Here is a 144,179-nt window from a genome sequence, read left to right as displayed (position 1 = left end):
ACTAGTTGGAGCACTCTCTTCATTCCTAGGTTTTCCTCATATTTGAGGTTTTAGAAGTGTAGATACTTTCAGTGTGTACATTGCTTTGGGTTGTTGGTAGGGGTCCATTAAAAAACTTCTGGTTTTTTCTGACCACCACCAACCAGTGTTGTTCTCAGTGTTCTGCTGGCTGAGAGATGTGGTCCCAAAAGGGGTGGTGCACCGTGCTGTTGGGGTGGTCAGTCAGAGAGATGATGAAAGGTACTCCCAGAACACCAGAAGCACATCATGGGAGATTGTTTCTGTTCACTAAAGATGATCAAATCCAGAACATGAATTTGATTGACTCCAGGTATCATTAACCTCTTCTTTGTTCTTTTTGAGTTGTCTCATTTAATCTAACTTATTTTTCACAATTCCTATGCAATGTCTTGATGGCAGTCATTATTACTTCATACGGAGGAAAATAACCTGTATGTTGACAACGTCTGCCATCCACAATGAAGAAATAAGTTGTCATGATACACCATGGCTTTTCAACTACTTGACCTAGGACAGCATCCAGCCAATATAGAATCAACATTTAAGAGGTACATTGGTATAATTAGAGAGGAAAAGGAAGAGATCACCATGGTGTTGCCTGAAAGCAAAACCAACCCATCAGTCTCTTGCTAATGGATAATTTCACCCCTTGTCTCCAGCCAAATTTATGAGCCACGATTGTTGTCAATCTCACTTTTTTTTCCCACACAGAAACAGTGCAGTATATAACTCATTGTTTCCTGTAAACAGTACCTTATTGATATGTCATTTCATTTTCATTGCCCTCTCAATCACAGCTAACTTCCCTTCTTTCTTAAGTGCTATTTTCGACCAGATCCCTCTTCAAAATTACGCAAACAAAATTCAGAGTTCTTGTCCAAACCAGTCATTATTGCAGATTTCTTTGAGTGCTAAAGACTGAATTCAGTGATGGCATGAAATAATTCTTTTAGATTGCTGAGACATAGATCCAGACATCTCTTTTTTTTCCCCAGTACTTTGGTATAGAGGACTACAAAATATTTTCATCAAAACTTAATAAACACAATACCAATTACACACCTAGACTTAGAGTACGCGATTGGAGGAAATCAGCATGTTCCTAAGAAAAAGCAAGGAAGACTGCAATTTGAATACTTTTCCGGTTATGTCACAGGCCTTGCATGAAAAAACTACTGGAATTAGTTGCAATGAACTGAACAAACATATAAAGAAGGGCACAGGGCCTGGTCTTGCTCCTATTTAATCACAGCCACTTTTGAAAACTGATGGGTTGCACAAACGTGACAGTAAACTGAAAATAGATTACTGAGTCAGTCATGCTCCCTGCAACATGCTGCAACTAAGGACAACCGCCTATGCAAGGACATACGCAGTCCTTTGAAGAAAGCATTCTGGCAAGCTTCCAGCTACAGCTGCCTTTCCTTCTTTGAAAATCTCACCACTGCATGGCATTTCTTTTTTGTGCTTTTTTGGCAACCCTAGACCCAGTGTGTTGTAAAATTACTGGCATGTCACTGCTTTTAAATTGTTGTCTCAGCTCTATTTTTTGCATCATAGCAAATAATCTCTCAAAATAAGCACAAGTGAGATGCAAGATATGTTGTCCTAGCAGTTGAAGAATTATAAGCACATCGCCCATAAAAATAGAATTCCTCATATCAATATTTTTCACTGTAAAATTATTTACAATACATTGCAATTCTGCACAGACAATAGTGAGAGACAGTGGTTCCATTTCAGTTACTTCTAAAACTGAGATATAGAGGTGAGCCATTTGTACAAGCTATACACTTTAAATAATTGTACTGAAATAGGCTGTTTCACAGTATCACAGTACAAATACCTCAAAACCAGACTACATCTAACTTGTCCAAATTCCAAATCTAAATACATCAGCATTACCTTAGAAGCCTGTTCTGTTAAGCAACTAAATATAGGCTTGATTTTAGTGACAACAGTGGAGCTACTCCCATCCTTGAGTACATGCCTCATTAAGTGGCCTTGGCCAGTGCTGAAGAGAGAACCTCAGGTATTTCTCCAGGAAGTATTAAAGCTAGTAGTTTTATTCTGACCTTTGATACCTTTGGTTGAAATACAACTATTTGACAGAGTCACAGGAAAGGTAGAGGCTGTATACTGCAAAGAAGAGGACGTACTCCTCTAGATCTTCAATCTTTTATTACTTTTCAGTGTCGAAATCCATATAGTCCAGTGCCTGATGGATGAAATACTAGAAATAAAAGTATTATGGGATTTGTAAGTCATGTGTTTCTTTCCTATTTCATTCTCCAAAACACACATCCCTGTTTTATATTTGCTTGTAAATATTTCAGGCAAAGAATATGTCTAGTACTTTGAAAAAAATTAGCATCCTACACAAAGAAGTAAAGTGCATGCTATAATTCTTTAAAATAGCAATCTGAAATCGTACTATTTTGCTAAGTATTCTGTGATACAAAACTCACAGTTCTTAGTGTGAATTTTGCTAAAGTCAGGAATTTAAAAAATAAGCAAACTGAAAAGTACTTCAAGATTTAGTTAAAAAGAAATAATTATTGATGAAACAGTAAAGTCTAAATCCTATAAAAACAAGCAAAACTTCCATTAAATCCAGTAGTGGAGTAAAAATTAGATGAGCAGGCTTTAAAATTGATATTTTAAAATATATTTTCCTGGAGAAACACTATAGGGTAGTGCAGCAATCAGGAGCTTCTGATTTCTGAGAGTATTTTTGCTTTACCTCTCAATTGGCCTGGATATAGCATTGCAACAATGCTATACTGCTGCTATGTAATGTTTTATAGCCTTTTTCAAAGAATTCTTTTATAGCAACAGAATATTACCTTAGAGCTGACAATTAATAAAGCCCATTAGAGAGTATCTTACACCATGCCTGTCATATCCTGCTGTCCTTTTTTCCCCAAAAACAGTTACCATTCATATGCATAACGTATGTTTAAATGGGTTTTGGAGCATGACCAAGAAATTAATAAATCTGAACTCCATCTGGGCAAATTCCAGAACCAGAATCCTTCAAGTTGCTAACTGTTTCTCCTTCATGAAAGGCTAGATCCTGCTCTTTTTTCAGCTCTGAGACTTGTTTGATGAAAAACAAATGGACATTGAAATACTTCTATCTCACATGCTCGTGTTATTTGGAGAAAGTCAGCAAAGGATAAGAGGTGCTGGAATGGCAAATATGGCCTTCATAAATCGAAACCAATACATTACTTTCTTCTTTGAAACCCAGTGGTGTATTGCTTGCTTTTTTCTTAAATTAAATAGACATATGGGCATTAGTTTGGGTGAAATCATTCCCCAGTACAAAATAAATTTACATAATCCAGACACATGACATAATCTACACGATGACTGTAGAATGCCATTCCACTTTTCTCTTTTGTACTTAAAATCAGTGGTAGAGCTACAGGCAAAGAAAAAAGTGATCACTGGATTCAGTAGCTATGATTTAGACAAGACAGTATAATTTTGTTCTATGTCTGTCTTCTGAGATGGAAAAACAGGCATGAAATAAGAAACAAACTGAAGACTAATAGGATGACTATGTCTTCCTACCAGATGAAAAGATAGTCCAAAGGCTAGAAAAGGTATATAGCCACATAGGCAAAGACTGCAGATCCAAGAATATGAAGATGGAAATTTAAAAAAAGAGTACCTTTATTTTCCTAAGAAAGTTTGAAAAAATATTGTTTGGACAAATATTCATTCTCCAACTAAGTCTGGTTGTGAAAAATTAAATTATAATCCTGATTCAGCAAAATCGTCAACTTTGAACATGTGTGCAAGTTATTCAGCATCATTTACTAAATATGTGATTAACTTAATATAAGAAGATTAGAATTAAACCTCACGCAAGTTAAGGGGGGACTCTACAATTCTCGACAAAGGCTAACTGATTAAATTGGCAACATGTCAACAGGCAGAAATAAAAACAAAAAACTCACCACTGATTATGTCACGGATGGAAAATTTTGCCCAGCAATGACACCTTAATTAGTACCACTGTCAGCTGCAAAAGGTCATCTATTTTCAACTGCAATAGCACCATTGTACAAATTATGGTTGGCAGACTGGTATCTCCTCAATCATAATAAAACATAAAGTGATCCTTAGTGGACCAACTGCAGCTGTCCAATCATAATAAACAAAATTCCTTAGTTGATTTCTTTTTCTCGATCTATGTTTTCTTCACCTTTTCCAAAAATTAAATGGATAGAACAGAGATGAAGGAAAAGACATTTTAGGCTGATTTGTGTATGTGTTGGATTATCTGAGGTACACAGATAAATCTGGGTGTTAGCCTGAAAATTGAGCAGTGTCAATTTCAAAATAAATAATGTTAATGGTATTTTCAGGATCAGCTTTTTTTTTTTTCTTGTTCATTGCCAAAGCATTTAGAGTACCCTGTTGTACTCATAACATAATGTGGGTGGTGAAAAGAGTTACCTCTACACATCTGTTGTTCCTAGAGAACCTATTGCATGTTGCTTTAGAGCAGTAAATGCAAAAATTAACATAATTAACCTCGATGCTGCTATAATGCAAAAGAGCACATTAAGCAAGGCACTTAAAATAATGGAATTAGTAATTAAATACCAAGTTTGAAATGTTTATAGTAATTGGCCCAAGGAAATGCTGTAGAAAGAGCAAATAAAGTGTGTGTTTTTTCCAAACCAAATCTGTTTGGGCTAAAATCTGAAGGCCTTAGTAACACAGTAGCAATTTACTCCACAAGACCCATAAATTTACCTGAAGAAAATACAACCCAACCATGACATGTCATCAGTAGGCTTAAGTTTAAACACAGTAACAATATCATAGTTTCTCACTGGAAGGATCATTGCAATCTAAAGTTATGAACAGATGAAAAAGCTTTGAAGTTGGAGTATGCAAACCCACTTTGTTTTATCACGAAACAAATTATGGGTGTGCACAGTTAGTTCCTGTGTCACAGATCAACACCAGTAATTTTCAACTAATTTTGTGTGACTTTCACTTCTCAAACTGCTCTATCAATACATGTATTTGCCTAATTTTACTCATGGGTGACTTGTGTAAATGTAAGAAAAGGTATCAGACTCAGACAGTATTTATTAAATACCACGTATACATTCAGTACCGAGTGTACAACAAAATACAAAAAATCCTGCCTCTAAGGTCTCAGATCAGCAGAACATGATCTGGTCTACTGTAATCCAGTAAGTGATAAGAATAAACCTTTGATACCCGTTAAAAATGTGTTATTACATTATAAATGGCATTCATCTTACCTAACTCTAATAAGTGCATCTAAACTAAATTTACAAGCTAAACTCCATTTCTAGTAGATTCAGAGAGACGGGCACTTACACAGGATGATTCATCCTACCTCAATTTGAGATCTTAGATAAGACTATGATTAAACTTAAAACATAGGCAAAATTTGGCTTCAATCCACAAAGGTCTGACCCCAACTTAAGCAGAATGAAATCAGTGTAATTGAGAATAGAAAGAATGCCTATAGAATATTTGCTGGTTTTAAGAGTTTTTAAGTTATTCTGTACCTTATTTCAAGACACAGTCTCCAGTCAGTTTGTCATTGTGGATCCCCTTTAGAGTGATTTAATAAACTTTTACTTATCATTCACAGCTAAGAATTAATGATTAAATTAATTTCATAGCAGATCTCCCTTTAAACTTCTCAGGCAGAGAAAAGTTTTATTGCAGATCTCAGTTTAATCCCTCCTTCTCAGAAGCTAGGGGGTTTTATGCTCTTTGATCTTTTCCTCAGCATCGTATTTCCAGTAGTCCTGTGTCTAGCATCCTTAATGGATGAGCCTCAAGTGTTCTTAAAGTCCTTTCCTGCAGCCTCCAATACAGATCAGTAAAATTTCCCTGTGGGTAGCAACTCTATTCTGCCATTCCTCAATCAAATGCTGGCAGTCAGACAAATATTCATTGCATGGTGATTCCTAGCAACCAGTTGGGCCTTTATAGAAGCTTTTGATGATAAATACGAACCACAAGTTTCATTTTCCACAATTCTATATATAAAAATATGATTAACTCACCACTTTACCTAATAGTTTTCTCACCTTGCTTTCTAATGTACATTCGTTCAATTGCCAAATGCTCAGCAACGCATTGGCCAAGTAGCTGCACATTAGTAACAAGGTTTGATAAAGATTAGCCAGAACTCAGAAAAGAAGTATGACATAGTGAAAAGAACCTAAAATCATGATTCAGCAGACTTACATTCTAATCCTAGCTCTATACCTGATTTGCTAGATGGCTCTTGTTTCTTGGCTCCCTCTTCCACAATTTATCTAGAGCATAAGTTCTATACCATGCCTTAAACAGAGAACACTGATTTAACTGGCTTTTCAACTTTCCTACTGTTTCCAAGATTGCATGCAAAGTGGCATAGTGTAAACAGGTCACAAATGAGTGGTACAAGCTACAAAATGAGGCAGTAGTCATTGGAAGTGATTGGTACTGTCACAATTGATCTATTGCCCCAAAGCAAGGAAATTTTTCAAAGGGAAGCTGCTAAAGAAAGAATCATCAAGGTGAGGTAATTCCATAGGACTGATTAAGCCAGTGGAAAGAGTGCTGCACTACATGTATTTCTCCATATATTCATCAAATTCCACAAACACAGACTTCTCAGGGTTAGGTAATGTCTGTTTAAGCCAATGGTTCTCAGTCATTTTAGATGTGCAACATACTTCAAATAAGCTTAAAATGCTAACGCATCATTTTCCTGATTTAATACTCTTCCATCAGAAAGAATCTTATTTAAAAGCAAATGTCTTCTCTAATTTCCAGAAAGGCTGTAGGAAAAGCTACAAAAACACCTATGAAGGAAATGGATTTATGTTTCAGTCTGATATGTCTATTGATCTTCTCCATACAAAAGACTCTTTTCATAATAGTGACCCAGGAACTGCTCCCAAAAAATCCACAATTTCTTCTGCATGGAGATCTCCCAGAAGCTTCTGCTATTTGTTTCACAGCATTTTAATAACTTATTTTCTTGATTATCTTTTTTCAATTAAAATTTATATTTACACTGAAAGTATGAAAATGAACATTTTTATCTGTTTTCAGAGACAAGAATTTTTATTAAATATTATTTCATTTTTCTCTGAAATATATTCCTGAAAAAAGATCTAGTTAAACAAAATTTGAAGACAACTAATAATCTCTGTTGATGAAAGTGCACAAAGAAAGACAAAGAATCTTATATTTCAATTGCTATTTTCTCATGAGGGAGAAAATATTGGTGATACAATCCCTTAGGTGCTTTCAGAAAAGCTGAATCTTAGGAGGCTCTTTACCGTATTGTTTAATTCCATAATGATAAAATAAGCAATTTTTAAAATGTGAGAGAAGTTTTAGGGGAAAAAAGATAAATTCCACAATTACCTCTAGATTCTGCTCCTATAAATGTTTACAAGTTTAATACATCTATAAAAATTCTCTTTATACCAACCACAATAAGCGTATTTGTGAAACAACTTCATTGGCCTGACAGAAGCTGAAGTCACGGTGGAGGTGATGCTAGATGTTTGGGAGGGAAAAACAAGATTCCATTGCACTTGAGCATGACCTAGTGGCTGGTTCATTGAGTGGCATTTATGGTAGAAACAGAAAAGACTACTTGTCTGCTCTCCAAGCGTCAGGGTAATTACTGTGCATGCAGCTGCTCATTGAGGATTGGATAAAGGGAAAAAATAGTGGCCTGGAATGAGGTGTGTAGATGAAAGACCCACACTCCCACACAAATTAGCCAGTTGGGACTCATGTGCCTGGTACTTGGACCCACCAAATGCACTCTATTTTGTGACTAAACAAAATGTTCTAACAGATTTGCATGGAGGATGAAAATTTGTAAACTTTCTCATTCTTTCCAAACTATTTAGCATAAAGCCTATTTGAACTATATAAAGGCTTAATGGGCTAAAAAAATAGACTTAGTAGCACACAGTTAGTATCACTATTAAACCAGAGGTTGATATTTTTTATATTCTGTATTTAAATTGTAGATGATTCCAGTTAGACAACAAGTGAAAATTTTGCCAGTCAAATAAATGGTAAAAGAGTATATAATCTATATTGTTTACATGTTCAAATCATATCTACAGTTTCTCCAGAAAGACTGTATACTTATTCTTTAGACCTATGAAATAGTTACCTCAAAGTTAGCCATTTAACTTCAGTACCCTGGATAAACTATCGGGTATATGAAGCAACTGACATCTGTGCCTATTCAAGCTTTATTGATGCTACTTACATCATAAAAATTTAATGTGATTGCCTTCAATTTGGAAAACATTAGTTTGTCTTAACCATGAAATATCCCACCCATAGTATACTCTACACATTCAAGGCAATAAAATACAAAGCTCTTTGACCTGTACCAGTCAAACCAAAATGGTAAATGGAAATATGTATGATGTTTTCATTACTGATTTTTAGCTAAATCCCTTGAAATGTAAAACAAACTCACGTTACTGAAGCTGAAACAACTTTAATACTGCTGCATCAACAGAATCTGAATGCTTGTTGATGATGACTGACAGATAAATATTTCCAATATAAAAGGTTGTAAGCTGCCCATCCTCTTTATCCATGTCCTATGACATCAAACAGTCTTCTATATCTCTTCGTTTTAGTAGTCAAAACACTTAGACTTCCAATCATTAAAAAAATGACTTTCATGGGCATTACGTTGAGCTACTTAATCACCCTAGCTACTCATTGACAGTCATTCAACCACAAAACATTTACCTTGCTATCCAGATCTGATCCACAATGAAGATGAAAATCTTGGCTCTGATCTACACTTTCATTCATTCTGCTGTCTTCTCCCTTAATAAATCAAGAGGATTCAAAAAAGGAATAAATTTAATGGTTCAGTCACACTTGTCTATGTTTCAGCAAGATATAGCTTGCCCTCATGTTGACCCTTAGTTCAAAAACTCACAAGCAAAGGGAGTAGGTATATAATTCTGCTTGTAAATCATTAAAGCCTGAATCTATTACTTTGACTGTGAGCTCAGACTTTAGTCTCAGAATTCTCTTTCAGGCTGCCAGAAAACACTTCATATTAAAGCAGAAAATATACAATTATAGTGATCGGTATACTCCTTTCTGAGTTAACATGTGTCACTTTAAGAAGGACAGAACACATTGGGAGTGAGTAAATATATTCCAAAAAGAACTAAAACAACATTGTCTTTGGTCCTGATTCCTGAATGGGACATATTGAAAAGTCTGGAAAAAAAATCATGCACTATGTCATCTCCTGTTTAACTAATGAAAAATTATTCTTAGTTGAGATAATTCTCTGTAACACCACCCTACAGAGTTCATAAGTCAAATTTATATGCAGCCTTTTTGGATGAGCAAACTGCACAAGGCTACTTACTGTACACAGGCTGCAAATACGTCAACCAAGGGAAAGGCAAGCCTACTGCACAAAGCCACATATGAAAGAGGAGAAACCTCCACAACAGGAAGTTGTGGAGCTGCCTGTGGGGTGGAAAGCACATGGAACTAAGCTCCTTGCCACCCACACACTCAAATTTTACTGGAGCCAGGTACAATATCTTGTATGATTCCCTTCTGTGTCAGTGCTTCAGTAACTTTCCTGCACAGGCCTGCATGCATAAAGGACCTACTCTGTTAATTTGCTTAGGGGATGAAGAGAAAGCGAGAAACATTTTGTGGTAAGGAATAATGCCTTCCTTTCCCTTCCCTCCCTCCCTCCTTCCCCAACTATCATTTTGTTTTAGTTGGATTTGTTATAATGAAAAGGCCAATATTCTTCTGCACAGAACATCCACAGCTATGCAATCATCAGGAGTCTCCAGGTTTCATATGAACAAAATTAGATAGAACCAGCAAATCCATCTCAGAAAAGGAAGCCCTGGGTACCTGTAGTGACAGACCTATACTGACATTTAGTCATTACATAGCTGTTTGTAAGAGGGAGACACTTACACCTGTGTTACCCGTATAGTCCTCTGTATTTTTGCTCAGTTCCGGCAGACCTAAAAGCACTCATTTGCTCTTTGAACCCACACTTAATTTGCAGTTGGTGGCAGGAATTAAAGCCCACACTGTGCTTTTGCTTGTGCTGGACCCCCCACATCTGCAGTAAGGACAGCCTTTCAACACCTTTTTCACACTTCTTACCAGAAGACATACAAGTTCTTCTGCAGTAGAGCTAAATAACTGCAAAAGAATCCTAGTGTGTCTGCACAAAATCGAAGAGTTGAGTGGACTGCACAAATGAGAGGAGCACATCAGTGCTTTTGGGTAAATGGATTTGGCCCAGCTAACTTGTTCTATAGACCCCTCACAACTGATACTTGAGCAAGGCAAGAGCTAGGCAACTGTTGATGGCTTTTTGCTGTAAAAAGACAGTAGGAGAAGAAGAGGATGAGAAGAAAGCAACCACAAATGAGCAAAGAACTCTGATTCATGAATGAGAAAACACTGATCTTGGCAGTGTTACAAAAGTAATATTTTCACTAGAATGAACTGTTCTCAAACAATTTCTCCAATATGTTAGATACAAACAAGTTCTCCTTCAGTATTAGGCATGCATGTCTTCTCTTCCCACCTCTTTTTTTTAGTTCCAAACCCAAATTTATTGTGGCCAGAAGTTCTCAAAAAAATCCCAGTCTCTGTTTGTATTTTAGCTGTGTTTCTCTCTCATGGTATACCAGAGCAGTGACGCAGTATGGGATCTCGTTCCAGAACAATATTTCTTTTTCTCTGTCCTTCTCTTTTAATAGTCCCTTGCCATAGAGAAACTACTAGCATTTAGTGAGTTTCTCTGCCAGTAGTACTCAGTTTTGGAAATGAATGAGATTTTCTTTGTCTCTCAATGATATTAGTAACTCAAAGAAATACTAATGCTTTGACAAACTCATAGTAACCAATAACATGTTATGGATTACTCAAACCACAAGTGAAACATAACTGCCTGTGGGAGGAAATGTGGCAATTGTTAAACAGTGGTTAGCTTCAGAAACACTTTTAAAGTTTAGACAAGAAGCAAAGTAAAGAACCAAACTTAACTGAAACTAAAAAGTGGATGCAGAGAGGCAAATCAAACTTGGAGCTTGGCCACAATTAATCCCCTTGCTTTTGTAGATACAGTCTAATAACTGTTTATGATGAACATCACCAGTTTACAGTTCTGATGAAATCCAAATCAGCTGTTATCTAAAGGGATGTAATTCCAGCCATTTTCAGGGGGAAACTGAATATGGCCTTCTAATTGCAAAAGCACTGTATTAGGGGACTTACTTTGCTATTGATTCAGACCAGAGACCTGAAATTAGCACTGCTGCTCATGACGGCAGCCTGGGGGATCCCCACTTTAAACGTAGATTTTGTATGTGAAAATTACGTGCTACTTCATTGCCCTGGGAAGACAGTGGCAAACAGCTTCCTGTTGGATATCATGAGTGCGGATTCTGATTACATCTTGGGGTAGGGGCAGGACTAGTGGGGAAGTGCTCTTCCTCTACTGCTTTGGCTACATCTTCCCCACTGAGGCATTACTAGAAACTGAATTCAAGTTGCATTAAGGTCTAGCACTGCAAAGAGGGTTCAAATTATTTTGTTATAAGGGAAAGCAATAACTTTATCCTCTCTCCCCAGAATAACAGCACTTTAACAGTACTTACTGTTAGAATAGAAAATACGTAACTTAGAAAGCTAGCAATAAATAAACCCAGCAGTTTAATTTTACACACTCAAAAGAGCTGAACTGACATCCCTGGCCTAGTATTGTTTTATGTTATGCCACCTTACAAACAGCTTTGTTTTAATACTAAGATTTTTGTTAGTTGAAACTCTAAACAAACCAATGCATTACTTATTTTTAAATAATAGCCCTGTTAGAATTTTTTACTATGGATAAGCTTTCTACAATGTTTGAAAAATGGGTTAAATCTTGACACTGAAAAATTTCTAAATATCAGAATTATGACATTGAAAACTTGCACTCTTCTGAGATCACACAGAACCATGTGAATTAGTTTCCTGATTTCCAGATTTCTGAGATTCTCAGATGTTCCATGAAGCAAGAACTTTTACTGAGAATGAATCTGATAATGTCCTAAAAAGTATGACAAGAAATTGGCTATAACCCATTAAACTGACTGCCAAAGTCTCTTTTCAGTGGATGTAATTCCTATTTATTACTTGAAAAAGTTAGAAGCTAGAGAAAAGTCTTAAAACATCTCTTGAAAGAAGACAATATTTCTAAAAATATTTTAGTATTGTATAGTGTTGTGAACACTTGGTTTTCATTGCAACTTCAGTTCAGCTCTGTCCCTATCTTTCTCCATACAAATATTATCTTTAACATGGAAAAAAATGGTGTGTGATGTTCTTGCAAGAAAAGGACATGTTTCAGCCATGGCAAGTTCATAGATTTAAGCCTCAATCATGTAAATGATTTGGAGCAAGAAAACCCTTACTCCAAAATACTCTGTGAAGTAACAGTGAGACTTTGTGTTTGAACGATGGTCTGTCACATCATGGATCTAAAGTAAATTTTTTAAGCTTTACAAGATTTGAAGAGAGCAGGGCATGGTTATGGAAATATACGGCTATTAGAAAATCAGATTAAAATGGGACTAATGAGCTACCACACATATACAACTTGAGCATTTTTGTTTGTTTTTTACATAGGTATAAGTCTTTTAAATATATTTATCTGAACAGTGTCAGGAAGTAAAACCTGCAGGGGACAGTTTTGGTGGCAGTGACTTCAGCACTGGGATATTAACTGAAAGGAGTAAAAGGTCAGAGAAAAAATCTGAGTGGATTAAGAATGCAAAGGAATGCACAGTATGAAAATAGGATTTTAGACAGAGATGTCTGCTTGTCTGTCAGTGAATTTACATTGTCCTTATCACCATAAGATCCCCAATGCTGGAAATCTCAGAGGTAAAAAATGAAAAAGCAAATACTGCCTGCTGTGCCTCTGAGATAGCACTACATCACCCATATAACTACCAGTTGAGATTATGAGCTCTTTACATAGACTAATGAGGAAATGACTGAATGTTCTAATTGACAATTGTTATTGTCAGATTGTTGTGGTTTAACCCCAGTCAGCAACTAAGCACCACGCAGCCGCTCCCTGCTCCCCCCTCCCAGTGGGATGGGGAGGAGGATCAGGGAAAAAAAAGTAAAACTTGTGGGTTGAGATAAGAACAGCTTAATAACTAAAGTAAAATAAAATATACTACTACTACTACTACTAAAAAATATTATAATAATAAAGATTGCAATGAAAAGGAATATAACAAAAAAAAAAAAAGAGAGAAATAAAACCCCAGAAAATACAAGTGATGCACAATGCAATTGCTTATCACCCACTGACCGATGCCTGAGCAGTGATCCGCCCTTCCCGGCCAACTCACTCCTGTTTATATACTGGGCATGATGTTCTATGGTATGGAACATCCCTTTGGCTAGTTCGGGTCAGCTGTCCTGGCTGTGCTCCCTCCCAGCTTCTTGCACACCTGCTTGCTGGCAGAGCATGGGAAACTGAAAAAGCCTTGACTTAAGATAAGCGCTACTTAGCAACAACTAAAACATCAGCCTGTTATCAACGTTATTCTCACACTAAATCCACAACACAGCACTGTACCAGCTACTAAGAAGAAAATTAACTCTATCCCAGCTGAAACCAGGACACAGATCCATAAAGTATGGGTTCTCAGAATTTTGGCTAGAGTCTCACAATGTTGTATAACAGCAATCTACCACATATTTTCCTGGCTACGTAACAGCAAAACAAACGGTGATACTTTACATCACAGCAATTTAGCATTTTGCATTGCTGAACAATAAACATAGGATAGAAAGTATGTCATAAGTTCAAAAAGGAGTTTTGTTGTCTAGCTTCCATAGTATATTTAAGACAGGAATGTCAGTGGAAATTTCTGAACAGTAATAGATTTAGTATCACTATGCACAAGGAAGAGCATGTGAAGTGTGTGAGTTAATTTAATGAAGCAGAAAAATGCACACAAAAACCTACAGACTCAAAAAAACCCTTATTTGTCATGTAAAGCTAATTAATCACTTCCTGCCATTTCATATGTAAATCCCTCTAATATTGCAAGTCCACTCCAGCAGCATCTTGGATTAAAATTGTGTTTTCCTATGTATGAAGTAAAATACACTGCACAGCACAGCACCATGTGCCAAGTTCATATTATTATCCATTGTGGTGGGTTGACCCTGGCTGGACGCCAGGTGCCCACCAAAGCCACTCTATCACTCCCCTCCTCAGCTGGACAGGGGAGAGAAAAGATAACGAAAGGCTCGTGGGTCGAGATAAGGACAGGGAGAGATCACTCAGCAATTACCATCACGGGCAAAACAGACTCGACTTGGGGAAAAAAAATTAATTTGTTACCAGTCAAATCAGAGTAGGATAATGAGAAATAAAACCAAATCTTAAAAACACCTTCCCCCCACCCCTCCTTCTTCCTGGGGTTAACTTTACTCCCAATTTTCTCTACCTCCTCCCTCCCAGCAGCACAGGGGGATGGGGGTTGCGGTCAGTTCATCACACGTTGTTTCTGCCACTCCTTCCTCCTCAGGGGGAGGACTCCTCACACTCTTCCTCTGCTCCACTGTGGGGTCCCTCCCATGGGACACAGTCCTCCACAAAATTCTCCAACATGAGTCCTTCCCACAGGCTACAGTTCTTCACAAACTGCTCCAGCGTGGGTCCCTTCCACGGGGTGCAGTCCTTCAGGAACAGACTGCTCCAGCGTGGGTCCCCCACAGGGTCACAAGTCCTGCCAGCAAACCTGCTCCAGCGTGGGCTCCTTTCTCCACAGGTCCACAGGTCCTGCCAGAAGCCTGCTCCAGCATGGGCTTCCCCCGGGGTCACAGCCTCCTTTGGGCCTCCACCTGCTCCGGTGCTTTGGGGTCCTCCATGGGCTGCAGGTGGATATCTGCTCCACTGTGGACCTCCATGGGCTGCAGGGGGACAGGCTGCCTCACCATGGTCTTCACCACGGGCTGCAGGGGAATCTCTGCTCCAGCGCCTGGAGCACCTCCTCCCCCTCCTTCTTCCCTGACCTTGGTGTCTGCAGAGTTGTTCCTCTCACATATTCTCACCCTTCTCTCCCGCTGCAGGTTTTTTTTCCCACTTCTTAAATATGCTGTCACAGAGGCACTACCACCGTCACTGATGGGCTTGGCCTTGGCCAGCGGCGGGTCCATCTTGGAGCCGGCTGGCATTGGCTCTATCAGACATAGGGGAAGCTTCTGGCAGCTTCTCACAGAAGCCACCACTGTAGCCCCCCCACTACCAAAACCTTGCCACGCAAACCCAATACATCCATAGATCAGAATGCCCAACCTTTCACCTGCATGTCATACCCAGTGTTCAGTCAGACAAAGTTCATTCCTGGCATCCCTTTTTGGCAATGGACCAGGAAGGATCTGAAGTCCAATTGTTATTTTGGACATACTTCTAGTAATGCCATGGAACAGGGACCAAGGGACACTCAGGAAATGCAATGGCTAGCTTGTACTTGCTCCTTGGAAGTTACCAAAAAATCACTAAGAAAGAGATGAGGTGGAAGCTATTTACATGAATTATTCTGATACTGGGAGTCAAAGTCTGATCATTCAGGAGACCAGTGAGACTCTCCAGGGGCTTTTGAGAAATGTCTAAGGTACTGCTCATGCAACACCAGGTCAGCAATGTTCAACTCTTTCCAAGTAGTAACAGAAAAGACTGGGGACTGTAGCCCTAGACTATACATACAAATCTGGGAATAAATGTTCTCATTCAGAAGCTCTTTGGAACAAAAAAACACTTTGACAAATGTAATAAAGACAGTAAAAGTATTCCAGTTTCAGTCCTTTATCTCTCTCTCTCTCCCCCCATGCATCTACATCCCAGAAGATTTTTTAATTACCAGCCTTTAGGGTCTGAATGTTTGTCGGCTCTCTTGCACTGAAGCTGTTCCACCTTGCATTAACATTTAAATATTTATTAAAGTGAGAAAAAATGCTTCTACAATCCTAGAGACTATGGGCAACTCAACAAGGAAACGATTCCAGTCCTACCATGCCAACGACTGTGTCAGTTCTCTCCCCCTGCAGCCAGGACAGAGAGAGCAATGCCTGTTTTACAAATCCTGATGGGATGTTAGCAGGAGCAATGTAGCTATTTATTTAGGACAGTCAAGACTAAGGCAATTCTAGACGTGAACAGAGCATATACTCAGAAGATTGTAGAAGGGAAAATTCAAGCAGCTACGGGCATTACACACTGTCAGCAGTAGCAAAAGCTAAGGGTTTTGCTTATAGAAACTTCACATCTAGTTAACAAAAGTGAGCTGCTAACACCAGAAGACCATAAGAAAATAAATGCCTTACTGGGTCAGAGAATGGTCCATCTAGCCCACTGTTCTGTTTTCAATAGTGGCAGTAGCAGATGGTATTTCGGGAGAGTACTCAAGCCTGTCCCTTGTCTGCATGTACCTTTTTTTAAGGCCTTATTTTAATGAAATTGTCAATATTGCATGCTGTTGCTACACATTTATTTATTAACTATCAAGAAGTTTGAAAGAAACCATACACGATTATAAAACACAGATCAATTTGCAATATAAAGCAAAAGGACTTGTCTAGGTGTTTCTATTGAAACTTAGTGTGAGCAAAAATTAGCCTTCTAAATATAAATATAAAAAATACAACCAAAGATTGATCTGATAACACATATTTGAAAAGCAGCTATGTTAGAGCGTCAGGAATAGTTTAATAAATTCTGAGTCATAAAGTTATATTTAAGTTCTGAATAAATAAATCAAAACATCAATTTAGATCAGTATTTGAACACTGCTCATCAGCATTTTTATATGTTGCTTCCATTTTACAAATGCTGCTAAAATACAATGGAATTTCAGATGCTCTCCACATTGACTTAACTCATCTGTTATGGAAATCAATTGGGAATACTTTTGAATGTCCCACTTACAAGAGAACAATTTCACCAGCCCATCCTTGTCTCCAAAAGCCAGAGTTCCAGTGCAGTAGCTTGCTGTTACAATTTAAATATTTCCATAAAACCAAATGTCAGAGGATTTTCTGACAGTAGAATATGTAGTGAAAATTGAAAACATGTTATAAACAGACTGAATTACTGTATAATTAGGATTTCCAAGAAGGCAGCTTGCAGGCTAGTCAGCATTTTAAAGATGCAGAAATAATAAATAATGGGATTGTTCATGTAATCGCTTCCCAATAAATACAAGTCTGTTAACACAGATCCAACTGACATGGATCCAACATTTTACGACTTTTCTAAATCAATATTTCTTAGTCTGTGATTCCATTTGCTTTATCAAAAAACAGTAGAATATGAAAATAGTCTATCAAGGTGAAGTTTTAAAATAGTATGAAATGAACAGAACACTGTGGAACTTCCTGCTGCACAGAGTAACAAGTGCAGGTGGCTAAGCACGGAGGTATAGAACATTTTTCAACTAATTCTCATTATATATTAATATAAACCACTTGCATTTATGTTCTACCTCTGTAAAATACAGATGCACTCTTCCTGGTCTGATCATGCAAGTCCAAGCTCAGTGAGCTCATCTGAATCAGAAACCTGGAGTTAAAGAATAGTATATGCTACATGGTGTAATATATCGAAACACTTCAGGCTTCCTCGCTATTTTTTGAGTTGCATTCTCCCCCTGAGAATCTTTGTCTACCTCAGTGGCGGTTTTCACTCAGCTGAACTGTAGCAAGATGATATTTTAGGATTTGTTTGATCTGACTAATCTCACTATCTTGCTGTTGGCAATGAAACAGGATCATCGTTAAGAAGCTGGTAACAAATGGATTCATTAAATTGTTTTAAGTTTTATTTCTAAGTCTGCACTTTAATAAATTAAAGTTCTAGTGGAATTGTAGGAACGGAAAATAATGATCAAAGTTTACAAATATAAATTGACTTCCTGTTTTAACTTGGCTAAGGAGTAGAGCCCACCCTCACTACTTTGCTTGGTTTATCTGGACAACGGCTGTCAGTCAATACAGTGCAACTATATAGGAACTTAACTTACTACTCATATAAACTATCAAATAATGTTTTGTCACTAGAATAAAAAGTGATATATGCAGGGTATTCCAGGGATAAACTGACTGCAAATTCTAAAAACTAATTACTTCCTTGAAAATGCTCATGTAATTTCAGTGAATATAAACCTTGGAACAATTTTTAAATCACTGTAGTACAATTCTAACTTCTTTTTTTCCAAGCGTAAGTTTATACATAAAAATAAATAATTACCAGTTCTCATGCTCTTATGCACTAAAAATAGAGAAGAGTTATGGTTATTATTTCATTGCACAGAATTTTAACTGATGGGGCTGATGTTGTTCAGGTGAGTAATTTGAACATATTACTATGTGTAGCACTTTGCTTTTAAAATACGGAAAGAAATGAAAAGCATAGAAAAGCTTAATCCTGCCATTTTATTAAGGCCATGAAATATCACAAAAATTACGACTGCAAGCTGTTACAAGAATAGGCCGTAAAATGCCTGTCATCTCACCATACTATTTACCACGCGTCTCAGGAGATGCATTATACTCACAATAACCTGTCCCTAGCAGTACAACCTCCTTATATCACATCTTCCTCCAGAGTGATGTCTGATCAAGTGCAATTGCTATTTCTTTCTGTGAGGTGATTCGGAATTAGATAGTCCTGTACTTAAATGTGAAGCCACTAGAGTAAATAGGAGTGTTTGCATCAAAAGGTTCATGTACTGAATGTATTAATCACAGAATTCAAGGGAGTTTTATAAATCAAACTCCTAAACCGTGCCATGTATGTCTCTTAGGGACGTTGTAAAGCTGGCCACTTTTGTCTATCTATCTGTCTCTGACAAGTAGGCAGCAAATTGTTACTTCACAGGCCTAGAACCTTATCTGTTATCATTCTCCACAACCAGGACCATTACCATATTAACCATGACTGTATCTGTTGAAGCAGCATGTTCCTACGACTATTCTTATTGTGTCTGGCACTTCAGAAGGTATTTCATCAAATGATACTTATAATGCACTTACATCAGATATGTATGTAGCAACCATGTAAATACAACTAATTTTCTTTGTTTCTTCCAACTTTAGTTCGTCTTACTTCTTGAGCTACTAAATCCCTTTAATAGTTTATAGAAGTAATCATATACAGGATCTGTTTTTTACTTGGTAATCATGTGGTCGATAGATCAAGACTGTAAGCAAAACTTGCGCTTTGCAAGGAAGCAAATGTGCAGGTACCTATTACTATTAAAAATAGTTTTGTGCAAAACATGACAATATATAACAAAGCACATAGCAGAAAAACACAGCGCCCAGTGAGAGCCGAGAAACACTGAAAGTACACTGAAATACCTACCTTAAGTACTTTTACATGGACCACCCATTTAAATATTTCACACACATTTTTGAAAAGGGGTTGGTGGAGAATCACAGGAAAATTATTCTAACTGTTGCTGTCATGAACAGTGATACAGTTTTGAAAGATGAGCAAGGAAAGGAAGAATAAAATACAGTAAGTCCACATTGCAAGCTGACAGCAGCATGGATGTAGCATCTTCTCTTGCTACTGAGCAATGAAGAACAAGAATTTCTGCATCTTCTGGGCCTTTCTGAGGATCAGAACAACAAGATCAGAGCACCTGAGCTGTGTGCTTTTCCTCATGTGCATGTATTCTTTCAAGTTACCCATTACATTACTGCTTGGTCTGCAGTAAAGGGGGGGAAAACTTTGTTTCATCTCCTTGACATGACAAAAGCCAAATACAAAATGCATATATGATCAGTAAAAGGTATTCAGATCTACCAAATTGTGCTGACACAAGGAAACAAAATGTGAAGTTTCATTTTTAAAAATACTTTCCTACTAACATTCAAAGCCTTCACAACTTGCTTCTAAAAACAACCGTATGTATCAGCAACTGCAAGAACCCTTTTTCTACAGTGGTCATCCATTAGATAAACTAATACAAAAGTTGGAACCATTTATTACCAACATCATCTTGATATTTAGTCAGAGTGATATCATACTTTTAATAACATTTTCCTTCAGTTCCAAACTCCAATTATTCATTATAAAGGCATTCCAACAGAGATTAACATCACACTCCATATCAATTGCTAATCTAAAGACTGCCTGACAGTGATTGGCTCAGTATTTCAAAACTCTTCTTAATAGCGGATACTAAACATACTGAGGTCATGATTTTTTTTCCTACAAGATAATTGTTCATAGAGTTTTCCTACAAGATAATTATTCACAGAGTATCTCCTTTATCAACACAAGGAAACAGATGAAAAGAGTTATGCATGTTGGTAAATATTAATGGATTTAGGCTTCTAATTATATTTATGTCTCTCCAGAAATATGTCATTATGAAAAAATGACTAAAATTTGTTGTAGTAAAGCCCTGCATCTCCTACTACCATGTATCTTGGTTAAGACTGATAATTTTTCAGAAGTATTTTTAAGTAATTTTCTATCTCCCCAAAGAATCAGTTGTCAGTGATGAATTCAATACCCAAAATCAAGTGTTTGTCTTAATGTAAAAGTTATTTCATCTCTAATTTGCATATTTTGTTATGTCTTTTTAGTTGCCAAATTTATAACAAAGTGATAAATAGAGCCTCCTAAGGGATTTATTTCAATTAAGCTTGGCTTCAGGGTGGTCCTTATTTCAGTCAAAACTAGAAAATTGATGCTTGATTTCCAAAGCAAAAGCCACACCAAGCTGCACAAAAATAATTCATTCTAACATTTTCCAGAGTTTCACTGATGTGTGTTCATGGTATGTTCCACATTTTATTAATTGTTTATGTATTTTAGTACTGTATTTCCAACAGTCTATAAAAAGTCTTTAAATGTGACTATAAGAAATAGTACAGCTGACACATCCTTTAATTTTTCTTCTAACATAAATTCTTTCAATGATACTTCTTCTAAGCTAATATGACTGTTTTTCAAAAATAAGCTATTACAGAATACTATAAAACATTCAAACTATTAATGTAAATACAATGAGAATAAACCATCAAAACTTTTTGTCAATCAAATATCACCAGGAAAAGAACAAGAATAAGGAATCAAACTACAAAATTTAAGACATCAAAAGGCAGGAAATATGGTTTAGTGTTCAAACGCAAATGAAAATCACAAGATTTTTCCAGCTTACCTTAAAATGCAACATTACATTTCATGAAAATGTTTTTGAACAAACGTGATGGGTTTCACATGACTTGTGATGTTTCTGAACATCTTATTTACTTCATATTTGTCATAGTGGTAGATATCAAAAGTTACCCTCCCCACTTCCTTTCAGTGCAATATTTACGAATTTGTTGAATGTTTACCTCTCACCAGAAAACATCAATACAATAAAAATTACACAAAGAGCCATTCCTATGGCCATATATAGCTGGTTCATAGCTTTAGCAGATCATAGAAAATCGTAGAATCATAGAATCATAGAATGGTTTGGGTTGGAAGGGACCTTAAAGATCATCTAGTTCCAACCCCCCTGCCATGCTGTCGTGGTTTAACCCCAGTCAGCAGCCAAGCACCACGCAGCCGCTCCCTCACTCCACCCCTGCTCCCAGTGGGATGGGGAGGAGAATCGGGAAAGAAGGTAAAACTTGTGGGTTGAGATAAGAGCAGTTTAATAACTAAAGTAAAATATAATACTAACAATAATAATAATGAAATATAATAATAATAATAATAATAATAATAATAGTAATGAAAAGGAAGCAGGGGGTGTGAACCAAAAAAAACCCAGCGATGCACAATGTGATTGCTCACCACCCGCTGACCGATGCCCCAGCAGCGATCCGCCCTTCCCGGATGACTCCCTCCCATTTATATACTGGGCATGATGCTCTATGGTATGGAATACCCTTTTGGCTAGTTCTGGTCAGCTGCCCCGGCTCTGCTCCCTCCCAGCTTCTTGCACACCTGCTTGCTGGCAGAGCATGGGAAACTGAAAAATCCTTAACTTAGGATAAGCGCTACTTAGCAACAACTAAAACATCAGTGCGTTATCAACGTTATTCTCACACTAAATCCAAAACACAGCACTGTACCAGCTACTAAGAAGAAAATTAACTCTATCCCAGCTGAAACCAGGACACATGGGCATTCCACTAGATCAGGTTGCTCAAAGCCCCATCCAACCTGGCCTTGAACACTTCCAGGGAGGGGGCATCCACAACCTCTCTGGGCAACCTCATCACCCTCACAGTGAAGAACTTCTTCCTTACATCTAATCTAAATCTACCCTCTTTCCGTTTAAAGCCATTACCCCTTGTCCTATCACTACATGCCCTTGTAAAAAGTCCCTCTCTGGCTTTCTTTTTAGGCCCCCTTTAGGTACTGGAAGGCTGCTATACGGTCCCCCTGGAGCCTTCCCTTCTCCAGGCTGAACAACCCAACTCTCACAGCCTGTCTTCATAGGAGAGGTGCTCCAGCCCCCTGATCATCTTCGTGGCCCTCCTCTGGACTCGCTCCAACAGGTCCATGTCCTTCTTATGTTGGGGGCCCCAGAGCTGAACGCAGTACTCCAGGTGGGGTCTCACCAGAGCGGAGTAGAGGGGGAGAATCACCTCCCTCGACCTGCTGGCCACGCTTCTTTTGATGCAGCCCAGGATGTGATTGGCTTTCTGGGCTGCACACGCACATTGCCGGGTCATGTTGAGCTTCTTGCCAACCAACACCCCATGTCCTTCTCCTCACGGCTGCTCTCAATCCACTCATCGCCCAGCCTGTATCTGTGCTTGGGATTGCCCCGACCCATGTGCATGACCTTCCACTTGGCCTTGTTGAACTTCATGAGGTTCACATAGGCCCACCTCTCAAGCCTGTCAAGGTCCCTCTGGATGGCATCCCTTCCCTCCAGCGTGTCGACCACACCACGCAGGTTGGTGTCGTTGGCAAACTTGCTCAGGGTGCACTCCATCCCACTGTCCATGTCGCCGACAAAGATGTTAAACAGTGCGGGTCCCAATACTGACCCCTGAGGAATGCCACTCATCACTGGTCTCCACTTGGACATCGAGCTGTTGACCGCCACACTTGGAGTGCGACCATCCAGCCAATTCCTTATCCATCGAGTGGTCCATCTGTCAAATCCATGTCTCTCCAACTTAGAGACAATGATGTCAGGCGGGACAGTGTCAAATGCTTTGCACAAGTCCAGGAAGATGACACGAGTTGCTCTTCCCTTATCCACCAACACTGTAACCCTGTCGTCGAAGGGGGTTACTCAGCAGTTGCAGAAATATGTTTGGAGATATACATAGGCACATATTGTGTACGTTCATACTTACTTTGGACATAAAATATATTTGCTTTTTGGCAGTTTGTCTCTGGCTATCAATTCATAGCTTAATGCTACGCTTACTGGTACTGTACACCCTGGGGGAGGGGGAAAGCAATTTCGGTCTCCTGCATAACTGCATCTGTACACATCTAGAGGTGATGTTCAGAAGTAACAGTGATTCCCATGTAGGTCACAGAACATACAAAACAAAGTGGCCATTTCTGTTCCTGTGATGACATCCCTTCATTCTTTGTGATAGAGCGATTTAATTCTATAGCTTTAATATTCTGCTTCCTTTGAACAATTATATTGGCTTCAGTAGGAGGCTTGACAACATGATCAAAGTTAAGGTGATCAAAATCTTTCTTCTCTTTTTTTCTTAGGTCTTTTAGATTAAATTTGTTGAAGTTAGCACCATGCTGCATACTGGAAACACCTGGGTACAAATGCTCCTATTTGGTCTAAAGACTAAAACCGTTCGAGTACAAACAGATAATTATGCTGTTGAATGTCATCATTCACGGAAACAACTGATGTTACTTCCAATTTGCCATCCACAAAAGAACATGTTGTATTTCAAAGAAATCATGTCCTTTGTCTTTAAATGCCAATGTTCTAGAAAGTAATGGTAAGTTTTCAGGGACAGGACTAAAATAGAATTGCAACATTTACTGATGTCAAAGACATGGTATTATCAGTTTATGTCTTGCCACAGTTTGTAGAGCAATAAGCCCATTTGTTTATAATGTAGCCAAATAAACATTTATCTTAATTTTTGTCAATATCTTAAATAATTTGGCTTATCATATAATACTCTTTCTGAAAGCAAGTATTAAAGATTTTAATGTTCACACTAAAATAGCATTCCTAGTGAAATGAAAGAAACAGAAATTATAAGTCATTTTCTGTGACTCCAATTTACTTAAAAATCATAACAGGAAGATTTAGAGTAAAAGATTAAAAACTCTTGGATGTTGTAACGCTATTGCTTTAGCAAGTGCCTTACTCAAAATAATCAAATCTGCTAGTCATGAATAGAGAAACAGGCTTCAAGAAGTACTACTTACTGTTTGACATGACTACACGTCAAGCTCCTGAACACTGGAGAAATGTCTCATCATCTACACCAGTAATTAGTAATTGCATGACATTACAAGCAGTAATTTCCATCCGTTCAATTTCAGCCAAAAGAAACAAGAATTACTTTTCTAGATAAAAATTAAAACTGTACCAGTGTGTCCTATGATATAAACAGAGAAGCTCCAGGCATATGCCAAAGAATGGAAGACGTTACATTCATGTCTTGAAACTAATTCTGAACAAAATAAGTCCTTTACAGTCTTAGTTCCCATCTCAGAGCCAAGCCTAATAGGACTGAAGTCAATTTTGCTAGTCATCAGCTTAACTGGGAGAAGAATCATGCCTAAAATATGACTTAAAATATTTTTCATGCCCTAGTTCCAAATAAACCATATGGGATGTTCAATTTGAGGATAAATACATCAGAGGCAGAAAAAAACCCAAACATACTACAGATAACTGCAATGAAGGAGAGCAACATTCTTTTGGTACTTTCAGTGAGTGTGCCAGAAACATTGGTCAAGCACATTAGCTTTTACTCTACAAGTGTTTCTGTTCCAACATTTAACAGGGATGAGCCAGTCATGAATGGCTGTAGTGAGCTTTCTTCTTATTTCAGTTCCTACCAGCATTGCTGCACTGTGTGTTACGAGATATTAACGGTTGGCAGAGTTACAAGGTCACCCCATCCAGCCCTTGTCCATTCAGAATTGTTTTTTCCCTTTCACTTATACTCTGTCATGAGTAGACTGAAGCAATAGGATTTCTCCTAATTCCTACAGAAATTTATTCTGTAGGCTTCTAGGAAGCACTTTATTTTCTCCTTGATATTCTCACCTTTCATGCATTCTGTTCTATCAGACATTGTCACATTAACTTTCTGTTCATTCTTCTTAAGATTCTGCTCATCATTACGGCATTGTGTGTTACGATTAACTTCTATGTTTAATTGTTAATTTTGTTGAAAGTGCTACAAAACTTTTTCTCTAAATATATGTCCATGTTTTAAGATAGTTACTTTGTATGACATGCAAATTCTACTGAATGCAACCACATTAGGATTCTCTGTCTTAATGATCAGGGTGTTAGGTGTTAGGGAAGCAGGTAGGCACAACTCTCTATATACCTCTCTCACTACACTTTACATGTATAGCCTAGAACAAGAGTGTTAACCTTATGAACTCTACCAAGTATCTGCCTCATCAATATCCCAGACTGCATCAAACGAGTTACAACCGCTTGTTATATAGGAGAGGTAATGGGCTGTCCTGTATCTTATGTCACTGTGCCTAAAATACCATAACTGAAAAGTATCCTGCATTTTAATTGTACAGTTAGGATTTGAGGATTCAAGATTATTTGAATCAATGATTTCAACAGAATACTGATTTATGTACTTAGACAGCCTTTCAAGATAAGACAGTAGGTCATTTCTTAACTGCCCTGTTTTCTCCACCCACAATTTGTTTCCCACTCTTCCAGTTCCAAGATGAATCACCACCAGAGTCTGATTCCCAGGCTGTTTCACTAGTCAACTCAGAGAGTGATAGCCCACCACTACTTCTGAGCAGAGCTGTGGACACTCTTTCTTCTCCCTAGCCCTTCTTTACATCTGTACAATGCACAGTTCTTATATACATCCTTGTCTTGCTCTGGTTTCTCCTGTTCATTCCCTGTAGTAATTACATAGGAACTGGGGGATTAGGCAGTGAGCTCTGAGAGGAAACAAGCAGATCTCTGCTGTACACGGAGCCATTCTCCTAAGAGGTTTCTTGAAATAAACTTCCTAATACACAAACTCCTAAGAACATCCTCCACAAACACCACTGATAAGATGACCAAAATGAAGGTCTATATAGGAGTCTGTCCAATAACAACGACAGCAAACTGAGATTAGTCACTTCATAGCCAAATAAGCCACTTTGCTGATTACTCCAGGTCACAAAAGTCATGTAGGAGAGCCAAATATTTAGGGCCAGCTGGTCCAGTTAACTGCACACTGTATGGCAAACATCAGAAAGGTCAAGGACTTCAAAAGGTGTCACAGGAACTTAGGCTACTTGGCCAGGTGCCATAGGACATAGTACACCAGAAAGAAGTAAATAGCATAGCCTGACTGGAATGAGGTAACTGCCTTTGAACCAGAAATTTGCAGCGCTGTGTAAAGCCCACTGTGATGACTAGACTCTGGAAATGGGACTCTTCATACCACAGAATCGAAGACTGCATAAGAAAAAGATTGAGGCTATAGATCTGGGGGTTTCCCATGTTTTATATGCCTCAGGTAACAACAGAAATATCTGCAAAACAACACGGGTGTAGGTAGCCACATAGTTTGGCCTATTTTACGTAATCCAAAAAGATTTAAGTTAACAAATAATGACAGCTTCCCCAGTATGACCATTGCCTCCTCCCATTCATTTCCAGGAAAGTAGGTGTTTAGCAGCTTACTGTGAAGAATACTTCTGGTGGATGGTATGTTCAGACTATGTTCAGGATAAGCCACAGAAGCTACCCTCTAGTAAAATGTGCATAAGAAATGATACCGCTATGCATAACACCTTTTTGCTACCTGAGAGCAGACAAATAGCGTAGCAGAATAGTTGGAAACGTCTGCTGCCTGGAGAGCTGTGGTGGGTTTGTGTGGTGGGGTTTGTGTAGCAGGGGAGGGGCTACAGGGGTGGCTCCTGTGAGAAGCTGCTGGAAGCTTCCGCGGCTCCAACTCAGACCCGCCTCTGGCCAAGGCCGAGCCAGTCAGCGACAGTGGTAGCGCCTCTGTGATAGCTTATTTAAGACTGCATCAGAGAGAGGAGTGGGATGTGAGAGAAACAACCATGCAGACGCCAAGGTCAGTGAAGAAGGAGAGGGAGGAGGTGCGCTGGAGTAGAGATTCCCCTGCAGTCCGTGGTGAGACGGCAGGCTGTCCCCCTGCAGCCCAGGGAGGTTAATGGCGGAGCAGAGATTCCCCTGCAGCCCGTGGAGGACCCCACGGTGGAGCAGGTGGCTGGGCCCGGAGAAGGCTGTGACTACGTGGGAAAGCCCACGCTGGGACAGTTCATGAAGGACTGTAGCCCATGGAAAGGACTTGTGTTGGAGAAACTCATGGAGGGCTGACCCCCCTGAGAGGGACCCCACGCTGGAGCAGGGGAAGAGTGTGAGGACTCCTCCTCCCAGAGGAGGAAGGAGCGGCAGAAACAATGTGTGATGAACTGACCGCAACCCCCATTCCCCATCGCCCTGTGCTGCTGGGGGGGAGGAGGTAGAGAATTTGGGAGCAAAGCTGAGGCTGGGAAGAAGAGAGGGGTGGGGGGAAGGTGTGTTTTTAAGATATGGTTCTATTTCTCATTATCTTACTCTGATTTGATTGGTAACAAATTAAATTGGTTTATTTTTTTCCCCAAGTCGAGTCTGTTTTGCCTGCGACCATAATTGGTGAGTGATCCCTCCCTGTCCTTGACTCGACTTACAAGTCTCTTTCATTGTATTTTCTCCTCCCCATCCCACTGGGGGGGAGGAGTGAGCAGCAGCTGTGTGGTGCTTTGTTGCCGGCTGTGCCTAAACCACGACAAGAGCGCTAACAAAGATGTCAGCCATTAGAAAACTGTCCTTGGCTCAAGCATATCTCAAGGCTGGGCTGGAACCAGATGGTACACAGATCCCAGAAACTTGACACAGGTATGTAAAATAGAGGTTGGTATCAGAGGTGGTAATTATATTCATACCATATGTCCACTATCATCTGATGAAGGCACAGCTGGGATTAATGGAATTTTCTAATATTTATTCAGGTCCTGCTACATGTCTGTACCATCCTCAAAATGTTGCCTTTCCTGAAAATTCTTGTACGGTCAGTTTTCAGTTTTCCAAATCCCCAAGGAACTTGATTTGTTCCTCTTATTATTTACTAGCTTTTTAAATTCTCCAAGTATCCTGCAGGCCATGGATTGGTCAATGGACTGAGAGGCTGTGCAGTTAAAGCAGCCAGTGGACCAAGGGCAATACTCATCAAAGACTTGGATGGAGGTGGCCAAAGGCATCACAGAACTGAGGGTGGGCCTGTTCCACAACTAAGCACTGCATAGCCTCAGTCTGCCCAGTAATTCTTTTCAATTCAAGCCTCCCCCATGGGGCTGAGAAAGCTGGAGTAGGTGGCCTGCTGGTCCTCTGCCAAGCTTGTTTCCCCAGCTCCTCCAAATGTCCAGACATAATTAAGGGAAAACATACTCACTAACTTACCAAGTCTACTTTCCCCTACACCGTTCACCCACTGACCCTCCCTGTCCCATACCTCTAACCTCAGTTTAGTTGCTCTTGTATCCAGTCTCATAGTCAGTCTTACCACCCCACTTGTCCCTGGCAAGGTCCCCCTCATGTCCCTGATAAATCTGTTGCTATTTCCCAGTCTATCCCATCTCTCCTAACACATACTTTCTGTGTCTCTGCTCAAACTGCTAACCCAAAGGCCTGGATAAGCATGAGGGAATAATGGCTTTTATACTGGTGGGCAAGCCTTGTTCCCAGTTTGGGAGCCTTGGTTCTGATCTTCCTGGGTGGGCTAGTCATGACCCTGTCTTGACAAGAATTAAGGACTTTCCACATGGGTTGGGCAATATTTAGGCACGCGGCATGAGGGAAATGAATCAAAACAGGGATGGGTGGAGGACGGAAGGCTAAGTTGGCAGGAGAGAATCATATGAATGTGAGAAAAGCAACTCAGAAGGCCAGAGAACTTTATAAATCTAATTCTGGATGGCTATCTGACTTAGATGAGTAGTGCATCCTTGGGAGGTGGGGTTAAGGAAAAGAGGAGAAAAGGCGGCAGATGGCATGGACAGCAAGACTTAGCTACTGACCTTCACCTAACTGGCTAAATGAGAAAGAGAATTCTAATATTAATTTCAAGAATCTTTGCCAGGAAAACAAATTACTCAGCTATATTGAAAATATATAATCTTATCTTTTAAAACATTTCTGTAGCCTCATCTCTTTACTGCATTCTCCAAGGCTTCTGGAAATTTGGTGCTTAGAAGTATGCTGCAGTTTTCTGGGATAAATAAATACTATAATCTCCCTACATCCATGAAGATACATTCAGTGTAGAAATTAACTATTTGTGATAACATTCATACTGCATTCCTCTCAGCAACTACTTCCACTATGGCCAAGGAACTAATTTTAAACTTAAGTATCAGTGAAAAGCAAAATTAAGCATTTGCATCAGAAATTGGAATTTAAGAGAATTACAACAGGTATTTGACCAGGACACAGTAGTAATACTGTATAAGTTTTCTGACCACTAGTAGCCAAATAAAATAAACTTTTACAATATTTTTTCAAACAGCAAGCCATATTATACTCCATATTTATGAAATGTTTTGTTAATAGTTTCAGTTTCAAATAACTCTATTTAAGATCATTTTACTGGTTTATGGATATTCAGTGAAGATTTTTTTCCTTGGCAAACTTCTCACTACTATTTTTCTTCTAGCCATTCAATCTGAATCATGTTAGCGTGAAACAGGAATTGATCCATCTTACACTGAAAACATGATAGTTTTTCTATGGACTCTTAAGAGAACTGGATTAGGCCCACAGAGAAGAAATATTCTCTCTTCACTCCATGATACAGTTTATAAACTTCAAAACTGAATTTTCTGTTTCCTACCAGCACTTCTACTGATTATGCAGTAATCATTTACAACTTGTTAGTCCATTTTTTATTTCTCCATCCTCTCTAGAGCATGCTGTTCATCACAATTCAAGCACAGTTTCACAACTAGTTTATTTCACAATCCACGTCCACGTTGCCACCAAAAGGGAAAGTTCTCCCTATTTCCTTAAGCCCTTGGCCCCTCCTTTGTGCCAGCACTGGATTGCTGGGATCAGACGGATTGACTCTATTCAGCTGAAAACTACCAAAAATTAATTAATTACTTTTCAGGCAGATCAGCTCTCTGATCCAACCAATTACACAGCTGCATGAATGTTGGTGCCAACAGAAGAAAGGCATTATAACCCATTGCCTGGAGCAGAAAAGTGGTGGGACAGTAGCAGAATAGACTTAAACCGGTTTACGCCAATTGTGACACTGCAGCCTTAAAATCACATGTAACTTAACTGGACATAGGGACCACCATCTTCTTCAATAAAGGGGATAATAAACAAAATGGGAGCGAACACTGATCCAAAGAAAACAGCATTCTGAATACTAAATAGTTGATTAAATAGTTGTTAATGTGACAGGGTGAATCTGTACAAACTAGATACTAACATAAGACTTTATGAAGCACTGTATCACTTGTTTATTAAAATGCATTCTATTCTATATTCATCTTTACTTTAGAATCTTACTGAAAAAGGGACATTTTAGATAAATTTTTGCTCCTCAGCTATTTTTTCTGCTTCATAAACATTAACATTTATACCTTCTTACTAATACTTACCTAACAAAAATGCCAGGATTGCCCTTTCATCACACAATGAAAATGTTAAATAAATTTTATCCTCGTCTTATGCCAAGTCAATTGCCTTAAAAATAATTGTTACTGTTACTATACACACACCAGCTGTATCTTTTAAAAAAAATTGAGTACATATTGCTTCGATCAGTTCAATAATTCGTATATTCATGAACAAGTTTCATCTACTTCCTCACTGTTCGTGTTTTGCTTTATTTGTTTCCATAATTTGTAGCCCCACTGAAGATCCTAACAGGTAAACATAAATGGATGTTGCATATGCAAAACAAGAAAGACATATCAAGTAATGTCATTGACCAGGATACATGGCAGTAATTTTCTAGAAATGTACTATTCATATCTGTTGCAACTATTTTGCTTCTAAAAGAAAAAAAATAGGTTCAAACTCTTTTTTATCCCTTTCATCTTAACTATACGATGCTCGACATAGAGTATTTCCTGGGATTCACTACCAGCTGTTGTTAATGACCCTCAGCTCAGCTCTGGACCATCAATTTTAGCCAGTCAATAATTTTAAGTCAGCACTGCAAAATGTTATTGCAGAGCTCTGTTGAAAAATCAAAGTGAGTTTTCTCAAAGAATATCAAAGACTATTGTCTACTATTGAAGACTATATACTACTAGGGAGAAGTTTGTCCCAATATACTGATGCGATTAAGAAATCACTAGCTTCCTTCTCTCAAATATCATATTCCTAGCTATTCCAGAAAGAACTTTGTCTTGTTTATTCCTCCCATGGACCCTCTAGACCACACTACCTAAAATACTTAAAATCACAAAACTACTTTACTGTAACTGACATCCTTCTACTCTATCTAATTCCTGTACCCATAAAACTTGCACCGATATCAGCTTATTCAATCAGGAATTTAAAAAAAAAAGCCAAGCAAAAAAACAAACCAGAAAAGAGTCAGGTATTCTGGCTGTAGTTTTTCCATTTCACCTTAAAATGCCAGAAATCATTTGTCACTCTTACTGAATTACCTCATATATGTTCAAAGTCCGCCAAGTCCTTTTCACTATTATTTCCATCAACCTTTTGATGTGATGACTAATCTGCTGCAGAACTACATGATGTAACACAATGGTTAAAAATAGTAAGGAGTATCTTTGCTTTCTTTTATTGCCAGTCATTTCTAGAGTTCTTCATGCCCTCACATAACTTTCTGTCCTTATAAAATAAAATTTTAAGCAGCTTTGTGTCCTTCAGTAACACTTATACATCAATTTGTGTGCTCACACTATATTGTATATATATGAATGCATACGTATAATTATACACACGAAAAATTGAAAAGAATATTAAGACTACAACTTTAAGCACTGAAAAGTTAAGAAATACTGGAATTAGTGTTGTTGGTGCAACCCTACTTAAAATGTTAAGAGTGACAGAGGCCTTACAAAAATCTCTGAAAAAAAAGAATAATTCTGCCTTTGGACAAGGATTTGAAATGTCTGCAATAAGTAGGGCTTGGGGCCATGCATGATAAGGGCAAAGCAATATATTTAATAGCTGCTCATTAAGTGCATCCTGCATGAGGTAGGAATTCTGTGGAAAAATAGTGTAATCTCATAATTAAATGTAAACATATAAGGGACCAAGTTTACTCCATCAAAACCTCCCAGGCTTTTTCTCCTTCCCTCTCCCTATCCATTATCACAGCTCTGTTATCCCCACTGTCCACCCCTCTCTTGTTCTTGTCCCAATTCTTTTCTTTTATTTATATATGTTTGCCTTTTTCCCCTCTACATTCCACAAAGGCAACTCCTCCTCTATGTTTCTATGGGGGTAACAAACAGCACGTGCAAAACAGATTCCCTGATCTGCTCCAGTGACTGGACCTAGATCCAATCCAGTTTAAAACAGTGCAGGAACGTATATATACAAAGCAAGAGTTCAGTTCAAGGTTAATATATCTAAAGAAGAACATAACTGAAAACTTGATTTTGTCATAGGTTGAACTGAGCAACTTCAGTAATATGCAATACTATCAGCTTGCCTACAACAGCAGAAGTCATGCCTTAGTATGTGTTTGTCTGTTCTGAGCACTGTTGAACAAAATGTGTGAGGTCATGTAATTAAACATGGCGCATACATAAAAGCTCAAGTCAAGCTGCACAGGTCATGCTAATGTATTAAGTCCTACTATTTGATTGCTGAACTTGACAACACTAACTGTTCTTTTAATACAGGTTATGTATGTATGTGTCTGTGTTTGTATGTGATTTATTTTACGATAAAATTGAATTTGATCTATGCCCTTGATATACAGGAGGTTTGATTCTCTTCTCACACTGTTTTACACTGCAAAACTACTTTGATTTCAGTGATGTTATTTCTGATGCATATTAATCTGACAGTAAATTATTGCTTTCTTTTCATACAGATAAATATCCGCACACATACATCATGTTTTATACATGCAATCATATATGTACATGTACCTGCATACTCAAACATTATAACAAAGAGAGCGTACAAAGCAACTTATGTCTATTACGTTTTGTGTATGGCCATGTTTGACTACATTTGTTCTATTGTGTTTTCTGGAAGATTATCCTACTAAGATCCTACTCAAGCTTGCTACCAGAAAATTTCAGTTTAGCACTAAACAGAAAGCTAAACTAAGGCAATAAACTAAACTTACCCCTTACTCCCGGAGGGGGTCCAACAAAAAAAGAACATAAAAGCTGCTTGTTCAGCTGTGGCACTCCTCTTTTAAAGCTATTGTATGACTGCCTTTATTTCAATGACACATGCTGCCTGTCAGAAGGTGATAGTCTCTGTCATATTTATTAGAAGCCATTTTGGTACTAAGCAGGCTTAAGTAGCTAACTAAAGATTGTGACATAAATCATATATGACATTATAAGACATGAAAAATGGTTCTCAAAGTAGTTACCAACCAGTGACCCTACTGTACAATATTTTTAGCAACACAAAATGAGCAGAAAAATACTGATTTACAGGGCAGGAGCTTCAAAACTTTTGAATGTCAAAAGCCTTCCTTCCCAGGAGTTGAATTTGATTTTGCCTCTCTTTGATAACTGAAAAGGTATAGAATCTTGCAAGCTAGAAGCTTTCTGCTAGCTATGCCTTTTGAGGGACTCATGAGAATTGTTTTATCTAACGGTTTCTGCATCTGATTAACTCTGTTTTTTAAAGTGTTCCCAACTGCTGATCAAAACATGCAATAAATTATGCTTTGTTTTAGAAGTACTTATTTACTATACCTTTTCTGGAAGTAATCTTCTAATGCATTATTTTTTACACAGCAATAAATTAACATTTAAGACTGGTATGCCACCACTAATTTACATCACAGAAAAGTCTGTACAAAAGACTGGAGTGCAGAGATGTCCAAGCTCACTTTAAGCCAGCTACAAGAAGCCATCCTGCTGTATGGCCATGGAGGAACACATCAGCTTATTTTCTTTGGAAAACTTCCATGTTTCCCCAGCAAGACTTCTTCCAGTGGTTAAACTTTCTGATTTATACAGGTATTTAGGTACCTCTACATTGTATTGGATGTGCAGGCTACATTTACACATCTCGGGCCCTGCCTGAATTTAACAAGACTTCTTGATTTGGCAGCACTCGCCATGTTGCTGCTACTATAAACTTGGAAAGTCGATTTCTTTTTCCCTTGGAGATACCTAGTATGCAATCCTGATATCTGGATCACAAACACAATTAAGGTTTATAAACACACTAAGCATTATTTTTCCCCATCTGTACCTAACACTGGTGCATTACTGGGTTATCACCATTAAAATGGGGCAGGTTTCTCACATCTCTTCCTTTGAACAGTAAAACACAAGGCCATGTCTTTTATTTCGTAGTGTCCCTATAACAGTATAATTCAGAATATTTTATGAAGCTAAATATTAAACATGATTGTGTTCATAAGAAAGCTGAACAACTGCTTTGTAAAGAAAGGAAAAGTTGGTTTCGGCTGCATAAGAAAACAGCAGGTGAAAAAGAGACTCTGTAGAAGTCCTCCTTACAATATTTACAGTAAAGCAAACTTGCAGCTATGTGGCTTGACTGTATGACAGAACAGAAAGACCTGATCTCTGCTTGGCTAAAGGAGGAGGATATGAAGAAAGTCAAGAACGGCTGATAGGGGTAGTGCAGAGGTTGAACTGAAGTCCTAAAACAAGCTGTGGCAGAACTTGAAATTAATATAAACCACCAGAATCAAATGGCTGTGAGATACAGTGCCGCTTATTTCTCTCTGTAAAGAGGTAGACAGCAATGTTTGACACACACTGAAGCATCGAGATATTAGGTCTTCAAATTATGCAGAAAGAAAACAGATGGGTCTAAGGAAAAAAAGAGATGAAAGCCTAATGTACTGTCTGTACTACCTAATAGTTTTCATGTTAAATTCCATTTCTTATTCCTAAAGACTCCATTATCATTAGACTAAATAGCTCCATTTCTGTAAAGCAATCAGAAGCACCCTCCTATTAATAACCCGAGTATTTTGTGGGTAAGAACTTGGAATTTTAAACCTGGACAAGAAATTACTTAGAATGCTTGCTGCTGACAATTGTTTTGCTTCATGCTATTTCTTGACATTGAAGCTGGGTGGTAAATAGTTCCTTTCCTGTGAAACCCTGAAATCTCAGAAATATTTCTTCCCCACATTAGAATTAACCCCAGAAGTTTCAAAGTTTTTCCACATAAAAGCAAGGAAGAGAGACTCCAGAACAGCAAAAAGGCATGGTTGTCAGTGCTTTTATTTTAAAGTCAGAGCAGGGATTTGAAACTTAGCCTTCTGCAACCCAGTCACAGTGCTCCCTTAGTTTTTTGTATTTTTCATTCATTTTTTTTCTTCTTCATTCCTAGTAACAGTATTCATGAATTAGCATTGCCAGCCAAAAAAAAAAAAAAAAAAAAAAAATCATTTTATCACTCCCTACAGCTTTCATAGAAACCAAGTCGAAAAATAGCCAGGCATTTTGCTTGCTCTTACTGCACCAAGCAAAAACAGGTATGTCAAGAAACATAATCATTTGCCTGATAAAAATTTATTTATTTTAAGCAACTTGAGAATATTAATCTAATCGGTTCTAAGGTGTGAGTATAAGGATGCAAACCATTCTGTTGAATAAGATATTCAAATAAATCAACATACTATTAGCAACTATTCCAAATATTCTAGATTAAATTGGAAGTGAAGAAATCAGGCTAACATTATTAGCCAAAGAATTTTCACCACTCACATGAATTTAAATTATTTAAGCTAGTTTCAACATTTGAAGAACTTTCCTACTCTCAAGGGAGATATTAAACATATACGTCAGTAATTCACAGATTGCTGCTGCTGCTAGTCATCAGAATCTGGCTTTAATTCCATCCAGTTAAAATTTCTCTTCAAATCAAGAGTGTTTAATTCACTAAAAACATCTCAAAATCAAACAGACAATAAATAATCTTATTAATGATAGACAATCTAATATGATACCTTTCCTTTAGGACCTGAGAAAGGGACGTACCTGATTATCCAAATTATCTGGAGAGTGAACTGTGAGCTAATTTACATGGTAGTAATGAGCATATAGCTTTCATATGACTTCCTGAACCATTTGCACGCTGAGCTGACTGAACCTGGAGTCTAGAGAGCAAAGAATATGACACTATAGGGAAAAGGAAATAGTCCAAGCAAAAGGAGGTAATAATAAACATTTGGATGCAATTTACATGGGTGTGAGGAAAAAAACAGGGTCATACTGTGGCAAAGAGTTCAGTAATCTTCATTTCCCACTCTTCATACATTTTAGGGCTACTGTAATGCTGTACTGTTCCCAGAAGAAACAGAAGATGAGGTAGTGGTCTTGCCGTTTCAGCCTGCATTAGGCAGGGTCTTGTTTGTTGTCTCTTCTTGAATGACAGTTTGGTTGCAGAATGGCCAGGAGAAGATGTTAGATCGTTAATTTGTCCTTTCATTCTCCCCAGCTATTAGATAGGAAGGGACTTGCTCTTCTGTTCTCTCTGAAATTCTCTCGTACCATTCCTCAATAAACCTAGCTATCAAAGATAGTTTTCAGAACAGTTGCCAACCATGGAAGGGATTAACAAATCATTTAAGTGCTACATGGCTCTCTTGAGGAAAGAGGGCCTTTATACTCAAGATCTAATACATTCTCTGCAGATACTGAAGCTGACCACACTATGAATCGCTAAAGAGTTTTCAAGGAATGCAAAGTGGTCCCATTGCTATGTAAGAATTAATTTACAGTTGTATTTATTGAACAGCAGGGTAAGTCATTCCTTTTCGATTTCTTTCTTGAAATGAGACCAAGTGTCAGCTAGTATTTAGCAGAACTATGTTACTTTTACACCAGATGGAGAGCTGGCCTGACAACCTTTATTTCATGTAGAGAGTCAGATATACATGTTAAAAACTCCCACTGATTTTTTTTTTCCTAGAAACTGCTGTGCTACGGATGAATCTGGAACTTTCTGTAATGTTAGGCAAATAATGATGTCTCTAGGAGTCTTCTAAACCTGTGTGTGATTACATACTTTGATTTTATGGATTTAACCCCATTTCTGTAAAAGAACCAATAAAGAAGCTTAATTATACACTTCTGCTCATGTTAAAAAAATCTTATAGCTGTTTCACTGAGAGGGTCTTCAACCTTCCTTCTTTGAAGAAAGGACCTCAAATTTGGCAGGATGCTTTTCACTGTCACTATGCAGTCTCACCCTGTTTGGACAAGCTATAAACTTCTGGCAAAAATCAAGAGTTTGCACGTGCTCAATGAAAGCTTGTTAGAGGGTATCAAGCAACATTCTTTACGGAGTCTGTTTTCACATTTTGTCTTCCAGAACTGAACAGAGCTTTTCCTTGCAACAGCTCCTCATGGCTGCCAGAAACAATTATGGCACTGGGCACTGGAACAGAAAAGAGGCAAACAGTCTTCCTGTGTTCTCAATGTTCCTCTTGTTATACACACAGCTCAGAGAAAGAATCACTTGGGTTGGAAGACGCAGCGCTCATAAAAAAGTGAAAAGTGGATGGGAAGACTTGACAGGGGAAAAAGGACTATGAGAAAATATTGCTGGCTGTGTGAGATATGCTAATGGATAAGAGCAGAAGGGGAAAACCGGTAGGAAAAGTGTGCAAAAAATTAACTAGTACTACTAATTACAACTTAATACTACTAAGTACAACTATTTACCACAAGAACCTGGAATAGGACACACAGTTCTCAAGTTTTAAGATTCCTCTGCTGTAGGTGTATGGTTGGGAAAGTCACTGCTAAACTGCATGCATCTTCTCCACGCTGTGGCCAACCCACAAAAGAGATGATAGCTTCTGGCTGTTGCCAAATACTTCATTTGGAGACATGCAAGACTCTGTGCTACAGGTCTGTAAAATCTCTATTTAATATCAACGTAGCAGTCTGTGTAGCTCCACCTAACGACAATTCTGTTTTTCAGGACGGTCTTATTTTGTTTAGTGTATCCTACCTTGTAAGAGAGGATGGTACATTAAAATCTGGATAAAATATGATACCTGCTGCAAAGTCTTATTCAAAATTTAGAACATACCAGTATTAAGTTCATCTGTGTAATCTTTAATTGCTTCCTGCATGCATAATGATTCTATTCCTTTTTTTTTACATTAATATATTCTGTCCTGGATCCCTACTTCATTCAATAGTCAGGAAGCACAGTGTTTAGGGAATCATTAAGGCTTAGGCTTTGAATAAGGATGTTGTCATTAGACTTCTGCCTCATTTGCTCCAGAAGGCAGATAGTGCCCTGGAAGAACCAAGCAAAATCAAAGATTGGTCTTCTCTTCTGAATGTGAATTTAAAAGTCTGTGGTGAGCTGAACAGGAGGAGATCCAGAGGGAAGAATCAGCACTGTAGCCCTTGAGGGAGCAGACTGTGTCAAGAGAAAGGTAAGGGAAGAGAAAGCAAGGTCTCACTAATGCAATGGAAGGCTGCTTTATTGGAACCGTGTTCTGCCTCTGAAGTCTGCCAGAAGACCTGAATTCTTACAACAGCAGCATAAGTCAAGAACAACTCTATTTTTCACACTTCAAGCTCTATAAGCAGCTCCAAACCATACGAGCAATCAGGCCTGAAGTATCATACATTCTGAGGATTAGCCATTTTTGACAGAACAGGATTTGCTCTCTCAGTGTTTCAAGTATACAGATATTTCTGTGGGGGCATAGAAAGCAGCTTATTTCACAAAATAAATTATTTCTCTCTTGCAGGGGACTCATTTAATATAGCAATAATTGCATAGAAAATCCCACATGGAAATTAGTTACTCAAAGCAGTGTTTGGCTAGAGGTCACAAACAAAGCAAAAGGGGAAAACATTGATTATGCAACCACGAAGCTATGCTGTGTCAACTCAATTAGGTGTATTTAACTGGAGCAACACAGTACCATATAGGGATAGACAAGCTTGCTCTGAATGACAGATGCTGCTCCCTCTGGGCCAAAACACCCTACTGCTCAATAGGGCTATGAAGATAAAAGATTCCTTCATTAATTAAAATGAACTTATTGTCCAGAATTTATTGATATTCCTGTAAATAACAGGTGCATGCTAGGAACTCGGGATGTAGGGCTACAGGAACCCCAAAGGACTAAAACGTCCCCAGCTCCCATGTCAGTTCAGAAGTAGCCAAAATAGTGTCCTCAAATACTATTGCTTTTCTGCACGTTTAGTTGGGAAGCAGATGAACCCTTAACTCTTTGCCCTCCACTATAATCTGCTGCACCAGAACATAAAACTGCAACATGTGTTACTTACACCTTGAATAACTTTGGACATACAGTATGGATTACAATTCTGTCTCTTTTGGAGAGCTGCAATTACACGTCATTTCCTCACAGGAGTTACACTTGAAAAGCACAACTAGCAACCAGTAATCCATGTTACTCGGACAGGAGTAAATTCTGCTTATTGCAAAGAGTCCTGAATTCACAGAATGTTAAACTTATGAAGGACTGTCTTCATGTCTGAGGATCAGATTCTTAAGGTCCAGTCTGCACAAAAGTTGCTTACATGGCTCTTGGCTCAACTGAGGGACCACAAACGTTGTATACTATGGAGCCACTCAACATAATCTGAAGAGAATATTTCCTTCAGTGCAGCTGCAAAACACCATAAATAGGCATTCCCTCTGCTTCCTTACAAAGAACAAAATCTCAGACTTGGCTCGGTAAAACATCTGCTTCACTTGGGGAAGAGAATCCCCTTCATTTCTTTCCTACAACTATGACTATGTAATAGAATCAGTATTAAAAAAAAAGGCAAATCTAAAGGTAAGAGTCTACATTTTGCTCATCTTCTCTATCTTCATTTATATCTGTAAAAAAGATTACAATGCCATGCTGAAGTAATTTCCACTCCCTATATACCCTCAAAGAAAAGTTAATGCACAGCAAGGAAGGGGACAGAACAGCATGGAAATCCAAGGGCTGTTGTAACCATTCTCTGTCCTTCTTGCCCCAATCACTTTATGGCTGGGAAGCTAAGGAAGGTTTTTTTCTTTTCTGTCAAGTGGCTATTGACTTGAACAGATTAACTTGTCATGAAAATTGTTTAGGTATATACATTATAGTAATAAGGGACATATATGCATGGTTCAATCAGACACTGAGACAATTTATGCCTACTGCAACTGACAAGACTGGAGATTGAGTGTCCATAACCATTCAAAGTACAGTACTGCCTGTTCTTTTTCCCTTATTGTCTCTAAATTGCTATAAAAATTAATCATTGACATGTTAAAATAACACTACTGTAATGAACCTGTAATATGCAATCTTTTTGCAGATAAAATGTTCCTTTGTTTTTTAATAAAGAAACATTTTTATCTATTTTATTTCTCTCTTCCTTGAGACAATCAATTAGCACAGAAAACATTTCTTACTCTTCGTTCTTCATGGGTAAACCCCATGGACACAATGAGCATAGGCTACAGTATTTTGTGTTGTCTTCCTTCTGTCTGTCTTTGTCTGTAAGTTGGGTTTTCATAGAATCATAGAATGGTTCGGGTTGGAAGGGCCCTTTTAAAGAACATCTAGTCCAACCCCCCTGTCATGGGCAGGGACATCTTTCACTAGATCAGGTTGCTCAAAGCCCTGACCAACCTAACCTTGAACACTTCCAAGGATGGGGTATCCACGACTTCTCTGAGAGACCTGTTCCAGTGCCTCACCACCCTCATGGTAAATAATTTCTTCCTCATGTCCAATCTAAATCTACCCTCTTTCAGTTTAAAAACATTACGCCTTGTCCTGTCACTGCAGGCCCTGGTAAAAAGTCTCTCTCCGGCTTTCTTAGAAGCCCCCTTAAAGTATTGAAAGGCCGCAATATGATCTCCCTGGAGCCTTCTCTTCTACAAGCTGAACAACCCCATCTCTCTCAGCCTTTCTTCATAGGAGAGGCGTTCCAGCCCTTTGATAATTTTTGCGGCTCTCCTTTGGACCCACTCTAACAGGTCCATGTCCTTCTTGTACTGGGGACCCCAGAACTGGATGCAGTACTCTAGGTGGGGTCTCACGAGAGTGGAGTAGAGGGAGAGGGTCACCTCCCTCAACCTACTGGCCATGCTTCTCTCTATGCAGCCCAGGATACAATCGGCTTTCTGGGCTGCAAGCGCACACTGCTGGCTCATATCTCATCTTTCATCCACCAGTATCCCCAAGTCCTTCTCTGCAGGGCTGCTCTCAATCAGTTCATCAGCCAGTATGTACTGATACTGGGGATTGCCCCAACGCAGGGGCAGGACCTTGCACTTGGTTTTGTTGAACTTCATGAGGTTCATATAGACCCAACCCTCAAGTATGACAAGGTCCCTCTTGGAGGGCACCCTTTCCCTCTAGCATACCAACTGCACCACTCAGGTTGGTGTCATCCACAAACTTGCTGAGGGTGCACTCAATCTTCCTATCTATGTCATTAATGAAGATATTAAACAGTATTGGTCCTAGTACAGACCCTTGAGGGACACCACTCATTGCTGCCTTCCATTTGGACATTGAGCCATTGACTGTAACTCTCTGGATGCAGCCACACAATTCCTTATCCATCTAATAGTTCATCCGAATCTCTCCAATTTAGAGGCAAGAATGTTGTAGGAGACCATGTCAAAGGCCTTACAGAAGTCCAGATAGATGACACCGATAGCTCTTCCCTTGTCCATTGATGCAGTTACTCCATCGTTGAAGGCCACAAGATTAGTCACGCACAATTTGCCCTTGGTGAAGATCTGCCTTTGGTGAAGGCAAGTTGGCCATCTCTCTAATTTCTGTAAAATGTTGCATACCTTGTTGATGTTTTAGTTAAGGATATGCTTCCTTCACCTTAATTTAACAAAACTCATGGTACTCAGGTGTGTGATACCATTTCCTAGCATAATACTTCCAGGGAATGTGACTTTCATGCAGAAGAATGTTCTGGCCACAAAGGTTATGCTATCCAATTATTCACTGTGCTGGGAAACTACAGAGAATTCATTGGTATTACTATCAGGTTTTCAGCAAGCAATATACTGTTATAATACACACCACCTAACCATAATCTTTGATGGCCAATGAGGGGTGACTAGCATTTTAGAAATGCTGACAAAGCTACTAAAATGATCTTTTATTTTGGAAATTGAGTCCCTGAACATACTGCAATTGAAAAGTTTATGACATTTTTACAGGACTGTTACTCCAGTTATGCCAGTGACTGACTAGATTCTGCCTGTGGCTGTGATTTCACTAAATCAGGGTAACAACTCTGAGAATAAATTTCTGTTAGAAAACATGAATACAAGTAGCAAAATCTAGAAAAAAACTTTGGATACTATCACCAATAAAATGTAAAAATTTTGACAAACCACTGTCCAATGGGTAACTATGGCCTTAATTCCTTTAGTTGAGCACTTTCTGCCATCCAAACAAGGAAGAATTTAATCAGTATGAACCATATCCTCTTTCAAATCCATTGGCTTCCTAGCACTTCATTGTCTTATCCTGAAAATTTTGTATCCTGCTTGAAATTACTTTAATGAATAGTCTGTGTCTGGTACCCTCAGTAAGCTGGTTCTGCTGCCATTTCCACTGCTCCTGTTTTTTCCGTCTTGTGTAACAGAATAATCACTGCTTGTTCTCAGTTCTGTGCTACTTTTTCTGTTTTTCAACCTGCTCCAAATACTCGATGCAGGTCTTTATTGCCTCTAATTCACCATCTCTTCATACTTCATGTATGACTACATAGTTTCCTCATCTTATTTCTGTATTTATTTCTCTCACTAGCCTTTCCTTATCCTCCAGTGCCATTTCTTTCTCCATGAACGTTTCCAGAGACACGCACCCTACAACTGTTTAATAAGTATATTTAATAATTATAACTATGTTTTGCCTCTACTGAAGCTTTATCTATTTTTAAGTATGCTGTCACATAGTCCTTCTACAACATTGCTGACTAATTTTCAAGTAAAATTCAGTTTCACTAATGAATAATTAGCCATAAATAATCAGGCTTTTTTGTTGCTGTTCCTGTTTGATGCTTCCATTCAATTATTCCTGAATAAAAGTTTTCTCTGAAAGTTAGCCTATGTCTTAATTCCTTCAGCTGTTGTCTTCCGTTCCTCTTTTCTGTCATCATCAGGCATCTCCCAGATGTAAGACAACATTAGGGAAGAGAAATGAAAACAGAGGGGTGTAGGACAGTGCAGTAAAGTGAACAGAGCAGAAAGAAAAGGGAAAAGACAGAAGCATATGGGGAGAAAATTGGGGAGAGGGGAGGAACACCAAAGGAAGACAGGGATAAATCAGTGTGAAAAAAAGAGCTGAGCATGAAAGGGGAAAAGAAGGAAAAGGAAAGAAAGAGTTGGGGAAAACACCATAGCTGTAGATAGCATAAAGAGTAGACAATAAGAAAGAACAGACAAAGAGGAGACAGAAAACAAAGGAGATTAATCAAGACCAAAAAAAGCCCTGGGGAGATGATCTGTATCAGAAATAAGGGGTGTTTTTAACCAAAATTGGAGATGCACAGTATAATGGGGAACACTACAGACCAGAGTAGAGGGCCTAGGACAATAAACAGAAGAAATATTTCAAAATAAATGAGCACAGAGTGAATAGAGTAGTTGTGCTGCTGTACACTCTAAACAGGAAAGGGGTTATAAGTTATGAACATTAATCTGGTGTTTCTCTACAATTTAAAAGGTAAGCAGGATGCTAAAAGGCATTAGCATAAAACTAAGATGTTGTATTATGGTGGGTTTTTTTCTGCTATGCTCTTTGATAATTCTATGTGCTACAGTATATTGAATAAGGATACTAAAACTAGCAGAGTTCTGCTGTCATCACACAATGATATATGGTAACAGTAAATGTATATTTGGGTATATTGCTCCTGATTGCTTATTTCAGCCTTTTGCCAAGCTGTAGTCTGCCCCATTCCTGTTAAACATTATAAATATTTTTAATGGAAATGGAATACACATCAAAAGATGTGATATTATTGTTTTATGAGGCACTGGTTAGACCTCATGCTTAGTTGGGCTCATTTTGCTACAGAAAGGCTATTATTGTACAACATAATGGAGTACATGGGATAATTTCAGCTTTTGAGATAATTTCTTATGAGGAATTGCATGTTGGCAGATGCACTGATTTCAAGTGAGGCACCCATGCGCATCTGAAGGTAGAATATTCTCCAACAAAAAGAAAAGTGCAAAGTAGCCAAATTAAATCCTTTAAAATTAAATTATCAATTTGACAAAATATGCTTGGTTCTTATGGTGCTTTCAATGCACCGTGCTTGGTTATTATCATTATGCTCATCTTGCGTAAGGGAAAAAGATATAGTGACTTGACAGAGGGCACTTATGGAAGTCAGATGCAAAGCCAGCAATGATACCATGAATTAATAACATCAGCTTTGTTGATAGTAAAAGTTGATATTAAAATTCTAATTAGCTCCAACTGTCCCAGGGCTTAAGCACAGTTTTCCTGTCACTCTATTAATTTATCAATCTAACGAGGAAAAACAACAGTGGCCTAGCTTTTTTAGGGACAGGTGCTAGCTTCCACTTGTAGCATCCTCTTTGAAGATTTGTTTTGAAAGGACAAGTAGCCCCTCTAGACACCTGGCTGTGCTTGGGAAAAGGGATGTCTAGTGCCAATCTCTTTTTCTGGGTGGAGATGGCACAACAGTTGGGCTTTAAGCATGGTTATGTATCTGAGCAATAGGTAACATTTGCTTGTGAGGGCAGTGCGTGCCCTTACAGGCATTTCCTAGCTCCTCCTTGGCAAATGCAGCAGGCCAGATGGAACTGTTCCTTGGGCTGCCAGTTGGACCACCCTGGTTTGTACCAAACAGGATTTTAAAAAACCCAAGGGGATGGAAAAAGTCTGAAAATTAGCAACTAAAAATAAACAGGAAATGAAGGCAGAACTGTTTCACATGAAGTGCCATAAGTACATGAAATAGAATTGTCCAGTTAAAATTATCAAAATGACGAATTTAAGTAAAAACACTGGGAATAGTGAAAATAATGCCAGGACAGAAGGGAAAGGAAGAGTTATATTTAAACAAAAAACCCTTAACAACCACAGCTACAACAACGCTATCACTAGAACCACACATGGATATCTTCAATGTGAGGTAAAGGAATGTGCCCAGAAGTATGGGATTTTGAAGGTCTGAAACATGTTAACTTTAACAAGGTTCCTGTAACCTCCTTTGGAATTCCTTATTTGTCGCAGCAGCTATGGTCTGTAGCTTGAAACTTTTTTTCCTTTAAGTAATAGCTTTGAGATATTAAGACTCAGGCCAAGCACATAATGGAAGTTTGTATTCTATCATTTGTACTGCATAAGCATGAGCAATTAGATAGGAGAAAGTTACTGCATAATAACAACAACAACAATACTTTACTAGTTATCCAGGATCAGTTCTTAACATTTAATGCAGATTTTTTTTCCAGATGGATATAAGATGCTCTCAGTCTGTGAGGACACATTATTTTCAATATACATTATTTAATGGAAACATAATGCCAAAGAGAAATAGCACCACCTACAATTTGATAGTACTGTTTAAAGTTGGAAAAATCAGAAGAATCTCTCAAAAAATACAGGGCACAATCCTTTATTGCCCAGGTAAAACCTAGATGATCTACACATGACCTTTTACTTCTGCAGGTTCTGTTATTGCAAAGGGCTATGAAACTGCTTACGGACCATTCCATTTAACACTCACGAACAAAACGTAATACAGAAAATAAAGTATAAACAGACATTATTTACACAATGTATCGTGTATGCTAATGTTGAGATATTGAGTAAAATACTGCAATGTGCAATTCCTTTTGGTATTTCACTCATCTGAGACCTTGAGACACTAAAGGTTGTGTTTTCTAATTTCAGAGTTTTACACAAATGCGGGCACCGTAGCACTTTCGTTATCTAAACAGTTCCCCAAAAAATTTAAACACAGTGAAGCAAAATCAAGCCTTATCAGATAGATTATTAAGTAGAACTTGCTAGGATACTTGAACTGCTAACCAAAACAACGTATGCAGCACATGTTTGTGTAGCAGACTGGGAGCCTTACAAAGTCTTCCTGTTCTGCAAGGTGAATTCCACCGAATAACACTTGGTTCTGGGGAGGGAAGATAGGGGAGGGAAACACCACCACCACCACCACAACAACAAAAAAAGAGATTCCTTTCCTGTAGGACATATGGAATGCAAAGCATCCAGGACAGCAAACTGGAGAACTATCACTTCAGAGTTCTTTGGATTTGCTGAACTCTCCCTACAGTTAAGGCCAGCAACACAGTCAGAATCTTAGGCATTTCCATAGCATCTCTAAGTCAGCACTTTTTTAGGCAGCTGTCTCTGAAGTGGCACCATAGAAACAATATCTCAGTGATTGTGCTTGTGTACCAAAGCTCTTAAGTTTGCAGGTGAAACAGCACTAGGTTTCTTGGGTTTTTTAAGTCCCAGTGCTACAAGTATAATCTGAAAATGATTTTTCTGGTTCACTCTGCCTTACAAGTACTAATAATATTTCTATATTTGGAATTTAAAGTAATGAGGAGAAGACAGTAATTCAATACAAGAGAGGCTGGTTAGCAAAGAGGACATCATAAGACCATCTAAGATGGTGGGTAGAAACTGCATCCTGATTTAGTTGGCAGGCCACCTTTCTTTCTTTTGCTACTAAAGTGCCACTACACTTTAATATTCTAAAACAATAATGCACAACATAGAGCACAAGGCATTTTGTTGTTGTTTCGTGGGTATGGGTTTTTGCCTTTCAAAGAAAATAACACAGAAGGGTCTTTACAGAAAGACCTTGGGGCAAATTCTTAGGTAGTCGAAATTATCATAACTGAAATCAACAGAGACATGACAGTTTCAAACAGCTGATGAGCCTCCTCTTCTCTTTTAGGAGTGGGTCTTGAATGTGGTCAGAAAAGGATCACAGAAAGTCCCATCACAGAATTTCCATGCCTCAGACATCAAGGACAAAAATCTGCCTCCGCTACAGGTTTTAGCAAATGTGCTACTGGTTTTAATGAAGCTTAGCTATTTTTATTTCTTTAATTGTTAGAGCATGGACACTTCAAAAGCTTAGAATTTTTCAATTTTTCTGTAACTTAGAAATTTTCAATCTCTTAGAGAAGTAATGGGCTATGTTTTCCTTTCCTAAATTTAAAATTCACATTAAGACCTAGACAACCAATGAGTAAATGAATCAACCTATTAATTTAACATTTCCCCTTTTTTTTTTAATAACATGCAATCTTTACTCATTTACTTAGAATTATTCATAGGACAAAACCAGGAAATCACCATTCTGAATACTATCAGAGTTCACACCAGAGTTCAACAAGTCTCAGTTACTACCTACAGATATTTAATAATAGAAGGAAGCATGCATTTTCTCCATATACAACACTACTCTAATAAATGTTCCTTCTACAATCTCTATACTTCCATAGTTTCTTTAAAATTTACTCTAATATTACTCTATAGACTGCTGTAATATGAATTAGATGACAAAATCAAATGTAGGTTGCCACTGTGCAGGGCAACATATAAATACATATAAAATACACATGGAAAATTAAATTCCAAGAGGCTTAAAACAAAAGATTAGAGATATAGTAAACTAAATTAAATAATAAAGGTTCTTAAAATAATTGTATTCAGCTTTGTATTTTATCATGTGTCTCATTCCAGTATCATCACTGTAGTCAGTAAATTTCCAAAAGCTAGGTGATTCAGACACTGTTTTACCCATGCCACCATGTGAAAATAAAATTAATTTTGATGCACATTGTACGAGAAACTCAATATAGGTCCTGCAAATAGTGTTCTGTAGCAATACGCGTGGTTTTTAGTGTCAACTAAAGTTTTTTAGTGAAAACTAATTACCCATTCTCAGTATGAAACATCGATAGAGTTGGCGGTAGAATCATACTTGGGTTGCAGCACTCCTCGCCATCTCAGCCAAAATTCACACGGCCAAGGGTGTTGGCTACCTGTAAAACAGTGATATCATCATTTCCAATTGTCTCCTTTCTAAAGATATGTAAACAAAATCGTAGTATCAACCAATACGGCTCTTTGCAAAGCTGTATTTCCACAAGCAAAGCAAATCCAAGAAATTGCAACTCCAGAGTATTTTACATGTTTTGAAAACGTAAAACTATAATTATGAAAAAGAAGGAATTTTGATCATTCACTTGAACAGGAATATTTGAGTATTCACACGCTTCGGACACATATTGATCCAACAGAACCCCAGTTCTTTTCCATCAGGTCAATAATAAAAATTCCACAATGTTTATGAATATGTAGACTCATAAAGCATTAAACTTATATGACAAAGCATAAGATCTCTCCATTTTTGTTGCTTTATGTTAAAACAGTTATTCAGAGCACTCGATACCAATGAAAAATGCATGTTTATCACATATAATAATTTAATAATACAAACTGCAGTGCTACAGTTCTTTTCTAGTTTGTGGATTGCCATACGCAATCACTATATCTTACATGCCAAATGAAGCAATGAAACACTATTCTCATTTAAACACTATAGAAGGCTCCAGCACAGCCCGGTTAAATAATTTACCTAGAAAATCTTCGGTAGTTTGGGAATGCAAGAAAAATTTCCTATTATAAACAGTACTTAGCACTTATGAAGTGCTTTGCATTCTCACAATACTCCTCAAACAAGCATGTAAGTATTGTGCGCATTGTACAAGGAAGGTCACTGAAATGGACATCTTTCTCTAAGATGTCTAAATCTCTAAGAAAGATTTAAAAATAAATGTTTTCTCAAATAAGAATCAGAATACGTTGCAATGGTTTCTGTTTCAGAGCTAACCAGACACCATGGCTTCCTCGATTGTTCAAAAGTTAAGTAAGTGGTACACGAACGAATTTTATTGTCCTATCAATGCATGACTGAAAATATTCCATATTAATGTAATGTTAATAACATAAGTATAAAAATAAGTATGTAAGTAAACAGATATTGTATACGTAGCTAGCTAACACCTTTGCACTCATAAGAAATAAAGTATCAAGCCGTTGTAATGCTGAAGTTCAGGCCCAGGCTAGAAGGATGTACATAATAAGGGGACGATCAAGAGAGAACTGATAAATTTAGGGGAACCTGTTCAATGGGCTCTACATCAAGCCACAATGGAGAGGATAAAGCATATCTGAACGAATCTTGATTTCATTATTCACTTTTCCTTCTCTATTTTATCATTAATTGTTATCCATTTTTTTTTCTATTTTTCAGTGCTAGCCTCCTTTTCCTTTTATTCAAAAATTTTTATTTTCTTCATATAAAAGGATCTTTACCTAGCTCTACCCATCAATGGGTGAATTGTTGCCTACTTTGAGACAGGATGTAAAAAATCATAATTAACCCATTTAAATGTTACATCTTTTCAGAATTCCATCTCATTCTAATGGCCGTAGGCAGGTGGCTCTCAAGATACAGTGTGGAATCCTATTTGAGAAATCTCTAAATTAAGGATCAGTAAGAAAGAAGTGAAGCACAGGACTGTTTCCCCATGAAGTTCTTTTTCTAGAAGTGTCCTATATGACTCCATCCCTGTAGGAAACCAGAAAAATAAATAACTCATAATTACTATGTTATCCACTTGAAATTAACATTTTTAACATCACGTTAAAAATTATTATTAAAACTTTTAAAAACTCTGTCTCCTACCCAAAAATACTGGAAACTTTAGAATTATTACCTATCCACTCAGCTCTGTCAAAACAATTTAATTCTGCAGACTTCCAGACTAGTTCATTGATTTCTTGGTACAACAGTACTCTCAGGGAACATACAGCTGTCACTTAGAAGTGTTTCCCAAAGTTTCGTCTGTACAGATTACCTACTCCTGAGACATACAAGTGCCCTTGATGTTAAAGTTCAAACCCTTTGGAAAGCCATGCTTGGTGGAGCGATACACAAGCCTCCCAGAAGAACTGAATATTTGGTGTGAGGTTATATAAAAAACCATAGGTCCAGAGAGAACAGCCCTCATAGTCCCTCTGCTCCTTCAAGCTGCCAGAGGCACAAGATTCAAATGTCTTCAGGGCCTTCCTCCATTACATATATTCAGGTAAGTTTATCATAAACAGTTCCACTGAAAGTACAGTGCTAGCATCTCAGACTTTATACTAGAAGAAAATGACTGCTGGAATGAAGTATTCCCTCGTGAACAACCAACTGACCCTTGAGTTTCCAAAAAATGTTGAATGGCAGTAGAAACCCATACTTGACTGATTTGCTAGCAAAATTCAACAACTAGTCCATGATATACACATTGTCCTGCAAACAATGTATTTCCATATTAAAAATCATTAAATGTCATTATTTCAGTGGATGGGTCTGAAAAATTGATCCTGATTATCGTCCTTTATGGAAGTCAACACTTAATCCATTGATCGCTATATCATATCTGAGTGGTGACCTGTACCTACTAATCTTGTCCCAGACATAGAAAGTAGTCTGTAACTTTGCACTGTCCCTGGAATGCTATGATTCCTGTTTTAAATAATCATTTAGGCCCTACTCTAAAAAATCATATGGGGAGTAGGAAAGGTTAAACTGCTGGAATCATGACCACTTTAAATCATGTTTTTCCCAGAATCAGAACCAAACCTCTGCAGTAAGGGTTAACTGCAGTCTGTTTACCTCATTCAAACAACATCTAGTCTGCAGTGACCATTCCTTGGGAAATTAGGGATTCCCTCACATCTGTAACAAATTACGTGGAGCAGTACAGCTCATCCTTAAAGTTCATTTGATAGTGATTGTAATACATGCCTTAAGGTTAGGATGGAGTGCTTAACTCAATCACTTGATTATACACAGAATTTCAAATGCTGTAGAAGCCAGGCTGCATACAAAAGTTCTGGGATTGAGGACAATTCACCTGGAGATCAGGGCCATTATTGTTCATATCTCACCACAGGCAGACCACATTCATACAGAGAATACTACTACTTAACGGGGAAACATACAATAGACTCGAAGAAGTTTTCTATTAGCGCTGTCCAGGAACAGATGGTTCCAGCATCTGCTATTGTGTCTCCTTATCCCGGGTTATTTATTTATTTTTTAAAATATGGTTCGGCCTTAAGTTCAGTCAAAGTTCATTTGGCATCCACATCAGTTTACATCTTTATCCAAGGATCTTCTTTGTTCATACATCTTACAGTCAAATGAAAGAAATGATTCACACATTGCCACCTGTGTGTGAACCTACCACCTACTTAGATTTATTTCTCACCAAAGTTAATGGACTCTTCATCTCAAGGTTTAGAAGAATGTACATGGTCCAATCTGTCTTTGAAGACCACATTCCTGGCAAAATAGTATCAGCCTGCAGAACCAGGGAGTTCCAAAGCCTGATGGATCGACAGTGCTCCATGTGGATAAATTAGCTTTATGACCACATCCTAAACTCCTAGCCAAACTGGTGTCTACATTCCATGTTAATTACAGTGAAGTTGAGCACCTTTTTAGTTAAAGGTTGACTATTGTAAATAATCTAAGATCCACATGCTTGAAATTTGCTGTGCATCACGGGAGTGCGAGGGAGGGCGAGCAGGCCAAACTCAGTCACTTCAATGATGGGTTCCCAAAGAACAGCCTCTGTAAGAATTGGCTGTTTACAAAATCATCTGCTTCTTCCAACTTTTTCTTTGCATGACTGGGACTCACACTATAGCTTTAATGCTCTCCAGACTGATCTCATTCGGTCAGGATTTAGGCTGCTAACACAATGCTCCCAATGCCCCTTCAGGGAAGCAAGACAGAAAAAGTTACTAAGGGTAAAATTCGTAACTGCAGGTCAGTGGAGGCTAAACGGACACTTCAAAAAGATGGTGCTATGTATGCATTACACTGGCACAGAGAAGACAGCCTAGAAGTGCACATGAGCCTGCAGAAGCATGTGTGATGCCAGAAACGTGAGGCAGCTTTCGGCACCATTCTGAAGTCATTTAACACAGGCCAAAATGACTGATTTTGAGCATGCTGTTAGCATGTGTCTGAGAATGACTGTTAGGTACACTGGTACTTTCCTCCATATGCCAGGGCACTTGGTAGTTCTGAGAATGATGTGTTGAGGAGCACATGTATTTGAGATGAACTCCCTACTTTCTGAAAGATAAATTATGCGACTGAATTAGATACATCTTTCTGAAAGCTACATTACACATATGAATTAGACACATGCTGTTCTAGGAAAATATATGACAATGGTTGCTGACTCCATTGTTATTTTCCACCTGTTTTTTTACTGTTTGGAAAGTAGCCTCGAATAGCACAGTTAATATAGTATATATGCTCTATGTGCAGCAATGCTGTACATGGTGCCTTAGCATGTATTATATGAAAGCTACTATGAAGAATTTCCCAAAGCTTCCATATCAAATATGAATTGACTCACACTGATTTATGTAACAGAGTGAAATGCACATGCACTGCATCAACACAGACAAAATCTGTGGAATCCTATCTGACATCTCACTCGCTGAGCAGCTCAGAGCAGAGTTGCATGACCGCTTAGTTTTAACTCTGCCGGGCTACAATTTCCATCCTCACACTTAGCAGGCAACAAGGAATACTAGGCACAAATATTTAGGCCCATTATTTAGTTCTGGCATGCACAATATCACTTATTCAGAAAGACCTTTATTCCTTTGATAACTATTACCAGCATTTCAGTTTCCTTGATGACATCTTACACAAATTGTTCCTACAAGTTAAGGATACTTCAAACACTGGAGCAAAGGATAGCATACACGTGGCTGGTAAACTGCAGTAGGCAGTGGGATTGCTACAGTCCCTGGTAGGAAAGAAAGATTTTCCCACAGCAGCTTCCTTTGTCTCTTTGTAACACACATAAATAGAGACCCGCTGTTGAGGTGAATTACAGCAGGTAGTGAAAGTATGCAGACTATAGGCAAGAGGGCCTCTTGAGTCTTCATTGCCTCACAAAATGGTTTGCTTTATCTGCCTTCTAGTTAGCTGAGCCTATGTTGCAAAATTGAGCACACGTAATTGAAGGTTTGTGTTAGCAGCTGACGTGATGTGCTAAAATAATCTGTAGTTCATATTCCCTGATGGGCCAATCAAGTGGAGTTAACATCAGCCCAATACTGCTTTTGTACCCAGACGGGATTCAGGTTTTTTTGAAGTCATGTTTAGAGAGTAGACACATTAGTTTACAGTCCCAAATGGTCCAGGTGGCCTCAGCTGGTTTAGAGGATTTCTAAGAGCCATGGGGAACTCTGTGGTAAAGACATACCCTAAAAACCTGTCTGTGACTGTCTGGGCACCTATTTTCCCATAAAAAATATCCTAACAAGTCCTGTTCATTCATGTTATACCAGCTTTCACACCTCGTATTTGTGGTATGCAAAGACAAGCAACATGTTATTCTCAACCCCATGAAATGATGTGGGCTATAGTATATGGTGGATAGAACCAACCAGAAATGTTCTGACCAAACTGAAAAAATTCTGTTACATCACAAACAGAAATATAAGCAAAAATATAATGGTTTTATAAACTTCTGACTAACCACAAGATGCTTTAATGAAACCATTCCAGCAGTTTTCCTTCTTCATTACCAGAGGAGCTGCTACAGCGAATGGACTTGCAGAGTTCACTGCTGTGGAGAACTCCTGCCATAAAGACTGTCCCAGAGTCAGAGTTTCCTGATATTCCAGTCCTCTGCCTTGAAGCCGCAGGAACCCTAGCCCCAGTGATGCAGCAGAGAGCCAGAAAAAACTCTCAACTTCACTTCTAATGGGACTCTCAGGACAGTCGGGCTTTCACCCAAAAAAAGCCAGAAGCACAGGAGCCCCGACTGCCAAACCTTGAGATTCCTGCCCAAGTCCTCATTCCAAATTTCCAGATTCCTGGGTCTCTGTCCATCTAGCTGACAGAAAACAGGGAGATGGGACCTTTAAGTTTCAGGAGCCACAGCTGAGGCAGAAGTCTCAGAGCTTGGACTCTCAAGCTTGGTTTTGTTTCAAAGTAATTTAAATGAACTGACTACTTTTTTACTACTATTTTAATCTGACTATTTTAGAAAGATTTTTCTACTTTCCTTTCTAAATGAAACATACAAAATTCAAAATTAAAGGCTTTTTTTTCAGAATTGAACCTGGAAATGGAACTCTAATTTTGAGCATCTACAGTGGAGAATCCATGATTGAGTGTTTCTCGCTGGTCTATGACATACAGCGACCCCAACAAGAACACAGAATCAGAATCATAGAATATCTCAAGTTGGAAGGGACCCTAAAGGATCATCGGGTCCAACTTCCTGCTCCTCGCAGGACTACCTAAAACTAAGGAATAAAGTAGAATCATTGGCTTCACAACACATCCCACAGTTTAGGGAGAGTGCTCAAAATAACAAGTGTAACGTTACAATGGACTCAGACGGTGATGAGATATGGAGAGATTCCATCCTCATTTCATCTGACAAGGAAGTGGTTCTGAAAAAGAAAGCTTTTTTCTCTTAAAATAAATGGCAAGACCAAAGTGTGTTTCGGAAGTTCAACTCAAATGCCAGCTAAAACAAAAGCAGAGCCACTCCCCAAGAGCTGAAGTCCACCTGCTTCACCTAGTGAAGTATCCCTGATACAGAGGGGTGGTCTTTCTGTTCTAGTATCTTAAATAGCATCATTTCTCAGATGCAGACCAAGGTGAGTGTTGGTTTGTCTCCTAGCCTGCTCCAACACTGCAACGTTCCTCCTCATGGCATGCCAGGCATTTGCCACTAGTGTGGAAGGATGGAATTTAGCCCTGATAGCCCTGCTGAGAAAACACATCTCATACTGCATGGGCTCAGCTGTAAAAGTGAGGTGACCGCATGTGAAGTTCTTCTGTGAATCACAAGAATATGTAAACGTGTGCCGTCAGACAACATCTGTTGGGAGTTTAGGAATAATTCAATGTTACTGTTTGCTTCCATCAAACCTGATGCCATGAGATCACTTTGCCCAGCTTCTGCTCCTATCTGCAAATTCATATAACTATATTTCCCAAAACTGACACTAGCTGCTACACATAACTACACGTTTCCTCTTCTGTTCAAACTACTGAGGAATTCACTAACCTTAAACCTTAAAGCAGGTTTCTTTGTGCAATTAAATTCCCTTGCAAAATATGTATGACTGTGTGAGAACAAACATAAAATAATCTGAGAAACAGTAAGTTCAGGTGCATGCCACAATCAGCCTTACACTCTTTGAAGGGTATTCTGACACATTTAATTCACACGTATCATGATGTAGATAATAATATAGATAATGAAGGTAATGGCATAAATAAACACAGTCTGCTTATCTCCTAGGCAAAACTAGAAGAAAATCTAGCTACATTCAAACACTGTAGCAGCAATAGCTTCCTTTTTTAAAACTTTCTAACCCTTTCACACATAGTTGCATTGTAACCCAAAGATTCTCATCTACATCCTACTTACTCTGAACAAATTACAGAGTTTATTCAGCTCGCTTACAGCATTACAATGTTTAATCATTTCTAGTAATGAGCTTCATATGACAGAATCCAGGTTACCTTAAAAAACTGGTGTGTTTATTAACCATATTTCCTATGTATATGTTTTTACTTCATAAGTATTCCCTTATCTCTGTTTATCAGAGACTGGAAGTCACCTGAAGTTGACGCTCTGAACTGGCATATACTTACACCGACCTTAACTTTGCATTATTAAAAAGGTTTAAAAATAAAATCCTGTATCAAGCAGCTTGAAAAAAATACTTTGTTAAAGAAGCCATCATGTACTTTTAAAGTGTGGAAAAGAACACAAGATTAAATCAGGTCGTCTTGCACAAAACCCCAAGAATCAGCAATTTCTATTCAGTGGCTTTAAAGAACATTCAACCTTCTTCAAGTCTTCCTTATACATCTTTATATCACTCTATCACTACAGAGCTTGAAGTTTTGAGCACTTTATATTATACAAGGTCAACAGTACATTCCACAGAATTTCTGGGAAATGTCTCCATCATAGATCTGTATAAAATTTCTATGTAGAAACTGACCTTCACAAACTGTCAGCTCTTTCTTAGTTTGGCAACTTGATCTAAATCCCATTTCGGGAAATCATTCTCTGTTTAATTAATACACCTCAAACTCACCTCCTCTGAGAACTGGTACAGGTATACATAGAAACGGATATTTATGCAGGCAGCACTTGAAGGAGGAAGAAAGGTTATTTACTAATAGCTGTATTACTTTGATCATATAGATTTATATTCCTCACTTCCTCTCTCCTTCAGCGAGACAGGAACTGCGAGGACCGGGCCACAACTGCTCAACAGAAATTTTTACTGAACATTTGTTTTTTCAAGAGGGTATCTGCCCTGCAGTCACTTCTTTCCACTGAGTTCCAGTTTCCCACTCCAGTAAGGGAGATGCAGTGCAGAAGCATGCAATCTACTTGAAAAGTACGAGCACCTGCCTACACAGGGAAAGAGACATACAGACCTCCAGCTGCGTCCTTTTGCCACTACAAGTCTGCCAGTGTAACCCTCTGGAAGGAGTCTTGGGACTTGGGAATAAAAGTGACTTTATTCTGACACCTTTATTCTGCTTTATACCAGAATCACTTTTATTTCAGAATAATCTATGTAATAATCCAGAGTAATAAAAATGGCATAGCTGTTGTAGTATAACCACATTGCTACATTTCTGCCAGTCAGGTTGCTCAGGGAACAAGTTCATGTATCGCAAAGCAGTACTTCTTTCTAAAACTAGGAAGCAAGGATGCTGTATCACCAGTGCTGTTGACATCCTAAGGGTGCCATCCTTATTTCACTCATCAACGTGAGTGCTGGAGCCCATGCTGTACCACAGGCCTCCCTCATTCACGTTGATGTAGCTCAAGCCTTGGTTGGGAACATTTTCAGCCAAATGAGAGTCAGTGGTAAGACAAATGGTGGTCCTGAGTTCAGGAACCACTAGCCTTCAAGAAATGAACTTAAAGGTAGAGGAAACAGTCTTTATGTCTACTCAATGATTTATCTGATGTACTATTTGACCATGCCAAATTCCTATGTAGTTCAGTGCGGACTGTTTAAGGATAAGAGTTCAAACATAAATCTGAAGAGACTCATTTTCGTTGGTTAAAAATAAACGTGAAGAGAACAGCAACAGGCCCTAGTTGCTTTAGAAACAACGCTACTGCACATCAGGAACTCCATGCAATACTTTTCTCCCTTTCTCCCTCCCAAGGAGGCTCTTTGGGTGCAAGCCATTTTTTTCCTCTATTTCAGGGATTAGCAGCAAGTCCCTGGTAAATACACCTCGGGGCTCTATTTGTCCAGCTGCCCTTTACCCCCAAGTCGGTGGCTGTAGCTGCATTCGCACTACAGCTGCCTCCGAGGACTTCCACTCCTTCCTCTCCCCCACGGGCAGAAGCTAACATGTCCTCGCTATGCTCTAGCTCCCTCTTCCCACCTGCGGGGCTCTGTAGCACCTCCTCCCCTGGGACCTCGGCCTCTACCCTGGGCTGGCGTTCTCTGGGCTTGCATCCTTCTCCTTCCCAAATCCACTTCACCCCTGTTCACACTGGGTTGGCCTTTCCTTTTCTGGCTGGCTCCTGGTCTCCCAGGTGCTTTCTTGCCACCAAGTGCCAGATACTCGGTTTGTCCCACTCTTCCCACATACAGGTCTCCCGTTCTCAGCACACCAGGAGGATGGTCACCCCGCTACACCCTGCTCCCTCCTACCATTAGGAACAGCTGCCGTGTCAACTGCCACAATTACCAACTGGTCGTACTTTGAACTCAGTTATCATGGTCAGAACGAAGGTGTGAGCGTCACTGTGCTGACAGACACCAAGGAGTCAGCCCGCTGCACCTTCGGTGGACATAACGATGCTGGAGCTCCCCTAAAGAGCCACCGGGAGCTAACGGCACTGCCTACCGCTCTCCCTTGTGGCCGTCGATGCCTGCCCCGCGCTTGGCCCCGCGCGTCTGGAACCTTCCCTGGCATTTCGGGATGAGTCGGGGGGGGGGCAACAGGGGGGGCACGGCCAAGCAGACCCAGAGCAGCACCTCTGCCAGGCTGCCCAAACGGCGGCTGCGCCACGCTGAGGGGGCTCTTCCGCCGGGCCGGGCACCTCAGCCGTCAGGGGAGCAGGACCCACCTACAGCGCTCGCCTTCCGCCGGGCACCGACGCGGCTCCACCGGTTCCCGCCGAGACAGGGCCGGCCGGGACAGGGAAGGCGCCCGCCCCCTCCGCCGGCCCTCCGGGAGCCCCGGCTCCCGTTTCACCGGGGGTGGGGGTGTGTGGGGGGGAGGCGACCCCCGGGGCCGCCGCCGGGAGACCGCTACAGGGCGGGGCGCCGCGGCGTGCCCCGCGCCTCACCGCGCCCCTGCGGCTCGCGCCGGGCGCGGCCCCGCGCCGCTCCCGCCCGGCCGCTCGCGCGCGGGCCAGTGGGGGGGGGGGGGGGGGGGGGCGAGGCCGGGCGCGGCGCCGCCGCTTCCCGCCGGGCCCCCGCGGCGGCGCGGGCGGCGCGCGCGGCCGGTGCCGCCGGGTGACGTGCAGGGCGCGCGGTGGCAGCACCTCCCCGCGCGCGGCTTAAAAAGAAGAAGAAAAGAGGGAGCGAAACATGAGAGCCCTAGTGAGCCGCAGCCGCCGCCGGCAGCAGCGGAGGGGGCATCGCCCGGCCCGGCCGCCGCCGCCGCCGCCGCCGTCCCACCTCGGGGACACCCTTCCTATGGGACGACAAGTGAAGGGCTGCCGCCGCCCGCTGCCCGGCCCGCCCCGAGCCTCGGCGCCTCGGCGCGGCAGCGGCAGCTGCTAAACCTGTGCCACTTGCACAACTTCGCCGGCTTCGAGCATCCTCCCGCCGGGGCGCGGGGGCTTGTTCCCCCGTTCCTGCCTTTTCGCGTCCGCCTTTTTGGAAGCGGGGGTGACCGAAGTGCTTCTCCTCCGTAGGCTTTTTGATTGCTACCGTTATTATTCTCCACCAGACTTTCCCCTTCTGGGGGAGGGAGGTGGTTTCCTGATCTGAAGTGCAAAGAAAAGTCAGTGGGATTCCCCTCCTTCTCCCCCCCCCCCCCCTTTTTTGGGTGCATTCACACGCTCCCTCAGGCATGATGCTCAAGATGCTGCCGTTTAAGCTGCTGCTGGTGGCCGTGGTTCTGTGCTTCTTCGAGGGGGATGCCAAGTTTGGGGAGAGCGGCGCCCGGAGGAGAAGGTGCCTCAACGGGACCCCGCCGAGGCGGCTGAAGAAGCGCGACCGGCGGGTGCTGTCCCCGGAGGCCCCGGGCGGCGGGGAGGCGATGTGCCGCGGCCTCTACCCCCGCCTGTCCTGCTGCTCCCGCACTGACGCGCAGGGGCTGCTGCACGCCGAGGCGAAGGTAGGCACCACCTGGGGCTGCTCTGGGGTTTGGGGGGGAGGTTTGGGGGCTTTTCTGGGGTTTTTTTTTGCGCGGAGCCCGCGCGCCAGCCGCTAACCTGCTGCGTTCCCGTGCGGGGGGATGCAGCGGCGGGGGGCGACCGTTTCTGCCTGGGAGGTGAGGGCGAAGCAGAAACATGACACTGGTGCTGATTTATTTCCCCGGGAGTCGCGGGAGCCCGGCTGCAGCTCTGCTGCCCTGGAGGGGACGTGCGCTCCGCGGGGAGAGCGCTTTGCTAGCCGGCGGGTGTGCGTGGAAGTTACTTTTGGTCCGCAGCGCCAGAGTTTCTGGCGGTGGCTGCGGCCCCGGCCCCCGGCCCCCGGCCTCGTCCCGGGGCGCCGCGGTGGGCCGGTGCAGCGGGGCCGGGCCGCCCGCAGGTACCGCTGCCCGGGCGCGGCTCCGGGGAAAGGTGGAGGAGCTGGAGGGGCTTTGGCTGCCGTCCGGGCACTGGCAGCAGTGGGGCTGTACGTTCACTTGGCGGTGGTTTCCGGTTTATTTTTCTGGGGTGAAAAATCCTTGTCCAATTTGCTCCACATGTTTAGTCGGGAAGGTTTTTGGAGAGTAGATGGTGCCGGTGTACCAAAACTTCGTGATCTCCAGCCTCCTCGGGGCCCGTGTGTTACTCACGATTACGTGTATCAGCTGCAAAAGCCCCCCGAAGCTTCCGCTGTAGGACCCTGGTCTAACAGCTCTCGCTCATCCCCGGTTTCTCACACAAGGTGCCGTGCGATGGTCTTCCTTTTCACATTACCTGGCAGCCTCCCTGCCCAATTTCAAGCTGCGGTCATGTGAAGGGAAGCACCTCCTCTGCTCACGGATTTCTTAAAATTGTCAGTTCTCTGCATCCTTTAGCGAGTTAAATTCTGCTTATCAGCTTGTTGCTTAGATTTTCAAACGCGTTGGTACCTAACCCTGCAGGACCGTGTTTGATAAGCTCTGCTGCGATGACCAGTGTTGCATCCAGGGGTACGCACTGGGAGGGAAGTTGCTGAATAATGTCATTAAGAATCACTGCACGTGAAATAAACAATCAGGTGTCTTTTTATTTTTTTCTTTTCTTTTTTTTTTTTTCATCCTGGTTTAGGTTTAATTAAGAATTCCTCAGTTACAACTGTGTAGTTGTCAAGGTCTGAGAGACTCTTGGAAAACTTGTGTTTCAGTCTTGCTGGCCCAAGCATAATAAAAAAAAATACCCAGCCTGAATCGAATTTTTATGCTCAGTTCACGGTAGATTTCACTCCATTCTCATGTAAACAGCTTCTACGAATCAACATATGTGTCTGGGTGGTATCTCTCACTTTGTTTTGTAACAAAAAGCCATATTGCATCATTTAATTTGCTCAAGTCATGCAAATAGGAAAAAATCAATAGGACAAAAAGGGGTCGACTTATCCTCCTCCCCACTAAACTGCTGCCCACACACAGAGTCCTGTTGCTTATGGCAAAAGAATAACAACAACACCATTGTGTTTGTTAGTTGGTTCACTAATGGGTGAAACTGGAGAACATCATTCTCCTTCAGTCCCCAGCTCTGTCCAAATGTTCATGCCTTTTGAGGGAGCATTTGTCCTACCCCCTCTATTCCCAGATGAGTGAGAACTGTCTTACTGCAGGTTTTCAGCTGCAGATCTCTCTTTATTCATACCATATGCAGCAGCAGTTTGAGATTCAAGGCAGATATATTTCTTCATGTTGTCTAGAGACAGTGTCATTAAGCTCCTGTGTGATAATTGAATTAAACTATAAACTAACCACACACAGATAACCTGAAAGATCTAGCTGGGAAAAAGAAAAAAGGAAAAAAAAAAAAAGAATAAGGACTGGAAAATATGTCCTTAGTTCACCCTGTTTGCAACGCCTTGGTGGCATATATGCTACTGAGATTATCCAATGCTTGGAGACCCTTGTAGTAATTGACTGAATGCAGTAAACTGGAAGTTGAATTTTGGTTAGTTTTCAATCTCCAGGCAGTTGAAGGGTTTATTCTCTTCTTACTATTCCTTGAAAATATCTTTTAATTCCCTTTGGTTTTGGTTTTTTTTTTACTAACGGTACTAAAAACCTGATATAAATGTGAGGAATTGACCGTATATGCCACAGTAGCTATGTCTGAGCTGTTGAACCTGTTTTTTTAAATATAAACTACATTTTTTAAGGAATATTATTTTACAGGGTTTTAAAAGCAGACTTTTTCACCAAAGTTTAATGTTTATGAAACATGCAAATCTGCTTTATCATATCAATATATGTTAAGAAAAAATGTCAAAATATATGTCATTTATACCTCACAGAATGAGGTGGTCATTCCATAAAAGACGTGGCAAACTATTATGGAATACATTTGAAAGGAACTTTTCTAAAAGCACATTTTTTAAACTGTGTTCTACTACAGTCCCAAAACCAACTTTTTTAAACTCCATCATATATGTACACGACGGAGTGGCTATGACATTAACAGAAATCTGAGTGCTAGCTTCTTTAAAAAAAAAAAGAATTGAGCATGCTCAGTAGACATTTTCATAAGAGCTTCTTGGTTAAGATGCTGGGTCTTTGACAATTTTTGACCGAATTATTGATCGGTGTTTATAATGAAAACACTACCATTGCATGCAGTTTAGGGAACAAAAATGGAGCTACCATAATGAACAGATACAACATTGCACTGGCTCAAGTAAGATTTTTGCATCCTGTTGTTGACATTTAACTCTTTGTCTTCTGGTTTTCTGCAATATCCCCTTGTTTATGAAGGGCTACTACATACCAGTCAAATATTGTAATATCAGTTTTTCTAAAAGTTTGCTTACAGCCCGACAGGCAAAGAAGTCCTCTCTACCTTGGATGGTTTCACAGCCAAGGCTGTCAAGGAATGGGTGAAAAGTAATTGTTTTCAAGTGTGCCCTTTTACAATCATTTGTTTGCTCTGGCTCTTTCACGAACAAAGGCTATTGTTGAACACATCCAACTAAACAAATAACTCATCTTGGGGTCCCTTTAACAGCTGCCTTAGTACAATGATCTATTTACATATTACCCTAAAATTGAAACCGAACTCTTTAATGACATAATCCAGCACTATAATACAGAAGAAGCATATGTTCAACCCAACAGCTGAACAATCTCGTAAGCATATGATTTTTAGACATAAATGCTTGTATATCAAATACGGCTTAATGCAATGACTTACTTCACTGGTTTTTTTCTGTTAACATCAAAATTATACTGCCTTTCTCAAACTAGATATGACAGAGTACACAAAACAGATGACAATATTCAACGTAAAGAATTTCTGTCTATTGTGTCATCTTCTGTTTCTTCTTGTTTGCACTATTCTTTTTGGTGATAAACCAATTTAGTATGCTATGCTTTCCTGCGCATTCCAGCATTTATCTTACCTTTAGTCTACCCATTTTACTTTCATGTGGCTAGAGATTAAAGGATGATCTTACAGATGTTGTAAATTAGTCAGCAGCAGGCATAATCATTATTAGGCATGTTGCAATAAATGTTTGGAAGTTTTACATATTTTCCAGAGCACAGTTAGTTTAAACCACTGCAGTTTGATGGTTTCACATACGACTTTAAAAATTGAAGCAGGAAATTAGTTTACATTTCTTCAAAAGACCAAAGCCATTGTCAACTTTAAGGTCATTTTCGAAGTAGAGATCCAACAGAAAAAGCTTCATTCAAATAAGTATTTCAGCTTTCACTTAAAACTGCTTTAATATACTCCAGGATAAATACATTATCAATTTACTGAAATTCAGAATAGAACGCTTGTCCTATCTCCCAGCCAGGACAGAGTTATACATCAGACCTCACACAGAGCAAATGTTACCACCCTATTTTGCTTGAGCATTCTAAAAGTTAAATAACATTGTACTTGATTTTCAGATAATTGATTGACTCTCATTCCTTAATCATCCGATTAGCTATTATATGACCAAGATTCATTCCAGAAATGACATGAGGGGGTGAATTCCTGTGGTTAATTCCTGGATAGCAGCTGCTCAGGGGGATTAGGATCCTTTTGTCTTAACTTTGAGGACTGAAATGTTGGCAGGCATTACTTCTCCTGTATCACCAGGCAACGTCAATTACGTTTTCCACAAGAAACAGTAAATTAGCTTTGCTATCCTGTAATTTATTTTTTTTTTCCCCTGTTCACAATGCATTCTGGAGTCTTCCAGTAGAAGTACAGTTTTCTGTCTGCATCACTGTGGAGTTAATTCAATAAACACACTGAATATTTACCTAGTAATACCTTGTGTTTACTTGTACTTCTAAACACACCATCATACCGATACCACAAGAAAGCCCACTGACTGAGATCAACTCCCTGACAAAAACATCTGAGACTTTTGCAAAGCAGGTGATACAACTGAATATAGGCAAGTACTTTGAAGAGTCTGTAGTCATGGTGCACTTCCCTTTGGTGGAAACACCGAAATAGGTCATTTCATCCTTACTTTAGGAGAGCTCCCAGCTTCTTGGTGACATAACGTTCTTAAAAAGCAGATAGTGCTTTTGATCGTCCCCTATTGCCTTCAGACTTTGTTCTATTTGGCAGACAGTGACTTGATTGAATTATACAGGCCACTTCCCATCAGAACCACAGCAACACAAAGTACCAAGGTCAGGATGCCTCATCCCTTAAGAAAGTCCAGCTAATACAGAAGATTGCCTCAGCAGTGTGGATTACTGCAAGCATATAAATTCTGTTCTCTACTACCTGGATTGCAATCCTAGGCAGTATTAAGTCAAGTTCAAAGCTTTAGTTAGTATGTATTTTGGTTATAGTTTATTGTAGTAATCATTATATTTTTAGTTCTTGTCTTCAAGGCATTTTTCCCCAGGTCTACCATATCTAGAACAACATCGGAAACTCAAGAAAGAAGACTAAGGTTAATAGGTCTGCTGCTATGGCCCAAATGAGCAACCTAGCAAAAAGAATCTAAACTTTTTCAGGAGAGAAGGGGCTGGGGCTCTGGAAAGAATTCCCCAAAGAATTCAGGGCCAATGCAAACCTTTTGCCATACATGCAACATGCAATTAATTGATTACTGTCTTCAAGGTTTTAAAAAAAAAAAAAAAATGACAAACCCTTTCCAAAAGAAGAGGTGAGACAATTATATTCCCAAGAAGGGTCTGAAGAGAGATAATAAACTATACGTGGCAGATGTTAGTCACATTATTTAATTGCAGGTGCTATGAAGCCGAGGATAGTCTGAGAACAGATAGCCTAAAGAACGGAACATTTAATGCATTTAACGATCCTGGCAAATCTGGAGGAATTCTTTTTGAAGCCAATGGCAGCTCTTCCAGAATAAGAGTAGAAGCCAAATGGTGTTCTTCTAATCAGTTGTCCAACTTACACCACGAAACTTTAGTACACGTTTCAAATGGCCTTTTGACAATATATCTATGGTAAGACTAAATTCTCCTGGAAAGAGTTTGTCTTCTAAATTAAGGTTCCTTTAAATAGGATTTTGTGTAACTGTACAGGCCATATATATTGTGTAATATTTTGAATACATATCTGTTTAAAACAATGGAGGGTGCGTTTCTCTCAAGTGGTTGAGTTTTATGTAATTATGATCTGTAAATAAAATGCTGAGTTCAGAACTGTATTATCAAAGTACTGCCTCCTAGAAGAGAGCCGACCTATGAGACAGCATACTCAAACATGTCAAGAGTCTTCATGCATTGAATAACTTATTGTATCGAAAGTAATTTAGATAATTCCCTTCAATGTTATGTTGCAAGGGAATGACATTGGAAAGTCCTTCTACAAATCAACTCAGAGATATGAACTATAGCAAAACTGTGTCAATATTTTCAAATGCGCTCTTTACAAATATTTACAAATTTTACAGAATACAAATATTTACTGCATTAATATTTCTTAATATAACTGTCTTACAGTCTTTGTCTATAACTGCGTTAAACAAATAGCAGAAAGAACCTGAGCTTTGTTTTTGCATTGGATCAGATTCAGTCCCTCTCAACTGGGAACACATTTCCCACTACCCACCATTGGGATGAATGATCAAAAAACAATCCATGTGGTTAACAATAGAGTAACAAAGTGCACTGCGTTCAAAGACTAATAAAGACGACTCTGCTGTTTTCCATTATTTTTCACGATTTGATGACATTGCGCTCCTTAGGCTCCTGTGTTTACTTAAACACATCATCAGTCGTGGTTTCGTGCTTCTTCAAGTACTATGCATAATATATGCTCTTTTTTCAGGACAAAGTTACAGTTTCAATATTGAGACAAACAAGATGTTACGAACAAATTCTACTTTTTCACTTATAAAAAGAAATGTCTGAAAACATACAGCTTTTCCCACCTCCAAGTAGTTTGCATTAGAGAGAGCAAAAAGCCGAGCAGCATTTAAAGCATGAAAAATCCGAGGCACCTGCTGAACTCCACAGCAGTCATTTCAGTAGCCAGACTGCAGTATCGTTCAAGATACACCTATTTAACAAATACCTAGATATGGTTTTCCTGATGTGTTTTGATGGTAGAATTTTAATTTTTAGTCTCTAAATACTTGAATAGGTCACCTTACAAGTTAGATTTTTAAGTATTTCTCATAAGAGAAGTGGGTAGAAGGCCTGCTGCTGTAGCTCCTCCTTACATAAATGATCCCTCTAGTTCAGAGATTGCCTATGTGATAAGAGATTGCAGGCATGAGTCCATAAAATAACTTGAGTGCTATTATTCTTATCTGAGAAAGAGGAAGAAGCACTTAAAATCTCACTGTACTAATGACATATTGCACATTTCATAGTAATAATTTTTGCACTTCCGGAACGGTGACATGAAATAGGATGCATTTATACTAACTGTATTGGTTCCACTAGCATTATTTATTACATTAGATCATGCGATCTTTTTTTGTGTAAGATGGGGAAACAGGTCATATGTTTATTTTTCTCTGGTTTGTGGCTTGCAGATACTTTCTGTTACCAACAACACAGAATGTGCGAAGCTACTGGAGGAAATCAAATGTGCACACTGCTCACCTCACGCTCAGATCCTATTCCACTCACCTGAGAAAGGGGAAACACCTGAAAGAGAACTAACTCTTCCCTACCTGTGCAAAGACTATTGTAAAGAATTCTATTATACTTGCAGAGGTCACATACCAGGTAAAACTTCTAACAAAATACGGGGCTAAAGGATGTCTGTTTTGAAATGTTGATATTGCCTGAGCAGTTATAGATCCAGCTCTTCACTAGGTAAAATCCCCATTGATATCCAGGGGATTTTGCCCAAGCAAAGACAGAATATCTCAGGGTCTTCACAGCAGATCTTATGTAGTGAGGTAAATATTTTGAGCGCTTTCTTGCTACCCTCCTATTAAACTCTCCATGAAACACAGGATTGTTTGTTGTCAAAGGCACCTGCAACTATGACCTTTGCTGAAATATTAGCGTGTTCATTCAAACCATATAAACAAGCAGCTGGCCATCCAAAAGGCTATTCTAAATGATACGTAGCTTTAAAATGCAAGAAATAAAGGATGCTGGCTGTTTGCTGTAGACTCTAAAAGCTGATGAGTAAAGTGTTTTTTCTGGTTTTGTTACCCTAGAAACTGATGGTTTTTCCACAGGGTTTAAAGCCCATTGAAATCAAAGGGAGCTATTCGATAGACTTCTGTGATCTTTGAATCACTTCCAACATGCTGTTAACAACCAGATTGTTAACTAACCTAACACTTCCTCACTGTAGTCAGTAGAGTTAGCTGGACGTAACCAAAACCAGAATTTGACCTGTGTTGTCTAAGGCAGTCAGCAAATGTGTGCTATCACTTGTAACTATATCAACAAAATAACCACGGAAGATGGTTCTTTTAGAAATACGGTCTTAATACGCTATTATATTAAATAATATCTTTGGTATTCTCAATAGTAAATTATTTATATGTTTAAGACTGTCATTTTTAAACTATGCTTTTTTCCCTGTCCAAACACTACTTATAAATAATGCCACACACGAGAAAATAATTAAACTGGTTAAGATGTTTTTTTTCACTAGCAACAGAGACTGGAAAAAAGAGTTGATAACGATACAAAAAATGAATTTGTGAATAGTCATTTTTGACATATGAACACAGCTTTGTAATATAATATAAACATATTTGAGTAAAGGGGATAGTTTAAGTGGAGGAGATTTGGAGGAGGGTTTTTTAATTGCGTGTGTACAGTGTGTACTTGTTTTCTCTGAAATCCCAAGAGTGCAGGGATTTTTTGCAGCGTTCTTTTATTGACTTGAGAAAACATTTTGAATTGACTTACTTTTTCCCTTTACTGTGGTTTAACATGTATCTCAACCCATTCAAATATGAAAATATTATTATTGTCTTTATAAACTAAGAGATGTTTCGAAGGCTTTCTTAAACCAGCTGTTTCTTGCTCTTTATCACATTCCCCAAAGCAAAGCAGAATAGATCACAGTTGCCAAGACTGCCTGCTGAACAGCGATAACAGATTAGATATTCTAAATGTTTGGCCCATATAAGAACTCAGCACAAAGACTTTTTTTGACATGAGTTTGTAGCTAGTGCAAATGATTAGCATATTCTGCAGAGCAAGTCCCTCATAGTTGTTTCGTGAAATTCTGTGTTTCTGAGGAAACAATTTGTTTAATTGGAAAAAGCGAACGAGGGAAAAGGGGGAAAGAAGGAGGAGGTGGAGGGAGGGAGAGAGAGAGAATGAGAAAGGGCTGAACAGCACAGGAGCTATAGCCACAGGAACCTCACTCCTCAGATCAACATATGTGGTGACGAATGACAAATTTATTTTTCTACAAAGTTTGTGTATATGTAAAACTGCTGAAGTGCATCAAGATGTCAAGTGCTTTTTGTGACCACCCAGGTTGCCTTGAAAGATAACCAGATGAAAGCATAACTTTAGCACTGGACAGAGCACTGTGCTTTGCAGGAAAAGAGCTTACATACTTTAGCGTCAGTTAAAATAGGATTTTTCCTACATCAATCAGATGCTAATAATCATTCTAAATACTTGTTCTGAAAGTGGGTTGTACTAACAAAAAGTTGTTGCACACTCACATCCACCAACGGGGTTAATTTGGTGACTTGGCTGGTACATATGGTTGTTGATACCTATACTAGGATTTCCTGAAGGTATTAATTAAGTAAGATTCAAGCCCTTTTTGAGAAGATGGCCTATAGGCTTTTAATATAGTTTAATAGTCTTATACATTCTAAAATATAAATAATTAAAATAACAACTTATTTGGGTTTTCTATTTTACCTGTGAGACCCATATATCCGTAATAATATTTATTGCAAAAGAAAGAAAAAAATAGAAAATGTGGAAGCTATGTTTTCAGCTTAGCCTGGAGGATTAAACAAAGAGCTGGAAATTAATAGGCCCCCAAACCCAAGGTCTCTGGCAATGATTCACTGTGCATTTGTTAAAAAGTCAAATAATTACTCTTCCTCCATTAGGGAGTGCTAATTGTTTCTGAACACCAATACAAAGGAGTTTAAGGAAATTGCTGACTACAAAAATAATTTTGTCCCTTAAGTCCTGCACAAATGAGAAATATTATTAGTGATTTAAGATAGCAAGCATCTTTTCTGGAATTGAAACTTTAGCAGTACATATTAACCAAGAAGACTGAGAAATTATACATCAGTTTTTTTCATTAATTAGCTCCAGAAATTCATTTATTGTTCTGTCTCTTTTTGCAAAGATGAAAACTCTAGCAGATCCTTGGTTAACTCTTTTGAAGACAGCAGTTTGCCCACCAGTTATGACTGTATCAGAACTTCCATTGACTTCTTAGGAATATCCAAAGAAAAAGTGGACCCGATTCTTTATTCAAACAGAATAATAACAATAGCTGTTAGGATTGTATGGATATATTAATGCAGGAGGGTGTAATGTTTCACAAAGTCTATGAGATTAGAACTTCCCTGCTTCATCCCAGGTGACTGTTCTCATTATTTCTCATCTGATCTTTACTGTAGGCCTCAGTTTAAGTGATTACTGATGGAGACACTGGAGTTAAGTGACTTAATGAAGTATCTTCAATCAATATGAATTTTAAGTTTTCCAAGGTCATAAGAGAAGACTGTGTAATGTTTATTATTAATATAGCTCGTAAAGAAAGGCACGGCTGATTCTCCCTTTAGGCATGAGCAGAAACTTGATCCATGCCAGTGGAAGTGACATATTCTAAGGAACAAACCTGTGCCACAGCCACGGTGTGTTCTGCCAACCAAAGACATTGGACAGATTTTGAACTCTGTGCTCTCCATTATTTTCATTTGAAGAAATGGGTTCCAGATGATTGTGGGTGAACTCAGATCCAGGCCCAGATCTGAATCGGGCATTACCAGAACAGCTGCTTGATAGGAATTTTTTAAATCCCAACAGGGGCACCCCAGCCCAAAATGCTGGAAATCTAAGAAATTCTGCAACCCACACAATACTTCCAGAAGTTCTAACATAGTCGACTAATAGTCACAATCAGTATAGTCAACCCGCAGAAAAAATAGTAGTGGCTCATAATGTTGCTACTGCTAACAAGAGCATCAAGGGGATTAACCCTGACACTGTACGTGCAACGTGTCAGTATGAGAAGAGGGCCTAGTCACTTGAAAACCAGTAGGAAATGATGTGAGCTACCACTGAACTTACTACATTTTGAAACAATCAGTCTGGAATCACATCTTTGATTTAGTTTTCACTGAGAGTTGAGAAGAGAGAGGAGAATGTGGGTTTTGTGAACAAATTCACATCTAGCTGTCAAAAGTGCAAATCAGAAAAAAAAAGCCAGGAAAATTCTTCTTTTACACAATACTGAACTGTATGCTCAAGGTCACAGCAGGAATAAAGCAGGTGAGCCTGATTTCCAGATGCTCTCTAAGCCAGTGTAGGTCTACTCACATGAGTGGATGATATTCAATCCTGTGTGTAGTGCAAACAAGGAAGGGAGTGAATAGGAACTTGACTTACTGTAAAGACAAATGCTACCACGACATTTGAGTTGTATATCAAAGAGAAGAGGCGGGGGGATGGGTAAGCAGGGAATCCAGTGAAGTGGGATTTGGTGAAGGTAGGATAGGAAGGAAGATGCAGTGTGAGGAATAACTGACCGCAAATATGAGTGGAGAGAGGAGGTGAGGATCAGCTGAGAGCAGAAGTTTTCCCTTGAAAAGGCTTGAAATCATGCAACTTAATCCCACAGTTTTTTATAAAGGTGAACACAGAAAGCCTTCACTATAACTGCCTTAACTGAAAAGTCTGTAGTTTGATTCTTGTTTGCAAGACAGAAAGTTTTAAAAGCATAGAAATGCAAGCCTGTGCAAAATCTGACATGTACAACACTTAAACATTATGTTTAATCTTCCTTTGTGATTTCAGTTTTCTTCCTTAACACGAGCACTGCTCTGTCAACACAAACACAGCTGGTAGAAAATTTGTAATGATATGTATGAGTCTTTTAAAATAAAGTAATAAGTACAGAAATTCACACAGCACCAAATGTTGCAGTCCTTATTAGGCATAGTTCTCATAGAGGACAGTGACAGAGCTGTATCTGAATAAACTCAGACTGAGCAAAATGATCTTTTTTTTTTTCTCCAAACAATTCTAGTGCTTAGGGGCACTTCTCAAGGGCCATTCTTCTGGACACTGTACAAACACTGAACAAAATGGCAAACTCTACACTAAAGACCTTACAATCTAAGCACGATAAAGAAAACATTAAATGGCTACAAGCAGATAGGAGAGTAGAAGCAAATGTTTTTCTGACTGTCTTTAGTGATGCTGTTAGTATGTTGAATCTAGTATATATAACACAAGCAGATTTTTTTTTTAATTACTGTGTTTTTTATAGAACAAAATTCCATCCCTAATTCACAGGTGAAACTGTATTTACAGAGGTTACATTCCTTCTAGTAACGCAACATTTTAGCAATTTACTGACCGATTTTCATAGTTTAATTCAAACCCCATTCTTTATGAGCATTTTTAAGGAAAATGGAACATAAGCCTTATCCTTTGTTGGAACCTGCTGATGGGTTTGCTAAATAGCAAAAGGCGACTGCAGTGCAACATGTACTTAAGTGCACGATAAAATATTTCATAAGGAAAAGAGATTAGTCTTACATATAAGAAAAGGCATTGCATAAGGCATTAGTCAAGTGAGTTTGCATCTGATTGTTATTTGAAATGAACATGTACCGAGTAAACAATATGATCATAATATGCTCTCAATTTTTCTGACTAAAGATAACATTCAAAACAAGACTGCTTTATCCTTAGTAAATAGTAGATGGTATACTTGGAAAATTCTATAAATTCTTAGAAATCGTACACCTCTAATTTGCTATTGCATCTTCTGGAATGACCCACTGTGCCTAGAGAAATAAATTATTAAAGACAAAACTGCGTATTCTTAAGTCAAATAATTCAACAGCAAGATTTTAGATTACCTTTGATTTTGGCATTATATCTACAAGCCTTGGAATACTACTCCATGATTATATCAGAGTTCCTCTTCAGTTGTTCCACTTGAAATGATATCTCCCATTTTCTCCAAATAACTACTATAAATTAAAACCAGCTCCTCAGAGATGATATTTACTGAAGCTCCAAATCATGGTAATTAAACTTCTATACCACAACACACTACCATGTGTTTCCAGATATTATTTTATAGAAACCAAAGACAGGCTTTGTCGTGTTATTTTTCCAATATTTTTAAAGGAAGATGCATATGAAAAGAAGTATAGTTGGGTGGGAAAGGCTTTCCACTCCACAAAAATTCTGGGATCTAAAAAATTTTCCTATTCCACATAAGGAAGAAATTGAACTCTTTCGAAATTTTCCATGAAGAAAGCCACAGAGAGACCACCCCAGGATAGCTAATAAAGTCGTTGTTAGGACATTTACTTGGGAAATGGGAGACTTAGGGTCAAACTCTTGCCTGACAGATGAGGGGCATTGACCTGAATATTCCTCTTCCTAATGAAACACCCTAATTAGAAGACATTGGAGTATAGTGATACGAGGTTCGCTGTCTGTTTCTCTCTTTTTCATTTAGACCAGAAGTTAGAGTTTGGACCAGAAACATCACGTTAAGTAAAATTTTGTCAAAACTGATAATGTTTCTGAAAAAGCTTTGCTTGTAAGAAATTGGCATTTTCCAATGAAACACAGCTGTCCTTGATCAGCTCTTATTGTACATTGTAAGCCAGAGGTTTTATGGGCAAGATCTATGGATTACTGCATTATTCACAAGTGGTAAAGCCATGCATAAATTAGACCTCTAATTCCAATTAAGTGCTAATTCTGTGTATCCTAAGAGTTATGTCCTGGACCATAGTACATCCTAACACAGTATGCCAATAACGCAAAGAGGAATGAAGGTAACTTAAGACATATTCTCTTAACAACGTTTTAGTAAAATAGTACATGTATAACTAGCCGAATTCTGTCTTCTTAGATTTAATACTAATAATTAAAAACTGGATAGAAATGACTAGAAATAGGTTTGTGGACAGAAATAGATATTTTTGCTGTCATTAAACATAGTGTAATGCCAGTAGTGGCAGGGTTTTTCCTCAAAGGCTCTCATTTTACCAACTTCTTGTTTCCCTGGGTCTTCGAACTCCTTCCTATTTTAACCTAAAACCTGAAGACCACCTTTCATCCAAGCCAGCTTAAAGCCAGCTTCAATGCAGCATGAGACATATCCCCCTTTTCAGGGGATGGGGGCTGAGGAAGTAGACCTCACGATGGGACACTGTGTTCACCCACTCTAATGCTGGGAGTCAACCAGAGGCCAACTGCATGTCAACACGGTGCAGTTTTCAGCAGTACTTCTTGCTTTCTGAGACAAATAATTATTCACCTCTCCGACTGATGTCCTTTGCTGCCAGCATTCCACAAAGTCTTTACTGCATGTCTTTTACTGAAGTCTTCACTGAAATTTTTACTACAACAAGCCACTTAAAAAAAAAAAAATTAAATGAAAGCTGCTCAAGCTGTTTTACAGCAGATACTACACTTGATTAATAAGGTTAAAATCAGGGGAAAGTATATCACAGCCTCAACTCTGAACTTTGTCTCTTAATTTTTTAATGAGTGAACTGTAGTGTCATTTTGAATGAAATGGTATTTTTATTTAAGCACACTGAAAATAAGGTTTAATACAAATACAGATGAATAAACTATAAAAGGTAATAGTTTGTATTTATTTAGAGCAGGCCTTTTTTGCAGATAACACTTTGTTTAGAATGACTTCTTTTTCAACTCAATATATAATCTATTTAAAGATTAGTTTGACGGCACAAAACTGCAGACATGACAACACACTAAATATTTGTATGCTCTTTTGCATTTTTAAGGTTTTCTCCAAACTACAGCTGATGAGTTTTGCTTTTACTATGCAAGAAAAGATGGTGGTGTATGCTTTCCAGATTTTCCAAGAAAACAAGTGCGAGGGCCAGCTTCTAACTCCCTGGACCACATGGAAGAATATGACAAAGAGGAAGAGATCAGCAGGTTCATAAAGATAAATGCTGTTTAATCTGAAAAAAAAACCCTAGCAAAGCCTGTGGTTTTCACAGTGAAACAGCTCAGTGTGTGCTTATGCTCAGCAGCTGTGTTTTCCAGATGTTACTTTCTTTTGCTGCTGCTAGTGTACGTTAAAAGAGAAAGTCACATTAGCTTCAGTATTTCAGTACCATTTGATATTTGCGTTGCTGAAAAAGTGTTAGAATCCTAGTCCGATCCACCCTGTGGATCTTGGTTATGGTCCACCCTGTGGATCATACGTAGTTCTAGGAAGTCATTTCTACCTGAATTTAATATTACTAAACAACTGCAATAAGTTTATTAGTACAATATTTATTTCGTGATTTTCAATTTATTTCATTCATGTATTTTTCTTTGCGAAAATAATTAGATTGTCCCATCATAAGTCATTATTTTTAAATGGGTTTTAGAAGCCAAATTTTGTCAAATTGCTGGAATTTACTGTTTATTGTATTGTAGAAATTTTGTATTTATAAATTGTTCTCTTTTTTTATCAAATTTTTTCTCTCCTATACTGCTACATTTCAGATCTAAGAAGGATTAATTTTCTCTTTCTTGTATACAAACCAAATTTTGCTGAAGTGAAGTTCACATTGATTTTCAGTATTATCTGCTTGCATACATTCAAGGAAATAAGTTTATTCTGGATTGTATAACTGTGTTTTTAATATCACTGCAGAGCAATCATTTTATGTTTTAGGAACATTGTTGTGTCATGGTTACGAGACAGAAGAAGTTTCTCATTATTTTTTAAAATTTTTTTAGAAAACACAAGCACAACTGCTTCTGTATTCAGGAGGTTGTGAGTGGACTAAGGCAGCCTGTTGGAGCAGTACATTGTGGGGATGGATCCCATCGCCTCTTTATTCTTGAGAAAGAAGGATATGTGAAGATTTTCAGTCCTGAAGGAGACATACTCAAGGAACCTTTTTTGGATATACACAAGCTTGTTCAAAGTGGAATAAAGGTTGGATTTTATACTTATCTCTACCTGTTTATATTTTAGCCTGTATATGGGGAAAAAGGGAAGAAACGTTTTTCAGAAATTATTTTAATTTAAATAATAAAAAGGAAGAGTAATGACAACAGGCACTACAGTTCTATCTGGCAAAGAAGTGAAAAGCTCCTTGTTTTGGGAAGGGAAAACATAGCATCTTATAACTGTCACCACATTTTTCTCTTTCCCTTCATTTTTTCCTGACTTTAAATTCAGAAGAAACTATCCAACACCAGCATCCCACAGCATTGTCTTTGTATTTTCATCCTTTGGGCTCATTTCTATCCCACTGAATTCAGCGGAGTTTTGCTGTGATTCCAGTGGGAGCAAGTTTGGCTCAGGGCCTCCCCTGACCTGCAGGTGCTCAGTGATGTCCCGGGAGCTGGACACAGGAGGGGGTCTGGGAGTGCTCAGGGACCCCCGGGAGAGGGGCTGGGGTGTTCACTCCCTCTTGGCTCAACCTCAAATGTGGCACAAGCTGCCCTTGGTGGGAGGCTGCTTTAAAACGGCAGGTATTTGAGATGCACGTAAAAAGTGACTGATCTTCTAAATTCAGACACGCGGGTGGGGTTGGTGCAACAGCTTTCATCATGTTTAATGGGAAGGCTTTCATGGTCAGGGGAGTGAATGGTGAATGGGCACTGATGGGAATACATTGGAGGGTGAAGGTAAGAAATTACATCTAGGTATGGGGTAAGTACTAATGGAAAACTCGTAAGTCTATTGGGGGCTATTTTACTTTGGAAATGTCATAAGGGTTGTTTCATGTTGATTTCTTGTCGTATTTTAGAATGGTAATGCAAGTAAAATCCAGATATATAAAGCAAATTTAAATTGTAATCAAGTTTTGCCTAGAACAGTCAGGACTATATATCATAAAGCCTTCATGGATGAAAGATATATTGACATACTCTTGACAGAGTAATCTTAAATAATAATTGTGACAAACTATATCGATTTAAAATGCATAGCACATGCTAACTAATCATTTTGTGTTTCAGCTGTAAGGGCAATAAGCTGATTAAGATAGTCTTTTCTGAGAGAAAATCTCAGAGGTTTTTGGTTTGTGTTGAAAGAGAGAGAGAAATGAAATATATTACACCTTTTTCAGGAAAAGAACCAATTTATATGATTCTGTGACTTCCTGAACATTTCCCTTTCTGCCTCTGTAAGTAATCATTAAGTTCAAGATACCAAAACAGAAAGGACTTATCAGGGGTATTTTTGAACATCAATCTAAGGCTGTTTCGTATTTCTTAACCAAAAATTCTGATAGTTTGTACTTGTGAAAAACTGACACTGAAATTTTCCACAGAACTGCTATCGATCCCAAACAAACCTTCCTTGAGGAAACTTTTACAGCTGGAATTTACAGGCAAGGCTAAATGGAAAACTGATTTTCCATGCTTCTGAATAGGCAATAGCCTGCTTGATAAGACTCTAACAGCTACTCTCAGAGTCAGATTCAACTTTTAGTTCTGTTTTAAATCAGTGACCTGATATTTTTAGTCTTTACTACCCTAACCATCATATAATACTCTAAACTGGATCTGTTTCAACTATAACATTTTGTGTAAATAATTTGATGTTCTCTAAGCTAGAAAGTCTAATTCAATTCCCTGAGATAACAGTCCGGTGACTGAGGATAATTGTATTGCAGTGTTTAATGCAGGCTGGCAAGAACGGAGGCTTTATGTACTTCACAGGTAAGGAGAAAGGGAATGTGCCTAGAAGCAATACTCCAGCTCTTAAATAGAAAGGGGAAAGAATTTGAGGAATGAGTAGATTATATAAAATAATAAATAAATAGAATAAAACAAAACCCACATAATCCAAATGGTAGTTTTAAAACAAGAGTTCTTAAACATTTTTATGCTTATCCCCTGCAGTCTGATTCCTATAATCATTGTCCATGGTCCTTTACCTACAAGGATGCAAGATCACTGTGACAACAGTAGCAATTATTCTATCAAAATAGACTACTTGAGGGGTATTTGATTTTACTTACCTGTTATACACTTTAAAGCTAGAAATTGGTAATGGAGAATACTGTGTGGATAGACAATTTTCCAGCAGGCAGTGCAGATAGTGTACAGCCAGCAATTAAATAAAACCCCACTATCTGAAACGCTGCATCCACGTGCAAAGTGCGAGAATCACTGAATGTGTCCTCTATGCTTACTCAAGAAATGCTTGTAGTGTCAGGTAGATGAATTTGTATGTATACATTTTGCTTAATGTGCCTGATTTTTCTCATATAGTGGTGTAAGTGAAAAAGTAAAATTAAATCAATGAATTTTTAGTTGTCCCTGATCATACTTAGGCTCATACGTTCAGTGAAGTGTTTTGCCAAGGTAACTTGTTGCCTTTTTTGAGTCCTCTGTTCATTTACACAGATTCGTAGATGTTAACCCCAAAATCTAGTCAATTCCTGTATAACATCATCCATATAATGTTATTCTTCAGTTAACATAGAGACTATTCATTGAAGTGAACAAAAACTGTTCACCTCTTTTCCAACCTTGGAGCAATGGTAGCAAGAAAAGGCAAACAATTCTTTTTTGCTAAAAATAAGTGTAAAAATTTTCTCTCTTATACCCAAGTGTCTGAAAACAGCAGTTTCTTTTAATTTTCCGTTAACGCTAGTGACAACAGTAAAAATATTTTCTCAAACTTTTATACCTACTGTAATGTGGTAAACATCCTGCAAATCTGTAATTCATCCTCCTCTCTCATTTATTCGGATCGAAGAGAAAGAATAATCTTCTTGTCAGCTGCTAATGTCATATTTGCAGTGCCTGACTCCATGATGTGGGGCGGCACATGGTAAGTGAAGAATCCTCCTCTCACAGGGAAGGGTGTTGGCTTTGCGACTGACGTAAATTTTCAGATTATGATGTGCATTGTTTTCCAGCTCAATTAGAAATGCAAGACAGAGGAAGAAAAATTGAATAAAAAGAAAAAGCTTTGTGGATATAGAAGCTTCTTGGTTTAAAAAGTGGTTAAGGAACTGGGGGAAGATCTTTCTCTGAATGCTCTTTTTTCTCTTTGGTCAAAATGTAGCTTTTTACTCAAAAGTTTCTAATACACAGATTTTTTGGAAACTATTTTGTTCTTACCCCATTTCCCTATTCGAAGTACACTAAGATGGCACTTAGGGACATGGTTTAGTGGTGGACTTGGCAGTGTTAGGTTTACAGTTGGACTCGATGATCTTAAAGGTCTTTTCCAACCTAAATGATTCTATGATTCTGTATGTTGTATCCAGTAAATAATAATAATAATTATGCAGCTGTGGTTGAATGAAAGGTAATTTAAATTGATGCCTCTGAAAAGCGTTTTGGACAGCTATCCCAATAAGATATTTTTAATGTTGATGGAGTAAAATAGTGGTGGTTGATTTTCTCTTCTTTTTCTAACGTAAAGAGGAAATTTAGGAGTGATAAAATCGTTATATTGTCACAAAGCAGCAAATCTGTTGCATGATGATTTTCCAAAGAATATACTTAAAACTATCTTGAGACTGATATAACCAAGAAACAGGAGTGACATATTTCCTTCATAAAAACAAGCCTGGACTTCAGTGCTGATCTCACTAACATCATTTTGCTCATCGCAGCACTGGCAGTCAGATAAGGAAGAAAACGATATACAAAAACAGAGGAAGAGAGAGGACTGCATTGTATAGCAATCAGCCGTGATACTCTCCTAAAAAGACGCTGTTTTATTCCTCTAATGGAACTAATGGTCCCTGTGTTGATGAAATTCATTTGGAGCACCTAACGTCACTGTGAGCGAGCTTGTAGGGCTTCTTCACTGGTCCTGCTAACCTAAGCACATAAATAGGATTATCTAGAGTTGCTTCTTGTCGGTCACTCCTGTGAAGGTCTGTGGATATAAATGGAAATTCAGTAAGAAGAGTGTTACAACCTGATGCATGTGTTTTATTGGTCCATTGGCTTTTGATTGATTGGTTCATTGATGTCATTGAGGTGTCTGCTTGAAAATTGTTGCTGCAGTAAAATCTACTGACAGTTATGTGATTTAATTTTAAGGAGTTCAAATGAAAGAGAAGAAGTGATAATTTTATGTGCTGCCAGTATCTCAGGAGGAATTAGCACAAGCATGTAGAAGTATGTCATAACAGAGAGAGATGCCATGAGTGGATGATGGTAGCTTGTGCTTCCTGGAGGCCCTACTCAAGAGAAAATTAGATGCAGGATTCCTGAAGATTAAAAAAAAAAAAGCTCTGAAGAGCTTAAGAAACATTTTTTAACTGCACATCTCCCAATTTCTAATCCTCTTTGACAGCACAGTTAGCAGGAATGCTTTTTTGATCTCCTATTTTTCAACTTAGTTGTTGGAAGCCATGAATGGATCTTAATGAAGAAGTTGCTAATTCAACATCTGTGGTCCTCTCCAATGTATATTATGTCACACTGGCTACGTAAGTATTGTAGTATGTGTGGATGGATTGGGCACTTGGCCAAGTCCCTCTTGTCACCCTTAGCCTTTTCTTCCCTATTTCAAGAATGTGGTGAAAAGAAGGAAGCTGTGCACCTCAGTCTTGCCCCAAAGTTGACTAAGAACATGAGTGAGACATGCACCTGTAACTCGAATCTAGGACATGCAGCTGGGCTCAACTATTTAGGAATATATAGTCCAGTGTAGTGGAGAAAATACTGATTCCATCACCTGTGGCCACTAATACTACAAAGTACCCTGAGTATGTGGCGAGTATGTGGCATGTATGTAGGAGAAAAGAATAAGCATTTACCAGAAAAGAACCCTAAAAGTCTGCTTCCCTGTTCTGGTGATTTACTGCTCCATTATGTTGTGGTGAAGAGAGTTGTTAGTTACAGAGCAACATTTTACAGTTGTTCCTTCAAAGTTATGTAGCAAAGACAATTTTTTAATGAAAATGTTAGTACCCGTTTTTTCTTTCGGACTGATTTTCACTACTGTTATTTTCTTTTTGTTTTAAACTATTGCCAAGTAGAAGAAAGGTGGAAAGTTTGAATGAGAAGCTTTTGAACTAATAATGGTAATACTTTGATTTCACTGGCACTTAAGGAGACCTTAATTATCAAGAAAAAATAGTCCTGATGTATCTGAATTTATTGTCGGAAAGTTAGGCAAAATAATTAAATGCTTTAAAAGTATCAGGCAAATATGATTTTATCCCATAATGCACTCAGCAGAAAAAAAAAAAGGATCAAAACGTTCTAAATACTTGAATTTAATGATTTCTTGAGATGTAGGAGTGCTGAATATGTTATTAGTACAAGATCAGTCACCTTGTACTCAAGATTGTATCTAACTTACAGAAAAATACTGAATGCTCTAGCAGTTCTCCAAATTTCCTTACTCCTGTGGCTGTATTTTATCTTATTAACTGTATTATTTCCTAAGATTATTGGAAACCTTTAGATTAGTAGCAGCCACCATGAAATGTAGCACAACCTATTACATCAATTTTCACTCACTCTCTTGTCTCCTGAGCCCAAAAACATGTATTGGTCTAAAATATATTGGTCTAAAATACATTGTTCGGAAGGGAAGGCATCAAGGTATGATTTGGCAACCAACAAAAAAGGAAGAGCCTACCACTTCTCTTGGGAGTTAAATGCTATAATCACCTTTCAAAATACTTTCTGAAACACTAATTAGCTCTAGGGCTGCAACTGTTAGTCCTTAAATCATTTTTGCAGTCCTTCCCTACAATCATTCAGCTTCCCAACATCCTTTTAAAATGAAGGACCTCAGAACTATACAAAGTAGCCAAGTTTACATCTTACTACTGCCAATGGTAAAATCAAGTCCCTATAGTTACATGGTAGTTTTCTACTTATAAATCTACCGACTGAATTAGCTCTTTAGGTATGGAATTGCAGTTGGGCTTCATGTTCAGTTGCTTGTCATCTCTGATCCTTAAGTTATTTTCAGTTTATTGCTACTTTTTTTGATTGTGACCAAGCTCTGGTGTAGCTCTGGTGTGTATCTGCTGACTACAGGGTCATAAATTGTGCAGCCAGCAAGAATGGCTGCATTCTGTTGCACTTTGCCTCACACAGTCCCTAGAGCAGAAACCCCTACAAAATGGGTATCCTTAAAACTGCCGTTATGGAATTACCACTTGTACTTGTGTAGAGATCTTTTTTTTTTTCCTTTTTTTTTTTTTTAGCTAGTAATAAAATATTCTTAGTACATCTCATGGGAATACTGTGATAAAGGCAAAGCCTCTGAGGAAGGAAAGGGCAGGGCAGGGGAGGGAAGGGAAGGGAAAAGGGACAGAAAATCTCAATGAAATGGTATTGGAGATCACTGTTAAGAATGTATGAGTTAGGCTCCTTGACCTCCGTCACCTTCTTCTCTACTCTAAGACTATGGTTTTCCTTGTCAGAAACACTTAAATTTTAACAGAAACTTCCCCTAAATCCTATGCCATGATCACCTTTTTATTTCATCTTACTTTCAAATTAATCAGTAAGACTAGTTTATATGGTTTTTTTAATTCCCGAAGTTTTTAAAATGCTATATTCCTATATAATTCCTTGTAAATATTTTAACAGCCAATTCTCTTTGCAGTGAAAAAAATATAGAAGTATCTGATAACAATTGTTTTAAGTGTATGCTCAGCAAATTTCCAAGTAATAGTCTTAAGAAGAGTTAAAAATTAGATATATTCTTTACTGTATGTTGATTAGTTTTTATATCAGAGCACAAGTACTTTCAGTCCTGCAAAGTCTTATTCATGAGTGATCCAGTGATTCAGGTAGCAATCTTCTGTGATGCCATGAAGAGTGCTGTGGAACATGGCAATTAGTATATTCAGTATAAGTAAATATGCTAACTATGCTGCTACCAGCCAATTATTCCAGAGCTTCTTAGGGTCAAATGAGCACCTTGTCACCATAGGCACCCTTTTGCAGGAATGCAGGATTAGTAGTGGAACTTCTACTATGCCTTCATGTTTGTATCACAACATAACATTTAATCACATGAATATGTATTACTCAGATCATTCAATATAAAATACAAATTAAAAAATCGAAAAAATACCACTACCTCCAGCACTGGCACAGCATGTTTCAAGGAGCTCATAATAGGTTGTGCAGCCTTTGCAGTGAGGAGTGCTGCTACAGAAAACTACAATAAACCAGTGATAAAATCTATTTAAAACTTAATGTGTGAATAGAATCAGATCGTTTGTGTTATTTGCTGAATTGTATGCTCAGTTCTATCTTTGATAAAACTTCTCACATACTCCTCTTGACAGTGGATATGTGCATTTGTTTTTGCATCATGTTGATATACAAACCTGAGTTAACACATACAGTGCCCATCGAGACCCACAGGATTTATGTTACTGACAAAAGACCCACAATTCACACAGTTCATGCTAATCCTTCCATGAAGTCCAGTAATTTCAATCAACTTGTTTTCCTCTGAATTCTTATGTGGATGAGGGTGAAATCAATGAACCTTTCTTGAACTTGTTCTTTGCCTTGACATCACAGAGCGAGCCGGGCTCTCCTCTACTAAGCACTAGTTTATACTCTCGGCAAAGGTTATCTTCTGCTCTCTGCTCCCTAGAAAGCCAAACTTACAGTGGCTACTAAATTTGTGACCAATTACTCCCAAACAGGGGATTATTTTGATGCATGGAGAGAAAGGGAAGCAGTGGAAGGATGTACTTCTCTCTGGGCTTTAGGAGTAGAAGGAGAATTGGGAGATCTTGTCTAAATTTCCTTCTTCAACCTAACGGGCCTGCAACTCTTCAGAGTTACTCAGAAATGTTGTTTATGAAAACTCTGGAAAGTAAACCCTCTTTGTTCTACCAGACCAAGCTCTCATCTGTCTATGAAGAATAGGGATAGTCCTCTAAAATAACAGTGTTAGCGTATAGAATATCAATATGACATATATCCTATTATGAACAGTGTAAGATTTCATTTACATTTCATTCTACAATTAATTCCACCGATGCTGAGTGCAAATTCTATTTGCTGTCTTGCTGCTGTACTTCTAAGACTAATTAAATGGTCAGTCCATTTAAGATATGTGCATTGGCCCAGGCAGTGTGGCAAGGCAAACAAAATTATTGGCATATAACAGTGATACATTTTGGGGTATTCTTTGGTGTCCTGGAACCCCTCTTTCAGAATATGAAAGGGGATACTCTAGGATGTCTTTGGTGAGAACCTGAAATGCTACGTTGTCTATGTTGTTGCAAAAACAACAAGGCAACCAATATACACCTCAGCTTTCCACTGGAGACTGCAGAGAGGGAAGTGATGAAGACTATTCTTTGGCACAGGACTTACATGTGAAGTCATGTGGGGTCACAGGACACAGGGGTTTCTCACTCATTCAAGAGCTGCAGTCAGACTTGCAGCACAACAGATGTCATTTCCGAGGCCACACCTCACCTGTGACCTGCCCACTAGGAATCACAATTAATTGGTTTCAAAAGTCTTGACATAATTGGGGCAGAAAACTGGGAAAGAAATAATGGTTAAGGTGTGCAAATGGCCAAATGTGAAAGTACGGGACATTTTAAAGATAAACCAAGTAGAATGTCCTTGTTTATAATGACCTTAAACCTTAATGAAATAGATACAATGCACACAGCACAACAGTCTGCATGAGAATTCAGCCTTCTTCAAGAAAAGGAAGATTTTTTCTTTATTAGCGATAAGTTCTTTATGATTTTTGAGAGGGTGATAATACTTTTGTGAGGACTTAATATACTTCAACTGTATTCAGAAACTGTAAAATCCAATCGGTGTTTTAACCGAGGACTATATAATGATAGTGAAATGTGCCTGGATTTCCCATTAACCATTTGCAGCTTTTGGTTCTAATCCTAATAGGGGCACAACAGTCCTTTGAAAGAGGCTGTATCTTACCACCATAGAGCTCTGTTGCTTGCACAGAAAATAAAGATTCTTACAGTTCTGAAAAGCATGTGCCAAAAGCTCTAGAGACCTCTATTTTTGTGTGAGAGACTGCACTAGATAACCATACCCAAGCTGGCAATTGTGGAACAGTGCAGTGACTCTCAGGTTGTAAGCTGACCAGATGAAGAATTGCCAGTTTATTCTAAGGAAATTTGAATCAACAAAACATAATAGTTTCTGTTGATTTTGGGTAGCGTGTCTTAGATTTGAGGAGCTGAGAGGGGAAAGAAGATAATACTTTATCATTTTACATGCACATGTGTAGATTTTAATGTTCTGTGTTTCCTTGAGAGGAATCCCATGGTGCCAATTAACCTAACTTATTCCAAAACAATTCTCTGTTTGGAAAGAATAATTTTCATTGTGGGTGTTCCATGAAATTGTATGCCTCATACCCTGTTATTACTGAGATGTGTGCAGTGCAATTGAGAATGCCAGTTTCTTTTCCATGCACTGTATAGATTATAGCTGTATCCCACACACAGTGCTAGATAATCCCTACTTTAATTTTGTTATATGTACAAATCCTTTTTGAACATTTAGAGGTTTTAAAAATGTAAAAATCCATCATCTTCTGAAACTGCATTTGTTAAAACCAAAAGCTGAATTTAGAAGTGATCAAAACCAATGAATAACATGGTAATTATCTAATTAAAAGGAAATTATTGCGTTTGCTGAAATATAACAGGCAGATCATGATATCCAACGCAAAATGGCAAAGAAGGAATAAAGTTACGCAGAAAATTCCATGGGTTTTAGCCAACACAGTTTCAACCACATGTTTTTCTTTAATGGGAGGAGGTTTAACAGTCCACTAAGGTTCCAAGATTCATCATCCCTTTAAGCTCTTGGACACCCCAAAATCTGTAATGAGGTCCTAGAGTACTTCAGGGAACCCATGAAGTACTGGAGCTCTCAAAAACAGTACCGTGTCCTTGAGACTTGTACGTACTTTCCTGTACGTACGCATGTATATGGCTATATCATTTCCTCTGGTGTTATATCCCTTGTACTATGCCATACAGAAAATGGGTCATGTCTTTGTCTTGAAAGAGATTAGAAATTTAATAACATATATACTTTCATAGTTAATACAGCCCAACTGCTATTCCTATATGTACTTCCCCCAGATGCCACAGAACAATTTTCCTCTATATCCTCTTACACACATTTTTTCACAAGCTCTTAAGTCCTATTCCTTAGACAGGCTCAGCAAGTTGGATTGCGGGAGGAGCACTTCCTCCAACAGAGCACTGGTGTATTATCATGTTTTCCACCCATTTTATCCCCTTTGCAGTTAAAATCGGACAAATGATCTGTCCCTAATTTAATGGTTTATATATAATTCTAGTTTTAAAAACCAGTCAGAACTAATTTTTCCCATTACCAAAAAAAAAACCCCAACCCCTCCAAAAGATGAAACCACTTAGTAGCTGACACTTATTTTTGTTCACTGTCAATGTCTGCCTGCATTCTCATATTGCTGGAATTTTTAAAGAAATTATTCCATAAATCTCAATAAAGTAATATTCTCTCTTAGATTTAATTTGGAAAATGGAATATACAATCTGCGGGAGAGAGGTCTGCAAAACACTTTCAACCATTTGTTTTTAATTTACAGCAGATACTTTTTAAAACCTTGATCTATCTTCACTGGCATTGAATAGCAATCCCTACAGCTGAATTGCAACAACTTTAATTTATGTAATAATCATTATTTTTATGCTAACTGAATGCCTTGAAAAGAAATAAAAGAGGGAGTAAATCACCAAAAACTTTCATATTTTTGACATTCCTAAAAATTCTGTGAATGTCTATCAGCTAGATTCTCAATCGCTGTAACAGCCCAGAGACAACATACCAGAAGTGCTAGTAGATGAATGGATCTGAGTCACACTGTAGTGTGAAGGAGAAGAGAATTTTTTTTATGTCAAACTACATAAGAAAAGTTCTTACTTAAACTTGAAGTATCCGTATCATTTTTTGGAAGTGTGATCAGTTTTCATGAGGAACCACATTAGAAGGAAGTTAGCTCCTCTCAGGACATGATTTCAAGCTCTTCCTTAAAGAAAGCACATACCTTTCCATTACAAATTGAATGCTTAATTGTGACTAATGAATGTAAAATAATATTGTATACCTCACAGGAGCCTAGTTGAAGATGTGACTAAGCACTGTTGACTCTCCTTATCAAGTATCAGACAATGTTTAGGTATGTTAATGCATGCACTAAACCTTGAACACTTTAAAGATCTAGTCAAATAAATAGAATTTCAGGTTAGAAGAAAGGCAATGCAAAATGTTGGCAGCTTCCATTACTGCTATTTTCCTCCCCCATAATTGCCTTACAGGATATGACAGGACAATATTATCAGGACACTATTGCTACAGTGACTTGAGGGAAAGAGCAAGTCAGTGGTCTCATCTAACAAGTATGTGTGTGCATGTGTAAGTCAGTCAGTAAGATCAAATAAAACTTAACAAGCCACCTATGAGATTACTCAGATTTGCCCCTACAGTTACTTACAGATCACAGCCCTGCCAAATACAGTGAAGTTCCAAATGTCATTTCAAAAGCTGGAAGCAACAGACAGGTCCAAAAGTAGAGAATATTAGGGAACTGCCTAACAGAAACTAGCCTCTGTCAGGTTTTACCCCCTCCCTAGGTTGCCCCTCACTAGGACAAATCAAAACTATTTCACAGACAGTATCCATGTTTCTCCAAAGGCCTGTGGGACTGGGAAGGCCACAGATAAAATTGGATCAAACCCTTTATTTACAAATGCTTGGTAAAAAAATGTGTAATCATTTACTTGATTTAAAAGTCATTTCAGTTCTTGAAGCAGAAGCATTCAAAACTGGTTTTTTGCTGTAGTTTAATGAGTCAGTATTTTGCAACTTGCAGCATTTTGCACTTCTTTTAGACATACATTCTCCTTACAAATTACATGGACCGTTTAATAACTTCACTTTTGAAATAGTATGTTAAATATGTATGTGGCACAAATAAAAGAACAAAAGGAACGTAGTTCAATACAATTCATATAATCCTCTATTTTGTATAAAATTTGTATACATTTGTCCTGGTTTTGGCTGTGTTGACCACGACAACATTTTATCAATGTGTATAAATTTTATTACATTTGACTATCTGCATAAATATTTCAACTTCCAGGAGTAAGTATTCTAAGGAAAAAATAGTGGCAAATGACTAGGGGAAATTAACTTAATTAACCACTTACTAACTAGTAACTTCTGAAATCACTTTATATGAATGGTCAAAAAAAACCCCAAACAAAATGCGTGAAAGAAACTAGTACTCTACTCTCAATCTGAGCTCTGCTAAAATTATCTTTTAATAAGTCCTGAGAACTCCTACCTTTGTTCAATAAAACAAAAATGTACCTTCAACAACCAGTGAACAATTTAGAAGGTGAAATGAAACATAATGAACTCGAATCCTTAGTACTGAATTTGATTTCTTTGATTTTCTTAAGTGCTGTAATTCATCAAAATACCAATTACAGATGTTGTCATAGCAAATGAAGAGAATATCTTATTCATGTGTTTGATGTACTAGATATGCAGTGAAGGAGAGGTTTTCAGAAAAAATATCTTCAAAAATGAAGCACCAGATTTCAAAACAGACTCTGCAATGTGCCAATTGGGTTAGCAAATGTGTATTATCCCTTAGCAGTAACCAGTGATAAAATAGAAAGTGCAAAGGGTACTGCTTGTATTATAGTATCACTCTGTCTGGAGTATTTAGAGACACTCCGAAGGCTGGACTGCATAAAACTTACACTTCTTCCATTAAGTTTCCTTGTTTTCTGTGTTAATTCTGCCCATTTGCAAAAAGGTAGAATAGTGTTTTCTTAATGCTGTCCTCAACTACACAATTCTTCATTTGATCAAAAACTGGTGGAATTAGGATTTGTGTTTAACTGATTAAAGGTCTGAGACCATGATACTCTGTGTTTCAGTTCTAGCTGTTTGAAACTTTATCGTCTTAATTTTGAGACTGAACATACACTGTGTTGTTCTAATTGCACTGGCTTTTTGCAAAGAACTTTGTACTGGATGCAGCCAAGTTACAGGGTTTCCAAGATCATGGTCTTGGCTCAGGATAAATGGAGCCAATGAGCTAAACAAATTCCTGCTTTCTTGGTTCTTATAGTACGAGAAAAATGGAAAGAGCAGGATACTTTTACTGTTTTGTACAAGTGAAACAATCCTGGAAACTGCAAAAATATAAGTTAACTGTGTTTATGTCAGCAAGACACACTATTTCAGAAATTATTTTTAGCTTGCTTTCAAAATGTGAACCACAAATTATAGCATTAATGAAGAAAACGTTTCTCACTTAGCAAATTTAAGAAAAAGTTAGATTTAAGAGTAATCACTTTGGGATTTAAAATAGTAAAGAAATTTAGTCTAGTACAGACAAATATTAGTGTTCTTCTAACATGTAATAGTAATAGCTGTCTTGCACTGTGCTGAACGAGGATACACGTCTATATTTGTTTCAACTTCTCTTACTGAGAATGCTTTTCTAATGAGCTAGATTTTAAAATTGGGATTGAAATAAATGAGTAATGGAAAAAAAAGAAAAGGGACTTCTAATCAGGAAAACAGTGTACATTCTTTCAAAGTCATGTTTATAAGTTCAGAGAAGCAGTGGATCTAGTTCAAAGACAAACCATATTTCAATCTGCTTTTCAAAACTACCATATAGTTCACTATTAAAGTTTGTTTTCAGCTGAATCTTAGCCTAATGACAACTGATTACTTGAGATACATTACTGTACATAATAATGTGCTTTCACTTGTAAAGTGTCACAATTTCTATTTACTACAGGTTACAAAATCATTAATTTACAGTTTGGGTTTCAGGGTTTTTTTTAATAACGTAAGGAACCAACTCCTGTTTCCATGGGCTTAGGCTCTCAAGCCATGGGAGAACCCGTAATTTGCATTTGCTGTTTTTAAATAACCATAGGATATTTAACCTGCACAAACATGAATTTGTTTGCTGCACAAACGTGAATTTCAACACACACAGAGTTAGATGTGTAACTGACCTCCCAAACATACAATTTGATTCATGCACAGAGAAGGAATATTTGAATTTAGAAAACTCCATGTGGTTTCACTGACAATTAAGCCCTTTAGACTTTAGGCACTCTTAAAAGTGCATTGAATAAACAAGTATTTCCTGGTGACTTTTTCATGTATATCACAGGCATGTATTTTTAAGCCCTCTCAGTATAATACTGGAATAGTGTGTAGACACCAAAGACAATCATTTGTTACAAGAATTCTGGAATACTGAAAGGGCAAATCTAGTCTTGATGCAGGTCTTGAGTGAAATATATGAGTTGATTCAGGAAGTTAACGTGGTTGAGCCACTAAATAAAAGTGACCATAATATAATTAAGTTCAACATCCTCCCATGGGATCCTACCATGAGGTAATAATATTACAGTACTTTTCAAAAAAGGAAGATTTTTATATTGAGGAAGTTAGAAATAGCCTGAAGGGGAAAGTTAGGAAATTAAAATCCGTAGAAGCAGCATGGAGGTTCTTTAAAAGTACCTTATTAGACGCAGAGAAAGTATGTATATACTGGAACAATTAGGAATCAAGAAGGTGAGAAATATAGCAAGGTACGAGGGAATGTTCAGGCCCCCAAAAAATAATAATCCTATAATAAAATGGAAATCCAACTCAAGTGACACTAATAGAGCAGAATATAAATTCAGAACACCAGAGTAAGGGTTATATCCTGCCATTGTTTCACTGGCAAAGTAAGTAGGAGTTTCCCCATAAACATTTATGGCAGAACAACATTCTGAAGTTTGAGAGGAAATTTAAAGGACAAATAGGGAAAAATACAGAGAAATTTGTAATACATTGAGATAAAGGAAGAACTTCCTCAAGCTAGGTGATGGTCTTTGGCGGAGGCCAGTTAGCCAGACCAATAGAATATAAAAGCAAAAGATACAGCTTGATTTCTTTGCATGAGAGAGACTGGGAAAGACACACCCTCTAGTTGGTGTTTAACATTTTCCATTTCTCCACCTGTAGGCTAAGGAAAAAAAAAGAGAAGGAGAAAAGAAATGATGGAAAGCACCAGCATAAATTGCCCTAAAAATAAGTGCTCTAATGGAACTGAAAATTGGAGTAGTGGAGATAATGAAGTTGTACTATTTATTTTTACAAAATTTAACTATTATCTGTGAGTCTGGCTATAAAAGGGCTCTGAAGGTCATCTTGCAAATTACAGAGAAGTGAGAACCTAGAAAAATCCTAGGTGAGAAAAATTAAGAGAACTGTAAAATTAGGTCAAAAACGCATCTTGTGTTAAGTGTTAATTTGCTGCCACAAACAAAATTCTGTCAAAGAATTAGCAAGATAATGAAGAAAAAATAGTTTACATTTCTAGAAGTTTTTATACAGTGTGTCTGAAAAAAGTAGTATGAGAGATTGCTAGTCATAAAATAAAAAAAACCCTTGTTATGGTTAAAACTGCACTCAGGGAAGAACTGCTCTATACCAGTGCCTCTGGACATATATCTCCAGTATGCTGCTAAATTAGGAGGTGAAAAAAAAATAGAAGAAATAAATAACCGATATCTTGAAAATAATTTTAAAATGTGTAATCTAGTATGGCTTCCAGAAAATCAGCTGTTACTTTGAAGAGTTCATGATAACTAGGTGGCAGAATTTGCTGGTGATACAAGATTAGAGTACATTGGTAGGAAGTCTAGAGAAATTTTCTAAATATAGGTAATGAAATGGCACACTAAATTCAATATAACATACCTCAGGAAGAATCTTTAAACACACACAGAGCTCCCACCTTATTCTATTCTGTCCTGAAAAATATTTAAGAAGCATCAGTGACAACTCCAAGTAGCTATCCAGCTACAAAAAAGCAGATATTAAGCAGTATCTAAAAGAGGGTTTGAAGTACTTTGGAGAACGAACACTGTCACTATATAACCCAGCAGCATCCTCAGGAGTTCAGCAAGACACAATTGGATTAAATAGTGTTGAAAAGGGTTTTTGTTTGGTGGCATCTAAAAAATATATTTAATTTGGAAAAAATAAGATCTAGCAGAAATAGGTGAAGTAATAAATTTCACAGAAGGCAATATTGCCTTTTCATTCTCTTTTTTCTTTGATGAAAAAGTTTAACAAATTGAATTGTCACACATAAAAGGAATGACATTTGAGCAACATAATCACTTGTCTGTTACATGCTGCTGCTTTGATAGTTTTGATTCAACACCAATTAATGAAGGATTCGCCTGTAGCTTTCCTACTACTATAATTTATTATCCAATTGTTTACAAAAATTACAGCAGCCATGTAGCTTTCCTGATAGGGAATCAGGTCATAGGTCAATAAAACTGGGTGCAGGTAGGTCCTAGCTCTGCTGGTGTTGTAGTCTATACAACTATCACCTTTAATCTTTGCTTCAGATTCCTTGTCCAGAAATATCCTAGTGTTAATGTTTGTTTCTTTGTTTTCTGTGTGGAGCAGAACCAAGACATCTCAAAATTATCTGTTATGTGAAACTCTGAATATGCTGCAAAGCTAGGTGACTTGGGAACTCATTTAGGCTATCAGACTCACATGTAAAGTCTGCTTTATATCAGGGCTGGATGTAATAGTAAGCATTTCCAAGGCTATCAACAGTGACTAAGGGTTGTCAAGATACACTTCTGGGGACAGTTACAAAATTGTAAAACATTGGACACAATATACAATAAGACAGACGAAATTCAGAGAAGCAGCTCCAAAGGCACATATAAAGTCAATGGTACTTGCTCATAAAGAGACCTGCTGTGCTACTGTGTGCAATTAAATATTGTTTGGTGAAAGAGACTCATTGCTCTATATAGATGTCAGGGAAGTTATTCAGGATATGCAAGTTACAGATTGTAGTCCCTGCCATGCATCAAGTGCAGAATTCCTCTCCCGATTTTAAGGAAACTGTTGTTTGGAAACCTTCTCAGGTCAAGACTAGAAATTGTAGCAAAAACAGAAAAAGAAAATGAAAGAAAGTCCATAACAACATAACCAATAACTTGATAGGACAGACCTTTACGTGGGATGTGTGAACGGATTTTTTTACTGATTAGGATTTTCCAACAATAACTGCCACAGAAATGTTTTGCCAAAAATCCTAGACTAGCATTAGCGATGTAATTCTCTCTATTTGTTGCCACACTTAACTGCTCCACTTGCTGAACAAGCTCCCGAAGCTGCCTCTTCTCCAGGCTGAACAAGCCCCACTCTCTTGGCCTCTCCACACAGGGCAAGTGCTCCAGTCCCCAGCCACCCTTCACTGAACTCACTCTGGTGTATCAATATTCTGGTCCTGAGGGGCCTATAAAACCAGATGCAGTATTCTACACGCAGCCTCGTGAGTGCAGAGTAAAGGGAGGATGATCACTCGCTCTGCTGCCTGTGCTCTTGTTAATACAGCCCAGTGTGCTGTTGGTCTTCTCTGCTGCCAGGGCACGCTGCTGGCTGATGTTCAGTTTGCTGTCTACCGAGACCCCGAAGTCCCTTTCAGCAGAGCTGTCCCTGCCAGTCAGTCCCCTGCCTGTATTGTTGCAAATGTTATAGGATTTGAAAAAGAACAAGTCTGTAGTAATCTGTATCCGTAGTTCCGATTCATTCCTTCTGACTGTGGCTATCCAGCCAGAGGTTGTTCTTCCCCAGCTCAGTGAAGATCAAGTTTTATAATTCAAACCTTAATCTAGAGGTAGCCTCCCCTGAGATATCTTTCTTATCCTTCTGTCCCTCTTCACCATAAAACCCATCCAGTTGCTTTAACCACTGTAAGGTAGAGAGCTTCATATCAGGCTGGCTCCTCTCTCTCTTAAGAATTTTTTAAATTTCTCAAAAACCAATATTCAAATGAGATTTGCAAGTGTATAGACGTGCACAACACTTCAGAAATAACAGATGCTGTCATGCTGTTGACTTAATGGCTGTGAACTGTACATGTGCATAGAAGGGTGTGAAAGAAGCCTCACCACTCACAGCATTTCCACTGAAGAGTGTCTTTTAAAGGGTTGATTTTCAGAACTCTTAATCACTGCTGTAACCAGATACTTAGACTTGAATATTTATTATATACATAAGGCATTAAATACTTATCATGATTTATAGCTTGGGTTAGGATGTTATTTTTAAATAAGCCATATGAAGTACCTTCAATCCTGTCCATTCAGACGCTCATGAGGCAGACTCCAAAATCATGAAATTGGCTTAAAAGCCATGTGCTTAAAAAATCCATTTGGAAACAGAGGGAGTAGAAATTCACTGCCTCCTTACTTTTTAGCTTGTTTTGTGTTCTCAAACTTCTTTCTGCAATCATGAAGTCTAAAGGTTTCAAATTAAAAAGCTGAAAACCTACTGCAATGTTTTATTCTACTACTTTCAGCTTTCAATACACCTCTTATACTTTGCGAGGCTTGTAATATAATTGCAAGCATTGGCTACGCTACATACTAAGATGTGTACACACATCTATGTTGCTGAAAATTCCACAACATAATGCAATATTAATTGTAATTAACAAGAGACTGGATTGCTGAGGTTCTGTGGCATGCCTTCAAATGTTTGAGTCCGCATTCCTTCCATACAGTCAGCTCTGACGAAGTCCGTAAGTCCTTCATGCAGTGAGACTGTGGGAAGAGCCCATATGAGCAGAGAATAGGGGGAACCTGCTGGTTTTCTGGAGAATATCTGTTTTGTTTTAATCTTCATATGAGAAAGGGCAATTTTCATATTACACTTATTACATTTCATGTGTCCCTGGGAGATTTTCCTCTATCAGTTCCAAGAACAATTGCAAGGAAACATTTGTGAGTTTATGGATTTGTAGAGGAAGTTAATTTACCACTTTTTAAATATGTTTAAGCAGTTATATTTGTGTTCTTCAGATATAACAAATTGTGTATAGCCTGTCACTTTTTTCAGTAGTTATTGTTCTTTTTCTCCTAAGGGAATATGGTTTTCGTAGCTCAGTGAAGCTCTGCTAATTATTACATACCTCGTATTTCTAAAGAAGAAATTATGTTTATGTTAGCTATTTTTCTTTCAGGAAATGTTCTATTCAGTACTTAAGTATAGATTGTAAATGGGTGAATTCCTTATTCCTTTTTTTGGGAGGGAGGCTAATACAAAATTTTGGCATTTATCAAGGAATAATGAATCAAAGTATCACAACATTCTGACAACTCTAGTAATTTTTTCTACTTTGAATTTGAATAACTGTCACATTTAGCTAATGTCCATTCAAATGCAGAAGTCACCATGTGTAAATAATGGCACTATTTAAAACAGATGCCCAAGTCTTCCAACAACAACAAACAAATCAGGAATACTGAATAATGTTTACTTAAATTTCAAGTTTATATTAAGTAATGCAATGTATTATCTGAAAAAGTTATCAGGGGTCTTAGGATTAAAATGGTCCAAATCATCTGTGTACTGCATATCTTTGAAAGATGACTAGAAATGAAAGATATAATTCCAGTTGATAATTTCATGAAAAATGAACTCAGTTGGTACATATTTGTCTAGATCAAAAGTACGTTAAGGCCAAAGGTGCTGATGAGCCAGTCATGCTATGGAGCAGAACAGCACAGATGGTTTGGGGAAGGCAATGGGCATCATGTCTCACCACCATCTCTTCTGCTCCTGTGCTCCTTTCTGGGAGTGGAGAGATGGCTCAGACATCATTGGCCTACATCTGGGAAAGGACACAGTGGGCAAGAGACAGAAAAAGCAAGACTGTGTAATTCCACAAGTGGAACAAGACTTGTTTCATGTGGAACTTTCTCATCTTCTACATATGTTATTAGCATATGCTATTGCATAGAATTGCGGTAATATTGTGGTAGTGGCATATCTCCTGTCACTAATAGACAGGAATAATGAAATGAAATTACCATTTAAAAAATTGTAGAAAACTTTAGAATGGAAAGAAAAAGGAAGATGAAAGGCAGTGGCTGGCCATTCTATATGCATAAATTATCACCTAGTAGACAGTATTCTAATTAATGTAAATATAAGACTAAGATTTTCAAATATGAGTTAGTGCTTGTGGTCAATCTGAGTAGTTTTGAGGAAATACTGATCGCTCGTTCTGTGATTCCTATACACGTTTTAGCTGTTCTAAGTTAAACCTTAAAACCAAGCAATCACTTTTAGAAATGTCCTTTAATGCCTGACATGTCAAAGTAGAAGCAACAAAAAATGAATCCATGGCTATTCTGAAACATTTTTTAAAGTCTGAGTGATTCTAAGAAGCCTTAGCAGGTCAAACTATGATAAATGGGCATATATCACATGGAAGGGAATATTGTTTCCTGAGTAAAACAATTATGATGATGCTTACTTCTTTTTAAAGAGAGCATCACTGAAAAGCATGGTTCCTTTTTTCATGTGAGCACTCAGACTCAGGACTGAAACTTTGGTTCTTACAGATGATCACATTTTTGACAAGTTGCTACTGCTGTACTCCTATCATTCCTGGCCTGTTTGGGGTTTTTTTGTTTTGTTTTGTTTCAAACAACTTACAAAGATGGCTTAACTTCAGAGAGATTTTCTTAATGGAGTCCATTCCACCCAGAAGGTGTTCTCTCTAACAAATGGGAAACATCACTAAATTTAACCCAAAGTCTGAGCAATGGAAAGCTACATGGATGATGTCAGACATTACAAATATTATTTGTACTTGCTAGTTTACTTCAAGGGAAATTATGAGAATGACATCATAATGATGACTAATTTTTATTAGTGTTTTCTCTCTGAAACTCTAGACTTATAAAGAAAAACAGCTTTTAAAATGCCGTACCTGTTATTCTTTTCTAACACTTTGTGATTTTCTTATTTGTAAAAGATATTAATGTTTAAAAATGCCATAGATACTATCAGCTTTTATTCTAGTCATTTGACATGTCAAATATTTTTTGTCCAAAAGAAAAAAAAATGTATTATTTAATGCTCATAAAAGATAGGAAATGATCACATCTTCTTTTAAATTAATTGCTGCTTGGGTTGGCCTGTGAACCTATAAACTCTGCTGGAACAGTTGCAGCCAAATTTCTTTACAACAGTTTCTTACTATGGAAATGAATTATGCCGATGAAGGGGTGATGACCATCTTAGGAATAGCGATAATTTTCTTCGGTCAGCAAAGGCAAATCACAGGGTGCCACAACTTTAGAAACATCCAAAATCCGCAGAACCAGTATAACTATTTTACAACAAAAAACGCACTAATCCAGGGTTGCACAAGTACTTTTTGCAAAGGTCTATTGGGTAATTTTGCTGAGAGCCTCTTACCAAGAAGTACTGTATCAGCTCCAGCTCTGAAGGGCCGCTCAGGCGTTGTATGTCATCTTCAGAGCTGGAGATAACAGTAGCCAAGGAGACCAATAGAACAGTATCTCCCACAGCAAGGCAAGAAACATTTTTCAAGCCCAGACAAAGGGCATCCCTACAAGAATACTGTGAGAGTCATCAAGGGACTAGATGTGACGATTCAAGTCAGTAGAGACTCCGTAACTAAAACCTGGTGGGTGGCACAGCAACCCAAAGGCTGGCTCTTGTGGAGAATTCCTCTCCCTGTTTTTAGGAACTTGCCACCACCAGACTGCATTCTTAGGTTCTTTACTGAGGACAAGATTAGGCCACAATACCAGGTAGAGACAAATCTCCATGACCATATTAGTATCTTTCTCCAGATGCTATTGTCCCGTTCAGCACTGTGTTTATATTTGACCTCAAAGGCAGTGGAATTATCAAAGTGTTTATAGTTGAGCATGTTCGTAGGTGTTTTGTGTACTAAGACCTTTGTTTATCAATGAAGACTTGTTTTCATGAGAAATAAATATTTATAGTGTCAAAGTGCTTACACACATTAGGGTACTTAAATACTGTGCCCTAATGGAGCCTTCATAGTCATACATTATTTTAATATGCAAAATTCAGGGATGAATTTAGCATCAATAATCACTGAGAGACCTGTGTATACAGCTCTGACTCCTGGCATAAAATGGTGCATTTGCGGTCTCAACTCCCACGTAAATATACACAAGTATATGGGTTAAGTGTACAAAGCCAACATTGAAAATGTGACTCCTATGGCTGAGTTCAGACCCTACTGGTAAAGCAGCTCTAGTGATTTGAGAAATTACCCCCTCTCAGTCTTCTTTGTCATTCCCTTGCCTCAGCTAAGGCAGAGTAACTGTGTAACTGCTCCCACTTCATTTCAGTGCAAAGCAAATAAAGTTCAGCAAATAACTAAGGGGTGGTACCTTCATATAGTGCTACAAATTTTAGTTCCAGAGAATCCAACAACATCTTGGGTAAATGATATGTATTTGAGTTCAAAGATATCCGGAACAAGAGGTCTAGATAGTATCAATGGCATCATTCATCTCAACACTGAAAGAAAGTTAGTTCTGAGACTGATTTGCAGGGCTCTTCTAAAGAGACTTACAGAACCATGTAATGGGCCTATGCGACAAAGAATGCTCCCCTAATCAACCCCATTTGCAGATGATTTTCAGGATAAAAATGAACAAGTGATCTGTAATAGATAATAAACAGCTAATCATTACATCACTCATACCACATCAATTAATATAGATACATTTATTAAACCTTGTTTATATATGACTTATATTAGAGCATTCTGTTTTATCAAGGATTCAAAGGGATTAGACTTTAATTTGTTATTTTAGTATACTATACCTTTAAATTGTTGACATATAAGTTGTATAAATAGAAACACTATAAATCTCTTAAAAAATGTACCATAAATTTTTTATGTATGACCTTTAAGTAACAGCAGTCTGTTGCATAACTCTGCAGGGGAAGTCACATGGTGGAAACCTCATATTTCCTTAAATTTATGGTTGTTTCTTGGTGGTCTAAAAGACTTTTTTTTTTTTTTTTTTAAGTTCCCTTTCAAAGTCGTAATCTTAGTAAATTGTTTAATGTTTGGTCTAATGCAGGTCAATGTAAGTTCTTATTTAGATTTATAATAGGAAATATATAACGTCAGATACCAATGGAGCCTGGCTAATAAAGTCAAGGATACCAGTGTTATGTTTCATTATAATGATGTGAAGATAATGCCTTTAGCTGCATAACCACCACTTTAGCTACAGACCATAAAAAAATCTTTATGAAATCTCAGGGACAGATTCATTAAGAGAAAAGTCTCCATTTTTTCCAGTAATATTTTTCCCCCTCAATCAGAAGCATTTTTGATTGATAAATTCTCTCATCACCTTTGTATCAGAGCTCATTTACTGACACCAAAAGTCATGTAAACTCTGAAGTGGAGAGAATCAGCTGCCTCATGGTATCCTGTTTTGCAGTAGAAAAAAAATCAGTGGAGTTTGGGCACGTGCCTAAATACTTGCTGAATTGGGGCCTTATGAAACAAAATTTTATATTAAGGTAATTATCATTGCCATTACTCAGAGGAAATTTTACTTTTTCCTACTCCAAAGGAGTTTGGTTTATACTCAGAACAGTGTTATCAGCATCCACAGAAAAGGTCTGCTTCAAGTTAAAACATGCAAGTGAATATAAGTTGCGTGAACAAGAAGAAATTATTAGTGGTTTTCCACCTCCACCAAAATCCTCAGGTTCCAAAAGAGGAATTTACAACGCTTGGCAGAATAAAAATTAAACGCCACTCAGAAATGTCAATATTTAAAATACGTAGTACAACCATAATTTAATGAGTTCTTTAAAAAACACAGGCACATACATGAAATGCACATTTTTCAAAACCCTTTTTCCCCAACATTGGAATTGAACATTGTAGGCATAACAATATTAATTTATTCTATACTATAAAATAAATTCTTCTAGGTAGTTCAAACACCATTTATTTAAGCCTTAAGATATGCAAATCAAGCATGTGTGCACTGTTTATATCCACTCATGTTCCACTTTTGGGACTACAAAAAAGAATTAAATTTGACGTGAATTTAAACTACACGGACAAGGAAATCTGTGTTCACCTAAATGCTGGATGTATGCGTATGTTTACATGTGTATGTAGCGAGTATATGCATAACACATAAGCATGAACGGCTTGGAAAATTTAAGCCTTGCACAGTCACAAATTCTCACCTGAAAGGCAGATGTGCACGTTCCACAGTAGATGCAAATGAGAGCAATGGTTTGTGGGTACAGCCTAGCAAAGGATGAAGTAATATAACACAATTCTATAATGAAGCTGAAAGAGGTACTAATAATTCATTTTCAAAGGACAAGGAATGGATTTACCATCAGGTCATATATTCATAGTCTATTAGCTAGCAAGCACAGAACTCAACTCCGATGATCTGCTCAAACTTGCAGTTGCAATGGACTCTGTAATGGGCTGCTGTTCATACCTCTAGCCTGCTTGCTTCTTCAGATAGCCCGTGTCAACCTGAATGTAATCCATCAATCAAAGATATGCGATGGTGTGCCATTAGTGTATTAATAACATTTGATTCAAGAGACTTTGATTATCCTGTCCAAAGATCTCAGGCAAGTTCAATGCGTACTAAAAAAGAATGGAAAATTAAAGAATCAAAAGGGCCACTTTAATTTTCCATCTTTTTTTGCATTGTGCCTTCTGGGTAAGCACTAAAACAATTAATACGTGTTAAATAAATGTCTCCAGCAGTGTTTAGCAGTGATAAGAATAATCCTGTTCAGGTATGTCAAAAATCTGCTGAAAAACAAATGAAGACCAAGATACAATAACAGACAGTTTACTGTCATCTGATGAGCATTGCTCAGTTAAGGAACAGGTAATTCATATAATGAATGTCTTTGAACCTGGAACAGGGTTAATCCAGGATCTTGACAGACATGAAAGACTGGCAAACCTTTTATCTTCTCAATCATTTTCTTAAAAAAGAGCATTTAGAGCCTGAACTTAGAGAAAGGACGATAGTACTAAAGGCTAGTCTGGAGAAGGAGTCAAATGTGCACCAAAAAGAAAGCCTGGAACTTTTTCCTGTCCATGCAAGGCATTCGTTAGCCTCAGAAATAACAGAAAAATCAGCACTGCTGGGGCTTTCACAAGTAGATGAGGGTGTCAAGGGAGAGGCAAAAATCCATCCCGCAGGCAGCGAGTCTCAGGAACCTCAGAATGCTGGCAATGGCTTCATTAGAAACCAGAGAGCCTTCCTATGCCAAGAACAGACACTAAAATCTCAGACAGTTAATGCAAGAACAGGATAGAGAGGAGTGAGAATATTCTGAGATTTTGAAAACATACTCTCACCAAGTGTGGACTGAAAGGTTCTCAGGAAGGGCCAAATGAAATATTCCATTTCAGTGTTGACATTCTTTTAACTAAAACTAATTTCTAAACTGAAAACAACTCACTGAAATAATCGAAATTCCCAATTTTACAAATATGAGAGCTGGATGTTTCAACAATTTCATAACTATTTTACTTTTTTCCCCGAAATACAACATGTGTCACAAGCAAACCTCCCTTTCTATCAGGGAACGTGGTGGCTTAGACGAATCAGCATTTTCAAATACTGTCTTTATTCAGAAAGCTCCTGGCCATTTATACTGAAGACATTTTTCATAGTAATTTACTGGTTGTCGTAGGACAAATGAATTCTGAAGTTCTAAGTCTGCATCGGCTATTGACGCACACAAACATATTCCTCTAATTATTCCATATGCATGCAATGCCTCACCCTATTTCATTTTTATAACTGTGCATGCTTAACGCATTCCTTCTTTGCAATGTCCAAAACTATCTTTGCATTCTCAACAAGAAACATATTTCTCATTCACACATCTTGGGCCAAACCCAGATGGTATTAGTTTCCTACAAGGGTATTTCCTGTATGTCTGAATTGTCAACACGGCTGTGGATTGCCATCATTCTCCTCTTATATACAGATTCTAGTCATGAAGAGCAAACCGTATATCCTCCACCACCCTGGTTTTTCCACTTGGCACATTTCATAAAAATATTCATGTCTCTCTTCAAATTATTAGTATTTTTTCGCTATTTTAGTTGCGAGGTAAAGACAAGATCTATATGAGTGATCCACAAAAATGCTTGGTTATTTTAGCTTCCTCTGGTGTTCGCAAAATGTCTGTGGAAAAATCTGGATTTCTCTGGATTTATTTACTCTTGTTTTCAGGTAACTGGCAAATTACATGTATTTTTTAAGACTTACTGAAAGAACTCAAATTATTTGATTACTCGCGTCAGTATTTTAAATCCAAGCTATTGCTTAACTGCAGCAGTGCAGATAAGTTGCATGCTAGGCTTTCTGCCCTCGGGCTACACAGCTCCTGAGGCACTGGGGGGCTGATGTGATTGGCAAAGTACCAGTGAGAAAAACGCTTGGGCAGTATGAGAGAATTCAAACGCTTTTTTCTTCCCAGCTCCCATTCAGTGATTTTTCAGAAATGTGAGGGTGCGGTGCTTAAATATATTTCTGACCCAGGTACAAACATGACGCACATGCACAGTTTTTGTTGAAAAAAATGCAATAATAGCATTTTCTGGTTTTTCCAGCTGCCTTTGTATTAGGACTCCAACAAGTGCAGTCCTTATATTTCAGACAGTTTGATTTCGGATGACAAATACACTTCCAGTGCTCATGCTCACATGTGGAAGCTTAAAACTCAGTAGCAGATGCTGGACCTCTAAATTGATTTTCTGTTTGCATTTGTGCCAATAAGACAAGAGTGTTTACTTTTTGGAACAATTGAATGGACAAAGAACATAGGTATAAACAATTTTAATATGGGAGTAAATAGACATAACATAGTTGTCTAGCCTTCATCCAGTAGATCTGTTCTATGTCTACTGGCAAAATGTTGAAGAATACTTACAGAGCTTCTAAGAATACAAATTCTGATTTTGCCTATTGCATTTAGCATAATCATCTACTGAGAAAACCAGCAACATATGCAACCAGCATTTGCTTTGAAGATACAACACATCATTATCAAAACTATGCTGAAGGCTGATGCTAAACATAGGCTGAAATATGCCTCTCCATGCATCGAGATTTCAGAGTCCAAAAGTTCTTCGGATATTAGGGAACAGAATAGCATTTGCTTTATCTCTAGAACTTGCACACACATTCTTTGGGAACTGAAAAATGGTGACGTGTTCCCATCTTTCAGTGCCTGCAGGCAAGCCTCACGCTCTACATGGTGGCTCTGCCTTTGGGACAGAATCCCAGACAAGATGATAGGTGGAATATAAGCATCAATTACAGTTAACCTTTCATATGCTTCCTGTCTCAGTCCTGTGTTTTTACGCCATCTGAACTTCTATCCTTCAAATTGTCTTCTACTCCCCTACCAAAAACCATTCAGATAATATGATTTTCCAGTTTCTTAAAATAAGAAGAAAATATGACTTGAAGTATCTTGCAGAAAACACTGCAGAACCTTTGCTAAGTACCTTCAGAGCCTTAATGACTAAAGCTAGACATCTGCTAAAGAAATAACCTTCAGTTAAGAAAAGTACCTTTATATTTTACAGCGAAGATTAGTATCATTTTGATAAGCCACTGAACTCACTCTTCTCTTAAAACAGTGACAGAGCCAGGCTCATAAAGCCCACAGTTTAATCTAGGTTATGTTGCAAACATGAATGATTACCATAGTAATGCTTGGGGAAAAAACACAAACGGTGTGGACTGAATGAAGCGCCTTTATTACCCTCTGGCAAAAGGTATCCTGTTTAAGGTGTGCTTTCTTTTTTTTTTTTTTTTTTGGCAAGATGCAGACTGCTAGCAACTTACTTTTATCACTTGCTGAGCAACTTTTAATATCCATTAGGATGCAGATAACAGTAAAGACACGGGGACCAATCTAAGTGGAAATCTGTAGCTTTTTTCCTTCAAGCTGGGTGTGGTTTGCTGCATTCTCCCCCCGCCCCACAATATTTAAATACATAGCTCATGTGAATGTAACATTCCCCTTGCAACTAGAAAAAGCAAGTATCTGCTTTAATAGACAACAGTTCACTAGTGAGAGCCAAAGGAGAAAGGCAGAATTGTTTGTAAGACAGAGTAATGTCATCAGGGCATCTTTCTATTTGCATCTCTCTTTTTTGAAACTAGTTATTTTTTAATGCCTACAATTAGACAGATCAACATTTCTGGTTTTAATTTAATGCAGAGAGTATGATAATTACTGTTATTCTGTTCTGAATTATATCCCTAAATTTCCATATAAAGTGGTCACGGTAAAACAGCATGAATTTGTTTTCGATTATCGGAGTATAGAATTTGTTGTAGGTCGGTTCATTTTACATAAGCACTGTCAAATTTGCTATGTGTCACCATACATCCTCATTTTTTTCCCTCTCTCAGCACAAAAAAAAAGCCTTGCAGCTCATTTTGAAGTGCTGCAGACTTTTTTGTGGACATTTATGAAAAGCCTTAATTTAGCAGCCCAGGGAGATCTTTGCACCATAGTAAGATTTTTATTTTTCCACAGCATATTTTTGTCTTTAGCAATGACAAAAGCAGCAATGATTGGCTGAAATGTCATGCCATATAAAAGCAACTTATATATTGAATTATAATTCTTAAACTCTTTTGACAACTCTCTGCTGTTAGATCGGTATTTTAACCAAAAAGAAAAATGTTTTGAAACATACTACTGAAAAATAAAGATAAGTTTTATATACATAGTGAAGGAATGAGAGCATGAGCAAACCAGAGTAGATGTCTGAGAGGACCACGGTCAAATTAGAGCATTGGTAGAACAGTAAATCACTAATAAGATTAATTTGTATTGTTTGTGTGTTTACAGAAAAATAATGTTAGATAGCATTAAAATAGGGTCTAAGTTAAAAAAAATAATTCTTGATTGGAAGAGGTAAAGTCACGGTTTTGGTGAATGAAAAAGGGATTATTAGTCTCTTGTCATCATGTCATGTATTTGTGAATGTTAACGTAATGTAGTCTGTTCTCTTTGGGCTATCATCTGAGCCAATTTTATTGGACTGCCCACTGAAAGAGAGTTGTAAAATTTGCCTTTATCACAGAAGTGGCATGGAAAGGTGGGTAAAGCTTAAAAGCAACAGAAAGAAGGAGAAAAAATACAAAGGTCATCAAGTCTATTCTCCCTGTTAATGGAGGATTTTCATGGTCAGTAAATTTCTCAACACTTACTGCATTCTCGTTCACTTGAAGGAAGCTTTCTCACTTTCCTAGAAGGCTAATTCTACCACACAATAGACCTCAAACCAATGCAGCTGAAAAGATGTCAGGAGAAGACAGTCTATAGTGGAAGAATGCTGAAGAGGAAAAGTATAGGAAAGCAGATACGTGAAATAAACAAATAAATAAATAAAGACCAGAAAGTGGAGGCATGCCAGGGAAATAAGAGGAAGCATGCTTATTTTTTACCTTCCCTTAGTGGCCTCCGCTGGTGAACCACTCACTGAATTGCTGGTGGAATGTAAAGCTTCCTTGAAAATAAATCCAGCTGGGGACAGAGGTGGAATCACCACCTGTGTTCCCAGAGGATAAATGCTGCTTACAGCTCAAGAGGCCTCTGTGGTGCGGGAAAGTGTGTAATTCACACCTTCTTGAGCCAGCTTTACTGAATGCAATAGTCATCTGGTCTTTATTTGAATCTCCGTCTTCCGGGACTGATTTCCACTGTCTTCTGTTATTCCAATTCTCCTAAAGTAGTGCAGTACATAAAGTTTCTCAGTCCAGATGCAGACCTCACATGGGCTCATGGCCACCTCCTTGCAAGCACACTCACAGTCGTATGTCACTCTGCCCAAAACCTCTCAATTATTGGCTGGCTCTTGGCAACTCAAAGCTTTTAGCTGCTTCTAACCAATAATTGGGAGAGTTGTCAGAGCAGGATTCATGTCTTACTAGAAGAGTGTGAAGGAGGCAAGCTGTGGGTTTGTGTTGGGTTGGTATCTGCATTTATAAGTTTCCTATACTTTCTTTAGGAGGACGGGAAGAAAGAATTGTATTATCAGGGGACGAGGATTGTCATTTGGATTAAACTAAAGACTTGCCCAGCAGAACAGCAAAATCTGGAGTTGAGGAATTAAAAAAATAAGTACAGAGGACTAGGACTAGAAGTGAAAGGTCCTGCATTTAGTGACTGGTATCTTCAAAGGACTATGAAGGTAAGGAAAAGAAAAAATTATTGAGGCCATGTCAAAATTTTGTCTTTGCTGCAACAGAAGTAAGAAGAAAAAAAGAATTAGGTTTTAAGTTCCAGTACTATCTTTAGATCTCAAGCCATTTTTATTTATTTCTGTTTAAGTTATGGCCACTCCAGAGCTCTTTTGCTGGAAAACTATGCTGCATAATAAATATGTATGTGTAATTCCTGTGAATAGGTACTGTGACTTTTCCCCAAGCGCAGAGAAGCCCCATTCAAAATCCATGCAGAACTGGTCTTATGAATCACCTTCTTACTACCTTTTGCTAGGTCTGACTTTTGGACCCACTGGGCACTAAAGGAGTGAGACGTCATTACTTTATTGTGAGTTCAGTTGTCCTATAAAAAAACCAAGCATTTCAATATGCAAACATGAGAGCAGACAACTTTGTGATGAGTGCACTTTGGCATCAATGATTTTCAGCCAAATCCTGCCCTGCACCTAACTGAACAAAAACCACCTCTAACTTCAGTAGTATTTGTGCTTAAATTCCAAGTAAGAGTATGGCCCTCTAAGTATTTTTCCTGTATAAATTTAATTGTAAAGCGTTCCTGTATCTAAAGTTGTTTTTAAGTCAAGTATTAAAATAGTGCATTTGTTAAAATTTGTAAAAAATATTGAAAATGTTTTAAAAAAATCCTTAGATAACTGCAAAGCTCTTTATAAATGAGGAAAAGAAAAAAAGAAGCTTTGCAGCACAAGAGGAAAAAGGAAATGCTTTGGAGATAGGGTCTAGTATGTATACTATACGGAGCCATGACATCAGTGTAATTATTTTTCCCTAAGGTAAATGTCTTATGTTACAAATTCTTCCCTTGCCAGAGGCCTCAGGCCCCACAGATGTTCAGATAGCAAAGCACTTGAGTTCTCAACACCCAAGAGGTCTATAGGAGCTCTATTCCTATACCATAACTACAACCCAATCAATTTCTGGTTTTCTCATTCTATACTCGTTGTCCCCTTTCACATGTCAGAGGCACCTCCCCCTTGTGTTTCTCAAAATAGTTGATGCAGTTTTGAAAGGCAAAGTGTGCCCTTGCAGCAGACCTTTTGCTGGCTTCTACTTCTGCTGTAGTCAAGTTTCTATCCTGTGCTGGGGCCAAATTTCCAAAACATGTCGATTAAGCAAACACTTCTTGCTGAGAGAATTACCTGACGTTGATCTCCAGCCCTACAGTAAGATCCGGTAAAGGAAGGTTCAAATAAGCAGAGATTCTTTTGGGAGCTCCTAATTAGAAATCCCTTTCTGAAGAGTTCATATGGTACTGCCTGATAAGAGATTTTGGATGTTCCATGACCCCTTCCCCATGTTTTTTACAAATAAAACTTAAGATCAAACACATGGTAATGCATACTAGTTATGGTATTTATTACATAGGAAATAAACTAAATTAAGGGTGATCATACTACCTCAACAAGTTACCCAGCATTTGCTCTATAATAATAGATGAAAACAAACAATAGAAAATCATTACATTAGAGTTAATATTTTAAGTCACAAATTACCGTTGAATATACATATTTTAAGCACAACCCCTTTTAAAAAAGCTTGCTACTAATTTCCAACATGGGAGTGGAATTGTCCAGATGAAAAAGCTGTTAAGTATAAATACCACTATTTTATCTGAGTGAGTGAATTGTGAAATCGATTTTAAAGGAAAAGTCAGAATCTGCTACCTATACTGGTTATTATTAAGCCACAGAGTAATGGAAATAAATGATCATGTCTGGTTTTGCTTACTAAAATTAATTACTGTTAAGGTTACATAATTAAGGGTCATGCTTACAATATGATCTATTTTAAATGAAATAGGTAACAATACCGGTTAAGGCATTCCCATGTATTTCTCTATATTTACTATAGGAAATAATACATATATTGATGTAATGAAATGGCAGCGTGTCTTAAAAATAACTGCAGCATATGTTTCTATATTATAGAAAAAGTGTAATACCTGAATAATATAATAATACTTCTGTATATAATATCAATATCAGAGATATACCAGAGTACATTTGGAAACACATAGATTGAAAGTAGAGCCCACTTCTAAGGAGTGCTTATGTGAAAATAGCACCTTTCTATAAAAATCCAGTATTCATGTGTAACAATTACTCGTCTTAGTGTCAGTCAAAATACAAAATGGATCGTGTTGTGCAGTTGTTTCAGATTTTTACAAGTGTAAATACATTACAACAGAAATTACAATGCAAAAAGAAATATTGAAATTATGCTTCAGTTGAGAACACTTACTGGTGTAAGATACATTCTGAACTGACATAATGTGCCGAACCACCATTTAAAAATGAAAAGTAAAGAAACACTTTAATGCATACAATTAATCTTTAGTTGGCTTTGTACTGACTGAATAATTTAATCAGAATTATATTATCTTTTCATGCTTGTGGTCCTAAACTAGACCAAACTGGTTTTTAAATGAATGTTTTTCCTTTCACAGAACTCCTTAGCTGAAGCTTATAATCTGGCCCAAGGAAAATCAGTTTTGAAACAAGTGTAGTATTGGTGCAAAACATGCAATTACTGCAAGTAGAAGATAGGAGTGTTCAAGCTAAAGAGCTGCATAAGCAGACATCGGAAGCGTGAGCTTCCAGGTTTAGTTACAATAGAGATTTCACATTGGCCCCAGTCCACAGTATGTTTAGGTAATTAATACTCATTTCAGCCAACCATCATTCTTTGTCTTCAACAGACATCCCAATGGAATACAAAGATTTGCCTCATTCTTCTTGCCCTTTCTTATACAACTGACAAACGTTAACGGTTATTCCATCAAATAGTGTAGTGCAGAATCTCATACAAGCTACTATGTCATCTACAGTTTGTTGGTGCTGGTTTCATCTAAAGGGAAACTTAAAAAGAAAAGGAAGTCAATAAATTATTAAGCTGCCAAGAGAAAGATGTAGATATTTGACACATGGTATCTACAAGACAAGACTATAAAGTCTGGGATGCTGTTTTCACAGTAGACATCAAAAGTCCATTGATAAAAAATAAAAGTGAGGATTATTCTATAGGGAAAGTCTGAAATTCGGTACATAATTGTTCAGTTTGACAGTACCAAAATGACTGCTTATAAGGGATTTTGCTGGGTATCTCTCAGTTTACTCTGCAACATACAAGACATAACACTGCAGAAAACTAAATACTTTCTGGCACCATAGAGATCATTTCAAAAGCTATGGAAGTTGTAGCAGTGACTTAATTGGAAACAACAGGTTTGCCCGTTAGTGATAAAGCTGAAAGTACACATGAACAATTGTTTTCCAAAACCAGAAAAAATAAGGATGGAAAAACTCAGCTGGATTTCTAGTTGACCAAAAGCCAACTAATGGCTTGACGCTGCAGTGATTTCACTATCTTAGAGGGATATTTCCAAAGTTTTTATTAAATGCAAGAGTAAATAGACTTTTTAGAACATAGTGTGTCCGGCTTACTTTGAAAAACAGAAAGCAGCGTGACTTTTCAGGAAGCAATAGATACATTCTGCAAACAAAGAAAGTAATATATTGCAGTCTAACAGAATCATGCAAGACAGCAATTAGTAGAAATACTGGCCTGATCCTATGAATACAACTTGCCATACTTACTACCTTGCAGGTCCCGTGTTTCATTCATTTGTCAAATTCTTGCTTCATGTGTACTTCATTAAAAGCTCTTAATTTAATTTTCACCTGTTTATGCTTTCAACAACTTCACTTGCACACTGAAACTGCTCCCATGACATCAAGTGCTAAATAAAATCTTCAGCATAGTAACAGAAAGATCTTTTCTTACTAATACTTTCAATAACTCACCTTGAATGGCAGGCCTAGTGTGACTCATTGACATTCCTGGGCCCTTAAATGAGTTGAACTCATCTCTCAGGAGAAGAAATAGGACTGTCTTTGTCTGGGCACAACAGATAGAATCATTCATCAGGAATCTTTGAAATATGCCTTACTGTTCCCAAAGCAACTGATTTGCCTCCCTTTGCTTCAGACTTTATCAGAGCAACTTGGTCAAAACTCTTAGAAACTCATACAATAATATCTACAATCAGTTCAGACTCAGCTGCAGAATTATTTTTGGCTCGTAAAAGAGAAAGAGCTGGATTACCAGTCCCTTCATCCATGATGACTGCAACTGATTTGGCAGCTCTAACTAGACTTTCAAAACTAACCTCTCTGATAACCCCCTGAAACTAAATTTTTCTAGCAAACAAACTAGCAAATTTTGGCTACCTCTAAATTAGCAGGATCCAGATTTCATTGTACAGATCTCTTTGTATGGAAATCTCTTGACCTATTTACATCTCCATTCTGACTCGGGTTTCTCTTTGGTAGTTGTGATTAAAAAGGAAGTATGGCAATCATGTTGAATTAAAATAAATTAAAGCTGTGCACTTTCCCAAGTAGGCCTTTTGTGGGACGTCTTTCAACAGGAAGACAGGCCCATCCATCACTCTGAATTGCAAATACATTTTAAAAGCTTCATTCTCTCTTATAATTTAAAATTTCATAATTAGTTATCATGGGTGTGGTTAGAGTTGCAAAACATTGTCTCCTTATGGGTGCAGAGCTGGAGCACTTGAATCTACGACAGAGTCACTAGTTTTGAAAGGCTGGCAAACCCTGAGTTAAACTCCAAAACAACTATCAGCTTGTGAATAATCACATATATTAATTGAATTTGAATTGTTGATTATGTACTCTGTTTATTTCTATGCCTCAGCTTCTTTCCCCTGTATTACCTTGAGAGCAACAAATGAATCTAAGTTTTATTCTTCATTTATACAAATACAATTTTAGGCATAGTAATATTACATACATTTTTAGAAGTCAAAGAGAAAATTGCCTTCTATTTAAGTACACAGGGTTTTTGCATTGTCACAGTCCATTACATGGATTTGATGCTTAACATATAACTGTACTAATCTTTGTAGCAAACATAATAACAAAAGAAAGTTGTTCGGAGATTTTTCTATTTTTATTTCAAAAAATAACAAAAACCTTTCCATTGAAGGACCACATGTAAAACTATGGTTTCTCTGCACAGAGACCAAGGCTGCTTATTACCTACAGTACACTAGCTATGATGAACAGACCACCATAGTTGTGACAACTGATGTTGCTGCCTCCAGGGTAAAACAAAGGTTTACATATTACACAAGCAATTTAACTGTTTTCTAAACATATTGCCAAGACAGTGGGAGTTGGCAGCCAGCACTGTGTTTTAGGTTTTGGATACTTGGATTAGAAGTGACTGCTGATTATAGACCTTTTTATTTGTCTTCTACGAATTACAAGCAACCTAGTAACCCAGCAAAGAATCCTTCACAGCACTTAAACTTGTCTTCATGGCTTCCCAAAGATTACATACACAAATCACTCCACAAAAGTGGCGTGAGAGACTTGTGCGTAGATAACTACATAAGACAATTATCTTGTTCTAACTCTTAAAGACTTCCCCAAAGTGAAATGTTTTATAATCCTTTTTGTGCAGTAGTCAGGAAAGAAATAAAAGAGTTTGGGCAAAGATTATCCACAAGAAAGAAACTTTTTTTTTTGGGTTCCAGCTGAAACACAATAAAGAACATAATTAACTTCACAATTCTTTGTGTTTTTCATTTGACTGCAGGGAGGAGATGAAAGAGGACTCTTAAGCCTTGCATTCCATCCCAATTACAAGAAAAATGGAAAGCTGTATGTGTCTTATACCACCAACCAAGAACGGTGGGCTATTGGACCTCATGACCACATCCTTAGGGTTGTAGAATACACAGTATCCAGGTAACAGTAGAAGTCTAAAATTCACAAATTCTGTATTTCTCAGCAACCTTTTCATTTTAGTATTTCCCATTTCTAAAATGAACTATCAGATTTACAATGTGTATACTTGGGCACTTGCAGAAAAATTATTGCTGATTTTATTTCAAACAGTAGTTTTGGAATGCCAGTAAACACTAGTTTATTCTTTTTAAGACTTTTGTTAGTTATTCTGTCATTTTTTAATTATAGTTATTTCTTATTTATTGTGTATAGGCAGTGAAATATTTTTTTGTGATGCTGGAAAACTGAAATTTCTCAGAAATTACTGTTTGACATTTTTCCACCAAGTTACAACATCCACATCTTAAAGTATAATTTGAATGACTCAAGTTTGATTTTAGAAAGAACAATGATAGTGAACTGTGAAAACGGTGTTCCTATCTTTATATTGCAGGAAAAATCCACACCAAGTTGATATGAGAACAGCAAGAGTGTTTTTGGAAGTAGCAGAACTACATCGAAAACACCTAGGAGGACAGCTTCTATTTGGCCCAGATGGTTTCCTATACATTTTTCTTGGAGATGGCATGATCACTCTAGATGATATGGAGGAGATGGATGGTTTAAGGTACAAAAACTACGAATGGATAGACTTCTATTATTGTCTTCGGGTTTTGCACAGTATTTGGGGTCAGAATCAAAAGTGATCAGCAGTCAGGACAAATCTTACTCCCTCTTCCTTTACTACATAGTCCTACTATTTTCAGTGCCTGGGTTTAGCAAACTGCTGATTTTCAGAACAGTCTTACTGCTTAAATACATCTTCTTGTAGTTGTGTACTATCAAACCATTTAAATATTGGAGCCCTCATCAGTAGATGCAATTGTATTTAAGCACAGGTTAGACTTCTTTTTTCCAAATTATTATTCTATGAGCAAGACAACTTTATTGAGCAAACATTCTAAAAAAGTGTCTGCAAATATATACTAGAGTCAATAACAACACAGTATCACTTAGGAACGTGTCTAGAGAACATATGAAGCAATCCTACTTTGGTTCTACCTATACAATTTTCTCAACCTGCTTTTTCCCTCTGTTTCATTATGCTCTGTTAGAGTTGCAACATTTGCCTTAATTTAGAGAAGGTGTGGTACTGAGCCTTTACAGACTTAAAAGGAGCTGCTATGCTCCAAGGCCTCTTTGGCTCAGCAGAATAGCAGGTGCTCCTGCCCTTTGCAGTGAGGATATACTTAAAACCAAGACCAGAGAGCAATTCTAATACTTGATTTTAAATTAATGTAAAAGAGACTGAACAGATTCATGATGAACAAAGACAGAAAGGAGTCAGTTTAAATATCACATCTTTTCATGTTTGTAAAAAGAGTTTTGATGCTCTTCTACTCCTTCTACATTCTTGTCCTTCTCCCTTCCTCCATCACAATCATGAATGTAAGGCAAAACATTTTACTCTGTCCTGTTTCATGTAACAAGAAAGTTCTGATTCTCTACAAAAAAATACCAACATCTCCATTCAACCAATACCATTACTTTCTTTCTTTTTTTTTAATTAACGTATAATTAATCTTTGGATTATACTGTGACTAGAAATCATTGAATTCAAGAGTAGGATTCAAAGTGTTAGCAAAAACTACATAGTGATTACATCCATAGTTATTCTAGAGGAGATACAGAATAAAAGAGTTGATAGCCTTATGTTTGAAGCCATAAAACAATATTGATGTATGGAAAGTTGCACTTATTATCAAGTTGCTTCCCAACAGCATGGTCAGAGGCATTCTAGTATGTACATAACAAGGCAACATGTTGGCCAAACTGAATCTTTGACAGGTTCTGCTACTACTCTTTGGACTTGCATGTACCATAAAACCAGTCTGTATGTGATTATTCAGTAAAGCGGGTGGTTTATTTTGCTGGTTCACTGTAGTATTATATGGATTAAATCTACCAGTAAAATAGTTTTAAAAAACAATTATTTTATCCTCCAACTTTCTCAGTGATTTTACAGGTTCTGTATTGCGCCTCGACGTAAATACTGACCTGTGCAATGTCCCTTATTCCATACCACGGAGCAACCCACATTTTAATAGCACAAACCAACCTCCTGAGATTTTTGCACATGGACTCCACAATCCAGGCCGGTAAGTAAGTTTCAATTAAACTGAATTACTCTGGAGCAGATACTGTTTTCAACCAGAAATCTTTTATACAGTCGGGTAACAAAATTTTAATAATAAAGGCACTCATGAACTTTTTAAAACTTCCACTCCTCCACCTCCACACGTTTGTCACAGTTAGAAACAAATGTACATTGCCAAAGGGAAAGGAGAAGAGCGCGCACAACTATTTACAAGTCAAGACTAAAACAACAGAAACAAAGTACAGGATTTTTGTTTTTAATAAATAATAAAATGATTACCTTTATGAAAGAAGAGAACTTAAAGCAGAGAGTTGGTAAAGTACAGCTGAGATGGCAATCTTGATTGAGAAAAAAAGGCATGTGGAAAACAAATGGGAACATCTGGTGATATCTAAACAATAACAAGGAGGAGACCAACGCTTTAACTAAACAACACATAATTCAGCAAATTAGATGGGTGGTAGTACTGAAGTTACGTTTAAAGTCATGGTTTGAAAAAATTCAGAAAGTCAAGTTGTTCAGATAAGGAGTTGATTCTTGGACTTTTTAACAGTCCAAAACTCCTACACCATATAAGTCAACTCATTTAGCTTGGTTAAAGCACTATTCATTTCAGGTGCTATTGAGCAGAGTACATTTTATCACTAGGAAAAAATAGTTTTACTTCACATTATATAAAAAGTGGTGCAGGGATGGGAAAGGTGTATTCTCTCTTGTATACAAATCTGACGCGCTTCTCAGATATTTTGGCTCAGTATGAAATAAGTCCCTCAAATGAGTAGGCACCACAGAGAAACAACAGTCCTTCAAAATGTGATGCTTCATACTATTGATAGAGAATTATACATTATGAACTCATCTATCTCATGGATTTTCTTATATTTTTTGTTTTACAGATGTGCTGTGGACCGCCACCCAACAGATGTAAACATCAATTTAACTATACTTTGCTCAGATTCAAATGGAAAGAACAGATCTTCAGCAAGAATCTTACAAATAATAAAGGGTAAAGACTATGGTAAGTTCCATCCAGGGTAAAGCTACTGGGAACAGTCGGTTTCTATGCCCATGGAATAATAAATAGAAAGCAGAAGAAAATAGATGAAGGACTGTATAGCCATGATAGGTAACTTACAGCATAGACGGATAGGTAATCTACAAAAGATAGTACTTATGAAAATTATGGTACAAGCAGATAAAAGATGCAAGACAAAACAAAATTTAAATTACTCAATTTTGTTCTTTTTGGTGTAGAATATCATGTAAATAACATTTAAGAAATATGCCAGTTGCTAGTCTGTCAAAGATCTCACTGTTGCTGCATGTGATGGCTCATAAAGAAAAGATTTTGGAATATCAGGAAGTGATGAAAATGTATTCTTAGCCATTCACAAATAACCTTTTAAGGTACAGAACGGAAACCTCATGTAATGTGCCTCCTATAATGGAAAAAGTGAGATAGACAACAACAGACCACAACCAAACAGGGAAATGACTGAGCTCTGTTTAAATGTTACTAAAAATGAAAAACTTAGAAAAATGCACTACGCTACTACTTCATAATAAACGACTAGTTTGGATTAGATTGCAAAAAGATAAACGTACTCAATTAGAGACTTAAAATTTTAAAGTGTTCCATGTTCTTTCTGAATCAGTATGATTGTCAGTCACAATTTGAGTTTAAAGTTTAACTCTGATACTCACTAAGCTTGCTTGCTAGTTCAGGCAAGCCAGGGGACAGTTATTCTGAGTTATCATCTACCTTGATTGACCGTTTAGCAGCTTGTAAATTCATGGTGGTAAAAGGTGATAAATGCCAAAGGTGTGTAAAGGCATCAAGAAGTGGTCTATCTCCTGGAATGTAGCATTTTCTGCTTTTCTTGATATCCCTAGTTCTCCCACCTGTACTTTACTTACAAGCAAAGCAGCTGGGCTGGCTAGTACAATAGTACACAATAGTGTAATGCAATTGTTCTACTTTAGTTACTGCATGTATTTTCTGTGTTCATTTTATAAAAGCCAAACCAAAGAATAATATTTGGTAAACCACTGCTCCAATGGAATTTTGACTGCATCTTTATTGCAGAGTAAACTAAGCAATATTGCGTCTATCCAGAACAGCTTGCCAATATTAATACTAGGCTGTGGGTCAATTGCTTCAATAAAAAGAGCTCATCATCCTTTTCTCCTACATAAAATTTCAGCTCTTACTCCTGTAGAATAATCTGGGAAATTCATTTATCAAAGACTTGCAGATAGCCCTCCAACTAAAAAAAAAGTTCCCATAAAACAAAAAGGTCTATTGGCTGTGGCTTTAATTTAAAATTATGCAGTTAGCATGTCAAGTTGAGCCTACTTTTACCCTAAGCAGTATTTGATTGCATGAATAGGAACATTTACACTAAAACTTCCTTGAAGACATTATTTGATATGACTAAACTCTACAGTTCTGTAAAAAAAGAAAAAAAAAAGTGTAGGAACTGCAACTACAACAGTAGCGTAAAATAAATTACCACAAGAAGCTACAGCCAGCAATACTAGTGTTTTATGGGATGTAACACACATACCATGTTTAAAACTGTGATTTTGAAAGTTTCTCAAATCATTGAAAGGCTTTGAAAACAAGTTCTGCTGAAAACCACTGGAATTTCTGCTCTTAGATACCGGAAGGACTTTACAGTGAAGGGGGTTTAATTGTATTCCCGAAGTTCAGGAGATCCATTCTGCAGACTGTATTGACATGTAAAAGTTAATAGCAGTAATCACATCAACTTCAAGGAAAGTCCGACCTAATCCTCATATAGTTTTATTCTCCCAGCCTGTGCACACAGAGGAAAGCAATTATAGGCTCTCCTATCTAAATCCCTAACCGATTGTTTCACAAACAGCCTTTGTTGTAATTTTCTGATTTTTTTAATGTTTCGTTTCTCGCAACACATCTTGAATTTTGAGGAATGTTTAAATGGATTTAACCTCTTTTCTTGAAGTAATAACATTTTCGTAAATGTGAATCAAAATATGAAACTGCATATGATCTAATGCTACGGTAGTTCCTTTTTAGAAAGTGAGCCTTCACTTTTAGAATTCAAACCATTCAGCAGTGGATCCTTGGTTGGTGGATTTGTCTATCGAGGCTGCCAGTCTGAAAGGCTCTATGGAAGTTATGTATTTGGAGACCGCAATGGGTAGGTTTCTTATAACTCACTCTTAAACAAAAATGCATATAAGGTGTATTTAGTTATTGAGCTTCCTATATAAAGGAATACCAACAGTGCTGTATATTGTGTCACTTTGCCAATTTAGCGGTGGGACAATGCAGATTAAATTCTAGATTTGGAAATAAAATAGCACAGCATTCTAATGAATGGCGACATATGTAACATATCTGATCCTTGGAAAAAAGTACAGACAAAGACACTCACATCACGACGCTCTTAAGATTTTAGTTCTACAAACACTTACATGCATCATTTACACTATGATGGGAATAAATGTTAATTGTGGAACTGTTTCCCAAACAGGTCTAACTGGTAACACATTGAAAACTTTTGGGGTCTTATGGAAACATCACTGATGAAGCAAAATGAATGTTTTTTTAATAAATGGGCATAGTTTTCCCATGCCAAATAGGTCAGTATTCACAGATGCCTATGTAGTATAGCTTGAACCCAATTTTGCAATGTTTGAATGACAAGAAGGGAAATGCTGGGCTCTTTAAGCATCGGAAAAATTACAGGCAGGAAATCATAAGATGATGAACTGCACAGATGTATCTATGGAGCTACTCGCAGCAAGTGTTTACTTATTTATCTGGACAGTGAAAACTCTATTCAAAATGTAATGTAACAATTTGCTTTATGTGTTTTTGAATACAGAAATTTTTTAACACTGCAACAGAATCCTGCAACCAAACAGTGGCAAGAGAAACCCCTCTGTCTTGGCAACACTGGTTCATGTAGAGGTTTCTTTTCAGGCCCTGTCTTGGGATTTGGTGAAGATGAATTAGGTAAATAGAAAAAAAAATGTTATTAAATCATAAGCCTTATCGGTAATGCTTGCTGAACTATTCAAAATTACAGTAAATGTTTAAAAAGAAGAAATCTAAAGGCTATCTTTCCTTTGCCAAAGCTGTCTACACTGCTCTCAGCTACACCTTAGCAGCCTTGTAAGAAGAACCGAGAAGAGAATGGGTTGTTGGAAGGGGCAAAGGTCCTTACTGTCTCTCACATTCTGTGAACTGTGTCACTCACTATGACGCAATGTGTCATATATTTGCTTTTATTCCCAACATTACAGACTTAAGGGGCAAAGATATTGCATGAGCAGACTGATCCCCCTCTTCTCCCTTCCTCCCCAATTTTATTGTTTTTAACCAATTCTATACAATATGAAACAAAAAAACCATTCATGATAAAGTATCTTTCACATTTTAGCATCAATTTGGGAAAGTGCTTATTTAAATTTTCAAATAGCAATGATTCTGTTGTATATTTCAGTGATGAGTGTTTCTTCTGAAGTTTTTTAATCTCATCTTGCAAATACAGCTAGATCACAAAACTCATGTATGTGACATCTTAGGAAAGGAGAACTAATTTATTGCGTTGGTTTTTTTAACAGGTGAGATTTACATATTGTCAAGCAGTAAAAGTATGACACAGCCTCACAGCGGAAAACTCTACAAGATCATTGACCCGAAAAGGTGAGCATTGCGTTTCTCACTAAGATCAGTCTTTCCTTCAACAGATGAAAAACCAAAAGGTAAATGTAGTTCTTTCCATGTACCTGAATTATGCAATACTGACATTCAATAAGAAGGGAAATTCTCAATGCAGGGGGCTTCCTAAAAGCAAATGTACCATCAGCAGCAAGCAGAATAGATTCACTAACAGTAATCACTGTCTCATAGAAAGTGAATGTCAGAACAACAGAGGTGTAACCGACACTAACGTCTGGAAATTTTTACTCTTCAACATTATGCTAAATGCTGCCCACTTTCACACCTAGATTCACATTCTTTGCATATTTTCATAGAAGTGTAGACATATTTAATGTGGAACCATATGGACCAGTACAGGTAAAAGATGCTCCTGGTAGTTCTGAAGCCAAATGACTTGTAGGTACCACAGAGGTTACGCAGCATCAATGGAAGGCAGATGCTGGAATTCTCCCCAGCGCTACTGCTTCCTTACCTGCCGCTGCAGTGGAACAGTGCACAATGGGAGCTGGCTCAGAAGGTTAGTACTGGCCGACAATACCTACTCTGTATACTGAAAAGCTACTACAGAAAATAATTTGACAGTACTAGCTAGCAGACAGGCCATCCCCAGTCAGTTCCAGTCTCACTTCCCTAATTTCAGTTTTGCCATAAGTGAGCTCTAAGGAACAAATTCAGTCTTTCCCAAACATCTCTCCTGTTGTACAGGAGATACCACCAACAGAGAATAATACAGAGGACTGAATCCTCAGTGGGTGTGAATTATCACTGCTTACTAGTTTTCAACATCCTTCCATACCCCTGCATTTACCTGTCTCTCCCTGGGGAGCACCAAGGAAGGAAACCTTCTGTCCTTGGACTGTGTGCCAAAAATACACTAAATTCTTTAACAGTTCTTAAAGCGCTGTTTCCAAAAGGCTTATAAATCCCACTCAAATGATTTATAAGACACAGAATTAAGATGATTGGTTTAATTATTTCGAAAATTTACCAGTTGTAAAATGAGGATAAATGAAAATTATCAAACCAGAGTTTCTTGAGATGTGATCTTTGCAGAGCAGCTAGAGCTATGAAAATATTAGGGAATCTGCAAAGACTCCAAAAAACCAGTTCCCAACGTGACCCGGGGCCCCAGCAGCAATAAGAGCAGATGACTAGCAGGTACTCACTTTAGCTGGAGAAATACCATTTTCTTCATGACGAATCTTGCTGCTCTATCAGACCAATTCTGTGGCATGTGAAGGTACCACATCCATCCTGCAAAAGCATCAGAAATCAACACAAAATGAAATGGCCAACAGAAATGAAGTTTGCTGTATTAATTACTTTGACCCCATCATACCCTGCAAAAGCAACTGCCTATTTGTTCAGCATCTACTTCAGCATGTTTCCCCATTAGCATCAGATACAGTTAGGCTTGCATTTTTGGTTTTGCTGTTGACTGTTTAAGAGAGGAATTTATTTTCTTGTCAGAATTTAAATTCTAAAAATTGTTATTGGGACAACAAGCGAATTCAGTAATAAATTCATGAAATTGGATGCACGCTGTACTATAAGTTACAGTAGAGTTTCAGTGTTTTATAATTATACTATCCCAAACCTATAGCAAATAGTTTGGAAGCAGATGTTACTGCAGGTTAGTGCAGTCTGTCAGTCAAGGTTATTATGTATGTTTTATTTATGCTTTCTGGTATTAAAAACATTTTTTTAGAACAAAACTTGCCATTCTTACTGGGATTGTTTAGTCTGTTGGTGTATGGTTTTAAGTGAATTTTACACCCTAAATCCACTATTAGTATCTAATTACATGGGGCTGCCTTGTTTGACCTCGGCTTTTTGTTCTTGTTACCTCTTCCAGTAGGGTGGTCTTCAGCTGACATACCTGAAAGGCCAGACCTCCCATTGCTGCACTCACGGTTGGCTGTTTTCATGTATGGAAAAGGGTCAAGACTGTGTTTGGTTACTGGTGAAAGTAACCAGAAAACTATAAAATACTTTTGTAAATTGGCACACAGTTGAAATTAAACAGACTGTGGCAAAGGGATATAGTTTTTGGTAACACTTTTTAGAAACATGGGATAATTTGCATTCAGGCAAAGTTGTGAGTTTTGTTGTTTTTCAATCTCACACCATTGCAGGCTTTTAAGTGAAAGATAATGAGTTACTTCCACAAAAGAGCACTGCAGCTCTATTTACCATTTCGTGCTAATTTCACATTACACATGTAAACAATTTAAAAATTCCATGGCTTTGGGAAATGTTCTTGTAAAGCTTTATTAACAAAATATTAATTGTTATTCGCATGCTAATATTTTTTTGCATGCTAATATTTTGTTGCTCCTTTTAATGTCTTCCTCATGGTATGCGCCATACAAATACATCAAATATAGGTATAAACCCTAGCACAGTAAGCTTTCTAGAACACAAAATAAAGATGCTACAGGTGGGCTATGAGCATCAGGTATAAATAAAGTCATCAAAGTATTGATTTGTCATGTCTTGGAAATTCATTACTTACTAACAAAACCCTGTGAGAGGTGGCCTCTGGCAGACTCATCAATTTGCAGAGAGAGCCTTCCATGTGTGGGGCAGTGTAAAAGAACTAAATTGTCATTCCTTGTGGTAGCCCCTTGCTGGAAATTAATAACTTCTTGCAAAACCCAATCTTCTTCTGCTAGTGATCATTCATAAGCTGCTGCAAGCTTATGAAACTATTCTTTTATTCTAAATAATAAATGTTACATGAAGATGCAGGATTTGATTTCTTTTGATCTTTGTAGGAAACTACTGCATAATCAAAGTTGTTCTCAAACATAACCGTAACCTTGATTTCCTTGTCTCAAATATAGCTTAAGAAAGAAACCTACTACTTGGCTATTGCTAGCAGTAGAAAAAAATTCAAAAGAAATGGGGATGTTAAAACATTAGAAGATCAGAGGATGAGGATAATCCAGAGAACCCTTTGCATTAGTCTTCAATACTCAGCAAAGGGAAAGTCCTATCCTAAAACAATCCTTCACATCTAATAAAAATGAGGTGTTAAACTGAGGTGATATATGACAAATTGATAAATATGATCAACACAGAGGTTCTGAATCCCTCAAGGCAGTTTGAAACATAGAATTCAAGGTACCACAGGAAACTTTTGTTCAGTTCCTCCAAATATTTCGTGTCAATAACTAAATAGCCTCCCATCAGAAGCACAGAATTAAATAATCCTTCTCTTTGTAACAAGATTGTTATAATGACACATTAGTACTTGGGAGCTCTTAGACAATGAAGTGATAAATCAGAAACAGAAAAGTTAAAAATGAATGTAAAAACCAAGTATGTGAGGTGCTGCAAAATACATATATACTACCTGTTACCAAAATTGTGTAGAGTGAAGAGTATAGGTAATAACATATTTAGCTCTGAGATTGGAGGAGATGTGGGAAACCCTAAGAATTACAAACACATAAAACCAGCATTATGTAAATTAGTTAAACTAGCAGACAAAAGAAGAATTTCTTGAGTTAAAACTGTGTCTCTGAAAAATATATCCATTCTTTGATGATTATCAAAAAAATGTTATCACAAGTAAACTACTTTCCAGGGTTAGGAACTAATGAGAAAGTAAAGGGAGAAAGACTTATGTACTTCTCAACTAAAAGGTAGAGTTAGTCAGATGTCCTGAAGATCAGTGCAAATACTAGCATTTTATAAATTGCCTTTGTGACCAAAAAAGAAAAACTTCTTAATTTCTGTTTTTCGAGTTTCTGGTTTATAATTTTTCTGTCTTGCTTTCTGTTTCTACAAATACATACTAATATCAATCACAAAAACATTGATGAATGCATAGGAAAAATAACTAGGTAAACAGTGATGTAGAAAATATGTATAGGTCCAAATATTCCGTTTAGTCAATAACAGAGAAAATAGGAGACAAACCCATGAGAAAAGAAAAAGTAATCATTTTCTAGCGTGATGAGAGGAGAAAATCAGCTGTGGACAGTATTAAAAGTGCATATTTAAATAAGAAAAATCTGTTGATAGGTGCATATCAGCTGTAATTTAAACATTATTACCAGCTGTTCTTTAAAAAAACGTAGACAGGGACAGACCAAGAAGTAAGAAAATAAACTTTGGAAGATGGCAGAACAGCCATAATGTGGCTTTGTACGTCTTCGTTTAGAATACTTATGATCACTTTTCTCTCTAAGCAAATTATAGGTAAAATGAGAGCGATTCAGAGAAGAGTACTCAAACTGATGGACAATGCAAAAGATTTCCATTTAAAAGATGAGACTAAACTCGGAGAAGTGTATAGGGCAGTCACGCAGTGCTGTATCCCCTGTGAAGTTTTAAGTGTTTGCCACTGTCGATACAGTGATTCCAAAGGGGATGAATAATTCTTTTGACCAGGATGGCTCACTGGAGCCAGCAGGTGATTTTTAAGAACGAGGGCAGAGCTTAAGTAAGTGTCCTTGCACACATAAGAAGATTTCCTCTTCCTCTCCTTATAACACCTTATAGACCCGGATTTCAGTATGTTTCATATCAACAGCCAGAATAGCTGCTTTCCGTTGGATTGAAACTTGAACTTGATTCAAACCATCTCACCCCTCTTTCATGCCCCTCCAGAGTATGCAAGTCCACTTATCATCCTTTCCATCATCACCTTCTGGGATTTCCGCTATCGGAGAGTATTTCCAAACAGACTGATTTCAAACACGAAGGGACAATATCTAGGTCATACCTCATTTTGACATTGTTCGGGCTCTTTAAAAACAATTGGTGAACTTATTTTTTAGTATGAGTCAAGAGTGTTTGATGGTATGATAGGAGAATAGCATTTATGAAAGCATAGCCCTCTTGAAGCCTTTAATTACTATGGAAATGGAAACTCGGAAACATACGGTATTAGACTAATCTGCATCAAGATAATCAGTTCTGATGGGTTATAGATATACTCTGAAGCTACTACTGGAAACTCTCTGTAGAATGAGCCAATTTTGTTGGTGAACGCTTTCACCAACCCAGGTGGGCCATATGATTTCTTTCTGTTCAGAAAGTTACTATCCCTTAAGTCATTTGAGGGAATGGAAAGCCAGAATTAATGTCTAATTATGTTTAGTTTAGCCGGAGCATGCAAAATTCTTATCTCATTTACCTACCCACATGCAGTTACTATTCCCATAAGAGACACTAAAGAGAAATTAGAGCTTTTTGCGAATACCAGTCTAGAGAGTTTCACTTTACAGAAGTACTTCACAAAAACTCCTTTGTAACCACGATGGAAAAACCTAAGGATTTTTTTCAATCACATCACAGCTCACTGACTGTAAAAGTTTTTGTTTTGGTTTGGGATTTTTTTTTCGCTTTTTTTTTTTTTTTAGTCTTCCTAGCATTGGCTATTAAGGAGTTCTCACTTTTTATCACTTTATAAGGAAAAAAACAGCTCAGTTTATCTTTTGCTTATTTTCTGGAGCCTGCAGGAAGCCTCTGCCATCCTAAAGAAAGTCATACATAATAGAGCAGCTTTAGCCCAGTAAGCCAGTCTTTCCCAATTCATCAGTCAAAGTGTTATGCAAGTGGCCCCCTAAATTGATAAATTCCCACAGTGCCTGTTGACCCAGCTGCCAAGTGCTCATGCAGCAGGTGTTGTTTTCATGACCACCCTGACAGTAATACAAACTGTTTAGCAGTTGCATTGACCTCTTAGCTATTAACATTGATACAGGCTTCACTAGGGACTAGTTTTCAAACATGACAGAATTTCTTAAGACTAGAGGTCATGAACAAGTATACCATATAAGAATAAATTTGATATGCTGCGGAGTTTAAATCTTAAAAGCCGTGAGTTTTTTTCCACATTATTCCCATGTAGTAAATCTGGAGACAAGTAACGAGCTTTTGGCATCTCTCCCAGGACTAAAGGTATACTTTTTAATTTTAGAAGCTGTACCTGAAGAGATGCTATATTTATTCTATGGCAAGTAGTAAATTTCAGTCTATGACAAGTAGTGAAACAAAAGTATTTTTTCTTGACATTTTCCCATGTAAAGGAAAAAAACAAACAACTAATGCACAAATTTTGGTGATATACGTAAGCATCATTCTAATACCTAATATCTTGCGTGCAGTTAATTGAAGCATAATGTTCTTTCCATATATTTTGTACCACAATCAGGATTTCTATGGCCGTGTCTCTTGCTCAGATTGGAACATCCAGGAATTTTGTCTGGGTTTTTTCTCACTTTAGTGAGAAAGTAGAGATTTTTTATATTGTGTCAAAGGCACGATAGAGGAATTGTTTTCTGTTCAGTACCATTGTATTACTGCTGAATTTGACCCTCAATTTGCATTGATTTATGTATGTCTGAGTTACAGGCTAGCGCATATATATCGCTCTGTGCTTTTAGTGGAACTGTGAAGAGATGCACTAAAGAAAGCATGAAATCCTAAGCAGTTCCAGGATGAGTTTTAATCTGTTAAACCATGTTAGACTTTTGTATGCCTCTAAACTAACAGTAGAGGCTACTTTCTTATACTAGCTACAGTAATGCAGCAAAAATTATTTTACACATCGTACAGTCAAGAATTCTCAGCTCACTGCACACGTCAGCAAAGGGACCCAGCGAGGGCCCCAGCCCCCAGTACAACTTTTCCTCCATGTTCCATACATTTAGAGTTGTTATACAGTTTCATGAAAGCATGTTTTAACAAGCAAGATATACTGTACTGTACTGTATATATGAACAGCTCTTTAAGATAACTAGAATTGTACAGACCATATAAATAGTCATTATCAGCTACATTTTTGGCTGACTTTCTGTGGACCAAATAGTGCTTACTGTAAGAGTAATCAGGCTGTACCCTTTAGAGTTTTATAGATTGAGGGAGACAAGGAAAAAAATTCTCTCCAGCCCACAGTGTGGCTCCATCTATTCCCCTCCATTTTCCACGTCAAGAGACACAGCGAAGCACTAGTTATATAAACAAAATCACAGGCTTGTCTAAGTGCTGGAAAGATCAAGTCCCAACAGTCAGTTGCAAGACTTATATTATCTTTGTGAGATTCAGTTCAACTTATGCTGAGCCTGAAAATTTCCACGCCTTTAAAGCCTTAAGAATGCAAAGTGTAAGTATTGTGGGGCAGAGACTTTCTCTTGATACGTGTTGGTACCATAACGGCCTTCAAATCCCGAGAAAGAAGCGTGGCTTTTCCTATAGCACAACTAAGGAAAACCAGTAATTCTTCTCACACACAAGAAGGATTCTGCTGCAGCTGCATTTGTGTTCCTCTTCTCCTAAGGCACTCTGCCAACCAGAATTTTTTCCATCTTTGTTTCTACTCCACCCCACCATTAATAAATGTTATCCGAGGCTGATGAGTGCAAGTTATTGATTGATGGTAGAATAAAAGGCAAGGTTATATTCACAAGTACCAAGAGCACTAGAAAACTTTAAATCATAAAAGTGACCAGCAATGCTTGGCTGGATACAAAAAAGTATGATTCCTGTCTCCCTAATTAAATAAAAAAAGAACCATATATTCCAGCACTATCATAGATAAATACTTTACATCTATTAATAAAATAAATCATTATCTTCACAAATAAAATATCTCTGTGACTTATGAGATCATTCTTTGCTAAAGGTATGCCACTGGAGCTCTTTTCCAAGAGATGCTCCAGGAGCCTGAGGTTATGCTTCCTGCTAAACACAGTACTGTACTTGTGTTTGAGTAAGAAAAAGAGAAGACTCCCATTTAAAGTAACTTGAAAGAAATGGGCTTTAACAGAGACAGATGAAGAAAGAATGTTGTCTCCCATGCAGTTGGCTATAAAGAAATCACCTCAAATTTAGATTTTTTTTTTTTTCCAGAGGTTGGTATTAGAAGACAGATCTTTTTACTTTAAATCTGAACAAGTCTCCACTGAAAATCATATCATTTTGTAGAACTGTTTCCAAAACAGCATTGCCTGTGAATCTCACGTATAATTTTTAAGTGTAGGAACTTTCTTAACCAGATCATATGTAATGCTCTTATTACTACAGAACTGGAATTCCTTACAGGTCAAAAAAATAATGCATTATATTTAAAAGACAGCCGTGGAAGTCTGTAAACACAAAAACTGAAAGGGTTTCAAATATGCTGCACGAAAGGTGTCAAAACATGTTTCAAAGCCCTTAAATAATACAGGACCTCAAGTCTGATTCTCAGAAGTGCTTTTGAAATCAGAACTTGGTGCTACACTAAAGATGCATCTACACATTCTTTCTGTCCTTAACATCTTTGAGGAACCAGTTCTTCTGTACGGATGTTTAAATAATCATGGTAGCAATTAAGACTGAGCAGAGAAAGTGCTACGGTGAAACAAACCAGTGAGCCTGTACTCTATTACTCTGTTTCAAAGAAAAATGCAAGAAACCCTGTAATGTACCATTAACAAGCTGCATGCCAAAATGGGGGGGGGGGGGGGGGGAATGTAAGCCCAGTGAGGGACTTCTATGACATTAGGTATGAGTGCTTATTTTTCTTAAAAATTATTTTTACCCTATCTAATATTACTTTGAATGGCCCCATTGTGCATAGAAATATCTTCTTAAAATCCTACTAGAACGTGGGCTTCCTTGATATCTTAGAAGCCATGAGTTCAACTGGTTAATTTTATTTTCTTTAGCTTAATTTTTTTCCCTCAATATTTCTTCTGATGTTGAAATGGGAGATAAACAAGAATGCCCAATTTTCCTCCTCTTTTTTCTGTCACTGTTTTCTGCACCTCCATCATACCCCTGCTTTCTCAGACTCCAAAGACTATCTTTTTCTCCACACAGAAGTATCAATCTAGGATTTTAATATTTGACAGGGTAATCAGTGCACAAGTTGCTATTCCAGCTATTTGCATATAATTGGGGGTTTAATGCTGATGTCAGTATAATGAACAATGTTATTTTCTATTCTATTCTATCTCATACAATTTTGTTTTGGTTTGTTTGGATTCTAGCTGGACACTTAGCCAAGGTTTATCTGAGCTCTCCACAAAACTATTAGAATCTTTGTCCAGCAAATTTCAATCTTAGGAATGTATGGCAGTAGTTGAAACTATTTCCTTGTGAATGAGTAATTTTGTGTTTGTCATTAATTAACTTAATTTGCCATGATGCTCCCATTCAATTATTTGTTTAGATCTTTTGGGAGATCCTGACATTCTTTTCTAAACTTATGCCTGTGCAATCAAACCCACAGCAGAGACAAAACATGGTACCTCTACTGGGAACCTGTAGCCTTGTGATGATCCTAGCAGTCTCTAGCTGCTGAACTCAGACAGCAAATAAAATAAGTGGTCAATATGATGACATACAGTGAAATTTAAAAAAAAACAACCAATAAACATCTAAAAAAGCATTGGAAGTCATATCAACAGTTAGGGCACGCTTAAATTAAAACACTTAAGTGTTTTACACACTTAACACTACAGAAGGAACACTACAGTTCCTTCTTTGTTAAGGAAGATAATGCTGTGCTTTTGTAAATAAAAAAGGCTGGACATCCAAACTATTTTGTAGAGACTGACAGAAAAAATTCCATTACGTAAGACTTGACACCAAGAAGCCCAACAAAAAAACAGTATCAGAAGTATTTTAAGTCAGCTGAACTAGAATTTCCTTCATGCATACATTTCACAGAATCACCCACAGAATGGCTGAGGCTGGAAGGGACCTCTGGAGGGCATCTGGTCCAACCCCCCCGCTCAAGCAGGGCCACCTACAGCCAGTTGCCCAGGACCGTGTCCAGACAGCTTCTGAATATCTCCAAGGATGGAGACTCCACAACCTCTCTGGGCAACCTGTGCCAGTGCTTGGTCACCCTCATAGTGAAAAAGTCTTTCCTGATGTTCAGATGCTTAATTAAGCATCCGGAATGCATAATCCAAATATGATTTCACGAAAATATGGAAATAAAAAATCTGCAATGTCAAACTGAATTCGTAGACAGAGGTAATACTTTCGCAAAATTATTGTGCATGTCATAATGTGTGACATAAAACCTGATGTTCACATTACTCTTCCCAGCATACAATCAGAAATATAGATCAGCTAGAAACGCAAAAAGACACCATCAGATTCTGGTCTGAATTATATGACTATTTGCACTCTCTGAAAAAAGCCACACAATCAGTAGAATTTAGCATGTCTAGTAATGATATTATCTAGAGATACATGCTGCCTGCGATAAGCTCTTCAGCAAACTGGTTTTGCCAGCTTCAAGCTTCAAGAATTCTCAAGGACTATTATTTAATCTTCTAGAAGATCTCTGAAGGCAGTTATATGAAAAAATAGCAAATCACACTGTATTTTTCTGTAATGTAACATATCATCTCTACGTTTATTGGTATTTATTGGTATTATTTTTGAGAGAAAAAGCAATCCCCTTAGAACACAGATTTCTCCCACTGATAATACCATAAAAGAGAATCAGGCCTTTAATAAAAAAAGTTTTTCTCCTTGACCCCGACTTTTAACTATGTGCTTGGTTCCTATATTTTTATTCAGGCCTTTAGTCCCTGAAGAATGCAAAAGAACAGCTCAATCTGCACAGATACTGGTATCTGAATGCTCAAGGCATTGTCGGAACGGGCACTGCACTCCCACAGGAAAATGCTGCTGTAATCAAGGCTGGGAAGGAGAGTTCTGCAGAACTGGTTTGTATATAGATTCATAGCAACAAGTGAAAAAAGCAGTGACATGCCATAATTTGCTTTTAATTATTTGCTGAGAGAAATTTTCAATATATGTCATTGACCATCAGTTCTAAGACAACATTAAAGAAATACTGATCTCATGAGTTGTAGGAGAACAATAAGTCTTTAGATTAGTGCAACAGTTACAACATCTAATGCAATGTGAACCATTACAGAATGCAATTAATAGCATAAATATGACAGACAACAGCATTCTTATTTTTTCACCAAGATTGTAAAATGAAAGGAAATGCAATCAATACATGTTCCGTGTTTGGACATTCAGCTTCCACCTATAGTATTACCGTTGTCAGTGTCAAATAGGAGTACTTTGTCAGGAAAGATGATAAATCAGACCTGCAGGTCACTACTGCATATTTTGCACTTCGCTAATTTAATGCAAATACTTTAGTTTTGGTACATTCTCTACTTTTGATCCTACAAAATAGAACGGCTCCAGTTTGTCAAAGAGAATTCTATGTACAGCTTATCACAAAGCAGCTAATAATCAGAACGTTACTGTAATCCATTATTAATCGCAGTGCTTTTATTAAGTCCTGTCTTGTTGCCGTAGCGTATCTTTTAAAAGTCACTTGAAAAAGTGACTGCGATCAAACTATATGTTGGGTACGCCACCGAAGGGGTGAGATAAATGAACCTGGAGTGCCACAGCTCTGCTATCACTGTCTCACAGAGGCTGTGGTTATGTCTGAGCTGTATAACTCTGGCCTATGCAGATCTTTCAGAGCAAGCCTGGGTACCAGGAGGTGTTATTAGTGCATCAGCACAGTCTTCTGACTGAGCGTATTTGCTCAGCGAGTCTGACCAGATGCCTATACAAAGAGATAAGGTTAACGTAATGGCAGTAGAATTCAAAAGAGGAAACGAATCACAGAGTGAGACGCAGCAATGATCACACGATGGACCAGGGATAATTCAGGTTGGAAGGGCACTCAGGAGGACCCTGCTGAAGCAGGGTCAGCTATGAGGTCCTTATAGCCTGGAGTGTAAATTTTAGCAACCTCTGGGTTTTCAGTGATGAGCAGGAGTGACTTCGTTTGGAATGAAATGAAATGAATGAAATGACTAATGATATATCTTACTGGCAAGATTCATGAGCTGACCATCATACAGCCGTGTAATAAAAGCAGGTTGGAGAAATGGATGAGGTCATCTGGCCAAATAGCCCAACTTCACTTGTCCTCACTTGTCAGTCAGAGATTTCCTACATTTAGAGAATGAGGCCCATTCTACAGCCCTTGTCCAAGTGGAACTTAAAGTAAAAAGCATCTCCAGTGTGAACATAAATGGGTCTTGAATAATCTGTTTTGTTTAAAAAATTACAGTTCTGTGATAGATAAGTTGATAGATGCAATGTACAAGAAAGCTACAGAAAATATGTAGACTAAGGATCTTTATTCCCTCTGTGCCACGCAGCAGTTAACAGAGATGTTCTAGGTTGGACCTCAAGCTACTATTATAATTTAAATAAGAAAAATTACCTTACAAGGCATCAATTTCCTCCTAGTGTAATTAAGAAACTCATGAATAAAATCAAGAAACCTGTTTTTATATAGTGTATTATAAATCTCTGTAAATCAATATTATAGCTTTATTGTGATAGATAACATTAAACTGCAAAATGTCTGCAAAAAGAAAGATACATTATATTTATCACAGTGCTGTGACTCTACCCCAGAAGAAAATACTTCCACAACTAAAGTTATTGATTGTTAGTTTTGCTAACAGTGGCTACAATTTAAAATAGCTTTTATATTTGAAAAACTGAAGCAAGCTGATTAACCTAGAAATCTACAGGTAAATCATCAAGCATCTGCTAAATAGAGAGGGGAAAACTGTGAAACTCAACTAACTGATAAGAGCTGTTGAAAAAATACTCTGGTTCTTTTTTTTCTAAAGGGAATTCAATTTTATTCCAAGCGTAAGTGATTCAAGGGCCAAAGGAGTGCATCTCTGTGGGCAATTGTAGTCTGCCTGCTAAGGAAAGCATGTAGTGCAGAACTCTGCATGTACGAAGGAGTTTACCTTGCTAGCTTGGAGATGGCCAGGTGCTAAAATGTCTCACCAACTTCAGGACTTTTTTGGGTTGCCTGCATAAGAAATGGGATGAGGTAGACCACCACTGTTTAAAGAACTAGATGTGCTGTATGTCTTGTTTTCAAATGATAAGACATTTGGAGCCTAAAGTCTTTTGAGATGGGTCTTCTGTGCACTCCAAAATCAAGCATGAATATGGGAATTGGACATTTTAGAAAATCTGCTATTTGAGTTTCAGTCTGTCCTGGGTGACGTCCTCTCAGACATACAAAATTAGTTCCTCCCCTAATATTCTAAAACTTTAAAAAATATGGTTTCAAAACTCCTGATATTTCATCCTTTCTATTTTGTTTTTAATTTATGTGCTTTATCATTATAAGTTTAGAAAAGTTCTTAATGAATGCGTAGTGTATCTTTTTGGTTTGTGATGTTCTAAACAAATTAGAAAATCACTGTTTTTTTACCCACAGCAAAATGTGACCCAGCCTGTCGACATGGAGGTGTCTGTGTAAGGCCTAATAAATGCTTATGTAAAAAAGGCTATCTCGGCCCCCAGTGTGAACAAGTGGATAGAAACATCCGAAGAGTGACAAGGGCAGGTATTCTTGATCAGATCCTAGACATGACATCCTATTTGCTGGATCTAACCAGCTATATTGTATAGTTTCTGGGACTATTTGGAAACTACACTTTCAACGGGCATTTGTTTTGAATCCTGTCATTTTTAAAAGACTGTTATCTTGCAACAAATACCGGTGATTTGATTTACTTTATTAATTTAAGTATAATATCCACAAATGTGCAGATAAATTCTTTGTATGTGTGTAAATATTTCTGTACGTCTCCACAGACGTACCGATATCCAATACGTGCACACATACGCATGCACGCACTATCACAAATACGGTTTTACGGCTAGTGGAATTTTTTTTTATATTTATTTCTTCATGAGAAATAGTTTACAAAGTAATTCCACTGTAAACCACATTTTCGTCAAAGGACTTTCGTGATGTCTTAATGGATTCTTTGACATCCCAGAAATCTTGTGTCTGTACCTATCTGATTATAGCAATAGGAGAGCAGTTTTCAAACATCGCTGTATAAACTGCTGGACTTAATAAAATCCAGTTGTAACAGTTTCTAAGGTGAACTGAACTACATCATGAGACAGTATTTCAGAACTCCTTAACGCATTCCTGTCTAGGCAATTCATTGTAAGACTGTAACCTTCACCTTCGTCAATGTAACTCTATTACAGAATGTTACGCATTTCTTTATCTAGCATAGATGCAAAAATCTGGTTATCGCAGCTTAATATCAAGATTGTTTCAAGTGTTTAATAATTAAATTATATTCGCATATTTCAAAACCAGTCATCCTAGAAGGTCTGCTTTTTATCATATATTTTATTTAACAATGGGCACTGGGTTCATGTTACATATTTATATTATTTTATTTTATTTTTATAATATAGACATCACCTAGATGAGACAGCTTTACCATGTCCTGTAAAATACTAAAGTTACATTTTTCACCAACTTAATTGGAAAGACGGGGAAAGAGAGAGCAAACACACTCTTTAATGTGTTGTGGATCTAATCTAGAAATGTATCCTTGTGTCAACTTGTATTCCATTTACGACGGATGAAAAAAACAACCACCAACCAATCATAATAAAATTCGAGCATATGTTAAAAGTGTTCATAAAGTTATTTTCACTGTAACAGGACAGGCCAGATTATACACGAGTAGACTGCTGCTGATTTCACACTGAACGGAACGTCCCTGGACAAGAGCTCACATGAGCACGTGTTGGCTGTGTAAGATGTCACTTGTACAAAACGTATAACGATTCTCGCCAAACGCGGTTCTAAATGTAAATGTTCCTTGAAGAGCTAACATAAAATTGAGTCTTTGTAAATGTATCAATAAATATGGTGTACATGCTATAGTCAGGTTTTCTAAAGTATTAATAGTCTTAATTAGATGTATCTTCAGAACTGGTGCCCTCTTATCTCCAGCTCTAGGGCGTTATTGGCAGTTTCTTTGCTCACTACTTACCGACTATCAGATTTCCTTTGCGCTACCTGGCTTTTATAAAATCTTGCCTATGAAAAGAAAGCAGAGTAGCCACAGCGTGCACATCCTATGGTTCTTATAAGCAGCTGCTCATGCATCAACAATTTACAATACTTTAGGCAATAAGATCTAAAAGACTTTAGCCATATTACTCTCCAGTAGTAAAATTACCTCTCCAGGGCAGTGACATGCAACGAATTTTCCTCTGTAGAAAGTTGCCAGTCTCCATGTATTCAGTATTAAATCTGAAAGTACAGCATGACTGATACTTGCATTTCTTTGCCTTACACATTCCAGCTCAGAGGAACAGAAAATTACATTTGCCTTCCATATATGTTTGCCTGGGTTTCGAGTGACCTCATGCCAAATGGAAATTGGTTGAGAAATCTTGGTTAAGTGCTCAGCGAACAATGGTCTGCATTAAAAAGTGCATGCATAATTTTGCACAATGTAGATTCAACTGACAGTCCATTGAAAGACGTCTTGGGATTAAATGAGCATGAAGACCAAATTGCCCTCTCACCCCAGAAAAGGGTGGTCCCTTATAGTCACACGAACACTTCATTGGCTAAGCAGTGTGACCAATCTTAAAATGAACCCTGCGGTAGCATCTGTAGGTTAATAGCAGCTCTTTGTCTCCGCTGCTTTCTGCCTTTAGTCTTTTCCCTGAATTCCATCACAAAAAGTTTTACAATTAAAAAATGTCCTGACAACCATTTTTGTAAATTGACCTTAGCATCTAATCTTTCCTTATTCAACGTGGGTGACAAAAATGTGAACTTCTCATGAATGAGCCAGCTGTCTAAATCTGTCAAATAGTGCAGTTTTATTACACTCTTCATAATCGGCAAAGCAAGAAAGTCGCTGAAGTATTTTAGCAACATTTAAATATCTGACAGAGATAACATCTTTAACACTTTCTTTAGTGAAATATATTTAGAAATAAACCCAACTTTAACTCCATTGTCATGCATTATTTTCAACAACCAGCTGGGGAGATGTGATAGTTCTTTTCTCACTGCTTAGTTCCTGGAGACTTAAAAAATACCACAAATGGTACCTAAATTGAAGATCTCCAGTAATATATATGCCATAGTCATGTAGAGAAGGGATAACAATGATCTTAGAGTTTTGATTTTAATAATAAAGACAATTTAGTTTACTAGTGAAATCAGAAAATAAAACTCCAGTAAAAGCTAAGAATTAAATCCAGGCCTCATTCAAATCAATGGCAAAAACCTCACATCAGCTGTGCTGCACCCAGAAAATCACTTTCAAAATTTAAGCAAAATACTTCAGTTTATTTTATTAAAAAAAAAAAAAAATCTGTTTGAGTCATTCCATCAACACTTCAAAACTAAGTAATCTAAGTGAAGATTAGAGAGAGAGGGGAGACAGTTTGTGGAAAATGTTTTGCTTCATTTTTAAATCATCTTTTATATCATGTGAAAGCAAGCATCTGCATTAAGCCGACATGGGTACATAGGAAGTCCCAGTGGAAAAGAAGTATTCTCAAAAAAAAGACACAAAAAATCCTAGCTGCTTATTTATCAAAAGAAATTATACTATAAAAAAGAGTGAGTAAACCCCAGGCCTAGCCACCCAAGATGCTAATATAAAAAGGGCAACTGCAGTAATTGCCCTGAGAATTGGCATACAAAAAAAAAAAAAAAGGGTCTGTAGAAAGCCCGTTGCCAGTTAGGTCATTCTGCAGCCATTCTCACACAACCTCCGAGAGTGTCCCAGAATAAAACTGAGCTTATAAATGAAACTAGATAAATGAGGCAATTAGATAAGGGTCTCCAGAAGGGATTTTATGTATGTGTTCAAGTTGTCTCTGTCTCTGTCTCTCTCTCTCCTAATCTTTTATTCCATTCATTTCTTCCTTTATTCAGAGATACTGCCTCTCTGCTCCCAAGACATTGTACATTTCAAGCATTCTTTGAGGCTTTCTACTGTTAAAAGAACAAACATACCTGTTGCAAGAAACATAACTGTATTCCTGATGTCTGCTACTTTTCAACCCTCATTTTATTATTTTGGGACAGAAAAGCATCATTGTTCTCTTTTTAAATGCCACTGATCAGAAATAAGGCATATTATTGGACTATAAGGAGAAACATCTTTACTCCACAGATAAGTAGGGAGACAAAAAGATGTTATGTAAAAGCAGCTCCAAATTGTTTCACTCCATTTCAGAAAAACAGTAAACTCATTTTTCTAATGCATCCAATAAGAAATACTAACTCAAACCCTCCCCCTCAAGGAAATAAATTTCTTCCATTAACAGTCAGGGACACAGATGCAAACCTTTGTACCTTTAAATTATCAGAGGTTATTCTATTTCATGCAAGCAAAGTGTAAGTTAGGTATAAATAAGAGTATAAATTCTATATTACCAACATGACACCTCTGTTTACATCCTCCTTTCATTCACTTCTCCACATTTTGGCTTTGCAGCTCCTTCCTTTCTAGAACCACAGCAAACGTCAATAATCCCTGATTGCTGCAGGTGATGCTTATTATTTTTGAAAGTGCCTAATAGACATGTGCATCAAAGAGGCTTCCCAGCAGGCTGAGATTTTTATCTTTTGATCATTCCACAGAACTTTGTTATTTTATAGTGACTTCTAATACTGTATCTTAGCTGGACATTTACAGTTCAGGAGTACCAGCCTCAAGCAGCTCAGCCTCAGGCTGTGAAGCTCAGCCACAGATAGACTGAAGCTGGAGGAAGGGAGAAAGCGCTTGGTCACTATATACTCACTATGCTTATCAGAAAGTCATTGATTTCAACCCAATAATCAGATGCCTCAAGTAAAAAGCAGATCGATATTGCTGGGATGATGAAATGTTGCTTTTCAGTGTACACTTTCTCTAATTTGGGGTTAGAAATGAGGACCTTTTCACGTACAAATATGCAAAATGGAGATTCTGAAAACACTTATAAACAAGTACATTTTCACAGGTGTAAAGTCCCACTAAGGTGAAAATAAATATTCGTACATGTAATTCTACTTGCGTCCATGAAATAGGCATTTATAAGATTGGGTCTACATGGAAAATACAACTCCGAGGACATCCTGCTCTGCTTATTTTTCCTTAACTATGTAAATCCTTTAAAAGACATTAATGCATTTTAATTTAACTATCCTTTAGTTTAACTGTGTATCAGTTTAATTAGGAATGATACCATTTTGATTGTCCATCCAACTTAAAAGGTGATCTTTGTCTCAGAAAAAACAGAAGGGAGTCATGAAGTAAATAAAAACTAATTTTTCCCATTTTGCAATATTAAAAATTGACCAATATTTTATTTTTGTCATTTAAAATAAATCAACTAAGAATCTCACCAAAAAGGCAACCAACCCTTTAAATTTATTCTAATCCAAATTTGCAGAAAATATGTACCAAATAATCTGGGTTTTGGCTACAAAAAAAAGATAAATATTTCCATAAGTCGTTTCAGGGCAAAATGTTGTAGAAACATTGAAAAAAGTTAAGACCGTTTTGCTAAAATGTTTTCAACAGCAGAGTAATTCAGTGAAATAAGACACATGGACCTTTTAGGATACAGGTGTGAAACAGCAGAAGCCACCTGAAAGCTTAGTACAGGATTACTTTAATCTTTGAGGGCCTGACTCGAAGTCCATTGATGTCAACTGAAAATTCTATTGACTTCATTAGTTATAGGATTAAGTCCTTAAAAGATATCCACTTAGCTGGCAGAAGATCTTAACTTCAGACATCAGTGCACACATGACCGCTCTGTATCTGCAGTCATTAGACACACCAAGGTTTTCTGGAATAAGACTGTAGATTCAGCCCTGCACAGACCCGTATGGAGCATATCTTACTTAAAGACGTACACAGCATATCCAATCCTCTTGCGTTTCCTTATAGGTATTGCCAACAGTTACACAAGGGGTCTATTAAATCTGCCAGACTTCTTGATACTTCTTTAAAAATGTTGAGCAATTAGCTCACATTTTTTCTCTTTCACGCATATATGCTTATTTCAAATACGTAAGCATATGCCACTAAGCAGGAAAGTAACTAAAATACCAAGTCAGTGGCCCCATTTTATGAAATAGCCATAGTAAGACAGGGCCCAAAGTTGCCCCCACAGATGCTCACAAACATCCACGGAAGAGTTCCCTCCACTGTTTTGAGTCCCGCAGTACAAAGGCTGAATTCAGCAGCATTAGGCACATTTTCAAACCTTTCTTCCTGTATTTAATGGGAATGGTGTAGTATTTCAATCAAGATTATATCCTAATCCAAAAATGTTGTTGTCACCCTTACTAATAAGACTGAAAGCGATGAGACTCCTCAGTACTGAAATGACAGGCGTAAGTGATAACGGGGTGAGATTTGAGCAGGCATTCTATAGACGCGTGCCAGGCAAAGGGATAGCCGCTTGCCTTTGTACTCATTGATTTCAATTATGACTCTGCACACAGAATTTATTGTGCTATAAAATGCACAACATCCAAACAATCTTAGCACAGCAATTAATTCTGCTTAGATTTACACTGGGCAGACTGACTAATGAGACAGTATTACTAATGCCTTATCTGGGAAGAGAAACATTACTATTTTATAGCACTGTACAAGTGGTTCAACTGACACATCAACCTTTTTCCTTCAGTTCACTCATGAGTTCTTAATAATTACTATATATTAGCAAAGGATTATCATGTTGTCCCATAACCCAAAGAAAACTCCCATAGGCTTCCACAGGAAATTTTTCTTCACATTACACTGTACAGTTTGATTTGAAAACCAAGTGACACACCTGCTTACCAGAGCTCTCAGTACTGAAAATATATCATTCTAGTGATCATTTCATGCTATAGGAATTCACAAAAAAGTAATACTTATTGTTATATACATTTAATGTGTGCCTTTAGCTATTGTCTACTGTACACACACTGGCTTCCACAATCAAAAATGTGAGAAATTATTGCTAAGATTGTGCACAAACAGCAAGCTGCATTATTGGAGAAGAGTTCTATTTCTACTGATAAAAAACAACTTTCCATCTGTTATAAGTGATGAATAGGGTCCCATGTATCATATAGTTAAGTTCCTTTTACAGTCTATGAGATTTTCCTATTTATTTTCATTTTGCAATGAAAACAAGAGTGAAAAAATATTTAAATGAAAAATTGCTTAAATTCCCAGGAAATTTCAGAAAGAAGGCACCAGCTAAAGCATGTGAATATACGCAGTGGCTGTGTTCACGATATTCTTGGGTGGGAAAAAGGCAGAGAGATGTGGCTGTTTTGAAGGGGTTTTTTTAATGTAGGATGCATTTTGCTGTAGGACAAAAAGGTGGTTTGCATCACAAGGCAGTAACAAACAAATCCCATTTTCTGAATGTTCCTAGGAGGAGCCGCTAAAAGGAAAATGTTTTAGGCAGAGTCAAAACTGGTGTGCAGAATGAACTTAATTCCTATCAAGATATACTGAGACCAGAAACCATCTGGTATTAAGTCACCAGATGTATCTTGTAGTGATCTCCATTAATACCAGAAGCAGTAACCCTACCCTGTGAATTATCCAGAAATGCTATTAGCTGTCCCCCACAAAATATACTGCAGAATTAAAACTTCAATTCCCATTTGAGAACAATTAGATTGTAATGGGAGCCAAGCAGAAAAGGAAAAGGAAATAACAAAATTCTGTCACTTGAGAACATTACTGTTGTGATATTCCTCTGTTCAATTAGTTTTATTTTATAGTAGCTGTCAGGTACTGTATGTACATTTGAAATGTGGGAAAATAGCTTAGAAAATATCATTCGAACTATGTTTAAGTAACTTCTATAAACTGTATTATACTACTAAGCATATACAGGCACCAATCTAGCAGGGCACTGGAGCACACAAGTAATTTTAAGCATATGAGTCTCACTGAAGTCATGTGCTTAATGTTATTAACATAATTAAGTGCTTTCTTGGTTTGAGATCTTACAAGTCTTTGCAAGTCTACCTACGTAGGCTACATATGCTATATGTGTATTTCTTTTTAGGGAGACAGCATGGCTGAAGTTCACAAGAGAATTCAGTTACTGTCTGTCACAAATTCTCTATAACCCGAAATAATTACATCTTTGTGCCTCCACTTTCCATCTGAAAATTAGTGAAATCAATCCTTGTAAAGCGCTTTGAGCTCTTCAAATGAAAAGTGCTATAAAAAGTACAAATTATTATTATATTATTGAACACCATGTATGTATACACACTATTATGTAATATATAATATATGTATAATGCATATAAATTCTAACAAATGTATTTGTGTAATATCTGAGAAATGGAACAGTTGTATCTGGAAGTGATAAATGCATAGAGTTGGATTTATTGTTAATCTGTGGATTTAATGATTTTTTTAGACAAAAGGATGTTTAAGTGTATAATTGCTTTTCTTAATTTAATATATTTATGTAAATGCATGCCTGAAGTTCTGGATAGATAGTTATTCTGTGTCCCTTAAGCTAATAAAATATATTAAACTTTATCTTACTATATAAGGTACACCTGCTGCTTTAAATTTTTTTGGTTTTAATATTTTTGTTATGACTAAATGCATAATTTAAAATTCATGAAATTTTAATTTTAACCAGCTCTTTGATCTTTGCAGTAAAAGCAAAACGCCAGCATTTTATATATTCTTTGAAATGTACACTAGTTTTATTTATATAAATTCTAAGATGCTTTCATAAAATGTGACTGAACACTGCTATTATTTTTGGATTGGGAAGTTTGGAATGGGGTTTCCTGTTTGCTTCTGGATAAATGAGACTGAAAACTAAGACCTCCATATTGAAAAGATACCTGTTTCATTGCAAGCAATATGTGAATGCACATACAGCTTGAACAAGGGGATTTCACGTACAGGCTTTTCAAGTATAGATATCTTGGAGAATTAGTTCAGTAATGATGGGAGAAACATTGGGGGTCATTTCTTTGTGTATTTAATATCTTCAGAGAAGCATGTCATCAAATCAACGTATGTTCAATTCAGATGTACCATTTCCAGTGATTTAAATAAGGGCCATAAAAAATGGATGCAGTGTGGAATTCTTTCCATTTCTCCCCATCTTAAGTAACAGGTTCTGTTCCATTGAAATCAGCACCTAAAAATATAGGTGGGAGCAGGGCCAACTCAATATATCAACTCACTATATTTTTTGATACAAAAGAACATTTAATCATGACACTTAAATGCAAACTACACTTGCAGCTTACTTCTGTGAGAATAAAAACCAGTTTGGACAGGGAGCACTAAAGAGCCAAGGGCTTCTTCACACACCAAGTTTACCTTAGTGGTTTTGAAATGCTGCTGAATTAGTCTTACACATTTAACTTACCTAAAGTGTTTAGCCCATCCTGCGTTTATTTTTTAGACTAAAGAATGAAGCGTTACTGACACTACGATATTGATGCTATCTCTACATTTCAGATCTAAGCCAAAATAATCTTGACATTTTCATGAAATTGTTTTTCCATTTTTCAGCTAGTTATACCAGTGATATGGGCTGGTGGCCAGCCAGAGAACTAGGATCCAAGGAAAATTTGAACTTCACCCAAATTTGAGGATATTTGAAAACTGTATTTTACTTCAGCTTTTCAATGAATAAATATAGCAGTTGCAGCAATGTTCTTTTAAATACATTTTCTTAAAAATTTTCTTCATTTGAAGAAGGGCTCAGAAGAAGAAAGCAGCGGAAAGATGGCAAATAAAAATGAAGAAATCAATGAGGATTGTTTTGGTTTTTTAGTGGGACCTATATATTCATGTAGAAAGTAAAAGAATTCTGTGAGGTATAGTACATAATTACAATAAATACAGTGCAGCATGTAGTTCTGGTGACATCATGAGTCATTGAGTTTGTTCTTGTAATTTATTTAGACATTATGAAAACCCACTGACATATTTATAAGCCTTGGAATTAACAGCTACCTTTCATTTCTTTTACAACACAGAAGACATGAATTTTACTTAAATTTACTTACATGAATTATATACACTCAGCTGCGTACAGCAAGACTGTAATTCTATCTGAAGCTTCTGATGGCATCCTAAACCTGAGGGGCCAAATTCTGCTCTGCCTTTAGATGAATCAAAGGAGGTATCCTAGGCCTCTTGAACGAGGCTTGTGTGGTTTGTCAAAGTCATCAGAACTTTCAAAAGGAATTCAAAGCCTAAATGCACAATTCTGGAGCATTTCATTTTAGTTATATAGTTACTAATAATATCATTGCTTCAGTATTTAATCACTATTCCCAAAATATATACTTCGAATAAGCTTCTGTCCTTTTATTGCCTTCTCTTTACTTCCATGTATAGCTCTGTTCTTTAAGTCTTTTGTTCTTTATTTGTTTTCTTATAGAGATGCTGATTCTCCATTCTGTTGCACTAAATGTACTACATATTTACAAGTTTTTAACAAGATTGATTATGGCACAAGTGCTTTTTTTCTATTTTATTTTAACAAAAACACTAAATCAGGGATCAGCCCCTGGTTTAACTCTAAATTAAAAATGCACCACAAGTAAGTAGGGTAGAATCTTTAAAATGCCAAAGAATCATTTTGGTCTATGTGGTTGCATTTATTTATTTTGGGGGAAGGGTTGGTTTGAGTCATATTTGATGACATGTCTACAGATGACATACATCTCTGGCAGAATTGGGCAAAGTGGGACATAGCTTTGGTTTTGAAAAACCTCACTGAACAGTGGCTTTCTTGTTTGCTTGGTTTGGGGTGGTTTCTGGGGTTTTTTTTAAGGTTTTTTGAGTTTTTTTGTCTTTCAGAGCTAGGAGTACTCCTGGATTTTGTCTGAATTCCAAAATTTTGGGCTAAAACAGTTGAATGAATGGCTCTTATACTGGTTCAACATTCGATATTTAAAATTTATCATTTATTACTTAGGCTATTGCCAGTATCGCAGCCTTCTTCAACTGTTGCTTATCTTACGTTAGTACAAATTCACTGATATCAGTGTTGTCAGGAGGCGAATCAGGTTACATGAAGTAGTTGCTTTTCCGTCTCACTCATTTTATATCACTTTAAATACATTACATTCAGAAGTGGTTGTCATAGCGTTCCACAATGAAACCAGTGTCATCATACTAGCAGAGTTTGCTCCAGTTACACACATAGTTCTACACGTTTCACCTTTCACTATGCACATTTGATTACTCAGAGATGGATTGACTGAGGGAGGGAATGTAGGAGTTGTATGCCAGTCCTCCATTAGATCAAGTGGTATGTTCTCCCTTCAATATTATAAAATTGAAATTCGGTGATATATATGCAAGCTATTTCTTCTTCAGGGAAGGGGAACATACACGTGAATCAAAGGGCTGCATTTGGTTCAGAAAATTTATAAAGAAGAGATCCAAACTCTCCTGCAGTGGAATTAGTGCTTTCCTGGTCAGATGAATAGAACAGGTGCAGATCTAGCTTTCAGGTCTTTAAACTACACCAGCCCAAATAAATTACAGCTATGGAGTGTGTTTAGCAATTTCAAGCAAACATTAGAAATGCAATGCCCATGGTGCAGATAAAGTGCTTGTGAAAAAGGTGGACGCAACATCTGTACTGGCACGGAACGCCTGTTCTAAAGTAATAGCTGCAAAATTCCTCCTGTAAAGCATAAGACTGTTAGTACAGCTGCAGCTTTTAATAGCTATTGAATTTCTTGATCAGGGAGGCAGATCCAGAGCAAGGGAAATGGACAAGTGAAACTATAAACTGCTATTTTACACCTATGAATGTAATATCAAATAAATGTGGTCGATCCCACTTTTATTTTTTTAAGAAATTCATCCCTAGAGAGCCTCGTGCTAGATCTTACCTAGCAAGCCATCAGAAGTCACTTATGTCAGCCTAACCCTGAGGGTTCCAAGATGTATAACTGTACAGTATACATATACCTGTTGCTTATTATATCTGTACCAGAAACCTGCAGCTACGCACACATGCGTAATACCTCATGCATCATTTGTGCACTTGTTCAAAGCTATTTCGTTCTAGATCAATGCAAACAAGGAATGAAAAGGTACGCAATAGATTGGATAGTTTTTAAGATGGTTACACAAGAGAAAAATTATAGTGAAGTGACTGGGTTGCAAAGAAACTTTAATATAGGCAACAGGATGCAACCAGTAAACTCATTACCATGCTAGCTTATTAAAATTATCCCAAAGAATACAACTCTCTGACATTTTCGGGCTTTTCTTATTTAAATACCTTAGTGAGATGAATTTGTGTCTAAGAGGCCCCCTGTGATTTACTAGAATCATACTTACTTTGCATTTTTAATTACAGCTTTTTGTTTAAGACAGAACTTCTATGGAATTACCAGATTTTCAGTATGCTGATAAACTGTCATTTTAATATTTTCTAAACTTATTATTGTCTTGCAAATTCTTCACTTCTTTGATTAGCCTGGAAATAAAATACATCACATAATACTCAGGTAGCAGTGACTGCTGAGACTGCAGATTGACCTGGTATGGAATTCACCCGAAATTGCCCCAGACGGAACACTCTTAATATCTTACTTTTAATGTCTGTCATACACAGATTGACGGGGTTTTTTTGTTTTGTTTTGTTTAGGACCACTTTTTCTTCCAAGAAGATAGTAGGTTTCAGACTACATGCTGTTGATGTCTACCCAAAGCGTGTCCCAGGCACGTAAACCCTTCTGAGTCCCAAACAACAATCCCATCTACCCAATTTCCAGTACTACTAAAATTTCCTGGCACCTGAACTTACTACGTACCTTTTAATCTGGCTAGAAATTTTTCTGGCTGGCATACATCCTCAGAAGTACCCGAACAATGTGGAG

General features: G+C 37.7%; 1 protein-coding gene across 1 annotated transcript; it reads left to right on the top strand.

Moving 5' to 3' along the window:
- The first annotated feature begins 59,378 nt into the window (after positions 1–59,378).
- Positions 59,379–131,899, top strand: HHIP (hedgehog interacting protein). Its single transcript, XM_050896115.1, has 14 exons — positions 59,379–59,545; positions 59,706–59,974; positions 66,976–67,171; positions 74,410–74,566; positions 75,365–75,566; positions 111,445–111,596; positions 112,030–112,203; positions 113,591–113,734; positions 114,630–114,751; positions 116,795–116,918; positions 117,609–117,739; positions 118,351–118,432; positions 128,990–129,138; positions 131,706–131,899. Exons 2-14 carry the CDS (start codon positions 59,708–59,710, stop codon positions 131,897–131,899), a joined length of 2,094 nt encoding a protein of 697 aa, XP_050752072.1. The 5' UTR covers positions 59,379–59,545; positions 59,706–59,707.
- The last annotated feature ends 12,280 nt before the right edge of the window (positions 131,900–144,179 follow it).

This window comes from Gymnogyps californianus, chromosome 4, assembly GCF_018139145.2.
Source record: "Gymnogyps californianus isolate 813 chromosome 4, ASM1813914v2, whole genome shotgun sequence".
NCBI lineage: Eukaryota > Metazoa > Chordata > Aves > Accipitriformes > Cathartidae > Gymnogyps > Gymnogyps californianus.
This window is presented reverse-complemented; position numbering and strand designations above follow the sequence as displayed.

Excerpts from the sequence above, each read along its gene's own strand:
- HHIP (XM_050896115.1), top strand. The coding sequence starts at position 59,708 with ATGATGCTCAAGATGCTGCCGTTTAAGCTGCTGCTGGTGGCCGTGGTT. Across the intron at positions 75,567-111,444 it reads TTGTTCAAAGTGGAATAAAG|GGAGGAGATGAAAGAGGACT; the intron begins GTTGGATTTTAT and ends ATTTGACTGCAG. Across the intron at positions 118,433-128,989 it reads AAGATCATTGACCCGAAAAG|GCCTTTAGTCCCTGAAGAAT; the intron begins GTGAGCATTGCG and ends ATTTTTATTCAG.